Below are 144179 nucleotides of genomic sequence, written 5' to 3' on the forward strand. Positions count from 1 at the left end.
GGATTTATCAAACTTGAGGTTTGTAAATAATCTTACAAGTGAGCATATCAGTGATGGGATTCAATTTTTTTTTTACTACTGGTTCTGTGGGGGTGGTTTGGTGGGCGTGGCATGGCTTGATGGGTGTGGCAGGGGAAGGATACTGTAAAATCTCCATTTCCTCCTGATCAACTTGGACGCGGGAGACAGAGAATAGATGGGGAGTCAGTCAGAGGTGTTATTTACCAATTCTCTGAACTACTTAAAATTTCCGCTTCTCCAGAACTGGTCAGAACCTGCTGAATAACACCACTGGAGCATATCTGCAGGGAAATATCTCCCCTGCTCTATGATATTTTTTGATTGCAAATAGTGTACGAATGTAATCAAACCTGTCATCATTATGTCTTTTCCTGGCAAAAGGGCATGTCCCCTTTCAAAATCAGAGCTGAATGCCTGATGCTACTTATAGCAAAAGAGCAAGTGAGCAATGCATCATTACACTGAGCTTTTTACTTCAGATGTTGGCAATAGGAAAATGTATTTATATTTTCACGACTTCATTTCTAACAACCAATACAGTAAAGTATTAATATGCTATGACTTCCAGATCCCTCAGAAGTGACTCTGCAGTATAATTAGGCACAATTTCATACTACAAAGACTTTGTTCCTAAATTCTAGGACAGCGATGGCGAACCTTTTTTAGCTCATTTGCCATAAGTGGGGGGAGCTCATGGGGGTCGTGTGTGGCCGTGCTGCACCCATAATGCAATGCACGACCCCCCCCCCAGTGTGCATGCGTGCACTACAGGCGGGGACCCCCCATTTTTTCCCATCCTTTTTTCGCCCTCCCCAGGCTCCAGAGGCTTTATAGGAGCCTAGGAAGGGTGACCCCCCCCACCCAGGAGGCCCTCTGGAGGCTTCAGGGACCTTCAGGAGGCTTCCCTGAAGTTTCCGGAGCACTTAAAATGACCCTCTGAGCAAACCGGAAGTCCGTCCCCAAACTTCCAGTTTGCCCATAGGGCCATTTTTTGTGTTCTGGAGGCTTCAGGGAAGCTCATGAAGCCTCTGGAGGGCCTCCACAGGATGAGGGAGGCTCTTTTCGCCCTCCCCAGGCTCCTATAAAGCCTCTGGAGCCTGAGGAGGGCGAAAAATGGCTTTAAAAAGGGTGAACTCAGCTGGCCAGCAGGCGCATGCCTTGCGTGCCCTGACAAATGGCTCCGTGTGCCACCTGTGGTATGTGTGCCATAGGTTCACCATCCCGGTTCTAGGACATAGGACTTACAGAAAGTAAGGGAAATTAAGACAATCCCAACTGTAATTCCATTTAAGACCTTTAACCCCTTCCCACCATCTTTCCTTTCTCCCATATATTGTCAAACTCAAGTCAACTATATCATAATCATAAAAGTCAATGAAACCATAATGAATATAAAAATCATAAAGCCCTTCCATAAAACCTAGACTTGTGATAGTCATGTTAAAACTAGCTTTGTTTCACTCTGTCAATTTGCTTCTTTCATTGGCTGCCAAGAAAGGCAAATAGATATAAAAGGGCATTTTAAGTCTAAAACATCTATCCCAGCCTCAGAGACAGTTCATGCCAACTCAAGGACTTTAATTGTGCAAATAGTGCTATTATATTATAAAACTGTTATCTTTTGGGTACACATCCAATTTTATGATATGCAATGAAAATAGTACTGATCTGGTGGCAAGGGAAGAAGACAGAAGATCAGAAAAATAAAATGCCACACATTCTGCCATTGCCCTCTGGAGACTGGGCTGAATTTTAGCCATTCCTTGAGATGTCTTGGGTAGCGTACTCATTTAGAGACATAATCCTCATGTCAGTCACAAGAGCCAGTTTGGTGTTAGTGGTTCAGGCTAGAAACCAGGATAGCATGAATTCTAGTCCCATCTTTGGCAAAGACAATTGGGTGACTCTGAGCCAGTCACTTTCTCAGCCCTAGAAAGGAAGCAATAGCAAACATCTTCTGAAAAATGTCACCAAGGAAATTGCAGGGACTAATCCAGACAGCTGGACAGGCAAAAGTCTCAAAAGTGAAATACTTATTCCAGGTAATCAGGCACAGAGGGGTGTCACCTATTGCACTTTTAGTTGCCTATCCAGGTGTTCAAAGCATCAAGGCACATTCTAAACGTCAAAACTTCTATAAGGTGCATATTTCCAAGTAACCAAGAAGGCAAAAGTTTATTTTCCAAATAAATAAAAGATAACCCATATTAAATTATTTCTGTTCAAGATACTTAAAAAAAAGTTTTCCTGAACAGAAACCATCCTATAATTGCAATTAAATGATGTGATTCCAATTGGATAATTCCTCACAAGTTCTCTGGGACTTCTCTTCCCAAGCAGTTTAAGGCGAATGCAGGGTTAATCCAAGATATTTTTATACTTGGACAAAGGCCAAAATGATACTGAAGGCATCTGAAACTTACTTCAATATTGATGATGTTGAATAATCTTAATTACGTCTTGAATAATCTTAATTACGTCAAATGAAGGGAGACTCATCAAGAAATGAAAACTGGGTTGTGATAGAGTTCTGTTTAACATCTCATCAAAGATCCACAAATAGTTCTATACACAGTGCAAGTATCATTCTGACTTTCATTTCCCCAAAATGGCACAATTTTCTTCACAAATTTCCAGTGTGAAAGAGTAATATAGGAATGTGTGTTTTAATGTTTGCTGCACAACAGATTGGTTTTAAGCCTACTTGTAAGTTTTTCTGATGGTGTGTGACAAAAAAGTTGTAATGTTTTTGAGCTCTGGTTCTCTAGTTAACCCAGTTACTGAAAAGTAAAGACAGAACTATTGATTCTCTTTATAATAATTTTATGCTGTGCTAATTTTTTATGACCTTGAGGGGTATTTATTACTTATTATGAAAGTAATGCACTGGATTGAAGTCCTTTATTTATCTATCATTCAAGTTCTGAATGGAACATGCTGAGCTCAGCCACTTGCAGTAGGGGTGAAAGAGGGCAGTCTGAATCAATGGTTCTATTTGCATCTGCTTCTTAGGCCACAAAAGGTCACCAACTGGATGCAGGAGGAAGGGAAGCCAAGGAAGAACAGCCATTTTTTTCCATTATCAGGTAGATCATCATTCCACTTTTCTCTTTCTTCCCTTCCCCTTCCCCTTCCCCTGCCCTGCAATTTGTTTTTAACTGTCATACCAATCCCACTGGGAAGCAACTAAGCCTTGCCAGCTAATGAGATGATATAATTCCTGGCATTCTGAATCATATATTCATATTCATAGTTGTTGTCAGCCTCTACTTTGTTTGCTTGCTTGCTTTCGGCTGCCATAGAAACTTGGAGGGAGGGCACTTGAGTTGTTTGAGATGAGGAATTTATGGTGCTGCAGAGTTATCAGGAGGGAGCTTGGTTCTCACCATCTTCGGTGCATACTGATGGCCTGTGTTTGGACTTGATCAAGATCAACCGTCTCTGCATACCAACTGAATGAGGCTTTTTGAAGATGCACCCCCACATGACACCTTAGGGAGTTGTAGATTGGCCATTGGGTTGGGGTAATTGAGGGGAGGGTGCTGGGCAAACATTTGATATGTACATGTTCGTCCTTTTTGGCTCAGATCTTGCTTTCCTTTCACTGCTTTCTTTTCATAACCAGTAAAAGTATCTTTATCTCTACAAAAATGGAGTTTAGATTTTTCTTTCTTGGTTATTGAAGAGAGGCCTACTACAGAGTCCGAATAAAAGAGGGAGATGAGTGAATGACTGCATTTAACTGCCCTCTGGGATGTTTCCAGTTTAGAGTATCCCCATTCGGTTTACAGGGGGCACCAGCTATTTTCATGCAATTAATTAATGAGGTGCTGAATAAGCACCTGTACAAGGGGATGTTAGTTTAGATGACATCCTCATCTACACAGAAACACATGAGGAACATGTGAAGTCCTGAAAAAACTCCGAGCCACTGAACCTTTTGCCAAATTGACTAAGTGTGAATTCCAGCAAGAGAAAAGTGATTACTTGGGGTATTGTATCTCTCATGAGGGCATTGAAATGGATCTGGAGAAAGTCTGGGCTGTTACTGAATGGGCAGCTCCTCACACTTGCAAGCAACTGCAAAGTTGCTCCAAACAAACGCAGATGAAAATCTGCAAACTTGCGTCTACACTTCCTGAAAAAAATGGAATGAAGATGGGCAATATGGGAAAAGGAAGCTTTTGCTGTTTGGTAGGCCCTGCTAATCTGGTGGCATTTCCTTGAGGGGGCTAAACACCCATTTGAGATATGGACTGATTATAAAAACCATGAAAACTGTCACCAAAACAAGTTTACTGGGCACAACATTTTAACCGATTTCAGTTTACTCTAAAATAAATCCCTGGGGAAAAAAACTTTATGACCGATGCCTTGTCCAGGCTTCCCCAGTACAAGTATCAAATTATCCTGTCATCCCAGCTAAACACCTAGCTGCCCCAATTGTCACCAGGAGCCAGGGAACAGTGGATTTAGAGGTACCACTAATTTGATTGGAAAACTGAAGGAAGATCTCGCATCTGATGACTGGTTCAAGCAGTGCTCCAATGAGTGCACTATGCAAGAAAGCCTTGCATGGGTAGGAGCTAATTTGTATGTTCCTGCTAGCTTGAAAAATGTTGTCCTTCAATAGGCCCATGACTCAAGAGTGGCGAAAGCTTGATCAGATTACTTTGAGTTAAAAGGCAAACTGACTCTTGTGTAAATTATTATTCGAAAATAAGGTTAAGAAAGATTAGTTGGAGTGACTACAGGAAATAGTGGTAAATATCAGAGAAGCAAGGGATGAGGGTAAAATTCATGCAGAATGATCTACGTTGTTTAAACTCTATTAGAAGGGAAAGCTTGGTGAGATTATCTCGAGACAGAATGTAAACTGATTCTTGGGTAAATTATTATTTGAATAGGTGGAATGATCCACGCTGTTTAAATCCTACTAGAAAGGAAAGTTTGGTGAGATTATTTTGAGCTAGATCGAAAACTGATGTCTGCATAAATTTGCATAAATTTTTATTTGAATATAAGGTTAAGGAAGATGAACTGGGGAGTCTACAGGAAGTTCGGGTAAATAACAAAGAAGCAAGAGACGAGAATAAAATATATATAGAATGATTTATACTGCTTAAACATTAATAAAGATGGGGGGCTGAGCTTAATACAAAGAGTTTTTTTTTCTTTTTTCTTTTTTTTTCTTTTCTTTTCCTTTTTATAATTTGTAATTTTTTTTGTATCAATTTTTTTCTTATATTACTTTTATTTTTAATTCATAGGATCACAAGATACTTTAGAAGGGGTTTGACAGAGGACAATGCCAGGTGTGGGCCCTGGGAAGTCGGGGGGGGGACTAGGGAGGGGGACCTATGGGGGGTGGGTGGGTGGGTGGTAATATAGTTTCAATAAGAAGAAGAATGCACTTGTATACGGTTGTCTTTTCTTTTTTTTCTTTATATTTTTTTCCTTGGCTTTTTTTTTCTTTCTCTTTTTATCATATTTTGTTTCCTATTTTCTATCTTTATAGTTCAATATTAATAAATAAGAGTTGAATAAAGGAATACACCAAGGGGAGAGGTAGAAGGAAAGAAGAGGGAGGAGCAAGGAGGGAGTGAGAGGGGAATGTAAGGAGGGTGTAAGAAGGAAGGTTTGAGGGGAAAGGGAAGTAGGAAAGGGGAGTGTTAGAGGGAGGAAAGGAAAGTTGGAGGGGGAAGATGGGGTGTATGGAGGTTGGAAGTGTCAGGTGGGGTTTTGTCTTATGCTGAATGATGATGAATCGTGTTTTCTTTCTTTTTTATTTTTTATTTTATTTTATTTCTTTTCTTATAGCAAATATCCAGTATATAAGTGATTGTAAAATTGAATGTGAAAATGAATAAAAAATATATTAAAAAAAAAAAAGAGTGGCGGAACACTTTGGTTTTGTGAAAACCTTGCATTTGGTGAAAAGGCAGTTTTGGTGGCCTTCCATGAAAAAAGACCTATAATCCTACATAGCTAGCTGTCCAATTATGCAGCAGCAAGACCATCAGGAAAGCCACAAGGACTACTTCAGAGTGTTGCCCGTCCTGGTGCACTGTGGAAGGAGATATCAATGGATTTTATTGTTGAGCTGTCAGAAAGTCTTGGAAATACTGTCATCTGGGTGATCACCTATTTGTTCTCTAAACAAGTGCATTTTGTACCTTATTCCAAGATCCCATCCGCAAAGACATTAGCTAAACTGTTTATTTTACATGTGTATAGGTTACATGGGGTTCCTAAACGTATTATTTCAGATAGGGGGGTCCAATTCACCTTTCTATTTTGGAAAGAGTTCCTAAAGTTAATAGGCTCCACCCAGGGGCTAAGCTCTGCCCACCATCCTCAGACTAATGGGGCTTGTGAAAGGGCTAACCCAGTTCTAGAGCAGTCTCTTAGGTGCATGTCAATTATCAGCAAGATAATTGGGCTGATCTCTTGCCCCATGCAGAGGTGGCATACAACAATTCAGTACATAGCAGTACTAGAATGACTCCTTTTAAAGTAGTGCTTGGCCAGGATTTTGTACCCATTCCTGAATTGCCTCCAGAGAAGCCACAGAATTTGTCCTTGTCCAAGTGGAGGGACCAGCTTCAATGTTTCTGGCCTATGACAGCAGGACCTTAGATGCGGCTCACCAAGCACACAAAAAACAAGCTGATAAAAAAGGGCAAAGCCAAAAGAGTACCAGGTTGGGGATAGAGTATTCTTGTCCACCAAGTTTCTTCAAACTACCCAGAAATTGAAGAAACTAGGCCTGAAATATGTGGGTCCTTTCCCCATTGTCAAAATTGTGAATCCTTGTCAGTGCAATTGGAATTGCCAAAAACTCTTAGGAGAATCCATCCTGTTTCATATAAACCTACTAAAGCTGGAATACACATCTTCTATGTGTTCATCCCAACCCTCACCCCCTGTTCCCCTCCTTATTGAAGGAGAACATTTTGAAGTTAAAGAAATCTTGGATTCCAGAAAACAAAGGGGACGTATCCAGTATTTGGTGTCCTGGAAACATTTTCACCCATCCCAGACTGAGTGAGTGAATAAGTCTGATGTCAGGGCTCCCAAACTTTTACGACAATTCTATTCTAAGTACCCTGATAAACCCTAATTGTGATGCATATATTGGTTGTTATTGTTGTTTTCCGTTTTTATCTTTTTCTCCAGGGGTGATGTCCTTTCTGAAGGAGGGCCGAATGTCAGCCTCTACTTTGCTTGCTTTCGGCAGCCATAGAAACATGGAGGGAGGGGGCTTGAGTTGTTTGAGATGAGGAATTTATGGTACAGGAGGGAGTTTGGAGCATGCGAAGAAGATACTTCTTAGGATTTTTTACAGAGCTTTTTAAATCAAATTTTGAGGGTGGTGGTGGGGTTGATACGGATTGCTCAGTCAGGCTTGCGGGGGAGTCTGCCAGGGCACAGGCCAGAACTAACTAATGGGCGCAGGTCGGGAGTGCTGGGAAGGGTTGGGATTCTGGGGGAGACATTAAGCCATTCCATTGGGGGATTCACCATCTCTACTGTTTGTGGGAGAGGCAGATATGGTGGGTGCTGAGGGCCAAATTAAGTTTGGGGAATGCGGGTCCGCTGTTTAAGAGCGATCGCATGTTCTGACCCTCATCACCCTTCTCACCCCCCTGGGTGCTCGGGATTACCCTGGTCTCTGACTGGTGTCGCTTAACGCCAGGTCCGTGGTGCATAAGACTCCCCTCCCCTTATTTACGACCTCATACAAGAGGGTAGAGCGGACCTTGCGTGCATTACAGAGACCTGGTTGAGCCATGAGGGGGTGTTCCCCTTAGTGAATTATGCTCATCAGGCTTCCGGGAGTTTCACCAGCCGAGAGCCCAGGACAGGGGGTGGGGGGCAGCAGTGGATATTAGGGAAAGTCTCAGACCTCAGGAGGTCACTGTGCCTCTGATAGGTGGGTGTGAGTCCCTTTTTGTGAAATGGGGCCTTGGAGTTCAGGTGGGCCTTTTTGTTATGTACCTGTCTCCCTGCTACGTTTCATCGCCCCTGCCGGAGCTGCTAAATGTGTTAGCTGGAATTGCGGTTGATTTCCCCAGGCTTATGATCCTGGGGGATTTCAATCTGCCTTCCATTGGCAAGACATCCGAGTCAGCTCGGGAGTTCATGGCTTCCATGACAGCTATGGACCTAACTCAGTTAATTCAAGACCCCACCCATAATGGGGGACACACGCTCAAACTGATTTTTGTCTCTGGGCAGTGGATGATTGATCTAGATTTAGGGGATATTTCTATCCAACCCTTGTCATGGTCGGATCATTTCCTCATCAGGCTTGACTTCCATACTGCTACCCCTCACCGCAGGAAGGCAGAACTGACTAGATGGTTCGGCCCCAGGTGCCTGGTGGACCCTGAAAGGTTCCTGATGGAGCTTAGGACTTTTCCTGAATCCCTTGCTCACAACTCGACCGAAGCCCTAGTGGAAGCCTGGGATAGGGCGGCCACTGGGGCTTTGGATCGTGCTGTGCTTTTGCGGCCTCTGACCCAGTGTCGATCCCGGGTAGCTCCCTGGTTTACCGAGGAGCTCTGGGAAATGAAATGCCGGAAAAGACGCCTACAGAGTGGTTGGTGGGCCAGCCGGTCTGAATCTGATCGAACACTAGTAAGAATTCATATTAAATCCTACTTAGTGGCAATAAAAGCGGCAAAAGGGCAACATTTTTCCGCTCTTATCGCATCTGCAGATAACTGCCCAGCTGCCCTGTTTAGGGTGACCCGCTCCTTACTTAACCAAGGAGCTGGGAAAGAACCTCTGCAGGGTAGGGCTGAAGAATTTGTTCAGTATCTGCAGGATAAAATCGCCCAGATCCGAACAGGCTTGGACTCTGATTGGATAGATTCGGGAGAGTCAACGGGGATGAATATTGTGGAGACCATCTGGGATGAGTTTGATCCTGTGACCCCCAAGTGCGTGGACAGGATTATGGGGAGACTCAGTGTTGCCACTTGTGTGCTGGACCCGTGTCCCTCTTGGTTAGTCTCGGCTTCCTGGAAGGTGACAAGAGGCTGGCTCCAGGCGATACCAACGCTTCGTTGAGAAAGGGGTTCTTTCCCACCACCTTGAAGGAGGTGGTGGTGAGGCCCTTCCTTAAGAAACCTTCCCTGGACCCAGCTTCTTTAGCCAACTATCGTCCGGTCTCCAACCTTCACTTTGTAGCGAAGGTTGTCGAGAGTGCGGTAGCACGTCAGCTTCCCCAGTCTCTGGATGAAGCTGTCTACCTGGATCCGTTTCAGTTGGGTTTCAGGCCCGGATACAGCACGGAGATGACATTGGTCGTGTTGGTTGATGATCTCTGGTGGGCCCAAGACAGGGGCTGCTCCTCTGTCCTGGTCCTATTAGACCTCTCAGTGGCTTTCGATACCATCGACCATGGTATCCTACTGCAACGACTCAGGGGGTTGGGAGTGGGGGGGGGCACCGTTTTACAGTGGTTCTCCTCCTACCTGTCGGTTTGGTTGCAGTTTGTGTTGACTGGAGGGCAGGGATCGACCCCGAGACGTGTCACTTGTGGGGTGCCCCAGGGGTCAGTTCTCTCACCCCTCCTGTTCAACATATATATGAAACCACTGGTGAGATCATCCGTGGTTTTCGGGTACGGTATCATCAATATGCTGATGATACCCAAGTTTTCATCTCTATCCTAAACCACCCAAATGATGCCCTTGACGTGATGTCCCGATGCCTGGGGGCTGTGCGGATCTGGATGGGGAGGAACAGGCTCAAGCTCAATCCCTCCAAGACTGAGTGGCTGTGGTTTCCGTCATCCCGATTTGTGCATCTTGTTTCATCTTTGATGATAGGGGGAGAAATTTTAGCCCCCTCAGAGAGGGCCCGCAACCTGGGCGTCCTCCTGGATACACGGCTTAGTTTAGAAGAACACCTGACGGCCGTGACCAGGGGGGCCTTTTACCAGGTTTGCCTGGTACGTCAGTTGTGCTGCTTCCTGGAAAGGGATGCTCTGTGAACAGTCACTCATGCCCTCATCCTTTCTCGCCTGGATTACTGTAATGCTCTCTACATGGGGTTGCCCTTGAAGAGCACCCGGAGGCTTCAACTGGTCCAGAATCCGGGACCTGATATTAGACGAGGGGGCAGATCTGGCATGTATTACTGAAACCTGGTTGGGCCACGAGGGAGGAGTCCCCCTCTCTGAAATGTGCCCTGAAGGGTTTCAGGTGCTCCACCAACAACCATGACATCACAGAAGGGGTGGGAGTGGCTGTCATCATCCGAAGGTCACTGGTTCCTCATAGGATTCTTGCTCTGGAGATTGTTGGATGTGAGCCTCTGCTGGTGAAGCTGGACCTTGGGGGTCAAATGGGCCTGTTGCTAACGTACCTACCTCCCAGCTGCGTTGCAACAGCCCTGCCTGCACTCCTGGAGTCAGTAGCCGGACTGGCGGTTGAGTTCCCCAAACTTATAGTATTGGGGGATTTCAACCTGCCTTCTCTCGGCGAACGCTCTGATGGGGCGCAAGAGTTCATGGCTTCCATGACAACCATGGACTTGACCCAGGTAATTCTGGGCCCAACTCATACAGCGGGACACACGCTTGACCTCGTGTTTCTCTCGGGGCAGTGGAGACGTGATCTGAAATTGGAGGGCATTGAGATCTCGCCCCTGTCATGGTCAGATCACTTCCTACTGAGGCTGGACTTTCGTAAACCACTCCCCCACTGCAGGGAGGTGGAGCTGATTAAGTGGTTCCGCCCCAGGTGCCTGAAGGACCCTTTGGGATTTCAAACGGAGCTTGGGGATATACCTGACTCCCTTGCCCGCAGCCCGACAGAGTCCTTGGTCGCTGCTTGGAATATAGCGGAGGCTGGGGCTCTTGATCAGATTGCACCTTTGTGGCCTCTCCGCGGCAGTGGATCCAGGAGGACTCCTTGGTTCACTGAGGAACTCCGGGAGATGAAGCACCAAAAGAGACGCCTAGAGCGATGCTGGAGGGCTAGTAACTCCGAATCTGACCGAGCACTGCTAAGAGCCTTTATTAGGACTTATCTCGTGGCGATACGGGCGGCAAAATGTGTGCATTTTTCCGCTCTTATTGCGTCCGCAGAATCTCGCCCGGCTGCCCTGTTTAGGATTACTCGCTCCCTCCTGAAGGGGAGGGATGCGGAGGAACCCTTGCAGGGAAGAGCTGAGGAATTTGTTCAGTTTCTGTCGGAAAAAGTCGCCCAGATTCGGACGGACCTGGACTCCACTTGAGCAGTTCCTGCCGAGATGCTGGGGGTGGGCCTTGATCGGATTTCTTGGAGTAAGTTCCAACCTGTTGCTCCTGAGGAAGTGGACAAGGCCATGGGAGCGGTAAGTGCCTCCACCTGCTTACTGGACCCGTGTCCCTCCTGGCTGGTTTCCGCCAGCAAGGAGGTTACACGAGGCTGGTTCCAGAGAATTATTAACACCTCTTTACGGGAGGGATCTTTCCTACAGCCCCTAAAGGTTGCGGTGGTGAGACCCCTCCTTAAGAAACCTTCTCTGGATCCAGCTATTCTTAAAAACTATCGTCCAGTCTCCAACCTACCCTTTGTTGGGAAGGTTGTTGAGAAGGTGGTGGCCTTTCAACTCCGACGGACCTTGGATGAAGCTGATTATCTTGATCCCTTCCAGTCGGGTTTCAAGCCTGGTTACTCCACCGAAACTGCTTTGGTCGCGCTGACCTATGATCTCTGGCAGGCCAGGGATAGAGGATAATCCTCTATCCTGGTGCTTCTTGACCTCTCAGCGGCCTTTGATACCATCGACCATGGTATCCTTCTGCGACGACTGGGGGAGGTGGGCGTGAGAGGCACCGTCTTACGGTGGTTCTCCTCTTACCTCTCTGACAGGTCGTAGTCAGTGTTGGTCGGAGGACAGAGGTCGACCCCTAGGCCCCTCAAATATGGGGTGCCGCAGGGCTTGGTCCTGTCCCCCCTCCTATTTAACATCTATATGAAGCTGCTGGGCGAGATCATTCGCCGGCACGGGATTAAGTACCACCAATATGCGGACGATACTCAATTGTATCTGTCCGCCCCGTGCCAACTCAGCAAAGCAGTGGAAGTGATGTGCCAGTAGCTGGAGGCTGTTAGGGTCTGGATGGGCGTAAACAAGCTGGCACTCAATCCAGACAAGACCGAGTGGCTATTGATGTTTCCTCCCAAGGACAGTCCAGATTTTCCATCGATTAGCCTGGGAGGTGAAAGTTTGCACACCTCAGAGAGGGCCCGCAACTTGGGTGTCCTCCTGGATCCGCAGCTTACTTTAGAACACAATTTGTCGGCTGTGACCAGAGGGGCTTTTGCCCAGGTTCGCCTGGTGCACCAGTTGCAGCCCTATCTGGACTGGGAGGCACTTCAAATGGTCACTCATGCCCTTGTCACCTCAAGGCTCGATTACTGCAATGCAGTCTACATGGGGCTGCCCTTGAAGAGTGTTCGGAGACTACAGTTGGTCCAGAATGCAGCCGCGCGAGCGATATTGGGTGTACCTCGGTACACCCATGTAACACCTATCCTCCGCGAGCTGCACTGGCTCCCTATTGGTCTCCGGACGCGCTACAAAGTGCTGGTGATTACCTTTAAAGCCCTACATGGCATTGGACCTGGATATCTGAGAGACCGTCTCCTGCTACACACCTCCCAACGTCCGATTAGAACCCACAGGCTAGGCCTCCTCCGGGTGCCGTCGACCGGACAATTCCGGCTGGCGACCACTCGGGGGAGAGCCTTTTCTGTAGCTGCTCTGGCTCTGTGGAACGAGTTACCAGCAGAGATCCGGACCCTCCCCACTCTCGTGGCCTTCCAAAAAGCCACCAAAACCTGGCTGTTCTGACAGGCCTGGGGTTGCTGATTTTAAATCAGGTCCAAACCCCCAGATAAGCCAAATGTATGTTGTGTTTTTTTAAACTGTTTTTGTTCTTCCCCCCTATGTGTTACTTTATTTCATTTCGTATTTGTAAGCCGCCCAGAGTCCTTCGGGATTGGGCGGCATATAAACTCATTAAATTGCGAATTGCCCTTCCTGGATTGGGATGCTCTGTGCACAGTCACTCATGCCCTCGTCCTTTCTTGCCTGGACTACTGTAACCCTCTCTACATGGGGCTGCTCTTGAAGAGCACCCGGAGGCTTCAACTGGTCCAGAATGGGGCTACGCGGGTTATCATGGGGGCACCTAGGTGCTCTCATGTTACACCCCTTTTAGGCAGCCTGCACTGGTTGCCGGTTGTTTTCCGGGTGCAATTCAAGGTACTAATTATGACCTTTAAAGCGCTCCATGGCTTAGGCCCAGGGTATCTGCGAGACCACCTACTGCCACCGGCAGCCTCCCACCGTCCAGTGCAATCCCACAGAGTTGGCCTCTTCAGGGTGCCGCCAGACAGTGTCGGCTAGCAACCCCCAGGGGGAGAGCCTTTTCTGTGGGAGCGCCTTCCCTCTGGAATGAGCTGCCCACGGAGCTTCGTATAATCCCCGACCTCCGGTCCTTTCGACGCGCCCTAAAAAGTTGGCTTTTCCAGCAAGCCAGCCTGGCCTGAACAAAACAAAATAAATTATTGATCATTAACTTTAATTTGATTTTTTTTAAAAAAAAAATGTTATTGTCAATTTTAATTGGGTTTGTTTGGAATATTCTATTTTTTTAACTTTTGTATTATGTTTCTTTTAATGTTGTACGCCGCCCTGAGTCCTTGGGAGAAGGGCGGCATATAAATCTAATAAACCTAAACCTAACCTAATCACCATCTTCTGTGCATGCTGATGGCCTGTGTTTGGACTTGGTCAAGGTCAACCGTCTCTGCATACCAACTGAATGAGGCTTTTTGAAGATGAACCCCACAGGACACCTTAGGGAGTTGCAGATTGGTCATTGGGTTGGGGTGATTGGGGGGGGGAGGGTGTTGGGCAAACATTTGATATGTACATTTTCATGCCTTTTTGACTCAGATCTTGCTTTCCTTTCGCTGCTTTCTTTTCATAAGCAGTAAAAGTATCTTTATCTCTACAAAAATGGAGTTTGGATTTTTCTTTCTTGGTTATTGAAGAAGGTACGCCTGACAATAGTATTCAAAATATTCATAGTACCTAATTACCACAGCACTGTCCTATGAAAGGATATTTAGTAGGGCTGTATTACTATTATCCTTCTCATCTTTTTTACTATTTTCTATTGGTATCTTGTGTTACTTTGTTGTTTGTATTTACACTGAGGTTATACACTGGAGACAAATCCCTATTCCCTATTCCATTCCATGAATAAGGCAGCCTCTCCAGACATAATGGGTATCCCTGTTCCCAGAAAAAGAAATCTATCAGATACTATCTGGTCCTTAGGGAAACTCCCATGATTTATGTAATTTTTTTTTGGCCTCAGCACAGAACAAACATGTGCTTTTGAACACATTGGAATTAAAACAGGCAAACAGACTGACATTGATGTTTTCTCTAAAGTGTGCGGATAATTGGATTTTACAAAATGAAAGATAAAGGTAATATGAGCCAGACTGTGGTGTTGATTTTAACTACAGAGATACTATGACACTGACCATACGTATAGAGTGTCATTTGAGATGTATTATTAAGGGAGCAGGCAGATTTGTTTCAGAAAATGTTTAGGCAACCGAGTAGAAAGATATAGCTGAATCACTTTATGCTAAATTGTATGCTTTTGGAAAAAGAACAGATAAAAGACTTGTAAAGTTGAAGATGAGATAAAATATGGAAAGTCCTAAAAAACAAGATGTAAAACTAATGACAAAGTAGAAATTTTGGAGACTAAGACAGAAGTCTCCCACACACAGTGCTTCTCTAGCTGAACATTCCATCATATTTTTTGGATAGTGTTGGGGAGAATAGATGCAAAAATTGATAAATTATGCTGAATAAATACAAGGTTTGTGAGAATATTAAATTCCAAAAGGTGACTTGGTGCACTTTTGTCAGGAAGACAGGGGAGAAAGTTTTGCAGCAGCATTTTAAGAGAAGATTGAAGATTGATAATAGATGTAATTGTTCTTAGAAACATTCCTATTAGTATCTTGCAAGAGATTTTTTTTGACTGAAAGATTAAAGCAAAAAAAAAAAAGATCCCATTTTAAATGAGAAGGTATGATTTTTACTTTACTTTTAAACAGCAAATAATCCAACTGAATTTTGCCCAGAAGTTGTGGGAATTTCTATATAAATATATAATTATATTATGACCTCAAAGAAACTGAGAAGAAAATGGTTTACCAGTGCTATATATCACCAGAAAAATGGTCCAGAATATATAAAAGCATTTCAAATTCATGCTGAAAATGTGAAAAGGACATTTATTATGTTTTGTTGACATGTAAAGAAGCTATTTTTTTATTCACTTACAAACCAGATTCAGAGGATTTGAAACAAGTAAGACCAAAGGTTTATCTTTATGACTGATGGACAAATAACTGGAAAAGTCATGGGGCTTCATTTTTGTATATGACAACTGCAGTAATATAGTTATATATACAAAAATGGAAAGATTTGACACTACCCACTATCCACAAAAAAACAATATTTACAATATCTGTATTTATTACTGAGCCGAAACCCCTCATGAATTTTGTTAGAAAAAATGAACTTATTTATAGTTTTTATGAGTAGACAGGATTATAGAAAGAAGAGTTATGTTGGTGGTTCTAGTGGTTCTCAACCTGTGGGTCGGGACCCCTTTGGGGGTCAAACGACCCTTTCACAGCGGTCGCCTAAGACCATCGGAAAACACATATTTTCGATGGTCTTAGGAACCAAGACACCAATTTTATGGTTGAGGGTCACAACAACATGAGGAACTGTATTAAAGGGTTGCGACATTGGGAAGGTTGAAAACCACTGTTCTAAATAAAATAAAGCTGCTGTAAAGATTATATCTTTTCCTATTTTTCTTTCATTTTTGCAGTTTTAGCTTTCACTTTTTCTTTTGTCTTTTATATCACTATCTACCTTTAAAACAATTTAATAGCTATTAACTAATACATAAACATGTCCCCCATCCCCTACACATCAGAATTATTTCTAAGACAAACTAGATAGACTCCAGCATTACTAGCTTATCAAGACATTTATTTAATGCTTTGTAGTAAATTTGGAATAAACATGACATAGAATCCAAACTTTAAAACAGAGAGTTCTCCTAAAGAACCAGAAATGCTTACTGGAATGTTGAATACTGAGCAATATTTTTGAGACCAAATAGTAATTCCTCATTTATTATATTACAGCAGCCTTTTAGTGGTTTTATATCATAATCTGAATTCCATATACATGCAGGAACCTTCTGTACAGATAACTTGGTCCTTGATTTGTGTCAAGATTTTTTTTGGCATGAAACAAGTACTGCTGTGACTGGAAAAAGTACAGTAATAATAGCACACTTCTTTAAAACTTCCAGAAGAAGTTAAAGTAAACAAGGAAAGAAAAGAAAATCCTGCATCAAAGGAGACTACCCAAAAAATCAGAAAATAGCTAAGTTTGTTTGCAGTTATTCCCCATTAAGACTATTATGACCAGCTAAACAAGTATCATTTTAAATAACATAGCATACCCATGAACAAAGCAGAGGTAACAATTACTTGGCCAACGAGATGCTAGACAGTTAAAACAATGTGCAGATAGAATCATATTTTAAGTTATTAAATATTCTGATTTGTTCTTTGTGGAACAAATATATTAGCAGTCAAGTTAGCCAACATAGATTTAATAGAACATTAGAATACTTAACAGTAGAGAAAATACAGCATTTTCTGATGCTGGCATAGGTCATGCTATGAGCTGGTAGTGTGTCAAGTAGACAAAATTATCTTTGATTACACACAATGTGCATAGAGGAATGGAAACTGCATGTACTAGTTAAAGAGCTTTTTCTCTCATTTTTTTTTTTTTTACTAACTGGCAAAGCAATTTTTTACTTCCCCTTGCACCCATAATTTAACCAGAATAAAGAAGGCCATTGTTATTAAGCATTCAGGAAGTGAAATCTGTGAATTGGAGGGCTAAGGAATGTTTTGTCACCTTATAGTTGAGCATTGGAAAAATGGGTGGGATATGGAATTCAGCAGAAACATTTGGATAAACAAACAAGCATCTGTAAATAAAGTTAAAATAGTCTTCCTATTGCTTATGTATGTTTATATTTCAACCCCTTGATACATCTGAAGACAATTCCTTTATTAAGATTAGGTTAGGAAGTAGTTGTATTTTTTTCTGTGCACTAGAAGACAGCCAGTAGGTTTGATACTAGTCAAGCTCTAATAGGATTAAAAATTAAGATATCTAATAGCATTCTAGGTTGCAAAACAGTGTAGTGTAAGAAACGGAAGAGTTTCTAGACCACAACCATAATGTGGAAGCAGGACCAGCAGTGGGTTTTGGAAAGCTGTCACATAGCCATCCTATTGAGATGGCTTGATCATTCAGGCCTTAGTCCTCCAGCTCAGCTGTGCTTTCATAATATAAAACTTGTATGTGCAAACAAAGCAATTCTTTCCTGAAGCTATTAATCCTAAAACTTCCCAATGTCCTTATATTTCAATGTGATTGCTACATTCTAGAAATTACAACATTTTAAAAGCTAACAATTGTTTATAATGACTCTGATGGTATTCATTTTGACCAAAAGGATTTTTTCTAGATTTTTCTAACAAAAGAAGCAAAGAAGAAGAGAGACTTTTTTTAATGTGAAAAGCCAATGAAATGAGCCCTATTGATGTGTTTCTTGAACTTAGGTTGTGTTTCTCTTCTGTTCCTGAGCAGTCACAAAATTCAGCAAGTCAATTGCCGTAACAACACCAAACACCATTTGCTTTTTACTAGATTCACCATCACTGTGATCTAGAAGACAAAAGAGAATGCAGTAAGTCTGATTTTGTGAAACTGTTTCTAATGAGCACTTTAAAACATAAAATTCCTATCTTACAGACAGATAAATTATACATACATATAGTTATCTAACATTAGATTTCCCCAACCAAATGCCTTCCTAATGTCTTAGTTGAGTATCTACTAGAGCTGCTAGTCAGAATATCCTGTGTACAAAAAACAAAACAAAAAAGAAACAAAAAAGTATTCCAAGATGATAGCAACTTAGCAATTGCCTCGTTTCCTTGTTCTGCTTTTGGGCTTTGGCCCTATTTATGCTATTGATAGGTGTCTGCTTCCATTCAGTGCAAATCTTAATACACCTTTTTTTAAAAAAAAATGACCTTGCATTATTTTCAGTTCCATATTCTGCACAAAGTGCAATAAAGGTCTTTCTGAAGGTAAACTGGCCAAGGCTCTGCAGAACCTGCTATCCAGAAAAGCATTCTTTTGGGTGTAGCATTGCCAGCTTTGGCTTATTCTGTGGTAGCCACAGCCTTAATTTGAAAGATAAAAGCCACTTTAAAATAATAAAGAACATATTGTTAACAGTGGCTGCGAAAACTCTAAAACGTAGGATTTAAAATGGGGCATTTTCTGTTGTGAGTTGTTTATTCTAATGTTTCTCATACTGGGCAACTTTAAAGTTTTGTGAACTTCAACTGGGAAATTCTGGGAGCCGAGGTCCACATGTCTTAAAGTTGTTGAGATTGAGTAATATTGTCTATTCTTTGAATTTTATATTTGTGACTTTTTGTCGCTGTAAAATCAGGCTACACAAATAATGATTAAAGACTACATGTGACTTCTGATTTTCTGCATACCTTTCCACCTAGCCTCCCCTCTCCACCCCAGGTTCTGGTTTCCTGCTATTTTGAGGAGGAAGACCCAGAAATATTTTAATATAAATTTAGAGCATTTTTAACAACAACAATAGCAAAAGACAAGATTTAACACAAAACATTGGGAAAGGGAATGCAGAAAACCCTGGCTCTGCCCACGTCCATGGCAGGACATAAGCCCAATTTTCATATTGCTCCATTTATTGTAGACCTCAATTCTACTCCCTCAAAAATATAAACATTAAGTGCAACCCTGTTAACAAAGTTGGTCCTTCTGACTGAACATTTGAAGCAGTTCCAAAATTTAACAATTGGATTCATAGGAGGGATACGAGCGATCCTTTGCAGGGCAGAGCTGAGGACTACGTCCAATTCCTCACGGATAAAGTTGCTCAGTTTCGGGCGGACCTGGACTCCAATCCCGCAGAACCAGCTGAGGCACCAAGGGATAATCTGGTAGGACATCACTGGATTGATTTTCAAGCTGTTACCCCAGAGGACGTGGACAAGGCCATGAGAGCTGTAGGTGCCTCCACATGTGTACTGGACCCGTGCCCCTTCTGGCTGGTTGTTAACAGCAGGGAGGTGACATGGGGCTGGATCCAGGCGGTTGTTGCCGCCTCCCTTCGGGAGGGGGTCTTTCCCCCCGCATTAAAGGCGGCGGTGGTGAGACCCCTCCTGAAGAAATCATCTTCGGATCCAGCCGTCCTAAACAACTATCGTCCAGTCTCCAACCTCCCCTTTGTGGGGAAGGTTGTTGAGAAGGTGGTGGCCTTTCAGCTCCAGCGGTCCTTGGAGGAAAACAGTTATCTAGATCCCTTCCAGTCGGGCTTCAGGCCTGGCTACAGCACGGAAACCGCTTTGGTCGCATTGATCGATGATCTCTGGAGAGCCAGGGATGGAGGTCATGCCTCCATCCTAGTACTCCTTGACCTCTCTGCGGCTTTCGATACCATCGACCATGGTATCCTTCTGCGACGACTGCGGGAGGTGGAGGTGGGAGGCACTGTCTTACAGTGGTTCTCCTCTTACCTCTCAGACAGGTCGCAGTCGGTGTTAGTTGGAGGGCAGAGATTGACCCCTAGGCCCCTAACGTATGGGGTGTCGCAGGGTTCGGTCCTGTCCCCCCTCCTCTTTAATATCTACATGAAACCGCTGGGTGAGATCATTCGACGGCACGGGATAAAATACTACCAGTATGCGGACGATACACAGCTGTATCTGTCCGCCCCGTGCCAACTCAATGAAGTGATGGACGTGATGAGCCAGGGCCTCGAGGCTGTTAGGGACTGGATGGGGGTTAACAAGCTTGTACTCAATCCAGATAAGACCGAGTGGCTGCTGTGCTTCCCTCCTACTAATTGGCCAAGTGTTCCATCTCTCAGGCTGGGGGGTCAAATAGTACACCCCTCAGATAGGGTCCGCAACTTGGGAGTCCTCCTGGACCCACAGCTGACTTTTGAACACCATTTGTCAGCTGTGACCAGGGGGGCATTTGCCCAGGTTCGCCTGGTGCACCAGTTGCGTCCCTACCTGAACCGGGAGCTCTCACAACAGTCACTCGTGCCCTTGTGACCTCTAGGCTGGAGTACTGCAACGTGCTCTACATGGGGCTGCCCTTGAAGAGTATTCGGCGACTTCAGCTTGTCCAGAATGCAGCCGCGCGAGCGATCGTGGGTGCGCCTCGATTCACCCACGTAACACCTATCCTCCGCGAGCTGCACTGGCTGCCTGTTGATCTCCGGGTATGCTTCAAGGTGCTAGTCGTCACCTACAAAGCCCTTCATGGTATTGGATCTGGGTACTTGAGAGACCGCCTACTGCCAATTACCTCCACTAGACCAATAAGATCCCACAGACTAGGCCTCCTCCGAATTCCATCAGCCGGCCAGTGTTGACTGGCAACTACCCGGAGGAGGGCCTTCTCTGTAGCTGCTCCGACCCTCTGGAACGAACTCCCCGTGGAGATTCGTACCCTCACCACCCTCCAGGCCTTCCGCATAGCCCTTAAAACCTGGCTGTTCCGACAGGCCTGGGGCTAAAGACTTGCAGCCCCACTTCGAATGGTATGATTGTTGTGCTTTTTTTAACTGTGTATGGTCTTTATGTTTTGTAACTTTGTCTGTTTTTCCCCTCCCTTGAGTTGTGAGCCGCCCTGAGTCCCTTTCAGGGAAAAGGGCGGCATACAAATAAAGTAAAATGAAATGAAATGAATGAAAAAAGGTTTCTTTTATCTAATGAAAAGATTCCTGTGTCCTTCCATTGGATGGCAAAAACCTTTAGGAACTCTAGGTTAAACGAACAAGGACAATGGCTCCTTACACACACATAAAGATACACAGCTCACATATATTTTAAAGGTAGGCTTTCTGCCTAACTCTGCCAAAAGGATAGTAAATACATGGAGATAGATGGAGAGTTTCTGAATCTCAAGTAATAACTGCGTGAAAGCATTTTTATATTATATAAATAAATAAAAATTAAAAATTAAAGTAAACTAATAAATAAACCAAGGATCAACAGTGGCAAAAAGTGCCATAAGAGAGAATTTCCTGAGATCTTAAGAACTAGCCAGTATATACAAACTTTTATGATAAAGTTTAAATGATAATAAATTAGCTATTCTTAAGAATTGTGTTATTTTCACTGCAACATTTCTAGGAAAATTCAGCAAACAATTAATAGCAAAGGAATTATTTATGTAGTTCCAGCATATGCTTTTATATTTGAAAAACATCAATTAAATGTAAAGTGCAGTTATGAGTTCTTAGGAAAAATGTATTGAATAGATAGTTATACATTAACAATGACCTTGAAGATAAAGTCACTTAGTAATTATATGGGTTACTTTGAAGAAAGAGCAGACTACTTCTAATGCTCTTGTTTCTTTATATATACATCAGTTAGAGACCCTAATTTTCCTTGTCTTGAGTTGCTCACCCATTAACTTCTAATGCTATGTATTAATCATGGAAAGCAGCTTGAAAAAAAAATCTAGATTCATGCCATGATTTAAATTGGGAGCTTAGAGGTTTTTCATACTTCAGAACATACATATAAATAGATAATTATAGAAATTATGATAACTGTTATGGAAGACAGATAAAAATCAGTGCACAATCCATTTTCTCTAAAAATAAATGACAGGCTGGTGTAGCATTGTAATGAGGGCAGCATCAGAATCAATACCACTGCTCAAGTTAAAAAAACACCCTTCAGTTAAAGTTTTGGTCGTATTACTATTAATATAGATGTTACATTTTATAGAGTACTCTTTTCAGTCCAACCCAAGATTTAAAAAAGCTCAACCCACTGGATTGGAGAAGCTGGAAGTAGCATTATTTCATGTCTATGGGCTTATTTGAATCTATTTAACGGAAAATGTTAAATCATTATAATTTACTAGAAAATCAGTAACTTACAGTCCTAAACATGCTAGTTAAAAAGGCAGAAACTGAATACTAAATAATAACCTTATACTCACATTGAATCTGTTCATGTATCACCAGAGCAAAATGATCTATTTCCAAAATATGGGACAGCTTTCCTAAGTTGTCCTGCAAATGAATCTGTAATAGAAAGTTGCATGATTTTAAAAGACAATACATGCCATTCACATTTAGATAAGAACTCTGATCCTCATTCCATCTTTTCCCACAAGATTTTGTAAAAAAGAGAATGTGTTCATTAGCTATGTTTAAAAATTCACAAGTACTGAATGTTCATAAAGTGGTTTTTCTGGGCAAATCAGGAAAAATGAAAAAAATAACTTCAGGATATACATTAATTAATACTCTCAGCCCTGTGGGTTTCATATTTAAGCATTTTGTCCACTAGGGACATTGCACAGACCTCCACAATAACGATTTATGGCATCAACCAGCTATCATTCCAGCAATAAAATACCTATCTACATTAGTGTTGTAACTTCATAGTGAAGGCAGGATGAGACTATACATGGAAGGTCTTAACATTTGCACATTAAAAAGTACAAAGATACATTTTTTACAAGGAGGATTTTGGTTTTATTTCATGTAATTTCAATTTATTAAGTACAACAAAAACAATGACTACTACTATCCTGTTTCTGCCCCTTAAATGTACATGTATTTTGCTTCTTTACATTCCCCATAGTATTGTTAATAATTTTAAAACCTCAATCTAAAGGTATTTTCAGTGTACAGAAAAGATATTCCAGTAACTGAAATGTTGTTTTCATCCGGCTTTAGAAGCTGAATACTCAACACTCTGTTGACTGGTACCACTACGACTTCTTTTCAGTCCCCAGTACTTGAAGCATGTAAATATCCTGTTTGAATTTTGCTCTGACTGAGGTGTGTATGATTTCCTTAACCTGTGAGATTTTCAGAAACTCTTTCTACATACTTTGCAGGTGGGGGAGGAAATAGAAACAAACACATATATAGAAGGCACAATACCGTTTTGAACTGCTTGTAGATTACTTTGTTGACTTTATCCAAAGGCTGTACTTTACCAGCAAGCACTGAAGAGAGCATATTGCCGAGAGTAACCATCCCCAGAATCAGTCTAAAAAGGGGACACCCCAAGGAGAGCACTGAATGAGTTGTATCAACATTTTTTTTCCACTTAAAAGCTTTACATCAACATTTCCACTAATTCAGATGACAAGTAATGTTCCCTCTAATTTTTTTTCAGTGTGTGCGGAAAAGTATAGTATTTGAGCAGCACATTTTCATGCCTGAGCACCTGAATTTTTTCCACAGATGTTTCACAGAGCAATTGATTTATAGGATCCGAGTTGGAATGGAGAAAAATGGTTTTGTGCGTGTGTGTGTGTGTGTGTTTGAGTGAGCGAGCGAGGGATCCAGTAAGAGAACTGCGCCTATTTAGGAAAGAAAGTAAATTATTGCAAACATGATCAATCGAAGATAAGTATGGGGACAGGTTGGGCAGTAGAGAGAAAGTGATAAAAGAATGGGAGAGAGGAAGAAAAAATGAGGGAAGAGAGACAGAAAGAGACAGAGAAGGACAGAGAAAGTGACAGAAGAGTGGGAAAGAAGGAGAGAGAAAGAGAGACAAAGCGAAAGAGGGTGAAAGAGACAGAAAGAGACAAAGAGGAGAGAGAAGGGAGAAGGAGAAAGTGACAGAAGAATGGAAAAGAGGGAGAGAAAGAAAAGAGAGACAAAGAGAAAGAGGATGAGAGAGACAGAGAGAGAAGAGAGGAAGAGGAAAGAGTAAGAGAGAACATCTCATTTCAACCCTGAAGTGCAAATATTCTCTTTGATTGGTAATTTTATTTGTCCATTTACCATCCAATACTCTCATTTCTCCTTAGGTTCATTAAGAATTCCCTTCTTTTTATTGAATTTATCACAATACCATGAGAACAACTTTTTCAGCATAGCTTTACAGCTATTTAAAATATATAGTAATTTAGGTCGGGTTTTCAGAACATTAGTCTATTTATACGTCACTAAGTGCAAAGAAACAGATTCAGAAAGTTGGCTTCCCTTTTTGTAATTGCCTATTGCCTGCTTAATTTTCTACCTACATTTTTGATAACTGATATTCACATTGACCTAAAAAGCCCATCATAGAAAGAAACGCTCCCTATGAACTTTGTTGGGTTTCCATGGAATGAAGTTTGATCTTTTTCTCAACCATACAGTAGCATATTCTTTCTAAGGAGGATATAATCAAGATAGTCCTTAATTGCCTATCAATCTAACAGAATGGCGATTGACAATCTCTTTATATTTCAACTCTAACTCTTTCAGTCTTAAAGGTTTGGTGAGGAGAAATCCAAAAATTCTTTTAAAGAGGAAAAAAATGCTTGCACAATTGCACCCATTGAGACATGCATATATACACAACACACAGAGAAACAAACTTAACAAAGTGCTAAGTCTGCCCACCAACTCACCTCCTCGAGTCTAGGGCAGCAAGTCATTCGATGGGAAAGTTGCCTCTTGGAAGGAATGACCCGGATTGGCTCTCACTTCATCTCTCCTGCTTTGTCTCTCCTGCCTCTTTGCTTCTCCATTCAGTCTTTGAGCGGCAGATCAAAAGCGGAAGCCAATCCGGGTCATTCCTTCCAAGAGGCACGTTTCCCATCGAATGACTCGCTGCCCTAGACTCGAGGAGACCCTCTGCAGTCCTTCTTGTCTGGCCGGGATGCCAGCGAAGAGTGTTGGGCTGAAGGAAGGAGGGATACACACGCTCACGCTCTCCTTCACTCCCTCCCTCCCCTCCTCCTCCCTCCCTTCCTCTCTCTCTCTCTCTCTCAAATGGCAAATCCGAGCCGGTCCCATGCCTTCTCCCAACCCCCACACCCCTTCTCTCAGTTACTTCCTGCCGTGATTGCTGTCTCCAGGCTGGCTCTCCCCTCCTATTATTGTGGAAGGCGTCTCACAAAAACCACTGGGCGGCAGTTGGAAACTGCTGTGCAGTGTTTTGTTGCCATGTGCGCGGCTGCGCACCCGCGCACCTTAGAGGGAACAGTGTTGACAAGTACACTGATCTCACACTGTTATTTTCTTTTACTAACCCATCCCCATTTTCAGAAGGGAGAGGGGAACTTTGAAATTCCCAATTACCTGGAAATTGACCCTTCTCCACCTTGACCTGCTCCACTTAAATTGCTGCCCTCTAAAAAACATGTATTTGAATCTTTTCAGGATAAAACTGTAGCAAACAAATGTGGCTTGAGGAATTCTGGGAGTTAAAGTCCACAGGTCTTAAAGCTGCCGAGGTTGGGCACTCTTATTTTAAATTAAAGTTTATGACTAACTAGTGTTTGCATAGCTCCTAAAGCTTTGGAGAAGTTAGCTTTTGATAATTTGAAATAGATCTGCCAGACTAGGTGAGAGTATAATGATATTTCTTTTTTTGTTACATCTTCCTCATTGTTTACCATTCATTACAATTTATACTGTCTGGGTCAGACAATACAGGACCTCTTACATCTGAGCTACTATTAGCACAGAATATATGAGAGACTTACTAAACAAACCTTGTTTATTAAACTGGAGTGAACTTTGGGAACAAACCTGCTCAGATCACAATTTGTTCTGGTCAGGTTGGCAATCCCACTGCCTTTTTATTTACCTGGCTATGCAATAAGAACTCAGTTAATCATTTTATGGGCCATTTTTAGGAGATGACAATTATCTTAAAAAATAATAAACCATGTCACAACTTTAAAAGCAGATTTTAAAAGCAGCAACCTTAGCTCCACTTTCCCCTTAAACTTAAGGAAGTGCCATTCTATCATGCAGTCCTTGTGACTTGACACAATAGGGTTGGAGAATCTGTTGTTTCAGCTGATTAGTCCATTTCATTTATGCCAAAGGCTCTAACCTTTACCCATACTGATGTCAGCCTCTGCTTTGCTGCTGCTCGGCTGCCATTGAAATGGGGAGGGGGGGCATAGTATTTGGGAGGGGACTACTACTTGTGCTGGAGGAAGATTCTGGAGTTTCTACTGCCTGCCTTACTGCGCATGCGGAGGAGGTTTCCCGCCAAGGCCAATGGCACCGACATTCCATCTTGGTGATGCCTTTCGAAGTTATCTCGCACCTGACACTTGGGAGAATTATGATTGGATTGTGACTGGGATGCCAAGGGGTGGGGAATGGGTTATTCTATATATCATTTGCTTTCACGCCTAAATAATCAGTCTTCGCTTTGCTACGCTTCTGTTCATTTATAATTAGTAAAAGTACACTTGATTTCTATCAATGGAGTCTTGTGGTTTTCTTTCCTGATTATCCAAATGAAGGAGTGCTGACAATTGGGCTCTTATGTTCTGCTAACTGAATGCAAATTCAATTAGCAGAGCGCCGAAGGAGCAACATCCAGAGGTGAAACTTGAAAAATTGGAATATCATGCAAAAGTTCATTTATTTCAGTAACACAACTTAAAAGAGGAAACTAATTTATGAGATAGACTCATTACATGCAAGATAGTTCAAGCCGTGATTTGTCATAATTGTGTTGATTATGGCTTACAGCTCATGAAAACCCCAAATCCACAATCACAGAAAATTAGAATATTGTGAAAAGATGCAATATTGTGAAAAGATAAATAACTTCCCAACGGACAGAGACAGGCAATATACTCTTCAGAAAGTGGATTAATTTGGGACAAAGGAAGAAAATATTGAAGACTATACATACCCAGATTCATCCACAACTGGCACTTGGTCAAATCCTTTCTCTTTGAGTATTTCAATAGTCTTTTCGCAGGTAACGCTTGGCAGTACAGTTAGGGGGGCAGACAGGCATAATTCCTGAACTTTCACATGCCACCACCTAGGAAATATGCAAATATCATAACAGTTCAGGTACTGAAGAACAAACTGCATTTTTGCATACTTAAGCTTTTCTAAAGGACTATATGGTGGAATATTGCATTTGAGAGTAAATGGAGCAGCTAATCCCTGACTGACTTCCAGGAAAGGTATTTAAACTGATATCCTTTCTATTTGCATTTTGTGTATACCATCACCATATCACTGAGAGAAGTGCTACAGTGAGCCAAAAAGGAAGTTGCATAATATGTATGGACAGCTTATTCCTGCTGACATTAAAGAAATAGAGAGAAATAAAAATGATACTTTTTAAAGAGAGTTTCCTACATTCTCAGATGTGTCCTTCGCTATAGAGGCAAAAGTAGCCACGGGTAGTACACAACCATAAGATAAAACAACAATGCAAAAAGCTGCAGATAAACTGTAGGTAATGAGAGGAATAAAAATGGCCAACTCAACAATGGAAACCATCTCAACAAGTCTCCAGCATCCTGAGAGTTCCAGACCTGATAACATTACCAAGACTTGACAGTCTTTCAGAATATCAAAAGGAATGGAGCTAATCTAACTTTGGAGGGAAGGATGTACCGCAAGGTGGGTACCATGGCAGAAAAAGCATGTTTCCTGGCATCCACCAAACATAAGTTGAACCCTGGTTCAGACCAAAGACCCATTCTGGTTCCCATTGTTGCCATTTAGATGCTATGGGGAAGTTCACAGTCAAGAGCTTTCACAACAGCACTTTCCTGTTCATGTTCTCTAGCAACTGGAATGGAAACATGTATACCTCTGAATTAGCCATTAAGAAGCTTCAATCTATGAATCAATTATTGGCTTGGATTTTACATCTTATTTGAAAGGATTAACTATCAATATTTTTAAAAGGCTCCTTCTTGCTTAAAAACTAACACTTTATTAGAGTCTACTTTCTCAGTCCTGTGAAATGTTGCCTTCAACTGGTATGCACAGATCCAGGTTGAGAGAAAAGAAAAAATAAAGTATACCCATATACTTGGAGAAAGGAAGAAAAAAAAGGCAACAAGATGGTTCCATTAGCTTTAAAACTGGGGAAATGTGACACATTTCATTAAACTATGATAGATCTTATCATCTCACCAAGGCTTCTTAATATCATCATCCTCTTCTTTCATGAATCCTCTTTGGATCATCCATTTGTCACTTAAAAACTTAGACCTAAAATCATCAAGAAAGTAAGTCATGAACATCAATTTAGGTAATATCTGCTTTAAATGTAAACAAGCAATAAGGATAATGTGAGATACAATGTCATAGAAAATGATAAAAGTATATTTAAACATGTAGCTAGCAGAAAAGCTTTATTGGTGGATTCTCTCATAGATCAAACAAGCTTTTTACAAGACTGTTTCCTTTACTACTGCTACTCTCTGATAGTCAAAAGCATCTAAAAGCATCAATGGGAGGGTAGGCTGAAATGTTGAAAAGCTTGATTTTAGACTGCAAAGTAGAATGGAGCAGTAGCAACCTCTTGTTGCCATAGTTGAGAAAAAGCAACAGCCACATTAGAATGCACAAGGAGCTGATCTCACTTGCAATGTCAAACCCACAGCTCTCACATGGGGGGTTAAAAAGTCAAGATAGTATCTATGACTGTGTAATCAAAAACTAGAAATTTTTAATGTGTGATGCATGGAAAAAAGGAACAGGACTTTGGTCAATCAGTCAGTTGCCATCGTAAAAGTTTGACTCCCCTTCATGAATGTCCTTGCCTCAAGGGCTTTCTCTAAATGTAAATATAGGTAGTTCTTCGATTATTATAGCAAATGGGATTGGGACTGCCATTGCCAAGCAATGCAGTCATATGACAGCATAGTTTAGTAACAGTAATCCTAGCAGTCATCATAATCTGACAGGAATCCCAGGTAAGAGCATGCAGCGGGGGGGGGGGGGGTACAATGGCAGGGGGTGGAGTGACTGAAAGGTTTGGGAGGTGCCGTGCAGGCCACCTGTGAATCAAGGGAGGCTGGGAACAGCTTGGGAAGTCCAATGTAGGTTGTCCCCACCAGTTTACCTTTTGACTTTGCCTGTGTGAAAATGGTCACAAATGGCAAGCATGTGACCACTGTTCTGTGCAATGTCATAATTGCGAGATGGGCACCCAAGCACCTAGATTACAATCATGTAATTTGCAGCAGTGCTGCAACAACTGGAATTTCAATGACCTTATATACTGTATGCCCATTTTCAAAGCTCTCGCATAACTTTGATCAGGCACTGAATTAGTGAAGGTAAATGGAGAACTACCTGCAGGCTATTTCAGTATGTAAAATAAAGTATCTTTTAAGAAAGCATGTAAGAGAGACAGATTTCAAACACGTGCTCTTTGTGTGTTTTTAGCAGTGGATTATAGGTGTTAGGCCAAAACCAACCAACCCATCCAAGTTATGAATGAACCTGTAAGTTCTAGTAAAATAGGTTTTTAGAGATCTCAAAAAAAAATATATGAGCAGAATCTTTCCCTTAGAGTAGGGTTGGCATGTAAAACAATTTGAATTCAAAATCAAAAGGATGATCTGGAGCCTGCATACATGAGCATATCATTCCTGCACGTCATACCTCCTGCAACCAAATCTGTTTTCGTAGAATTATGCCTATGAGCCCAGAAAAAGGTACAGCTACTTTAAGGAGTTGCAGACAGGTGAGATGTGCATATCTAAGGAGTTACAAATCACCTTTTCCCCTTCTTTGACTTTGGATTGTTGGACAGCCGTATCTCAATCAGTGTAGGGAAGAAAGAGGCATATAAGGCAGGGTACCTACATGTAGTTCCTGACAGAGTCAGGAAGGATGACAACACAACGCTGACCTTCTTTTAGCTCTTGGGCTGCCTTGACGGCAACAGACATGGCACTACCTGAGCTGCCACCTGTCAAAAGACACAGGAGAGTCTCAAAATTCAAGTATATTGGAATGCACAGTCTGAAGAGGAAAGTAAAAGGAAAGAGAGGGTGAGGCCAAAGCCTCTTAATTAGTAATTTAAGCACACTTTGAAAATTTGTTTAAAGCACTGTAATAGTTTCTTAGAAAAGTTCTATCATAATCAAAAAATGTTCTTTTACTGGCAGGAATTATTCAATAACATAGGAATATAATATCCAGGCTATCTTAGTCCAGCATTTTGTCTCTTACACTGGCCATGAAGATGCCTCTGAAGTGCTTACAAGTAGGAAATAGACTGATATTCTTCTCCTGCAAATCTGGACAGCACTTAGGAAATCTCCGCATTGACAGCATTTCCATTTGTCAATTGAAAAGGCCACACCACTTGGACCCACACAAATTCTATGCCAATATATTATGACATCCTTGGTCTTGGAAAGACCTTGATGTGAATGAAGTACAATACCAGCTAAAGAACTGGCAGCTGTGGTTTCACATTATTGTGTTATAATAATAAGCAAGAGACAGCAAATGCCTTCTCTGCAAACAAGATGAAGAAACAGTTGGAACATCTAGTTAGCTGCTACAAGAAAATCACACAGACTGTAAACAATGGCATGGTAAATTATCAAAAATGATGCATTGGAACATCTGTAAGTAAAATATCATTTGCCTGGAAGCATGAACTGATGGGACCCAAAAATAGACATAGTCATAGAAAATAGTCTAGGACTTTAGAATTCAAACAGACAAGCACTTGCCACAAAGCACCTCGCATTTAACAAATATAGATGAGAGAAAAAAAAGTCTGGACAGGGGATGTGGCAGTACCTGGAGACAGCAGAATAGAAGGGAACTGGAGAAAATCACAAACTACGAAGACCTACAAATAGAAGTAGAATGACTGTGGCAAAAGAAAGCAAAGGTAGTAGCAATAATAGGCGACTTTGGTGCCATCCCAAAACATCTGGAGCACTACTTGAACACCAATAGCACTGACAAAATCACCATCAATCAACTGCAAAAGGCAGCTTCACTTGGAAGAGCTTATATTCTGGGATGATACTTTCCTTCTAATATCTGAAGTCACTAATATTATTTTTGACTAAATCTTCCTCAGTCAAGAGATCTAATGGTGTAAGCTGCATTTTGCATACTCTATAGCTCTCTGCTTATAAGAACTGCTTTAAATGATATGACACATATTGGATGATTTGCAGAAGTAGACTTCAGTAAAATCCATGAGATCCAAATTCAGAGTTTGCATTTTTCATAAAGACTGTCTAGTATGGAAGTAAAATGCAGCAACTGATATCAAGAGCAAAAAGATGGCCAAATTCTATTATTGTCTTGACTACAAATTATACTGTGTTTACCACATAGCAGTCCTTCTTCTCTGATTAGCATGCGTGAGAAGGCAAAAGATTCCTCATCGTTACACTTATACCATTTGTCTACCACCTAGAAGGAAGAAAGGATACAAAAACATTATTCTAGACCTGTTGTTTCATACAAGTCATCCATTGGTACTAGAACTTGAACTGAAAGGGACCTGAGGTCTTCTAGTCCAACCTCCTGCTCAAGGCAGGAGATCTTATACCATCCTGGTCAAGTGGTTGCCCAGTCTATTTTTGAGAACCTCCAGTGATGAAGCACAACCCTAGAAAGCAAGCTATTCTGTCGAAAATCTGCTGGTTGCTACTGTCTCAATCTCATTTGGGATGACCAGAATGTATTAGATATGTCAGAAAATATGGAAAGGAGGAATGGATTTAGCAGTGGGTTTTTAGGTCCACTGACACAAATTTCAAGAGAAAACTTTCTATGGATCCAATAATACAATTAAATTACAGTACAATTAAAATACAGTAGTCTAGGGTTTTCCCCTTATGTTGACAGAGCATCTCATGAATCCTCAAATATTTCCATTTAAGTACCTTGCACTATCTTTCTGAATCTTCCATTTTTTCTGTGCTATTCACTTCCAGGAAGTCTAACCAATCTACACAAGCTATATAAAGCAAGCAGACTGCTCTTAATAAAGAGCACCCAAGTCATGTTTTACTATGAATAAGTCCTGTTATAAATATTGGAAAATTCCTGTAATAATAATAATAATAATAATAACAACAACAACAACAACAACAATAATAATTAAAAATAATAAAAATAATAATTTATCTTTCAAAATTCAGAAATTGACAAAAGTAGGATCAGATCTGTTAAAGCTTAGGAATCAAAATAAAACTTGAATATCACAAAGATTAAAGGCTAAGTCTGAATCAGACATATAAGAAGGAGAAAAGATTACTACTGCAATTAAGAAAGATAGGGATTTCAATGAGGATCACACTAAAGCAGTGTTTCTCAACTGTGACAATTTAAAGAGGTGTGGAATTCTGGGAAGTGAAGTCCATTCATCTCAAAGTTGCCATGGTTGAAAAATCATAGCAATGAAATATATATATATACATATATATACATATATATGAAACCTTCCTTACCGATCTATCCAGAACTGTGGGTATGAAATCGTATCCAATACCTTCCACTTCATAAGTTGTCTTGTCAGTTACATTTAATTTTTCAGGCTCCGCTAGGATAGATCCTTCAGGATCAACACTTACAATCTGCAGAGCAATTTGTTATTGAAACAGTATTTTTATGTTAAATATACAGATATTAAAAAAAAAACAAATTAAATAAAGTCACAGAAATGACTAAATCAAAATTACTGCATCACTGGTGCCTCTGCAGTTATGCCTTGGAAAATGCCTAAGCTGAATAATGCAACTTTTGGTACTTCCACTTAAAATTTAAGTACATATTTCATTTTTCAGTCTGGAACCATAAATAAATAAAAATCAATTGTCCTTATTAATTTGATATTTGTATAATTCCATGATCCAGTGGGGATGGAGCACCTTACTTTTCCTGGAATTGTTTTTTTTTAATCAAAAGTTTTCCTAGGCGCTTATTTTCCTCACCCTTTATGGAACTCCGATTCAGTTTTTCCTTTCTAAATGTTTATCTGGAATGTGAGTAGTAGTAGTTTATACAGACATATGTTAAGCCACTCCACTCTTATCAATACAACACTAGCAGCTAAAATTTCATTTCCCAAAGCATTGGGTATAACAACAAACAGAAGGGGATTGTTTTAATAGCAACTATATATAACAAAGGATTGCATAGGGCAACACCAGACTCTGTTTCATAATAATTGGGCCCTATTCTCTGCATTATTTTATTTTTCAAAAAGTGAACATAACCATCTGTACTGTTCTCAATAAATGGGAAATTTCATATTGGATAAGTGCTATGTCAGTGTTTTTCTTTGGGACTTACTGTGCAACCGGGGCACTTTTCCTTGATTTTTCGGGCAATACCAGTGATGGTGCCTCCTGTGCCAGCTCCAGCCACAATCATGTCTACTTGACCTATTGAAGAGGCAGAAATAAATATTTTACCAATATTAAAAAAGCTGTATCTAGATGAGCTATAAGAAACATTTACAATGCTCTTATTTAAGTCAAGATGGTTTTTCATTAGTGACTCTGAAAAAGAGGATATAGTAATGGATGTCTCATGTTCCTATTATGTATTCTGAAAGCTATCATTGGAAAAGAAGTAGTTGTCACTTTACTACAACTCATACTTCATCAGCTTATCAATGTTGATGAGCATTTCATGTTTTAGATATTTATGTATAAGAATATTCTGACCTACTTCTTTTTCCGCTCATACTTTCCTTAATATGTCTTATATAAAGTATAGCAATTACAGGTAGTCCTCAACTTACAACCACAATAGAGCCCAAAATGTATTGTTAAGTGAGAAATTTGTTAAGTCAGTTTGTTCCATTGTACAACTTTTCTCGCCACATTTGTTAAGTGAATCATTGCAGTTCTGAAATTTGCAACACAGTTGCTAAGTGAATCTGGTTCCTCCATTGAGTTTGCTCGTCAGAAGGTCGCAAAAGGGGATCACGTGATTCTGGAATGCTGCAACCATCATAAATATGAGTCAGTTGTCAAGCATCAGAATGTCAATCACATAACCATAAGGATGCTGCAACAATCCTAAAGGTGAAAAATGGTCATAAGTCACTTTTTTCAGTGCCATTGTAACTTTGAACAGTCACTAAATGAACTGTTGTAAGTTGAAGACTACTTGTATATTAACATTGATTGATAAAGCGGTCAGTTCTTATTGTATCGCATTTTATAATCAGCTTGTAAATAAAAGAATGAATATTTTGCTTACTCAAAACACTACCCTCTCCTTACATGATTTCTGCCTTTTCTCTCCTCCTCTACAGCTACAGCTTGGGGATGTATAATATTCCTTTCCATCTCATGAAATAATGATCCACAAAAGCATATGCAATAATATATTAGGTTATCTTTAAGATGCCATAAGACTCTTCACTTTTAGCTACGAAACTCTTAGGCTGCAACTAGAAAGTTCCTGTAGTTGCTAACATTAGATGCAAAGATCCATCTTCTAATTTCTTGGTCAATTGTTTTGCAAAAGAAGCCTGTATTTATTTCATTTCCCTGACACGACAAAATTTATTCTGGATTTGTTCCAAGATACTTGAGTCTCTGTCCTCTTATCTATTTCATTTATTAAACATCTCCATGCGCCTTATTTAATTTAAATTGCAACATGAAGTTTAAAACAATTTCCCAATATTTCAGGTACTAAAACTAAGGTAAGTATTCTAGATGTGAAAATCTTGAAAAAGATCTCTGGGCCTGTGTAAGGTTCAAAGTGCTTCTGACTTATTTTCAAAGCATCTTCTGCTCTGTCTTACACAAAAGGGAAAAAAAGAAAACTTATTATGTGGGAGCTCCCTCTACTGGTTTCCAGCTAGTAACAGTCTCTTCATTTGGCGATCACAAGTAAAGACACAGGAAATTTGCTTGAAAATACAGGCATTGGTCAGGAATTTGTTTTTTATTACTGTTTATTATTGTTGATTTGTAAATAGTCACTAACCCATTAAATGAGTAGTAGCTGTAACTAGATTATTTTTTTCCAAAATACATTGAGTCTCCAGTCCCGTCCCCTGCCTCAAAGTCACATAGTTCAAAATACGCATGGGCTTCCCCAACCATGTCCTCACACTATTTTAAGTAATGTTTGGCCACTGCACATGGGAAACTCAAGCTCCTGTTTCATACAACATACCAAGCTATAATATTATTTGTATGGGGTTTAGTATCTCATTTAAACCAAATCCAAATTCTTGTTTAGCTATAAAGCATCTACAGCACTCTTTGGTATTCTGCCATCTCTTCAGTCTGGATAATGCAATAGGGGTATCATAGATACATCTTCTGTATATATGGTTAGCATGTATACTTGTTGCAACGATCTCATTAAGTAGGCTTCAACTGAATCTGCTGCACACAAATACTATTTTAAAAATAAATGAGACAAAAATGGAAAGATCTTCTGGCATGAATGGGGCGTCTCCACCCACAAAACCAGTCCAGTCTATTGGCCATGCCAATATTGGAATCTTAGCCTTCCCCTTTGACCCAAAGCAAGATCATAAATAAATTCTACCAGTTACAGAAAAATGTCATCTGTTACCATGGGAGTACTCAGGCTGAGGTTCAAAACACAGCTACACAGGTACTCGATTGAATATTGCCTAACAAGGTCAGGTGAGGTTTAAGAAAACTCTCTCTTCAGGGTGAACGCATAACATTTAGCAGAGAAATGAGGATGGTTAAACTTTGATTTGTGGATTGTGTATGTGTGCGCAAGAAGCTGCTTTGATATAGATTTGTGTTGATTTATACACAAATGAACATTACACGCAGTATAGATAATTTTCAGTATAGGCTTTAGACAACTATTTTGCAGGATTGGGGAATTATGATTGCGGAACATATTCTACTTTGAAAATCTATGGTTCTTAAATCTGTTTTAAACTATCTAGGAATTTCAACAATTCTTCAGATCTAAGATGTTTGCATTTTTTACATCTTTAAGAGGTGAAAGTAACTTGGCCACTGGATGAGTTCTACAAATTATCTGCAAAAGTAAGTAGTCTGTTAGGCTGAATGCTCTCATGTTTGTATTAATCAATCTCTCCTAACATAGCTTCAGTTTCCTAAGAAGCTCCCATTTCCATGACAGGTGTTTGTAAAGCACAAAATGTACCTTCACACTGCTGAAGAATCTCCTCTGCTGTTGTGTCATAATGAGACAAGGGGTTGCTGGCATTGCGATACTGTGTAAAAAAAAGAGAGAGAGATAATGGAGAAAATGTAGGATCAACAAACAGGTTGACCAGTTCAGTAGCAGTGCAGATGCAACTTAGAAACCATGCAGAAGCAAGATATACCACTCACACATACACACACAGACAACATCCCTCTCCCCCTAGAGTGAATTTTAAATGGCTTACTGTTTTATTTCCTTTGGATTTTTTTATATCTATGCTATTTTTAGTTTTGCTATAGAGTTATTATTTATATTAATCTTCTGGTGGAAAAATTGAAAATCAGTACCTCAGAAAACAGAAAATAAACTAATGCTTTTAACATTAATGTACTAAATATCACAAAGAAAACCATTCTAAACTCAAACATCAAACACACTTTTCCTTCCTTCCTTCCTTCCCTTCCTTTATATGCAGAGTAATTGCATTGTTATATTATATTGGAAGAAATATTATATATTCTGCTGATCCTTAAGTGCCAAGCAGTGGTGGGTTTCAAAATTTTTTAGAACTTCTTCTATAGGTGTGGCCTTTGTGGGAGTGGCTTGCTGGCCATGTGACTGGGTGGGAGTGGCTTACCGGCCATGTGAGCCAGGTGGGCGTGAAAAATGTGGTGAAACTCACTTAACAATGCTCTTGCTCAGCAACCAAAATTTTGGGCTCAATTGTGATCATAAGCTTCCTTCCTTCCTTCCTTCCTTCCTTCCTTCCTTCCTTCCTTCCTTCTTTCTTGTGTCTCTCTCCCCCACTTATTTTCTTTCTCTTCCTTCTTTCTTATCTCTCCAACTTTCTTTCTTTCTCATTCTTTCTTTCTTTCTTTCTCTCTCTCTCTCTTTCTCACACCCACACCATTTCCCTCATATCTGCCACTGACAGCTCTCAAAGAGAAGGAAGGACTCCTGCCTTGGGAAGGGATTGGACTAGATTACCTCCATGTTCCCTTTTATGCTCCTAAGCCTACTCTACACATATATGTTCTGCTCTGTGCCAGTTGAAACTGTTTTGCATTTGTGTGTGTGAGGGGATGTTCTTTTCCAATTTTCATTTTTTTAAATAATTTCATTACTTAAGACACAAAAAGATTTAGATAGCAAATGTAAGAACACGTCAACCATGCAGTAAACAAAGGACTAAAAATTGAAGGCCTTAACTCTTTGTGAAATTAAAAACACACACACACACAGAGAAATATTTTCTATACTTTATTGAAAGTGAATATTAAATTGAGTTGTAATATTTTAACAACTTTTTACTTTTTAATTAAACATTAAAATGGTAGAGTTAATTCTTATTTAATTTTCATTTGCTTGTTAGAAACCACCTTGAGTATTCTGACGAGGTAGGGCAGAGTATAAATAAAAATGAATAAATAATCCTGGCTCCTACCAATTAAAAACATATTTTGGTATTGTTTAAGTGATGAAAAAGATGAATAGTTTTAAATAAATGAATAAGTTACTTTTTTAAAGGGCAGGTTTTCACAAACGTAATATTTAGGCTCACCACTGAAATTGGGAATGAGAGTCTATGGCTCCACATCTCACGATCTTCCCCGCCTCGGTTCTGCAGGTGAGAAGTGTTGCTGCTGCTGCACAGCGTCGGTGGCGGGGGAGCTGCCCGCTGAGCAGTGCAACCCATGGCTAGCCCAGGAGCAGTAGCCGCCACCACCATCACTCGCTACCACACTCGGGAGGGCATGCAGGGGTGTATGGCGACAGCGACGGCAGCCGAGCAGGGGGAATGTTACGTCCTGGCGTAGTTGCTGGCAAGCTAAGAAGATCCCTATTGGCTGAAGCGCGCATGCCAGCTGGTGGGAGAATAACAAGCACCTGATTGGCTGCCTGTCTGACAGCTAACAGTATAAATATATTACTGTTGTGTAGTTAACTAGTTCTGTTAATAAAGCTTTGATCGTTACACAAGCCTCCTCTCGTTCCTCAGTAGCTTCGAATAAAGAACTGGTGATGAGGGTGGGATCGGGTTTCTAAAACACCCACCCACAGAGAGCTTAGAGATACTGAGGAGATTAACAAGGAAAAGGAAAAAGAAATAGGGAAAAAATGTTTTTTCCTCACAACGCCATCATGTCAGTGATTCCCCCTTTGGCGCTTTTATGCCAAACAAAGAATCTTGGGAAGCATTTGAGGGGTTTGAATGCTTGAGAGGTTGGAATGCTTTCTCAAGGCAAACGATTTTACTGACATTTTCTCAGACAGGAAACAACGCTATTTTTTAAGTTTCTGTGGCCCGGAGATGTTTTCCACGGCTAGGGCTCTTGCAGCGCATGTTCCCATGCACTCTATCCCATGGGAAGTCTTAATTAACAAGTTAAGAGCCCATTACGCTCCAGCCCTGTCTCACATAGCCCGGAGGCATTCTTTCTGAAAGTGTTTCCGGAGTGAAGGCGAGACTATGAGTCAGTTCATGGCTACGTTGCGGAATTCAGCCATACATTGCGAATTCCAGAATCTTGATGAGGCTCTATTAGAGCAATTAGTATGTGGAGTAAAGGACTTATAGCTCCAAATACCTTTATTAGCCCATTCTGAGCTTACTTGGGTTATGGGGTTTTTGAAATTTAATATGGGCCTTTTAAAGGGCACCTGCCGGTTATTGTAGTGGCTGATCCCCGGACTACATTACTGGGGCTTGACTGGTTTGATTCTTTAGGTTTTTCTATTCCAGGGGTCCACGCCACGAATTCCGAGGATGACTACGCCACCCTGACCAGGGAGTTCGAGGGTGTGTTTAGTGACACACTTGGTAAATATACCGGGTCACCAATCTCCTTTAACTTAGACCCTACCATTGCCCAATCTGATTAAAAGCCCATCGCGTTCCTTTTGCCTTGAAAGCTAAGGTGGATGTTGAAATTGATAAATTGTTGGCCCAAGGGATATTAGAGCCTGTAGATTATGCCCGTTGGGAAACCCCCATTGTTATTCCTCTTAAGTCGGACGGATCCATTAGGATCTGTGCAGACTATAAGACGACCATAAATAGGGCCCTTCAAGTTAACCCCCATTTGCTGCACTCCCTGGGACAGGGTAAGCTGTTTGCCAAACTTGACCTGGCCCAGAGATATAAACAACTGACTGTTGATGATGCAACAGCTGATGCCCAAACTATAGTAACTCACCGTGGGGCTTTCCGGTGCAGACGCCTCCAGTTTGGAGTATGCATGGCTCCGGGCATTTTTCAGAGTATAATGGAGTGAGTACTCCAATGTCTGCTGGGGGTAATACCCTATTTTGATGTTTTAATAAAATTGTCAGGAATTATTATCTAAATTAAGGAGTGTCCTTCAGTGTTTTCGCAGCGCTGGCCTAAAATTGAAAAAAAACCAAATGTTTCATTGGGGTAGAATCCGTTGAATTCTTATGGTTTCTGATAGATGCCTGAGAAATTCACCCAACTCCATCAAAAATTGAGGCCATAAAAAATGCCCCTGCCCCTATGAATAAGGCTGAACTGCAAGCCTTTTTAGGGCTCTTAAATTTTTACGCAATGTTTCTGTCGCATAAGGTTACAGTTGCAGAGCCATTACACAGGCTGCTTGACTGTTCAGCTACCTGGAAATTGGACAGCCGTGAAGTGCATGGGTTCGCGGCTGTCAAATTGCTGCTTACATCATCCGCTGTCCTTATGCAGTACAACGATAAATTGCCCTTCATTCTGGCTTGTGATGTGTCCCCTTATGGCAGTGTTTTTCAACCTTTTTTGTGCAAAGGCACACTTTTTTCATGAAAAAAATCACGAGGCACACCACCATTAGAAAATGTTTAAAAAATTTAACTCTGTGCCTATATTGACTATATATAAAGTAATTTTCCCACGGCACACCTTACACTATGTCACGGCACACTAGTGTGCCGCGGCACAGTGGTTGAAAAACACTGCCTTATGGTATCGGGGCTGTTTTGAACCACCGATGCCCTAATGGGAAGAGGCACCAATTGCTTATTTCTCTCAGACCTTGTCCAAGGCTGAGAAAAATTATAGTCATTTAGATAAAGAGGCTTTGGCAGCCGTATCTGGAATCAAGCGATTCCATAACTACCTCTTGACCACAAACTCTTGTTAGGGATTCTAGTGGGCGACCGCCCTACTCCGACCATCCTTTCCCCGCGCATGTCGCAGTGGACTGTTTTTCTGGCGGCTTATTTGTACCAACTGGAATACCATCCTGGTAAGAGCATGGGGTGTGCGGATGCCGCTGTCCTTTGCCATCCTTAGGCCCCGATCCAGCTCCGGCCATGACAGTCCTCTTAATAGAGGACTTAGAGTTGCCTCTAATGGCCACTGATATAGCCATTCACTCTAAGCAAGACCCAGTTCTTTCCAAGGTGCTGGATTGGACATGCAGGGGGTGGCCTAGGGAGAACATGTCCGATGAGTTCCTTCCGTATTTTAGACGGCATCTGGAACTTCTGGAACTGAAAGATTGCTTGTTATGGGGCAGCAGGGTGATCATTCTGCCTTCGCTCCGCAATACAGTGTTAGAATACCTCCACGAGGGCCATCCGGGCATAGTGCGGATGAAATCCGTTGCCCACAGCTATGTCTGGTGGCCCAATCTTGATAAGGAAATTGCTAGGTGGGTCGGCAGCTGTCAGCCATGTCAGCTATCCTGACCGGCTCCTCCAACTGCATCGCCAAGGGAGTGGTAATTGCCTCGTGGACCATGGTCCCGCATCCACATGGACTTTGCGGGGCCAGTCCAAGGGCAAACCATCTTAGTAGTAGTGGACGCATTTTCCCATTGGATAGAATTGGTGCCTATTAAATCAACTACTTCAGAGAACACAGTAAGAGCCCTGCAGCGCCTGTTCGCTACCTATGGATTGCCGGACACATTGGTGTCTGACAACGGGCCCCAACTAACATCAGCAATCCTCCATGCCTTCTTGGCAAGACTGGGTATTAGGCATATCCCCTTACCATCCGGCCAGCAATGGCAGGGGCTGAGCGGGCAGTTCGATCAGCCAAGGAGTCACTGTCGAGAATGGTCCCTGGTAAATTAGCGGAGAAAATAACTAACTACCTAGCAATCCAACATTCTACTCCCTGTCCATTATCTGGCAAAGTCCTGCTGAATTATTAATGGGACAGTGATTATGGACATCGCTAGACCGATTGCACCCCATGTATGAAACAGACGCCCCGCATGTTGAAATTGGTCACACTAGAAGTTTCATTCCAAGGGACAGAGTTTATGCCAGCAACTGCCAGGGGGATCCCAGATGGGTGCCCGGAGTTATCACACATGTAACCGGGCCCTGTTCTTATAGGGTCTGACTAGATGATGGGTGCCAGTGGCACCGCCACATAGATCAATTGCGGCGCCAGGTCCTGCAACACCACTCTGCAGATGAGTTACTTCCAAATAGCGTTCAACAACGACCCAAACAAACCTTGGTTGCCGCCTACCGGCAAGACCCAGTTTTTCAACCCGGGCCATGTTCCGATACATTCTCGTCGGGTGGCTTACCTGTTAGTTCCAACACTCCGCCGAGGGGGAAGTCTCCGGTTGCTAATGACATCCATCACCCTGAAATGGAGGAGTCCAATCGACAACCTGATCTTCCAGTTCCTGCCCAGGAATTGAGACGCTCAGGGCGGAGCCGAAGTTGGCCCGCCTATTTAAAGGACTACGTCTGTGCAATCCGGGGGAAAGGAGTGTTACGCCCTGGTGTAGTTGCTGGCAAGCTAAGAAGATCCCTATTGGCTGAAGCGTGCATGCTGGCTGGCAGGAGAATAACAAGCACCTGGCTGTCTGTCTGACAGCCAACAGTATAAATAGCTGTCAGACAGGGGGCGTATATTATTGTTGTGTAGTTAACTAGTTCTGTTAATAAAGCCTTGATTGTTACACAAGCCTCCTCTCATTCCTCAGCAGCTTCGAATAAAGAACACCGGGAGGGCACGCAGAGAGGGTGTGGCGACAGCGACGGCAGCCGAGCAGGGGGAACGCAAAATGTGATATCTCACATATCTTACCATCATGTAGAGAATAGTAAGCTGCAATAAAGCATGTCTTATATATCTCCCCAGCTATCTATGCTGATATTTGCTGTGCTTAGTAACCCTTCTGTTTTCCCAGTCTAAGGTAGATTTATCAAGAGAAATGCAACTATCTTTTTCCATTTGGTTTTGCTCATTTTGTCATATGCTCATATAGTTGAGGGTGGAGGTGGAAAAGAACAGCTGTAGTGGCTTCATTTCCACTTGGCTTCTCTGCAATTTCAATGTCATCTTGGGACAGAAAACTGATTAATTAACCTCATGGTAAAAAGTCTCTTTGATACAACTAAGGGGATTGTTTTAACCCTATGAAAACTATGTCTGCTTAGGAATAAATCTTATCTGTCCAGGGTCTAAATGGATGAACAGATTCCTTTTGGAATCCACTCATCCCACTGGCCAATCAAGCTTAGAGTTACATCCAAGAGATTGCAGAGTGGAATTTAATCTGGGATATGAGAACGCTTTGGGAACGCTTTGGTGGGTGCTGAGGGAAGGAAGGAATGAAGGAGGCTGCAGGGCAGGGTCATTTGCCTTGGCTAGGCTATCTCGTTTCGTGAGGCAGACGGAGAATGAAAGGAGATAGCCTAGCCAAGGCAAATGACCCTGCCCTGCAGCCTCCTTCATTCACACACGTTCAGGCAATGGGGGGGGGGGGATTTCAGAGGGAGCTTTCCGAAGGCATGCAAGAAAGCCCCCCCGCACAAACAGGCAGCCTCAGCTAGGCTATCTCTTTTCATGAGAAAGACGGAGAATGCAGCGTTGGTACCGGTGCGTTGCTGGGCAGTGGGCAGGAAGGAGGATGCAGCGCTGCCGGCCTTGCCCTTAGGGCTCTTCTTATGGGTCATGCTGGCTGGTGCTGCTTCAGGGTGCCCCGGCCGCCGGCTCCTCCACGCGCAGCCTGGCTCCAGCGCCGCCAGCATCCTGTCCAGTGGCCATCCTCAGCAGCACAGTCGGTCTTTTTTTTTGGGGGGGGGGAATCCCCAGAACCAGGTTGCCCAGCAACCTGAAGAGGTTTGCGCGGGGCTGCAAAGCATGGCATGAGAAGCAGAAGTCCCTGAACCCAGTGGGGCAATGCAGATCCAGCAGTGCTCGCTAGGGTTTCCCTCTTCCTCCACCCAGCCCTCCTTTGCATAGGCTTCTTCGTCAAGAAGCAGCTTTTGGGGCTAATGGGGCTTGGGTTTCCAGCCCGACATCTCCCATCGCTTCTGGACGTCCATTGTAGTCGTGAGGAGCCAAGGAGAATGCGAAGGCTTTCTGGGAAGCTGTGAAAGCGGCTGGGAGAGGCGCGTGGCTTGTTTAGCCTCCCTGGACATCGCAGCAGCCCCAAGCACGCCAATCTCAGCGTTTTTCACATCGGGGCGTGCTGCAAGAGGGAGCGACTGAAGACCTTTGCCGTCTGGCGCAAAGGACTTCCCTGGACTTGCTTTGCTGAGCAGGGTGAGACCTGCACCTCCACCACCAGCAATCTGGAAAAGGTCTTCACTCCCTCCCTCCTGCAGCACGCCCCGATGTGAAAAACGCTGAGATCGGCGTGCTTGAGGCTGCTGCTGTGATGTCCCGGGAGGCTAAACCAAGGCCCGCGCCTCTCCCAGCCACTTTCACGGCTTTCCAGAGCGCAGAGAATCTTTGCGCTCTTCTCCATGGTCTCCTCGGCTCCTCACAACTGTAATAGACGTCCAGAAGTGGCGGGGGCTGTCAGGCTGGAAACCCAAGCCCCATTAGCCCCAAAAGCCGTTGCACTGGCAAAGAGCTTACTTACCTCCTTGGCAGGCAGCAATACAGAGCCAAGGGCTCTCTATAGGGCTCTTAGAGGCATGGTGCGGATGGACAGGGGAAATGAGCAGATGAGCGGTGACCAGGGTGGGGCCTGGGGGTGAGCGAGCAAGTGGGCATTCCACCGCTGGAATCGGTTCTAAATGGCACACTAGTTTTGTGGAACCTATTCTAGCGAACCGGTTAGAACTGGCAAGAACCCACCCCTGGTGCCAAGAGTATCTCCTTTTTAATAGCTAAAATCCTATAAAGCAGCTCCATCAGAGAGAAAGAGGTTGCACAAAAGTTCACTTGAAATTAGTTGAACAGATGAACAGCAACCAGTTTCACCCTATTAATTTGTTAGGATCTAAGCAGTGATTGGCCTACAATAATCTGCAGGGAAAGACAAAGAATCAATGGATAATAGAAGATAGTATGTTTCCACCATCCAAGTTAAGACAATAAACTACCTGCTTCCTGTAAGATAAGTGCCTTTTCCTCTCATTGCCAGGCCTGCAGTCATATTCCTTTTTGGATCTTTGGCCTGCCACATTTTCTATTATTCTAATTGTCGTTTTTATTGGGGGGATGGTACGGAGTGGAATGCTATGTAGCCAAAATAAAATTTCTTTCTAGAATCCAAGGTTAAAAGGCAAAAAATGACGGATCACCTATCTATATCGAGACCATTTATGAGCCTTCTAGAGCTGTAGTCGAGGCGACAGAGGCTGTAGGACGAGAGTGCCAGATGGGGGCCAGATGCAAGGAACCGACCCCTACGCCTCCCTCAGATGGAATTAGCTCTGCAAGACGAAGTCTCGGGATTTATCACCTCTAAGGAATTTCAGCTGGAGAGGCAGGGGGGTGCCAGGGAAGCTCCGACACATGACTGGAGAAGGTCAGAGCAGACGCTGGCTAGCAGATCTGATGAATGAAGATCTCAGCCACCCTCACGCAGTCATTCTTTGACTGGCCTCCCAGACCAATTCGGACAGCTAAACATGAGTGGAATCAACCTGCGGACCACCTAAATGGGCCCTGGCTCCGGACCACCTAAATGGGCCCTGGCCCAACCCACATTCTCCTTCCCTAGCAGACTCTGCAACGCACTGGAGTGGCGGTATTGGTTCCTTCCACACAGCTACTAGTGAGTCAACCCAACCCCTTGCCGCTGGAGTAAAGCCAACATCAGGAGTGCAGACGGGCCCCCCACTGAAATGGGGAATTCAATCCAGCCAGCAGAAAGAGATCTGGAGCACATTCTCCCCTTAGCCAGCCACCAATGTTTGGGCTGCAACCTGTGAATGAAGCACCACCTGAGTGGGCTTTCTTCCCGGATCATAGATGGGCCCAATACCAATGGGTGCCTGCCTCTCCCTCCCTCAGCAGATGATGCCATTTCAGATAACTGGGCCAGGGCAGCTACAGGGACTGGGGCCCCCACCAGTTCCAGCCCCACGAGCAATGCCTCAACAGGCTTTTGCCCAATCTCCGCCGCTGGGAGCAGCTCAACAAGGGGACATACCACCCAAAGCAGCCAGTCAATGGCATGCTCAATTTCAACCACCAGCCCCACTGGCTCCCACGCCCTCACGGTTTCAGGCAACATTTGATGGGACCCCAGAGAAGCTAGCTTATTTCCTGAATCAAGTCTGGGCGTACATTGATCAGGTTGGAGCACAATATCCTTCCAACAGAAAGCTGATCCAAGAAATAGCTGAGGGGATGAATGAAGGGTTGGCTGCACATTGAATAGCAGAGCTCAATGAGGAGGCGGTTTCTCAGCTAGAAGATGCAACCAGGTTCATCCAACTGATGCGCACCCGATTTAGCGATGTGGCCCAACACGTGGAAGCAGAAGAGCAGATCCAGGGATTGCGACAGGCTGGTCGTCCCATGAAGGAGTTAGTTTGGGAGTTCACACGTTTAAAAACGCCTTAGATCCCGAATTGAGACAAACTTGCAGCATAAGGGGGATCCCAGAACAAATCCAGAATTGGTACACCACTGCAATCATATTGGACCATGATCTTAATCCTCATTGAAAGTCTGTGGCAGAAAAACATGCTAAAAGGCCTTTGGGTCACTGAATGCAGTCGCAGCGATTTGAGAAGCCTCCACCCCCACTTCCCTTGGAAGGGCGGGGCAATAAAATGCTACTGATGTGGTCAGCTTGGCCACAGAGCATCAGAATGCCTGACTCCAGCCCCAGCTCCACAAGCGTGCCCACCACCTGTCAGCGTGACAAAGAAAAATCCCCAAAAGCCATCAGAGAAGAGTCGTCTGGTAGAACAACCAAAGGAGACAGAGAGTCCTACCATTGGGGAAGCCCCTATCACCTCGGAGAATACTGAAGACAACCCAATGGTGAGTGCACCCATCTGCCCCTTTACCATCAAATCCAAATTCCAAGTGCCAGAAACGGGGGTGGAAATGGAGGTTAGGGCAATCGTGGACACTGGTTGCACCTGATGTTTAATCAGCATGTTTATTGTGAAGCAGCTAGGCATAGGCCTAGCCCATCCCATTTGGTTTGAGCAGGTGGATGGAATGTTAATGGGGGGGGGGGGGCAGTCACGAGAATTACCAAGTTGGTAAAGTTATAGATAGGCCGCCACTATGAATTCCTCAGATTCATTGTAGCTCCAAGAATGCAGGAATCAATTATCTTGGGGCTTGCATGGCTGGACAAGTGGGTGCCTACAATAAAGTGGGAGGACAGTGTTAGGAAATTGATTATTGGCTTTGGGCTGCTACCACCGGTAAAGCCAAAGGGTCACCCACGGACCATTGAACCCAATAGCCCAGACCGCCCAGACCTCTTAATAACTCTCTTAATAAATTGGAACTTTGAGCGTTACTTTGCTTGGACTCTGATTTAATTTTGGATGCTATTTGGAACCCTGACACTCATTCTATTTCTTAATATATGAGCATTTCCCCCTGCTTTATTTTGGCAGTGCATGAATAACTTAAAAGAAATGATTTTCCACAGTGAAGCCATTTTTCTTGTTCAATAAGTTACCTGATCCAGGATATGGGAATTGGGGATTTCATTTTTCAATCTCCATGCCACTCCAACGTGTGATTCTGGAGAATCAAATCTAGCAGTTGTTGGAGTCCTCACAATTTCAGCTCCAAGAGCACGTAGCACATCCACCTATTTAAGAACAACAATCAAAATTAGCCAAAAGTTTTATGCCTGTGCATAGGCAATGCTTACACAAGTGGAATATTAAAGTGGTTACTGGTTTGGAGCCAATTCAAAACCAAATGTTGGTCCAGAGTGACTATTTTACCACCATTAACAAAAGTCATGCAGAACCTTATGAAATGTTAAGAGGGCAAGTTGAGTCTAGCTTTCTAACACACACCATTGCTCATTTAAGGTGCCTGAGTAAACTAATGCAACCATGTGTTGATCACTTGGTGATAAACAGCTCTGACCTTTTCCATGCTCATTTTCTCTGGCATTACAATAATACAACGGTATCCTTTCACTGCAGCTGCCAAGGCCAGGCCAATTCCTGCAACCAAAAAAAATGTCACTTAAAAAAAGACGTATGTATACCAAGAATAAGCAACCTAACATCCTCCAGCTATTTCCCAATCTTCCTGTTAATCCTTCTGGCTGGTACTAATGGAATAGTACCAGAGAACAGTTGCAGGAACAGGGTATGTCTAGAAGGACTAGTGGAGACATGATAGCAGTGTTTCAATATCTCAGGGGTTGCCACAAAGAAGAGGGAGTCAAACTATTTTCCAAGGGACCTGAGGGTAGAACAAGAAGCAATGGGTGGAAAATAATCTAGGAGAGAAGCAATTTAGAACTGAGGAGAAATTTCCTGACAGTTAAAACAATCAGTGGAACAGCTTGCTTCCAGAGGTTGTGAATGTTCCAACACTGGAAGTCTTTAAGAAGATGTTGGATAACCATTTGTCTGAAATGGTATAGGGTTTCCTCCCTAGGCAGGGGGTTGGACTAGAAGACCTCAAAGGTCCCTTGCAACTCTATTGTATTTTTATTTGTATTTGAATACATCATATAAAACTTTTGAAAAGAAATTTTATACCACAAATAAAGTGGTATAAAGTGGTATCACTCTACCTGTTCCCAGTTACACATTGGTAGCAGCTCTCCCTGTTTTAGAGTTTAGAGTTTTATTTCATTTGTATGCCGCCCTTTTCCCTAAGGGGACTCAGGGCGGCTCACAACTCAAAAAGGGAAGCGGGGGGGGGGGGGGGTTGAGTTAAATATGGTATTATAGGGAGAAAGACTAATGTATAAAATGACTAGCCTAACAATATATGATAATGCTGCCAAAGAGCTTGTATTCCAGGGTTTATGCTTTATGTCCTGCCATTATGAACCAGCTAGATCCCATTGCTCAGATAGGAAATGTATACTGTTTAAAAACTGGTAAACAAAACAATTATTCTCCTCCTGAGTATTTGTACAACTTGATCCAACGGTGTTTAGTATTGTTTTGTTAGAATTGAGACTTGCATTCTTCATTTTTAATTAATGCCTGCTTATATCAGTATCCAGTCATTTCCTTACAGTTTTAAAAACTCTTATTAGTCTTATTTTCTGATGAGGCCAGAGGTAGGAGAAGAGTGACTCTATTCAGCAAAGTGCATCCCATTCAACTCACTTCTTGATACCATCGTTCAAACGGATTTATTTACCTGTATTTCCTGAAGTTGGTTCAATAATGGTATCTCCTGGCTTCAGAATCCCGTCCCTTTCAGCATCTTCCACCATTCGTAAACTGATTCGGTCTTTCACACTTCCTCCAGCATTGAAAAACTCGCATTTGGCCACTGAATACCACAATTAAAGTAGGATATGTTTTACATGAATCAAGAAAAAGATGTTCATCAACTTTCACAAGGGATTTGGCAAGTGCCATTTCATCTATCCATATTCTAAGAAAAAGCATATGTGAACATGTGCACCAATATCTACGTATACATAGATATCTATAGGTATCATATTTATAGATACGATAAGATAGCATATACTAATTGAATATTGAACTAAACAAATAGCCTCTAATGAATCAATTCTGAAGATGGATTTGTATTAGCCCAATATCCTGTACCTTCCATAAGCAATCACATAGTTGGACACTCCTCTTCTGTAAGCTCAGATCCCAAACCAGACATATACAGAACTTTTTTCATTCTGAAAAACCAAGAACAGCGTAACAAAGCTGGAAGGGACCTTAGAGCCCTTCTAGTCCAACCCCCTGCTCAAGCAGGAAGCCTTATACCATTTCAGACAATGGTTGTACAATCTTTTCTTAAAAACTTCCAGTGTGGGAATATTCACAACTTCTGGAGGCAAGTTCTTCCACTGATTAATTGTTCTGTCAAGAAATTTCTCCTTATTCTAGGTTGCTTCTCTCCTTGATTGGTTTCCATCCGTTGTTTCTTGTCCTGCCTTCTGGTGTTTTGGAAAACAAGTTGCCTCCCTCTTCTTTCTGGCAGCCCCTCAAATATTGGAACACTGCTATCATGTCTCCCCTAGTCCTTCTTTTCATTAAACTAGACATGTCCAATTCCAGCAAAACATTCTTTATATTTTTTAGCCTTCCGTCCCCTAATCTCCTTTGCTGCTCTTCTCTGCACTTTTTAGAGTCTCAACATCTTTTTTACATTGTGGCCACCAAAATTGGATGCAGCATTCCAAATGTGGTCTTACCAATACAATATTTCTCTTTCTTCTTTCCCAAGAAGTTTTCTTTCTACCCAATACGCTCCTCATGCAACATTTTATACAATTTAGGGTTCTAAGCCTCACTAGCAATACAGACTGGAGAAGGAGGTGATTGTAGGTCAGTTTCCAACTGCTGTACTTAAAGCACAGTAATATCATAAACAGCTTCATTGTTCAAAAATAACAGAAAGTCACAAAGTCTACTAAATTCCTAAATGATTTAGTCCTTTGAAATTAAGGGCCCCTTTATTGATAATACTGATGGTGAGAATGCACGTGTTTATGTTTACAATTCCAAATAACCATCACTATAACAAATACTCACAGAGTTCACATTTGAGGCCACAGAGCTTTCCAATTTTGTTGATACGCACCATGGGAGTATCTCCAATGTTTTTCAGGATATCTGGCATAATTTTTGGAGTCTTTGTTCTGAATCAGAAAGAAAAAGATATACAATATTATTAGCAAACAATCCTAAAGTTCATTATCCCCAACTAATATCAGAATGGATCAAACTGAATGGCCAGCTTACAATAAAAGCTACCTTCCAAACAGGCCTTTCCTCCACAAGTCTATTGACTGAACGACCACTTACAATGTAGCATGGTGATGGGGAGATTCAGAAGGAGATTTTCCAAGCTCCCAGGTACACTTGCTGACAGCATCAGGCCGGATCCACTTTCTCTCTTTTTCTGTTGAATTACAAGATTCCTTCTCCAAGATTCCATTGGGTATGCAGTCAACCGAAACAGGAGTGCAAGTCACTGTATCCATTTCAGTTTCAGCAGGGATTGATGGCATTGTGCCTGCACCAGATAGGGAAACAAGAGATCAATTGTATTACGATACCGAACTAACGATCATTATGACTGAAGTGCATAAAAACGGACAATCCCAAATTTAATCTAAAAAACATGGCAACAAATTATAATTCTGTTTTGCCTGTAACTATCCAATGGTTTGGTCTTTGGAAGGCTCAACAAAATAACTAGACCAAACTATTCTGAATCAGGCAGATTATACCCACATACTACTACAAAATAAAATATTTAAATATAGCTTTGCTACTGTCTCATTATTTCCAAAATGCTGAGCTATGTGGATAATGTTTCAGGTAATTCTACATTAGACAAATTTAAGAAAGCAATGTTCCTCAGACTGCTGCACTCTGAAGCTGCTTGATTTCACATTCCATAATCCTGTAACCAGTGAGGCACAACTTGCTTCAGAATCCATGTAGGTTCCAAAATAAAAACAAGGATATAGATATTGGGTTATTGTGATAACATCTGGGAGGGAAAAACATGAAATTGTTGGTGTTTGAGATATGAATTTAACACGTAAGATTTACAGGCACACAACCATTTAAACACATCAATTTCTCACTCAGTATATTTCACTTGACAACAAATGGAAAGCACTGACATCTCAGAACTGTGGTACACCATGTGTGTACTTTTTAAAATAGTAATTTTATAAAAAATTACAATTAAAAAGATACACATTCAACCTAAAAATAGAATGTGGAAAAAAGAAAAAAAATAGAAAGAAAAAATATAGTGTAAGCGTGTGTGTTTAAATGACCTTCTCCTTCATTAAAGTATAAACAATTTCAATAACTTCTCTTAAAATACAACTAATGATCTCCCCCCCCCCCCACATCCCAACTATTATCTACAAGTAGTCATTGATTTACCGCCATAGTTGGGACTGGAATTTCCACTGTTAAGCAAGTGGATCAGGCCCAATTTTACGTTATTTTTTTGACACAATTGTTAAGCAAATCATTGTGTTATACAGTCATTAAGTAAATCTGGATTCACCATTGCTTGATGAAAGACAGCTAGAAAGTCACAAATGGCGATTCTGTGACTTCGGGAGGTTACAACCATCTGAAATACATGCTAGTTGTTAAGTGCCTTAATTTTGATTATATGGCTATGGAGATGTTGTGATGGTGGTTAAGTGTGAGCAGGGTTTGTAAGTCACTTTTTTCAGTGCTTCGATCACTAAACAAAAGATTGAAAGTCAAGGATTACCTGTGTAAAGAAATTCTTCAAGCCTCATTGTTCATTCCTAATCAACAAAAGTCCTTTTAAGGGTTATGAGAGATAATATATCTACTCTTAACCTTAAAAATATAAACCAATTTTATATTCATTTTTAATAAACCTTATTTTTAGTCTCTTTAAATAATTGATTTCTATGTTTATTGATCTCTTCCCATACAACTCTTCGACAAGTCTCATTTATAAATCCAATAAGAAAGTTATTCTGGTCACTCTTTCGGCTTGTTATTTGTATATCCTTTTTAATTATTAAAATATTAGCCAGTTTCCTTTGTATGTGCAGTGTAGCCTCTTTTCCCATTCTTGTAACGTGTCACTTTTAAATCCACTTTCAGATCAGTTTCAGTCTTAACCAGTAAAACTTCAATAGGTTGGACAAATAATTAAACAGCCAAGTTTAGTAGAAACTATAATATCAGAAATGAGATTAATTTAAAAATCCCTTTGTTGCATAAACAAGGTTTATTAAAAGTTTCAGAAGGATAAAAGTGACATTACTTTGATTCAAAAAGACAAGGTAGTTCCAAGCATGATTCTGGGGGATTCCAGAATAGGCAAGTCTGTTGCAGAGCAATGTTTTGATCAACAGCTAAACAGTAGAAAGATCTATGAAGGATATTGTAGATTGCTGAGTGCTATATGCTAATACCACCCTCTTCCCTCTCTTCATTTATACCTACTGGAGGCCCTCCAAGTAAACAGCTTAACTTTGGCCAATGGGCATCCCAAAAGAAAAACACACACACATGCACACACACACAGTTTTTCATACAAAAATGCTGGTCAAACACATGCTATATATTCATGCTTTTAAAAAAAACATGATTTATTTACCAACTACGGGAATACAATCCAGCATCAAAGATCCCTCTCCACCAGCTGCTTATTTGTAAAGAAATCAGTTTTTTTTTTCCTAACCCTGCTTTGTTAGCTCTCTATGAAAACACTTGGCCCCAAAGCCTTTTCATCTGGTCCAATCTCTTTTAAGCCTGCGGCTCCCACCCCAGCACACTGCTTGCCAGTGTCTGTTGGCTATAATCCCAGAAGGCTGGTAAATAATCTCTACTTCTTCCTACCACCCACCTCACACAATATCATCCTAGTTTTATAACATATCAGAGAGAAATTGGGAGTGGGGCAGGGTGAGAAAGCGGAACCTGGACTTTTGAAAGTCATCAATTTATTTCCTGTAACTGCTATTGCAAGAGGCTTTCCTGTATTTGTGGCATTATCTAGTTTCTCAGGCTAAATGTAAACATTGATGCAGGGTTCTTAGCACTTTCATGAGCACTATAAGCATTTTGTCAGTTACTTTATGCTTGGTAATTCCATTCTTACATCTAGATAAATGCAAGTACTAAAACAGTACTGATGTATACAGTGTATTATAACAAAGTAGATGCTATTTAGAATTATACAGCTTTTGATCACCCACAGGCTTGTTTTCAAGAACTGTAGCCCCAATACATCTGAAGAGGGTCACATTGGGAGGGGTGAGCTGCAGCACCATGATAGCCATGTGGATTTTTCTCTGAAGTATTTAGATGAGTGACTATCAGCTTTGCATCAGAATTCTTACCAACCAGAATCCAAGGCAATTAAGAGAGAAAATACACTACGATCCTTTTGGGGGGAGGGGTTGTTCGGTAACAAAATGTTCTTGTAAATACTTTCCTTGCTTGAACTAACAATCTGAATGCTATATTAGATACCAGCTGTTTTAGATAAGAACGAAGGGATTATATCAATCCTCTTTGATTAACATATCTGTCAAAAATATTGTGTGCAGGTGCTGAAACTAACCAGTTTAGCTTGTAAAGCAATAGTGCTGCAGGGTCATACCAAAGTGGACTTATAACCACTTGTACTATTTTAGTACATTCTGAACCAAATGCAGTTTCCAGGAGGTTTTGAAGGATACCCCCATATACATTATATTGTACTAGTACATATAGGTGCACAGGACCCGAGTATCAAGAAGGCCATCCAATTTAGGAATTAGCAGACTGATGCATAATATGGATTTGTGCAAAAGTTCTCCTGGTCATGGCTACCATTTGCTCTTCCTGTAGGTCCTGAGAGTCCAAGAGGATTACCAAACTGCACACCAAATCAGTCTAAGGGAATAGAATCCCATGCAGTATCAGGGAATCAAAGAGTCCACAAACACTTGATCTTGCTCAGATAGAACCAGTCTTCTTTTTCTCTATCCAGACACTGAAAAAATAATCTTCATAGCATCACCTGGTAGCCTAGAGATTTATAACTGGGTATCATTACAATGCACTGGTTAACAGTTTGCTTCCAGATGTAACTGTAGACTGCTGATAGTTAATGTATCTAGACAAGTGGTCTTGTTTAATGACCACTCATTAAGCGGCTATGGATAGCTAGGATGGATATAGTACTTCCATCCCAGTTCTAATTGAGAATCTTGCCAGAGAAGCAAGCCATAACTTGTCTTACAAGGAAATTTCAATGGAATGCTCAGAAAAACATTCCCATCGAGAAACACGGAGTTCTTGAGTTCCTTTGTTAAAGATATTCAAGCAGAGGTTAGATAAACATTTGCATATGTATTCTACATTAAGTAAAGGTAGGGCCTGATGACTTAAATGAGCCATTTCAGTTCCATGATGTTATCAAACTTCTGAATAAGCTTTTGTTGCTATTCTTCAAATACTAGCTGTAAGTTAACAACATATACTATACTATAAGTTATAAAATACCTTAATTTACTAAATACTGTTGAATGATTAAACCAAAAGAAATCTGGCTATTCTTTTTTGTTTACCTGTATTTATCATGCCTACATTAATACTGGCATCATTTCCAGGTATTTTGCAATACTGTATAGAGGAAATAATTTATATTATATTTACACAAAAATAACTGCTGAAAATGATCTCATCCCAAATACATTTTTTTATTTTGACAGAAAGTCTTCACAATACTCAGCTTCTATAACTTGTCAACCTTGGTTGTCAATTTCAGCTGAAACAAATCGTGGAGATTTTCTTCTTTGCATAATTATATGCATCTGACACATGTGTCCATATAAGCAAGTATAGTGCATATGTGTGGTATAATGCCAGAAGCCACATATCAAAAGAGGATGAGAACTGGGCAAAACAAAGTAGTTAAATAAAATTATAAAACTGACTAAAGTTAATTAGTAAAATAAAATAGCTCACTTACATAATTAATTGATGTTAATTATGTTAAAACTGGAGAAGGAAGAGAGGATAGAGTAAGAATAAGGGGAAGCAGAGGTGTACACTAGGAAAGGGAGAAAAGAAAATTTGAAAAATAAAACAAGATGGATATGATGCAAGAAGGCTAAATAGAGAAGTTAAAAAAGTTCTGCTTTTCTATTACAAAGTGAGTGAGTTCCAGAGTCAGACTTTTCTCAAGGTCGGAAGTTTGAAATTATTTGTACCTTTCATATATTAACCATAAAACTGACTACTGCAGTCTGTTTTAAATAACCAGGCTAGAAGCTTCAGTAACGGTTTTCGCAGCTTTATTTAACACAGGTCTGGTAACTAGCAGGATTCAGAACGTGGACAGCTCCCGGCCAACTGACAGTTCTTTATATACGAGAGCTGTCAGTTGGCCAGCCAATAGACGCCCGCCGCGTCTATCTCCAGCTGGCTGGTGCGTCGCAGCCAATCAGCTTGCGGCTGCTCCGGCCCCTCCCGTCGGCTGGCCCGGGAGGACGTAACACTCCTTCCCCCCGATGGCACATGTGTAGTCTCTCAGGTAAGCGGGCTGCCTGCGCACGCACTGGGATCTCCTCAGTGCGGGCGCGGCCTCCAACGACCCTGGTGGTGCCTGGCTGCAGTGACGTATCTGAGAGGCTGGCCTGGGCCGGGAGCCCAAGGGAATGGGCCGAGGTAAGACTGTGTAACGTAAGGGGTTGAGTGTACGGTCTGTGTGGTCGGGGGTAGCTGGCAGAGCCGCGGCGTGACGCGGCTGGGCAGGTTGATCAGCCCCTCGGCAAGCAAGCCCTGGCTGCGTTCTGTGTGGAACTTGTTGACCGGGTTGTGGGGGCTGGATGGCCCCGGAGCAAGTGGACCCTGGTGGTGGTTGTTGTGGGTTACCTGGGTTGCCCCCGTCAGTTGCTGCCGGTGCCCGGCGCCTCAGCTGGTTCACATGGCGCCTCCATAGTCTTCCATCGGCCAGCAGAACCCTGTAAGAGCAGGGGCCGGTTATCTCGGTCACAATCCCGGCTAACCACTTTGGCTCCCCTGCGTAGTTTTGAGCATATACCCCCTCACCCACCAGAAAATTTCTAGGGGGTTGTGCGGCATTTGGGGTCGTCTGCGAGAAGGCAGGGTGCATCCTGTCAAGGGTGGTCCTTAATCTGCGACCCATTAATAGTTCGGCTGGGCTTTTTCCCATTGTTTGATTTGGGGTTGCGTGTTGAGCCAATAAATACGTACGAAGTCGTTGTGGCCAAGGAAGGTGTTGTAGTCTGGCTAGAGCTTCTTTTGCTGACCTTACAGCTCTCTCAGCCAGGCCATTTGCCATGGGATGGTATGGTGCTATAGGTGCATGGCGGATGCCTAGTGAAGCTAAGAAGGTTAGGAAAGTGGAGGATTGGAACTGGGGCCCGTTATCGGATACAATGACGTCTGGTAAGCCATGTGTCGTAAATAGGGATTGTAGGACTTGGACAGTGGCGCCCGCGGTTGTTGAGGCCATGTGGAATATTTCGACCCACTTTGACAGTGCGTCTACTATAATCAGGAAGGTGCGACCTTCTACCGGCCCGAAGAAGTCGAGGTGTATCCGGCTCCAGGGAGAGAGAGGTTTTTCCCAGGTCTGTGCGGGTGCTGCTGGGGGAGCTGGTCGCACTGCTTGACAGGGGGAACACTGTTGAACCCAAGCCGCTATGTCTGCATCCATGGAGGGCCACCAGGCATAGCTGCAGCCGAGAGCCTTCATTCTGACTATGCCTGGGTGTCCCTCATGGAGGCTGGTGAGGACTAGTGAGCGGAGGGCAGCGGGTATGACCACTCTGGCACCCCACAGCAGACAGTCGTGGGACACTGACAGCTCATCCCTTCGGCGGTAGAATGGAATGTGCGAGTTTCCTCCGTCCAACCGCGACTCACTGCGTCCAATATTCTTTGGAGAATGTGATCGGAACGCGTGGCATGTGCTATGTCTGTGGCTGACAGGGGACATGGGACTTCTTCAGTTAGCGTAAATATCGATGCCGCTGGAGCTGGATCGGTCACCGGTGTAGGCAGGGGGCAGCGGCTAAGGGCATCCGCGTGCCCTAGCTGTTTGCCTGGTCTGTATATCAGGCTGTATGAGTAAGCGGCGAGAAACTCAGACCACCGGCCCATCCTAGGTGGCAGGATGATTGGGGTGGGGCGGTCTCCCGCGATTATGCCCAGCAACGGCTTGTGATCCGTTACTAGGGTGAAATTTCGGCCGTATAAATAATAGTGGAACCTTTTTACTCCCACTACGGCGGCGATGGGAAGCTCGGTTCCATCCGGGTATGCATGGCTGAGGACTGCTCCGATCCCGTAGGGGGACGCGTCACAGGCCAGTACTAGGGGACGGTGCTCATCGTACTGAATTAGCACCGGTGCATTGGTTAACAGTGCCTTGACAGCCACGAGCGCTTGGTCTTCGTGGTCTGTCCAGGCCCATGGAGTTGAAATATCAAGGAGGCGGTGCAGTGGCTCCGCAACTGTTGCTTTATGCGGGATGAATGGTGAATAAAAATTTAGGAGGCCGAGAAAATCTTGGAGTTCCTGTTTGTTGTTAGGGGTGGGGGCGGCCGTGATGGCTTCCACCTTGGAGGGAGTGGGGTGGATTCCTTTGGCATCCACCCAAAATCCTAAAAATTCCACTGAAGGCACGCCGAATCTGCACTTTGAACGTTTTAAGTGCAATCCGGCCGTGCGGAACCTTGCGAGGACGTCCCTTAACATCTTGACGAGTCCTGATCGGTCCTTTGCGGCGATCAGGATGTCGTCAAAATAAGGGATGACCCTGGGGATACTGTGGAGCACTCGCTCCATAAGGCCCTGGAAAATACCTGGGGCGACGCTAACTCCAAATTGGAGGCGGCGACATTTGAACGCGCCCCGGTGCATGACAATGGTCTGTGCCATTGCGGATGCTTCGTCTACTGGTAGTTGCTGATATGCTTGGGCCAGGTCCAGCTTTGCGAAGATCTGGCCCTGGCCCAAGGAATGTAAGACGTGTTGAACTACGGGGACAGGATAAGGGTGTGCTTGTAAGGCCTTGTTGAGTGTGGCCTTATAGTCCGCGCACACCCTCAGTGAGCCATCGGCTTTTAGAGGCAGGACTATAGGTGTTTCCCAAGGGGCGTGGTCAACTGGCTCTAGGACTCCCTGGGCCACGAGCTTGTAGAGCTCAGCGTCCACGCGAGCCCTCAGGGCCAACAGAACCCTTCTGGCCTTTAAACGAATAGGTGCCACTAAAGGGCCGCGTCTATCTCCAGCTGGCTGGTGCGTCGCAGCCAATCAGCTTGTGGCTGCTCCGGCCCCTCCCGTCGGCTGGCCCGGGAGGACGTAACAGTCTACAGTTAATTATTTAGGTGAACTTCCTTCTACTGCAAATTAATAAATGTACTGAGTAATTCTGATTTTAATTCAGCGTACAGTTGACAGTGTTATGTTCAAAACCTATGTTACGATCATTAAATTGGAACAGGCCATTTAGATCATCTAATGTTATATACAATGTTTTCCCATATTGTTTGGTGACTGGTCACTTTAGTTAAAGATGTAAGGGTTTTGCTGTGGTATGGTCGGAACAAGCTTATCTGTTGCTATTAAGAAATATATTTAGTTATGAGATTAGAAAATGTACAAAGAATTTGGGCAGGTTATGAACCAAATGAGGCTACAAAAGTATTATTGGAAGCAAGTTTAAATAATTTATTACTTCAAAAACCTCAACATGAAGCGATTAACATGGAGGGATCCACTGCAGCATGGACAGTGAGTTCGGAGTACTGATCTACCAACTAGAAGGCCTATCACCAACAGAACTGATTTGCTGAATCAGTGATCAGAGGTGGTGACGGGAGACGTTTGGACTGGTGGTTGAATTTGTGGGGACTTTAAAAATTATTTCTTCTTTCCAGCAGATTTAGAACAAGGAAGGCAAAGCTGGGAACTATGTGGCACTATACTACATGCTTTACTGCACCAAGTAGAGGGAAGATTGTTCAAAAATTAGGATGGCTGATAGGTAAAGTATAATTAGAAGATTCTGTTTTGCAGTCTACATTAATAAAGCATAGTTCTAGTGACTAGTCTTCCAGTAGAATTGATTTTCTGATTTGCACTATCTAGTGGGGCTGACACTGATTGTCAGCCATACTCTCTTCCTAATGGAAAGTTTTTCCTATCTCAAGATCAGAAGGATATATGGTGGTGAGCTAATATGGAGTATAGAACAGATTCTCCCAATCTGAGATGAAGAGACTGCCCAAAGTCTTTCAGGATATTGGTTGCATAGAGGGCAAGGGGTAGTAAACTACATGGAGTGTCAATTTGAATGGTGTCACCAGATCACTGGTCTCCATATTTTCCTGTAGTTATAATTTCTGAATAAGTTAACTATAGTGGGCTGTTGGCTTATGATGTAGGATGGGAGATGGTAGTAGGGCAAAATAGTACTGGATTGTTGTATATCGGCCAGGGTTACTTTTCGTGAAATGGGGAGCCATATACATTAACAACTGTTTAACTGTTTAACTGTTTATTTAATTTATAGGCTGCCCAATCCCGGAGGATTCCGGGCGGCTTACAGAAACAGACATTAAGAAAAATTAAAAACAGATAAAAACACGACAAATTTAAAAAGACACAACATGCACCCAATCTAAGCGGGCTGGACCTCAATCCAGAGGTCAACAGCCCCAGGCCTGCCGAAATAGCCAGGTTTTAATAGCTTTTCGGAAGGCCATGAGAGTGGGTAGGGTCTGGATCTCTGGGGGTAGATCATTCCATAGGGCCGGAGCGGCAACAGAGAAGGCCCTACTCCGAGGCGTCGCCAGCCGGTATTGTCCAGCTGATGGCACCTGGAGAAGGCCCATCCTGTGCGATCTTATCGGTCTTAGGGAGGTGTGCAGCAGAAGATGGTCTCGAAGATATCCGGATTCTAGGCCATGTTGGGCTTTAAAGGTGATAACCAGCACTTTGAATCGTGCTCGGAGACCAATAGGAAGCCAGTGCAGCTCACGGAGGATAGGTGTAATGTATCACTCATGCGGCTGCATTCTGGACTAATTGTAGTCTCTGAACACTTTTCAGGGACAGCCCCATGTAGAGCACATTACAGTAATCCATTCTTGAGGTGACGAGGGTGTGAGTGACTGTTTGCAGTGCCTCCCGGTCCAAATAGGGCTGCAACTGGTGCACCAGGCGAACCTGGGCAAAGGCCCACCTGGTCACAGCCGACAGATGATGTTCCAACGTCAGCTGCAGATCCAGGAGGACCCCCAAGTTGCGGACCACCTCTGAGGGGAGCAAATTTTCTCCTCCCAGGCTTAGGGACGGACTAGCTGGGCTGTCCTTAGGAGGCAGCATCCACAGCCACTTGGTCTTGTCAGGATTGAGTGCAAGCTTGTTCGCTCCCATCCAGACCCTAACAGCTTCCAGGCACTGGCACATCACTTCTACCACTACGCTGAGTTGGCATGGGGCGGACAAATACAACTGTGTATCATCCACATACTGGTGGTATTTAATCCCGTGCCGGCGAATGATCTCACCCAGTGGCTTCATGTAGATATTAAATAGGAGGGGGGACAGGACCGACCCCTGTGGCACCCCATAATTAAGGGGCCTAGGAGTCGACCTCTGCCCTCCAACCAATACCGATTGCGACCTGTCGGAGAGGTAGGAGAACCACCGTAAAATGGTGCCTCCCACTCCCACCTCTTCCAGCCGTCGCAGAAGGATACCATGGTCGATGGTATCGAAGGCCACTGAGAGGTCAAGGAGCACCAGGATAGAGGAATGTCCCGCCAGAGATCATCGGTCAGTGCGACCAAAGCGGTTTCAGTGCTGTAACCAGGCCTGAAACCAGATTGAAAAGGGTCTAGATAATCTGCTTCATCCAAGGTCCGTCGGAGTTGGAGGGCCACTACCTTCTCAACAACCTTCCCTAAAAAAGGGAGGTTGGAGACTGGACGATAGTTTTTAAGAATAGCTGGATCCAGAGAAGGCTTCTTCAAAGGTTGTGGAAAAGAACTCTCCCGCAACGAAGCGTTCGTAATTCTCTGAAGCCAGCCTCGCGTTACCTCCCTGCTGGTTGCGACCAGCCAGGAGGGACACGGATCCAATAAACAGGTAGAGGCACTCATCGCTCCCATGACCTTGTCCACTTCATCAGGGGTGACAAGCTGGAACTCATTCCAGGAAATCTGAGCAAGACCCTCCCCTGGCATCTCCGCTGGTTTTGTCCAAGTGGAGTCAAGGTCTGTCCGAATCAGAGCGATTTTGTCCGACAGAAACTGGGCAAACTCCTCAGCCCATCCCTGTAAGGCATCCCCCGCTTCCCCCCCTTTCAGGAGGGAACGGGTTATCCTAAACAGGGCGGCTGGGCGAGATTCTGCAGACACAATAAGAGCAGGAAAATGTACACATTTTGCCGCCCATATCGCCACTAAATAAGTCCTAGTGAAGGCTCTTAGTAGTGTTTGGTCGGATTCGGAGTTGCTAGCCCTCCAGCGTCGCTCTAGGTGTCTCTTTTGGTGCTTCATCTCCCAGAGTTTCTCGGTGAACCAAGGAGCCCTCCTGGATCCACTGACGCGGAGAGGCCGCAAAGGTGCAAGCCGGTCTAGTGCCTCAGTCGCCGCTGTATTCCATGCGGCGACCAAGGACTCCGTCGGATTGTGGGTGAGAGTGTCAGGTATCCCCCCAAGCTCCTTCTGAAATCCCAACAGGTCCATCAGGTGCCTGGGGCGGAACCACTTAATCGGTTCCACCTCCCTGCCGTGGGGGAGTAGCTTCCAAAAAGCAAGCCTCAACAGGAAGTGATCTGACCATGACAAGGGCGAGATCTCTATACCCCTCAACTCAAGATCAAGTCTCCACTGCCCTGAAACACTAGGTCGAGTGTGTGTCCCGCTCTAGGAGTCAGACCCTGAATTACCTGGGTCAAGTCCATGGTTGTCATGGAAGCCATGAACTCCTGAGCCCCATCGGAGTGTTCGTCTAGGGACGGCAGGTTGAAGTCCCCCAGTACTATCAGTCTGGGGAACTCAACTGCCAACCCGGCTACTGACTCCAGGAGTGCAGGCAGGGCTGTTGTGACGCAGCTGGGAGGTAGGTATGTCAAAATCAAGCCCACTTGAACCCCTAGGTCCAACTTCAAGAGAAGGGACTCACACCCTACAGTCTCTGAAGCAGGGATCCTGTGAGGAACTAATGACCCTCGGATAATAATTGCCACTCCCCCACCACGTTCCCTGGTGTTGTGGTTGGTGGAGCACCTGAAACCCTTCCGGGCACTTTTCTGAGAGGGGGACTCCTCCCTCATGGCCCAGCCAGGTTTCAGTAATACATGCCAGGTCTGCCCCGTCAAGTATTAAGTCCTGGACAAGGGGAGCTTTTGTTAATCACAGACCTGGCATTTAGCAACAACAACCTGAGACCAGGGCCCTGGCTTCTCTTGCCACCAGGTCCTTGAGTTGAGCTTACAGGGCCGGAACAAGGGATCGCTGCGACGTAGCGAGCCCTCCTTCCCCGGTAATGGCTAGCCCTGTAGCTCCCGTCAAACATGCCCCTCCCCATCATGACCGAAATGCTCCAGCCTGCCCCCATCCCCGTAGACACCCCCCCCTTCCCCCCATGGCCCCCGCTTCCAAATCTATCATTCATTCTAGGACAAGAGGTAGGCCTGGGCCCCCTACCATTTCTGCTTATGCACTCAGTAGAGGAGGCACCAGGCTGCACCCTTGGTCCTCTCATGTATACCCACAGTCACTCTCTCATATATACCCCACTATGTCAATTAAAAAACGTACAAAGATACAATGGGTCATATAAATTAGTTAAAATTAAGTGGGTTCATTCAACAACAAATAAATAGAGAGTAGATCTCAGTGATTGAGATTAAGTAAAATGCATTGGGGGAACAGAGGTAGGCCATTCTAGGGGAATGGCATTAGCAAGCTACTGCCTAGTTGTCTTTTTTTAGGATTGGCAGATAATTTTAACTAATGGTTATGCTGTTTCATGGACTATTTTTTAAATATATTAAATGGACATTTTATTCTTCAAAACTACTGGGAGTCATAAGATTACAGCTTTCTAAAAAGCTAATCAATAATTAATCCTTCATCTCATGGCATATAGCTTCCTTCTATGTATTATATATGCCGTATGTTCAGGATTTATGCATTTCTTAATTTTGAAGGGTAGTTTATAATTTATTATAGTTTAATAGTTACAGAAAATCAAAAGCCTATTATCTAGAGCATCTTCTCCCTCTTCTCCCTGCCCCAAGTAATACAGCATTTTTATGATGAAGTGATGGATCTATGGAATAAACACTTGAACTACAGGCATTTTAGTAATTAGAAAAAAGCATAGCTTCAGGAACAGGATTATGGTATATATATACATCTACAGGCAGATGGGGGCGAAACATAGGAAAAATACTATTATTCAATTTTGTTAATAATCTGAAATCATTGGTCTATGTACATAATGTAAATCAGGGGTCTCCAACCTTGGCAACTTTAAGACTTGTGAACTTCAACTCCCAGAAGTCCACAAGCTTTCCTGGATGAGGAATTCTGGGAATTGAAGTACACAAGTCTTAAAGTTGCCAGGATTGGAGACCCCTGGTGTAAATGATACTTCATGTTTTTCATATTTTTATAATTCAGTGTCTGATTTCCAATTATAAATAACATCCCCCCCCAAAAAAAAACCCCTCTTAAGGCACTCAGTGAGTCACAGTCTATTGTGTGCAAAGAGAAATTTTTATCTGGTGAAAGATGGAACTGACTTGTCTAGAGGGCAAAACAGGTTTGAACTAGTGAGCTCTGGAGATGAAAAGAGAAACTGAAGTCAGGTGCCAAAAAGATTGTGGGGAGAAAACCTCAACTACCTGATGGCATAACAGAAGGTAGAAAAACTGTTATCTTTCCATAATCTATTACACTATTGTGATAAATTCCATAAATATTACATTACTGTAATATTATATTTTTCCAATTTGATATCACTTTCTAAACATATCAGGCAGTTTTATATTTTAATTTTAAACCATGCAAATATACTAACACTAAAAAACATTAAAATCATAGAAATCATTATTAAACCATGAAAAACCACTAAATCAGTGCTTATCAAACTTGACAACATTAAGATGTGGGGACTTCCAGAATTTTCCAATTAGCATTTTAATATATGGGAAGTCCATGCAACTTAAAGCTGCTAAGTTTGAAAAACACTTGATGTTATTAAGGTTGAATGAAAAAAAAGAATTGGTTCTCCTGAAGAAGACCTCCTAAAGATCTAACCATTTTCATATGTAAATAAATATTCCGCAGTAGGAGTGACAACCAAGACAGCTTGGTTCTAAGTCTCCACGAGAGAGGTTGATGGAACCTGAATACATACAGCTTTAATGAGTGCTGAGAGGCATTTTCTCAAAGGCTTGAAATAAAAATTACTTATGCTTGTCCAGAAAACTTCAAGCGGTCAATGCAATTGTTTAAAGACAAATACAATTCAGTTTCTCCTAATTGAAGTTTCTAAACTGCACTCATAGACAGCCCTATACAGACTGCATTACAATAATGCAGTCTGGATGGTCCCAGTTGAGGCATCAGCATTCTGTTGTCACTTTGTTCAAAGAAAGAGCAACACATTCAAAGGTAGCTGGGTAAACACTCTAGTCCCATGATGACAAACCTATGACACGCATGCCAGAGGTGGCACACAGAGCCCTCTCTGTGGACATGTGCACCGTCGCCAGCTGCTCTTCTGGTTTCTGGCACACAAATGTGTGCCAGCCAGCTGATCTTTGTGTGTGCCGGAGCCCTGGAAACTGATGACCAACTGGCCAGGGCGCATCCCTGGTCTTTGGGTTTCCGGTGCTTTGTGCGCACGAACATAAATTGGCTGACGCGCATGCGTGCACCAGAAGACTAGGTGGCTGGTGCTGATGCAGCCAGCTGGTCTTTGAGTTTCCAGGGTTCCGGCTTGCACGTGCATCCCAGTTTGGGCACTTGGTGCTAAAAAGGTTCAACATCACTCCTCTAGTCCATTCAGTGTGAGACACAGGTTGAGAGAAGTGAAAAAAACAAAGAATTTAAAGTCAAACATCAAGACTATCTATATACTTCAAGTAACTTATTAATCATAATCAATAATTTTTATTGATTATAATAAAGACATACTTATAATGAAGACATATTTAGTATTAAGTATATAAATACATATTAAGACACACCTATTAAGACTTAATATACATTTCCAAATAAACACAATATTTACCAAGTATTCAGTCACTAGACAAAAGAAACATTGTCAGAGTTTCCAATACTTAAATTCTCCTCAGATTCAATTTTTCGGGGGGGGGGGGGGGGCGGAAATCAATTTATTTGCCCAATAAATTGGGCAAATAATTTGATTCCCCCCCCCAAATCAGGAATGATATACTCAAGGAAACGAATGGTGAAAACCAAAATATTGCCATTATTTATGCAGATAATCTAAGATTTTTGGTGCTGTTATTAGTAGTAGGAGAAAATAAACTCGGGAGAATTGCAGAAAGAATAAGTAACACAGAACAAACTGCAGAATCTGCAGAGATGAGAAACATAAAGATACATAATTCTTCTCTGTAGCTTTAATGCTACAAGGTTATTTGCAAATGCAAATGAATTGTCCTACATTTCAATGTATGCTCATATGAACATGAAATTTATTAGTATTTTCAATGTAAAGGGGTTTCTTCTTCACAGCTTCCAAAATGTATTCATTACTCCTTACAGCAGTGTTACCAAATGATAAACATCTTGTGTTCTCAGACATAAACTTCAGACAGAGATTTCAAAATAAAGGATTCGTTTTCCACTTCCCACATTCACTGACAGAAATACCGTATATACTCGAGTATAGGCCGACCCGAATATAAGCCGAGGCACCTAATTTTACCACAAAAAAACTGGAAAAGTTATTGACTCGAGTATAAGCCTAGGGTGGGAAATGCAGCAGCTACCGGTAAATTTCAAAAATAAAAATAGATACCAATAATGTTTTTGAATATTTATTTCAAAGAAAAACAGTAAACTAGCGGTGTATTCAATGAAATACTTCACTCACCTCATGATGCTGATGTCCCGCTGTGATGATGATGTCCCGTGCAGCCGCGGGAGCGATGTCCTGCCTCCTATGACACACGGCACAGTGATTCCTATCATTGGATCACTGTACCAGAGGAGGTGGGACATCGCTATGTGGCTGCTTGCCATAACAAGGAGGAGGTGGGACATCGTTGCAGAGCGGCAGGAGGGGGAGGAAGGGGAATCGTAAGACAGCCCTGCATTACATTAGAACGTGAGGAGGGGGGATGGTGCGGTGCGCGCTGCACGGCAAACTGACACAGAGGGAGGGGAAACTCACAGGGGCACCGGGCCATTCACGAGCGTCACCCAACGGCATGGCCCCGCCCCTTTTTCTCCTCCATTTCGGGCAAAATTTTCACTGACTCGAGTATAAGCCGAGGCGGCTTTTTTCAGCCCAAAAAGTGGGCTGAAAAACTAGGCTTATACTCGAGTATATACAGTATCCAGACCACAGTACTCTAACTGGCATGTTTCTATGTATTTACATTTTTAAATTTCTTACTGTCATGAATGCTGCTCATTTACACATTTTGGTAATAGTTCAATAAATTTCTAGAGTAGAATTAGCACTTTTAGGGTCAAGAATGGCATGTTTACACAACATGTTTTGCAACAGACATACTGATATAAGGAATACAGTCAAACATCACAAGTGATGAGGAATTAACAAATTCAACTAGTGTTTTACACCATATGACATCTATGAGATATACTGGGCTGAGAGAAAATGAATAATCTAACATCACTCACTGTGTTTCCATGGTTGTGATGTATTCACGTGAGATTCTCTGTTCCTAATCCACCACTCTAGCTAGGCATATTTGGGGGGAGGCAGTTTTTATGTGTAGATGAGAGAAAACAGGCAGATGCAATGGGGTATGTACAATACTCATCAGTATTTATTTGATGGTTAGAGAGTGGAAGTCACTAGGTTTCCTCCAAAAAGGCTAGCAAGAGGTCAGAACTAGAAGTTACTTTTATAACATATTGGGAGTGTAAAAAGAATTCTGGTGTCTATGGTATACTGTATATACTCGAGTATAAGCCTAGTTTTTCAGCCCACTTTTTGGGCTGAAAAAAGCCGCCTCGGCTTATACTCGAGTCAGTGAAAAATTTGCCCGAAATGGAGGAGAAAAAGGGGTGGGGCCATGCCGCTGGGTGACACTCGTGAATGGCCCAGTGCCCCTGTGAGTTTGCCGCGCTGCGCGCACCGCACCATCCCCCCCTCCTCACGTTCTAATGTAATGCAGGGCTGTCTTACGATTCCCCTTCCTCCCCCTCCTGCCGCTCTGAAACGATGTCCCACCTCCTCCTTGTTATGGCAAGCAGCCACATAGCGATGTCCCACCTCCTCTGGTACAGTGATCCAATGATAGGAATCACTGTGCCGTGTGTCATAGGAGGCGGGACATCGCTCCCGCGGCTGCACGGGACATCATCATCACAGCGGGACATCAGCATCATGAGGTGAGTGAAGTATTTCATTGAATACACCGCTAGTTTACTGTTTTTCTTTTAAATAAATATTCAAAAACATTATTGGTATCTATTTTTATTTTTGAAATTTACCGGTAGCTGCTGCATTTCCCACCCTAGGCTTATACTCGAGTCAATAACTTTTCCAGTTTTTTGTGGTAAAATTAGGTGCCTCGGCTTATATTCGGGTCGGCCTATACTCGAGTATATACGGTACTTTCATTCATTCTAAAATTAAAACTACTATAATTCAACTCAAAGTTGCTTTAACTGTAAAAGGTTTAAAAAAGATAATCAATTGGAGGCAGTGGTTAAGCTACTGGGCTAGAAACTAGAAGATCTAATCTTCCCTTAGATATGAAATACAACAGGGAGACTTTGGACCAATTCTCAGTTTTTCTCAGCCCAATCCACCTTACAGGTTTGTTGTTATGGGAAAAATAGGAGACAGAAGTATTTTGTATGCATGCTTCCTTAAGTTAATAAAAAGGCAGGATAAAACAAACAAATACATGCAGACAGGGCCGTAAATTTAATATGAATAGATCATGCAACAGCATCATGTTGCTATCTATCAAAGAGCAGAAAATGGATTTCATTGACCTGTGTGATTTTATCCAACTAATAAAAATAAATAAACAGAAAAGAATGCTATGGATACTATGCTCATTAAAAATTCCCAATTACTAAAAAGAAACCAATTGTGCACAACAGTATATTTATAACATTTTATATACAAATAGTTGGACTATGCATAATTATGTTATCTTTATGACTTGAAAGATTGTATTATACTAGCTTCCACACTTTACTACTCCTTGGCAGAGTGACAGATGTTAAATTCTTGGCAGAAAGTAGTTTGCAGAGAACAAAACCACAGCATTGGCATATTAGCTGAGAAAGACTGACATTTAGCCTGAAGAGTGGGTATGGCAAGCAACCCCTTGCAACACCAAATTGGTAGATACTATTAAATCCCTTCATAGTAAACATTTTGTAAATTATGTTCCAAAATCTTCTTAATCATTTTAAAACATGTCCCTGCAATCCCATGCAACATTTCTGTTACCTCTTCCACTCATGTTGGGATTTGCTCTTTTGGTTCAGAAGGAATCCAAGGAGGAATCTGTTTTTATTTTGTTTTACAGGAATTAAAAAAATTAAGAAATGTACTCAGCACATGTCACGTATAGGTAAGCCTTATTATCTAATATTATATGCTCTGGCTCCACTTGACAAAAAGTTCCACCATATTTTGTTTTGGTATTGTTTCAAGACTAAGAATCCCTAAATGTGCCCCCAATTTTATAAGTACTATACATCCAAATTAATGTTAGATTATATAACTCAATACCACCATTAAATTCTGCATCCGTTTGATAAATTCATATTATTAAAAAAAGGCAGATCTCACTTTCTTTATAGATAGGTCCCACAAGATGACCCTGCCTAATAAAGAGCACCTGGAGTGTGCCAATATTGTTGGTTGCAGTAAGGTGAGCTAAATCAATGGAGACAGGTGACTGTAACTTAATCTCACATATTTTAAATCTGAACTAAAGCCTCATCAAGTGTTAAAACTGTAGGTATATATCCCAAGCTACATATAGTAAGAATTAACTCAATGAACTCAGAACTTAGTTCTGAATAATCATAACCATGTTGCATCAACCTAAGAAATCTGTTTTACAGCTAGAGGTCCCTCAAATACACCTGGGAAATGCACAAACAGGGCATTTGAGTTATGCATCATTACACAGCTCTAGCTCTCATTTTACATGCTTGTTTTGTTTTAAAAAGAGAAGCAGAAATATAGGAGTCATCAAGAAAAGTAGAACTTCTAACATGCTATAACCTTCACTGCTCATTAAAAATTAATGTTTGGGAAACACTATAAAGGAGAATTAAAACATTTATTGAATGCCATTACATTTTCCTCAAGATTCTGCTTCTAGCTCACCTGTCCTACTACAGGATGATGCAACCACAAGATGGAAGAGAAGAAATACAGGTCTCTCACAAGCATTTCTTGAACAAAGAACCCTTCTCCACTTCCCAGCTCTGTAAATTTAGAGCTGCAGTTGCCCCATCTCACTATTTCTCTCCTCCCTCCCCTTATTAGATGAAATAAGCTCCTGAGTTGGTACTTTTACTACGAGGTAGGGAAACTCGCCTCCAGCTATTAATATACTCCCCATTTCTACCAGCCGTAGGCAGCACCGCCAAGAATAGGAATTACCAGCCGAACTAGGGATAGGGATTGTAATTTATTAGTACCCTGATAAACACAGGAGTCCCATCCTAAACTCAATTATTACATAAATAAGTGTGTTTCCTTCTAATATTACTGCACCACCAATACTTACTTGCTTTATTAAAATGAGAAAAGCGATAAGATTCCCCGCGGTAGATGGAAAACGCTCCCCAGCCTGAAGATATTCGCCGGCCGACCGCCAACTGCGAGCTCAGCGTGTGCGAAGCTCTTTCCCAACCCACCTTATCTTTTAGGGAAAGAGTAAGCCGTGATTGGCTGGAAGGAGGGCGTGAGGGGCAATAACCAATGAGAATAACCAATGGGAAGGTACTGCCTCAGTACAGCAATGTGCGTACATTGCTTGTTCGGCTTGCACAGCGTGCATGTATAAACTCATGAAAATTGTAGAGTGGCAGTGATTGAGGGCGATTGGTTTTTCTGTTGGGTGTGGGGTGGGATTATATAGCTTTCTCGTCAGGGTGTTAAAAGGAGACAATGTTGAGACAAGGTGGAACTCAGAACTTCGTAGTTACTCTGAATTTACGGCATATTTCCACGCCTTCTCCAAGCCAAGCAACAGGCAAACAATGTTTAAATAACTCTGCATATGCCTTTTCTCCTGCCGATTATGAATACTGGTCCTTCCCGTAAGCTAATGGGGAGATTTTTCTCGGATGCCCTGCTCAGAAGTTCCCGATTGAACTTGAATGTTGGATTCATAATGTCTTGCCTGATCTATACATTTTCATTAATGCATCAAATACCACCAGAAGTTTACGAGACAGGTATTAGCACCATCTTATATTTGATTTAAATGATATGGTCGATGCACTTCTTTACCTGTTTATTTTGGTGTACTATTGCTAGGCATTTCAAGAACCTTGAGAGACAAGTTAAAAATATTTAAATATTTGGAGAAATATTATTTGGATGGCTTTTTAAACACTTTGTTAAATATTAGATTAAACGCTACATACAAGCATAAAAATATTAGGAGAGCTCACCTCTGCTGAATCAAAACCTATCCAATCAAATGCTTTGATTAGAAGTTTGGATGTTAAAGCAACTCATATTCAAGGCCTTATGTACCTAATATGAACCTATTATGACTAGTAGCCATTGATTTAAGAAGTTTGTCTAATTCTCCTTTTAAAGTCATCCAAGCTCACAATCTTTACCTCATCTTGAGGTAGCAAATTCCATCATTTACAGTGTTCTACCTATTTTCCATTTTTTTTTTTTTTTTGCAGATATAGCCATTTTAGTATATTTTATTAAGTCTCCAGTGAGGTAGCGTCAAAGGTCTGCTGAGCAAAAGGTTTGTTTCTTAAACATCAGAGCCTCAGGCTTGTTAACATTTTCAGACGTTCCTTTATACTTTTTTTCCCCTAATCTCCACCAGCAGCGAGGAATGCGGATTGTAGTTCTTGATAGGGGCTATTTTAAGCGTCCAGTTCGCCTTCTCCGGAAAATGCTACCTAAGCCTCGGGGTCGTTTTTTGAGGAAGCAGAGCTTTTGCGCAAGAGCGAAGAGTGATCTCCGTCTACAATTACGTTTACACAGGGAACCATCCTTCCCGCTCGGCGATTCGCTAGTCAGTCTGTGCTGACTCATGACAGGTTCCTTCATTTCTTCACGAAAGCCTGACCCGTTTCTTCCTTTGCTGATTCATCCTTGGACGCAGTTCAAGCAACCGTTTTTTAAAATGTACGTCGATAACAACGTACTGTTAACACCTTTTTTTGTGCTCCATTTCACAAACCACAGAATAGGCAATCTACTGGAAATTGCCACGTAGTAATCTATAATAGTTTGTGAATTACCACTAGATTGCAACAAGGAAACAGACTTCGCATTGCTGTAGCAGTCTTATCCCAGATTTTTGCACTCCCAATAAGGTAGCCCAGGTTTATAAATGTCTTAATCTTGTTTTAGAACAAAATTCTCTAAATCTAGGAAAGGCGTTGGTTTAGTTTCAATCCAATCTATCTCCCAAAGGTGTTTGGGAGATACAGGAAAACAAAGATTTTTAGTATGCTTCCTTAGAGTCCTATAGGAAATATATAAATTTAATAAATAAAAAGCAAGGCTTACAGGGTGCTCTGGACTGGGAGCAATCAATTGCATGTTTGTTTCTGTAGGAATCGCCTCTTTGGCAGCTTATCTTTCACCAGCAACTAAAAAGCTTAGGCAAGCTTTGATAATTTGGAAGGATTTTGTTCCATTCATTCCATAACTAGCTAAAATGAGATAGTTGCCAAAAACAGTATTCAAGGTTTTGATGTGTCTCACTGATGTTAAATTTCTATAATGAAGATAAATTTGTACCACTAAATGTTACTAGGAAAAAGTTTTTTTAATGATGTCCAGAAATTGTCAATACTGTATATACTCGAGTATAAGCCTAGTTTTTCAGCCCACTTTTTGGGCTGAAAAAAGCCGCCTCGGCTTATACTCGAGTCAGTGAAAAATTTGCCCGAAATGGAGGAGAAAAAGGGGCGGGGCCATGCCGCTGGGTGACACTCGTGAATGGCCCAGTGCCCCTGTGAGTTTCCCCTCCCTCTGTGTCAGTTTGCTGCGCAGCGCGCACCGCACCATCCCCCCTCCTCACGTTCTAATGTAATGCAGGGCTGTCTTACGATTCCCCTTCCTCCCCCTCCTGCCGCTCTGCAACGATGTCCCACCTCCTCCTTGTTATGGCAAGCAGCCACATAGCGATGTCCCACCTCCTCTGGTACAGTGATCCAATGATAGGAATCACTGTGCCGTGTGTCATAGGAAGCGGGACATCGCTCCCGCGGCTGCACGGGACATCATCATCACAGCGGGACATCAGCATCATGAGGTGAGTGAAGTATTTCATTGAATACACCGCTAGTTTACTGTTTTTCTTTGAAATAAATATTCAAAAACATTATTGGTATCTATTTTTATTTTTGAAATTTACCGGTAGCTGCTGCATTTCCCACCCTAGGCTTATACTCGAGTCAATAACTTTTCCAGTTTTTTGTGGTAAAATTAGGTGCCTCGGCTTATATTCGGGTCGGCCTATACTCGAGTATATACGGTATGTTGCTAAAGTTCTGTGTAATTATTCATATTATTAACTGTTTTTGGAATCAATTGTAGGAAGATATACTGTATAAATTAATAAAATAAATGAAAGCATACAAATATGGTATCAATTGTATGTGAACTAGTAACTCTGATTACTGAGTTTGTAAAAATCTGGATTAGGAATTTATATTCTAAACAATGCATGTCACTTCTATTCCTACCCTATCCCTAATGCCTAAATTGCAACACAGAATTTCTTGCTATCCTTTTATGATAATCCTACCCCAACAAGTTTAGTTTTACTATGGCACCTATGACAAAACAGAGTAACTAAAAATGATTTTATGGGGTTGTTTGGGAAGGCATACTTGGGAGTAGCAACTACTCAGGAATGCTTAGAGAAAAGGCTTTAAATTTTTAAGTCAAAAATTGGATTTATTGTAAATGCCACATCCACAGAGCACATTTTTTTAGTAACAAAGAAACATACAGATTAATGCAACTAAGCATTTTGACTGAGTAAAGAAATGCTCCTTGCACAGCTTTAGTTTAGATGTGCCTAGGCTAACCTAAATAAGCAGAAAGCAGAAACAGAAGAGGAAAAAATTAAACTGTTAACTGTATTTTAATGTATATAATATTTTAATATTATACACAAGTTTCATCCATATCTAAATGTAAAAATCAGGTATCTGCAGTACATTGCAATTACCCCAATCATTCATCAGGATCAAAACTGATAAAAGTTTTTCTATAAGAAATCAGTTACACAAAGAAAACTGTATCACTACAAATTTTTATTCAGAAGCCCATCTTTTAAAAAAAGTTTCATTATGAACTTGTTTGGTCAATCAACTACAACACTTTCTAACAGAAGGTAGAAATGGCATGGCTCAGAATCGTCCAGATCTTTCACGATCTCTTGACCGCCTTCTATCACGTTCTCGGCCCCCTCCTCCACCACCTCCTCCTCCTCCACCACCTCCTCCTCCTCCACGACCACGATCTCTGGATCTAGAGCGACGTTCACGAGACCTTGACCTGGATCTATGCCTATTAAATAAAAATAAGCAGTGTGTAACTATTTCATTTTGGCCTATGCACAAACTAATGTACAAGGAATAAATGCAAAATATTAAATATAATTCAAGGATTCTACGTAATATAATTTCCATCATTACATAATTACATAAATATTGAAGGCCGTTTACCTGTATTCTTAATAATGTGCAGAGATCAATGATGTTTTGCTGGGAAATGATTATTCTCTTACTCAGCTCTTTGCAGATAGAGGGCAAATAAAAACATTCTGTCTGGCCATAGTGTTTAAAATTGGTCATCACAGTTCTAATCAGAAATATTTTTATTAGGAAATTATACCCAGGCAGGATTAACAAATCTTAGTATTTTGCTTTATATACCCAGAAATAAATCTAATGGAATTGAATGAATTATAATTCCTATAGCAATAGTACAAATTAGGCCTCTTGCTTTTAAAAAAATAATTTTTATAAAAAAATTTATAATTCCAATTATAAATACATTTATCTAAATTAATGAAATGCCACAAATGTTTTTATAGGCAGTCTAGAAATTTAATAAACACATAAAACCAAATATATCCTGCTCCAATGGCACACAATCATTTTCCAATGTCCTTAAGCAGCACATTATTTACTACCTTTTGGAGGGCCATTATAACTTCCAGAAAGGCTCCTCCAAAGTACAGGCTCCATAACTGAAAAGTAACGCCTTGTGATTTCAATTCCCTTTACCTTATGGAACTGGGTACTACGAGAAGCTGCTTGTGTGTCTGCTGGCTGTGCTATAGACGCACTAGGCCTGCATCCGATGTTCCATTTATTGTATTATAAAATCAGCAACACCTATATATAACCTATAAGCAGCAATCTTATTACACATGCAAACCATTTTTCTGGCATATATCAAACTCTGAGTGGACAAGAATAAAGGTTTTTCCCATCTGAAATTGGCCCTGGCTTCCATTGCTGCACTCTCAATGAGTAGTAAGTAGGAGAAAGATCCTGGCAATAAATCCTTTGGGAGACTTCTGGTTGCTCAACATCATCTTTTTTCTGAACTGCTTAATTTCACCAAAAGATTCTCCAGGGTTGTTTGTGGGAGGAGATATTAGCATTTCTTCCCTGGGGTTGGGGTCAGAGTTGACTTGGTATTTCATAAGTATTGTGTGCTTGTCCCACGTCAGCATGGGCCCAAGTCATGAATTCTTGATCTGGTATTTATTTTGAAACAATTGCAATGTGATCTGTAACTGTAAGATACTAGTTTTAGGCCACTTTTTAGTTGCCAGAATCACCCTCACTAGGGAAGTAGGAGCCATTAAGGACATTGCTCCTTATGGATTTGTCTAATTTTCAGCAGCCACTTTGAAGAATCCCCAGCAATTTAGCAGCCAGTTAGATCATGCACCACATCAAATTCTAGATCCAGAGGCATTTATTTAAAGTGCCATGGACTTTTATGTAAAAATAAGTTGACACTGTAATATTAATCTTATTCTACTGTGTTAAAGAGAGTTGAAAGCCAATGCTTTTCTTTCTCTCCCCCCCTTTTGCCTACACTTTTTTCTCTTCCCTTTTTCCTCCCTCATTTTCCTACTAATTTCATTTTCTTTTTAATTTTTTCATCCCGATAAACTTAATAAAAATTTTGAAATCAGTAAAGTGTCCTGGACTTTATTGTGAATGATGAGATTAAAGATCTAGAAGATTGTTGTGACCCCCCCCCCTAAATATTCTATAGACAAGATTACTTTTGTTTGCATGGAATTTCATACTGGCTGGACATACAAATCACAGCGCTACATATGACAACATATATTTCCTTTGATAAGGAATGGCAGAATTCAAGTTTTGCAACCTTAAATTTTTCCAGCAATATTTTATAGAAATAGATATTATGTAAAGAGAATTGCTCAATCTAATGCCTATCTAAATTATTATTATTATTATACAATTGTATCACAGCGGCCAGTTGTTTCGCCGGATTTGGCATTAGTTACTAGTCGGGCCCCACCCAGGGGCCTAGGACGTCATAACGTATTTTCGTAATATGCGTGCAGATCCAAGCAGTGCGCCTTTTTGCATTTGACCGATGGTGATTTTGTCAATTTTTAACTGTTTTAAATGTAATTCCAGTGCTTTTGGAATAGCACCCAGTGTGCCAATTACCACTGGAATTACCACTGCTGGTTTGTGCCATAGTCGTTGAATTTCGATTTTTAAGTCCTGGTATTTTGCGATTTTTTCATGTTCCTTCTCGGCGACCCTGCTATCACCTGCTATTGTGATGTCTATGATTGTGACCTTACTTTTCTCAACCAGTGTGATGTCTGGTGTATTATGCGCCAGTATTTTGTCTGTTTGTATACGGAAATCCCACAAGATCTTGACCATCTGATTTTCGGTGACTTTTTCAGGCTGATGTTCCCACCAGTTTGTTGCTGTTTTAATATTATAATTTTTGCACAAATTCCAATGGATCATTTGTGCTACTGAATTGTGCCGCAATTTATAATCAGTCTGTGCAATTTTTTTTACAGCAGCTGAGTACGTGATCAACAGTTTCATCAGCTTCTTTGCAAAGTCTGCATTTGGCATCATCAGAGGATTTTTCGATTTTGGCCTTAATGGCATTTGTGCAGATAGCTTGTTCTTGCGCAGCCAGGATTAGTGACTCTGTTTCTTTCTTTAATGTACCTGTTGTTAACCATAACCAAGTTTGTTCACTGTCCACTTTATCTTTTATTTTTTCCAGAAATTGGCCATGCAGTGCTTTGTTCTGCCAACACTCCATTCTTGATTTTATCACATCTTTTCTGTATTCTTGTCTGTTGGGCCTTCAGTAGATTTTTGTTCTTTACTTCGATTAATAGATGTTCTTGACTTTCTTTTAAATAATCAGCCAGTGCATGTTTTTCTTCTTCAACTGTTTGCTTCACTTGTAATAATCCTCTGCCACCTGATTTTCGGGGCAGATATAGTCTATCAGTATCACCACGTGGATGTAAACTGTAGTGCATTGTCATTAGTTTCCTGGTTTTTCAGTCCAAAATGTCCAAATCAGCTTGTGGCCAGTTAACTATACCAGCTGTGTATCTTATAACTGGTATTGCCCAGGTATTTATGACCTTGATTGTATTTCCACCATTCAATTTAATTTCAAAATTTTCCTAACTCTGTTGGTGTACTCTTGCCTGACAATAGTTTTTACTTCTCCATGCTTGATGTTATCCAACTGCAGAATGCCTAAATATTTGTAGGCTTCATTTTCATTGCATTTAATTAGTTGGCCATTGGGCATTTCAATTCCCTCACATGCAGTGATTTTGCCCCTTTTTATGGATACAGTGGCGCATTTTTCCATGCCAAGCAGCATTAAAATATCGGTGCTGAATACTCGGACTGTGTTTGTCAATGATTGGATTTCTATTTCTATTATTATTATACACTTGTATCACAGCGGCCAGTTGTTTCGCCGGATTTGGCATTGGTTACTAGTCGGGCCCCACCCAGGGGCCTAGGACGTCATAACGTATTTTCGTAATATGCGTGCAGATCCAAGCAGTGCGGCTTTTTGCATTTGACTGATGGTGATTTTGTCAATAATAATAATAATAATAATAATAATAATAATAATAATAATAATAACTATTACTACTACTATTAAATATCAGTTTTATGAAACCACAAAAGAATAAGTAATAGATTAAGAATAGCAATATATCTAAATATACTACATGAATGTGGCCTTATAAGCCATCATCATGAGCCATATTACTCATTTGTTGTTTCAATCTTTGTTTATATTTAAGACTTAGTAAAAATTATCTATGCTGCTAAAAAAAAAACACCCTGAGAGAACAGAAAATTAAATCAGAGAATCTGAAACAGAAAGATTTTGAATTACTTACATTCACTCTCTATACAAACATGATCACTATCAACTTTAGTATAACATATACCTTAGACACCATTAAGAATACGGGAGCCTTTCAGACAATCAATCATGTCATGATCACCTCATGGCTTTATTACTATAACACGCTGTGCCTGGGGCAGCCCTTGAAGTCCACAATGCAGAGTGCAGTGAATGATGGCATCCCACAACAAGAAATACCTCTGCTTTGCAATTTGCATTGGTTGTCGATTTATTTCTGGGTGCAGTTCAAGGTTACTGGTAACTACCTATAAAGCCCTATGTGGCATAGGGCCTGGTTACTTAAGAAAATGCCTTCTCCTGTAGCTTTTGCCTGACCAGTTTGATCTGGTAAGTCTGGTGCACTCTGGGTTGATAGTGCACCAACTGCATTGTTCAGCCATCTGTCAAGGCCTAGAAGCATACCTTCTCTGCAGCATTGCATATCCTTTGGAATGAAGTTCCTCCTGGGATTTTAATGGCTCCCACCCAGCTAGTATTTTAAAGGGCTTTAAAGCCCTTGGCCTAGGGTCTTTGGAGGGGACTCTTTGTTTCTGTTCCCTTCTCGGTTATTTTCTTTGCAGTTGTTCTTGTCTTGTGCCATGTGTGTGTTTTCTACTGTTTGTTGCATTTAAATGTTTTAATAGTTGTAAATCACTCAGAGGGAATTGGATGGCATGTACATTTATTATTAAATACATGCCAGTTTCAAGGTGAAATTACAGCTGCCAGTTATTTAGCTGTTTAGCAGTTGGTGTATATATATATATTGAGTTCTTCCTAAGAACTTAGGGTGTTGTGATAATTGGCATAGTATATGTGTGGATCCAAGTAGCATGGCCTCTTGTAATTGACAGATTGAAATTTTGTTAATGCACAGATCTTTTAAGTGCTGCCAAAAAATTTTGGTACCCAATGTACCAATGAACACTCAACCACTACAGCTGGTTTATGTCATAAACTTTGAATTTCAACTTTCAGATCTTGATACTTCATGACCTCCAATTCTGTCTTCTGTTCTATACTATCCCCTAGCATTGCTACATCAATTGTCCACCCTTTCTTCTTTTCAATCACAGTTAATCTGATATGTTATGTGCCAAGATTTTGGAAATCCCACAATATTTCAATCCACTCATTTTCAACTACTTTTTCCACTCTATGTTCCCATCAATCTTTCATTACTGACACATGGTAATTTTTACAGATGTTCTAGTGACTCATTTTGGCAACTGTGTTATGTCATTGTTTATAATCGGTTTCTGCAATCTTCTTGTACAAGCTGAGTGTTTCTTCGGCCTCTTTGCGCAATTTGACAATTATTTTTAAATAACATGCTTTTTAAAAATATTTTTGAAATTTCACAACACAGAAATACTTACTTCTTGCGGCGGCGGCCGTACAACTCACGTCGCAATTCTCGAGAAATAGGCTTCAAATGCATAAAGTTACAGAAACCTCCTCTTGTACACTCTCTGGGAGCAAAGAATTAATCAAACTGATTAATGAATATTACAGCTTTCTCTCTGATTTTATTAATTACTTTTAGTCACAAGATAATTTCTAAGAGACATAAAACAATCATAAAGACAGGTCTATTACCCCATTTCATACTGACGGCAACAAGCTTCTCTGAAATCTGTCACAGGGGAAAGCTCAGCATGAATTGGTTGTCCATTAAACCACCGATTGTTCAAATCAATCACAGCTTTTTCTGCATCTTCTTCACGTCGAAACTGAAATAATGTTTTACAAAAGGTTCTATTTAACTGAATGAGAGGGAAAAGCAAGAAATAGGTGTGTGCAAAATATTTGTTTTCAGAATAGTTTGAGCATGAAGTGAGCTTTCCCAAATATTCTGGAAGTGATATTCTGGAAGTGTTTCAAGCCACAATATTATTGTTTCTTGATTATCACATGGCAATTCACATCACATTTCAATAAAAATACAAGAGACAGAAATGCAAAATATGAAATATAAAATTTAGAATATTATAAATATACGTCTAGATTAAATATAATTTTGCTTCATTTGTCAAAGATAAGAAATCAAGAAAGTATCATTACAGGCTCTATTTTGGCACGCTGTCACTATATGTTGAATAGTTTGTTTTTCAGCCTCACAGTCACAATTTGGTGATGGTATTTTGCCCCTCCTGTCTGTGCATCTACCGTGGCCAGTGCAAATTCAGTTCAATGTTGTCCATAATGCAGGGGCTGGCTTTTCCGGGATGCACAGCAAACGTTGACATTGAAGGGGGTGGGAGAGGAATACTACCCAATGTTGTTTCCATATATTGTGACATAGCATTTTGCATGCTCCTATTTAGGTCTCAGACCTTTGTTTCCAAGAGAAAGGAAAATTATGTTAACAGAATTTGACCATTTCAAGTAGTATTGCTCTGAGTTTTTTGATTAGATGTAATTAAAAATTGACCCTGTCACTTTTGGTCTTGATCTTGGATATTTAATAGTAAGAATATAGCTACTTGAATACAAGGAGAACCTTGGCTGTCTTAAAATAATGTCACTTATGGAAATGGGAAAAGAAGACACTACAATACTGGGAGCAAGGTCAGCATATCTTTCCCATTCCTCTTTTTAATGTTTATTTAGAAATATTTGATATGACTTCCTGAAAACTCCCTAGACCTAGTCATTATAAAATATCATATTATAAATTGATATATTAAATTAATAAGTTAAAATAGTAATTTAAATCAAACACATTTCCTCTGGAATGCCTAACACCTGCATTTTCCAATATTAGGAGACACTGCGAAATACTTGCATTTAAGCCAATCATAAAATTCTAGGCATTTTTGAAAACATAAAAATTAAAATTATATTTTGTCAATATGTAAGTGCATAATATCAATGATAGATTGTGTGCGTGTTTCAAAGATTTAGTTACAGTCAAAAAGAAGGTATTATCTGCAGCTGACATACTCTTCAATTACAGCTTATTTTATAGTTTATATGACAACTTTCTGCTACAATCTAGGGCAGCGATGGCGAACCTTTTTTGGCTCGTGTGCCATAAATGGGGGGAACGCAGGGGGAGTCGTGTGCAGGCGTGCCACACCCATAATGCAATGTATGACACCCCCCAGTTCGCATGCATGCACTACAGGCACTCCCCCCCATTTTTTGCATGCTTTTTTCGCCCTCTCCAGGCTCCAAAGGCTTTATAAGAGCCTGGGGAGGGCGAAAACAGCCTCCCCCACCCCCACCCCGGAAGCCCTCCGGAGGCTTCAGGGACCTTCAGGAGACTTCCCTGAAGCCTCCGGAGCAGTCAAACGACCCTCTGAGCAAAGCGGAAGTCACTCCGAAGGCTTCAGGTACCTTCAGGAGGCTTCCCTGAAGCCTTCGGAGCAGTCAAAACGAGCCTCCGAGCAAACCAGAAGACTGTTCCTGAACTTCTGGTTTGCCCATAGGGCTGTTTTTTGTTCTCCGGAGGCTTCAGGGAAGCTCATGAAGCCTCAGGAGGGCCTGGGGGTGGGAGGCTCTTTTCACCCTCCCCAGGCTCCCCTTGGCTTTAAAAAAGGGTGAATTCAGCTGGCCAGCGCGCACATGCACGCTGGCTAGCTGACAGGGCAGCGCCTCCTGTGCCCTGACAAATGGCTCCACATGCCACCTGTGGAGGGCATGCCATAGGTTCGCCATCACTGATCTAGGGCATGGTTTTTGTTATCTTGATTTTCATCAGCTTATTTTAGCCAAATAATCAATAGCAGAATATTAATTTTTGCATTAACAAAATAGAAGTTTTCAAAAATATTTTTGAAAATCTAGCCTTTATATGAATTTAAAAAGAATGCAATGTTATCATTATAAAAACCAGTAAATTCTATACATGTAAAGTGGCTTGTTAAAGTAAGCTACCTGACAATATTTTGTGACAATACTACTAATAAAAATAATATAAATAAGAGAAGGGATCATGAAAATTAGCTCAAACTAGAGGCTTCAAAGGGGAAAGAGGAAAATAACTTTTTCTAATCTAATTGTCTACTGTAACAATATTTTAATAAAAATCTTTTTGAATGTCAGAAATTGCTGTTTTAGAAAGTATAACCTTTTAATAGCATGTAGAGTTTTAATACAACTAAAGTATCAAATGTCTATGGAGATTCTCAGTCATCCAGGTCATGGTTGTCCCAAAGGTGCTTTTTTTTTTCTTTTTCAAGAGGCAATTGGACTTTCTCGTTTTTCTTTGACGAAGTCTTGGATGAGAAGTGAAACGTCTTCAAAGAAAAACCCAAAATTCAGGTTGCCTCTTGAAAAAAACACCTTTGGGATAGAGTATCAAATATCACGGAATATTATTTATCTTGCTTGCTTAGTTTCAACAGTGTTACAAAGACAAAGTTTCATTGGAACCTAATTATTCTAGAACATTTCTGTATTCTAACTAGAATTTAGAAAAAATCCATTCTCTTCAAAAGAGAATTTGTAAGGAAAACTCGATGCATAACATATCAGTCATTTATAGTGGATTTTGTACTGACTATGCTAATAACTCTCAAATTCTGTGGTACTGCAATTTCTGAAAAATATAAGTTTGTGTGCCCCCCTGCCTGCCGTATGAATAAAATTAATAAAATCATTGTTACAGCTGAGCAAAAATACATGCCAGAAGGACAGAATATATATATATATATATATATATATATATATATATATATATATATATATATATATATATATATATATATATATATATATATAAATAAATCACAGGGCTTCTCAAATTTTGTGGCATATCAGCTACCCACTGAAGGCTTGTGGAGAGAAAAAGTAGAGCAAAACCTTGAACAATTTCTGACAGGGGTTCCCACTGCTTCAGCAAGCCGGACCAGAATTTTCTTAATGTGACCCACCTCTATGTTGGTCTTATCTCCCACCATCTATATAGTTTGAGAATCACTGGCCTTACAATGAATCCTTCTCAGGCACTCTGAAGATTATTTTTCCATCTGTTTTTGAGTACTGTGCACATTCTCTCACACTTTGTAAGAATGTTATTATTTCATTGCCATTCAAAGCAATACATTTAAAGATATTTATATTTTAACCAGCAGGCATGGATATTTATCTGTTGTTCATGTAGATTAGGGATGTGCAGAGAGCAGCTATTTTAGGGGTAGATTGTGCCTAAATTGAAATATGGATTTGGTTCAGATACAAAATAAATTGGATTGTTTTGTTCCAGACATAGATCAAAATGAAGCCAAAATATATTCAGGGCAGTAGAGATGAGTGGAAAAAAATTCTCATGAACTTTGGTGGCCGAGGACATTTAGAGGTGGAGGAATGGAAAGCGTTGGGAAACTGGGAAAAAGGTAGTGGGATATGCTATGCTGCTGATAAAGGACTATGTGCAACAAGCTTTCTCTACTTCCTATAAAACAGTCTGCAATTTTTCTGGGTTTTGTTCTAGACTTGAAATAAAAGTATCCTATATTTTTCTTCTGACCAATCATGGTCTGATCTGCACTAGTCTAGCAAATGCAGCATGGTTTACATTCAAAATAAATCACATATTCCATTTAGTATGCCTCTCTAATTTACATCTATATTCATTTCTACGTCTTACCTTTACATATACATTTCCAACCAAATGATCTCCAAGGTTATCACAGACATTCATTTCTTCTACTTCACCATATTTTTCTTCCATTTCTGTGAAGACCTCCTAGATAGACAAAAAGCTTACTGTCACTGAATTATTTTTAATATGACACAAAAAAACTATTAAATACATAAAGAGCCATCACAATGATTATTGTATTTAAACTTTATTTTATATTTTTTACCAGTTACCAAATGGCTTTGGTGGTTTGCAAGTAATAAGAATAAACTCAAAAGGCAGTTTTACTTGGAACAGCTTACATCCTGCAATGATACCTTTAATACCATCAAACAATAACACCTGCCTATTCCAGGTCTTTGGGAATGGTTCAATGGGTAAATGGAGTTGCCAAATCCAGTTTATAAACATCTGGCTGACTATGTGATCAACATAATAAATTCAAATTTAATTACTCACTCAGGTTTGCACACAACATGTAGCCAAAAAAAGCACTGGGTAGAAATTTATTTTTTAAAATATTTTATTCCATTATAAATATCAGAAAGTATAGCTTTAACTACAGTAAAGTAGTTCTTGATGTTCGCGTTTACAAAAATGTCTAAAGCTTTATTCAGTATAACATACCTCAAAGAATTCATCATAATGTTCCTGCATTTCAACATCACTCACAGCACCTGTAAATATCAAGTCACATTAATTAGAATCTGTTTTGTACTGTAACAATACAAAGGTCTTTTGAGCATATTGTTTATTATTTTTAGTGAAATGATAATAGAAGCTATCTACTGGAGTAAATATATATATAATATAGCTAAAAATTAGATGTAGACCATGAGCAGTTCTGCAAGTCCCTAAAAAACCCAGCAATTTTTATAGTTTCAATCAACAACCCAAATGCATACTTTCATAATAGTTGAGTGATAACTAAGGAAACCTAATGTTAAATACTCCAACATTACAGTTTTTGTAAGAATCTTTCAAATATAATTTCTAGGACTAAAATAAGAAAAGACATTAAATATTCTAAGGGAATATCATGTTAAAATTATTATTCCTAAAAACAAATATTATTTTTTTGGTGATACAACTAAAACTGCTCACAATCCTACAATTGAACAGCTATTAACACAACATATATGACATTCCTTCAATAAGCCCTCCATTTTAATTTCATTTACTGATAGGAGGAATTTTGTTCCAAATATCTTGCAAATTTCATAACAGGTAAAGCAAGCCATGCAATAGTATTTCCATGCCTTAAGTTGAACAATTAGGTGACAATTAGGCCACCTATTAAACGCAAATGTTTTAAACATACTTAATTCAAATAAAAGAGTATGGCAAAAATTGATGGCACAAAAGTCCTTTAGTAAACAGATATTACTGCTGTTTATATCCATTTAATTTAATTTTAAATACAATGGAATAGCTTAACAGATTCTAGTTCATTGAAAGTATTTTATACTTTCAAATAACAAGCTTACAAACAAGAGTCTGAAATAATAATGTCTGGGAAAATTCAAGTAGTTGCTTCCCAAGCTCTTCATAATTTGTTTTATTTATGATCAACTTTACATCTATTTCAATAAAGATAACAACAACGTATAACAAACAGCCCAGTGCCTTCAAGATATATTGTGGTATAACTTCTATAACTGTTAACAGTATGCTGAGAGTGTGGGAACTATTGTCTAATATATATGTATGACAACCAGTTCAGGAAAATTGGCTAATCGTCACATTTACAGGTAAATTAAAACACCACATATAAAATTGGATACTAAACACTAATAAATATATCTACACATTTAAATCTTTTATGAGGTTTTAAAATGCATTAAAAGAGTCTCAGCAAAGTTCTGAAATATGCTATTTATCTATATGGTAAATTAATGGCTATCTACTCGCTCAGGTTCTCTCAGTACATCAATTGTTGCCATATGTGACTTTCCTAAATTTAATAAAAGTATTTTCCTGTAAAAGATCATCCTAAATAAATCAAATTACAAAATTGTACTCTGGATTAAATGAATATCAGAGTACTATTATTATGTACTATTGATGCTACTGTATTACAGCAAAGGGGAGCACAGTAGTTAAACAATGTAAACATTTAATAACAAATTGTTTTTTAACAAACCATGCAACTCCTTAACAGCAAAATGCTGTTGATTATTACTTTAATAACACTAAAATTTAAACTATATTTTTACATTATTTTGAAATATACCTGCTGCTGAATGTTCAGCTAGCAGATTTTGGGCCAATAAAATTGTAACAATTCACAACAAACCATATAGCTTAAATATGAATTAATTTTTAGGCTGAAGGAAAATTTAACACATGTTCAGATAATGATGTATCACTGCATATTATTTAGCAGTGGGAAATGGAGACAGCACCATAATTAGTAGATTGTGCTTAACTATTCTTGATCATTGCATTGTTTAACTGCTTCAAGAGCAAATCATAGACTGGCTCAATTATTTACCCCTTTAAATCATTTATTTCTACTGGTATGCAGTAGACAAATAAGACTTTCATGTGTCATAACTACATAGGTATTCAGTTAATTCAAATTAATTTCCACATTTTCCCATTACTTACTAAATTTCAGTTTTCAAATTAAGAAATATTTTTTAAGTGTATCTACACAGAGAGGTCAAATTAAAGTGATTTAAGCATCTAAATATAGATGGAACATTTTAAATTAAATTAACATGCTGTTGTAGATCTAATCACTGAATAACAGCAAATTATCAAAAATAGACTGAAAAGACTGGTGCTAGGGGCAAGGACTGAGAAGCAGAACAATGACTCAAGGCTTTTAACGTTCCTTAAAAAAAACAATAAATGTATATATTTAAAATAGGTGGGTAGCCAAAATTTGGGATGGGAGGCTGGGTTTTGAGGACAAAAATTTTCACACACATTTTACAAAATGTGGTCAGTTCGCTTCGTTAAACTAAAAATGGTAGATCAGCTTCAGTTGACACTGAGCTCTGACAATCAAGCCCAGGGAACCAGTGAAGGAACTTGTATGAACTTACAGCGCAAACCGTCAGCAGACTGGGAAGAGTTTTGAGGGTTACGGTAAATGTTCAAGAGGGCAATGGTCTGAAATACAAAACGCAACAACTTTATATTATGGAAAATAAGTTTAACAAACTGATTTCCGTCTGGCGATCACTTTTAGTTGAGTCTCAGTGCTGAAAGAGAGAATGTTATTTTCTCCCACGAGAAAAATGTGTCCCTTTTGAACCACCCTAACATTAAAAAATAGAGATCTCACAACACTTTACTATTGTATTAATTTCAAAAGCAACAATTCTATTTTAATAATTGATCTTTGGTGCCATAAAAACCACGTTAAAATGTCTGAAATTGTTTGCCTTAACATACAATAATAAGGTTGTCCTGAAATCTCTATTGTCTAAGAGCGCTAAGGTGAAACAAATTCTAAATTTCACTTACCGTTAATGGAAAAAAAAAAAAAAAAAAAAAAATCAGACAAAAAGACCAAGACTTTTGATAAATGCCTAATGCTTATTCTTAACAATATAAAGGCAATGTTTCACATTCTCCTAAAGAAAATAAAATTCTAATCAATTTGTTTGTTAAAGGCCATTCTTTTTTTGCATATACTTAGGCATTTAACAAATTCTTGATCATTATGTTAAGAGTTCCATCACTTGTCCTGTTTGCAACAGCTTTATGTCAGCAGCTCAGAAGCCAACATGATTTTCTCATATTTAGGAATGGGCTCTTTAACACCATTCTTTAAAAAAAATTTCTCCAACTGTGGGACTTACAGTGTGAGCCGTCAGCCGTCTGTGCACTGTTTTGGGGATTACGATAGATGTTTTGAATCAAGATGGTCTGCGGGGAAAAAAAAATAAAAAGGGGAATTCTACTGGCTGCTGTGCATATAACAGACAATTGCAAAGAGACAACTTTTTGTGAATTGCTTATTTTTTTTTCAAGTTGTAGGCTATTTTCTTTTGTATTTGCACCATGTTTTTAAAATACCATTCAAGTATTCATATTATGAAAACAGTTACTAATTTCACCAAGAAGCAACTACTTAGAAGTGGAACAGTATCTTTGTAACTCATTAGCCAATCTCTGAACATCTTTTCATTTAAAATTAAACCAATTCAGTTTAGATATAAAATGACAGCTTAATGCCCACAATATATGTCAACATATCAAGATGATTGTCATAGTCTCCAGTCTTATCGAGATTTTTCTTGGTGGAGTTTCTGTTTAAATAATATGAGTTTCTAAATGTTCACTTTTTGCAGATCTTTAAAGAAAGATTTTCCTTTCAGCCTCTGTACTTTTCTACTTGAAGAATTTGCCCAGGCAGACTTGAAACCTTACATTTGTACCGTTCTTCTTAATATCAAGTTGTCTGAAAAAACAAACCATGTTTAAGTTAGTAATCTAATATCTCAGAATTGAATTGTCCATATTAGTTTAAGTTGCTCAATGTTACTTAATAAAAATGTTAGTTTATATGAGCTTTTATTTGAGTTGATATAAACCACTGTATTTACAAAATTGTTTTCAGAGCACATTTCTTTTTATAAAACCAGCCAGTGTTAACCTTTGGCCCTTAGCCACAGTAAAATAATTGTTTTATAAATTGTTGATGTTTCTGTATTAATGATTTATTCTAATTGCTAATACTATTTTTATGTAAGCTGGCATGAACCTGCATGATTAAAAAAACATATTCTTTAGTTATATACTCTGCATTAACTATAATAATGTAAGCTAGAGCTACTGATTGTTACGTATCTAACTTGTCACAGAATATTGGAAAACACACAAATTAAATTAATTTACTCCATATTTTATAGTTCTTAATTCAGGCTAATTGACCTTTCAGCGTATCTATAGAGGATAACCTAGTTACTATACAGTGGTATCTCAGTACTCACCATTAATTAGTTCCAGAAGATGCAATGAATATCAAAAATGATGACCACCAAATATATTTTTTTCCATAAGGAATAATATAATGAGTGATGAGGCAGAAAACCACAACATGTTCTAGCTTGTGCGTTGAATACCCAACAAACAATGAGTACCAGGACAAAATGTTCGCATCAAAATGCAATGAGTTGATTACCAAGGTACCACTGTACAATATGGAGAACTAGCACTCTGTTCTACATCTAACAGCTACTGGTGTTAAAAAGCTGTTGGAAAATTCAAGTTAAATTGTAATGCCAGAGAAACCTTATATGTTTAATAATCTACAATGGTATTAAATTTTATACAGTATGTTTACATTCCTTGAACTAGCACAGTATTAAACCACGGGTCCCCATCTCCAGATCTATGGACCAGCACTGGGCCACAGCATGCTAGCAACTGGGCCACACAAAAAAGCAAAGCCCCATCTGTGGGATGCAGGCAGCATATGAAACTACTCTCCCTCTGGTCCACGGAAAAACCTCTCTACATTGAACTGATCCATGGTACCCAAAAGGTTTTTTTGGGGGAGGGGGATTGCATTAAACAATAGCATTTTATTATTAAAATTTTTAAAGCATTAGGGCAGATCAAAGTTGGAAAGCATGTGTGTGTGTGTGTGTGTGTGTGTAAAGTACTCCAAAACTAAAGAAGTTATGAATTTATCTGGATATTAAACATATAAGGGAAATCCTCTACATGATCTCCCTGCTTTCAAAGGCCCAGCCTCTTCTCAACTATTTCAGTTTTCAGGAAAGGAATCAAGATCTTCTTTAGCTAATCCTTTTGATTTGTACTAATATTTATTACTGCTTTACTGATGTTGTTTATATCTTATTTTACACTCTATAAAATTCTTACGTATCTTACTGGTAGAAAGAAAAAATATAAATCAGGCAGCAAGACTGTTAACAAGGACCAATCATTATAATCATGTTGTGCCAGTAAGGTGTCATCTGCAAACAGGCTCCATTTTTCCAGATACAATTTAAAATTTTAGCACTTACTAATCAATTAATTGCCAGGTAATCTGAAGCAATTTCTTCTCCCATATATATCTAATCATATATACATTATTTGAATCTTTTGGCTAAATATTTCTGTTAAATTAGTTATGTCCAATGTCTGATTACTAAAGATTTTAGCAATCTTGCATTGGTTGGAAGCTAAGCAGGTTGGCTTTGTTAATATTTGGATAGCAGACTAACTTGGAATACAAACTGGATTGGAATATTAAAAAACATCCTGAAGCAGTATTATAATTTTTAGTTGTAAGCTAAGTAGGTAACAATGTTGTTATCCACTCAGAAATCCACTAGAAATAGAATACAAAAACAGTAAAAAGCAATGAGTATGTCCTCGTCCTTATAAACCTAATGAGATGTAAGAATGCAGTACTAACAAGAAAGATTTTTCTAGTCATATTGTCTATAGGCTTTTCATGAGCAAAATTATCCAACCTGGGAGCTGAAATATTTTCCCTTTATCATTGGTTCACACATTTTTTTTTTTGGGGGGGGGGAGAAGAGAGAAGCAAAACATTGCACTCTCAACATTTCCTAGCTAGCTTTACTAAGCAGTGCTTGCGTATGGCAAATTCTGCATCACAAATAATTTATGTCTTGTTTTCATAACAAATGTTTATTATTTAATCTTCAGCATTTTTAAGAGATAAAAAGCTGAAATATATGGAAATTCATACATTAAAAAGTTTGCTATTTAATAAAATAAGACAAAGTGTGCATTAAAGGATAGTTCACAATAGCTCAGAATAGATATTATACATCTAAGTTTGGTGATTACAATGTCTACAATCTCATCATGGCTATTATAGCGTAACTGGTTAAAGCTGAACCTGGAGAGCACCAGACTGCCTACCTGTGGATTGGACTTGACAGTCCTAAACTACAATGTATTTGATTTTTACTTGTTGGGATGTAGAAATATTATCTATTTTAATGACATTAAAAATGACTGGACTGCAGTTAGCATGAAATGAAAAAATGAAATCTATGTTGTGCTACATAAAAATCCATTCAGCAAGGCCTACTATTATTTCAGCTATATTTCCCTTGAAGAGACAGTCATTTTCATGCCAGTTTTTTTTTGTTTTTGAAGTGCACGAATTTACACATATTTGCAATTTTACAGAATTATTTATCAGAAAAACGATCAAAGGTGGTTTTAGTCAAATTAATTTTTTCAGTTAAAAAAAGGCATTTATTTACTATGCCAAATATGACCCAAAAGGTTATCACTGGCTGGCTTCTAACATATCACAGTCAAAGAAGTATTATTTTTATCTGTTACAGAATAAAATAATTTAAAAGGGCAGGTTTTAGAAAAGTTAATTTCTTACTTACAAAAACTTTCAACAAATTAGAAATTATTCACAAATCTTAAGTTTTAAAAGTTATAGCTGCATAAAAAAAAGATGTGAGGATCTGTAAAAAGAAAAATACACAAACCTGACTAAATGTTGGCTTATTGTGCAACCGAGAACATCGATCCCCATGGCGACATGCTCCAATTTTGAAATAAAAAGAACAGTTGACTCTGAAATCAAATAAAAATAGAGAAATTTTTGAAAGTTAATGATCAGTAAAATCAGTATGCATAAAAATAATAAATCAAGTAGACAGGTCATTTTCAGGCTAAAAAACCAGAAGGCTATGAGTTTTAGTCCTGCCTTAGGCACAAAAGCCTGGATGACTTTAGGCCAGTCACTCTTTCTCAGTCCAAACTATCTCACAGAGTTGTGGTGGGGAAAATAAGAGGAGGAAGGAATGTAAGTATGTTTACTGCCTTGATTTACTTACCAAAAATAATAAAGGCAGGATATATATATATATATAAACAAAATAAACTTACATATAAAACACTTCATAAACTGTGCTGTACTTCTCAAAATTTATTGTCTTAGTTTAACAATCTAATCTTAGGTTGGTTTCCTTGAAAGTTCCACAAACAAAGCTAAGCTTATTGCCAAATACTATATGGTTGAACTGGGACGTAATTTAGATATGCTTCATACAACAATTTAAATCAGTGAAGATCTATAGAAGATCTTGTTATTTCACATCTGATCTTGAGATTCTCAGAATATATAAAGTAGAAAAAAATCTGACCGTACATTATGTGGAAATATTTCATAATTTCCTGAACCTATCTATGCAAATTATTCCTGTCAATAAAAATAAGAGGAAAGAGAAATAAAGCATTTTCAGGGCAATAAATATGGATAGTATGCCTTGTAAATTAAAACTAGGTGATATTAGGAAACATAAATATTCAAGCTGCTGTTTTCAATTTCATCTAGTATAACTAAAAAACGGAATCTTCCTTTAGAGTAGTGTTAAAGTTTTTCCATACTGCTACTCTTACTTCCGTACTCCTACAGCTACTATGGTATGTTACTAGTTGGGGGAAAAACATTTAGAGATTTTAGCTAACACAGCACAATATTCATAAAAACAAACCATGGACTGGTTATGACATATAAAACCAGCAGAAGTATTTGACATATTAGGCCCAAGTTAAGGATTACTTCTTAATTTCAAGAGTTATATAGCGAATATATATAACAGAAGTGCTTGTTGTACATCAGGAATTGTCAATATTATAGCATAATGCTGACTGATAATAGATGTGAAACTACTGTTAGATCTCTAGATGTTAAACAACTGTGAACCAAAAATCCATGATGTTGCAAACCAAGTCGATTTCAAATTCACTGGAAGATTGGGATGAAAGAGCTCTCTACAAAGACTCAAGACTTCATACATGTCCCAAGTAATCAGTCACCTTTGGTGAGGAATGACACATAAATTTAATAAATAAAATAAATCCTATTTATTTTAGAGGTGACTATATTTTTTATAAAATCTTCAACAAAGAATGATGTGGAAACGGGCAATATTATATAGTTATTTTTCATGATCTTATACCAGTGATGGTGAACCTTTTTCGCCTTGGGTGCCAAAAGCACGCACACATGTGCTATCAAGCACGCTCATGTGCCCAACCCCATAATTTTATGCCCCCCCAGCACCATGCACCTATGCATGTGACACCCCCCCCCCCCGTGCCCCGCACATGGCTTTCTTGGAGCCCGGGGAAAGCAAAAATGGCCTGTTTCCTGACTTCCGGTGGGCCCAGTGGGGCCGTTTTTCGCCCTCCCCAGGCTCCAGAGGCTTTCTAGGAGTCTGGGGAGAGCGAAAAATAGCCCAACACGCAAACCAGAAGTTGCCCCCAGAAATGGCTCCACGTACCACCTGTGGCACGCATGGTCCTATACTGTACTTCCTAATCTAGATAAGACTCATAACTATTGCCAATCTACAGGGAGAGTGGAAGATTAAGCATTTTCCCAGCAAATTGCCACACCCTTTTGCTGAACCTGTGGTTAAGCTCTGGATCTCCAGAGATGGCCATAGCACTTGATAAAAGTGCCCTGAGGCATTTCCCTTTTTTCACTAATCTCCTAGTTTATCAGGGAACTGTAGGAAATAAATCTATGGAAACAACTGGAAGACTAGAAATTGACCAAACAAGTATTAAAAAGCATATTTTGTTGCCTTTATTGCATTGGCAGAATATGCCTTAGAACCGTGATGGCAAACCTATGGCACGCATGCCACAGGTAGCATGAGGAGCCATTTGTCAGGGCACACAAGATGGGCCTTATTTTAAGGCCATTTTTCGACCTCTGGAGGCTTCAGGAAGCCTCTGGAACGCAAAAATCCCAGCCCTACGGGAAAACTGGTAATTCAGGAACAGACTTCCAGTTTGCTCGTAGGGCTGGTTTTAGTCCTCTGGAGCCTTCAGGCTTCCCTGAAGGCTCTGGAGGGCTAAAACCGGCCTTACAAGCAACCCGGAAGTCTGTTCTGAACTTCCAGTTTGCCCGTAGGGCCAGTTTTTCGCACTCCAGAGGTTCAGGGAAGTTCCTGAAGTCTCTGGAGGGCCTCTGGGTGGTGGGGGAGGCTGTTTCACCCTCCCCAGGCTCCTATAAAGCCTCTGGAGCCTGGGGAAGGCGAAAAAAGCACACCAAAAATGGGGGGAGGTTGGTCTACCCCAGCACTACTGGGGTAGTGCGCATAGCATTATGGGTGTGGCACACTCGTGTACGACCCCCCCTGCACTCCCCCCGCTTTTGGCACAAGAGCCAAAAAAGGTTCACCATCGCTGCCTTAGTAGCTTTGTTTAGTGACCCATTCCCCTTTGGAAGAAAAACAGGAAAGTTCTTTTCACAGGCCACTGTGGAATGTTTTGCCACATTTTGCTGATAAAATTGCTCATTCACTCAGGTTTGAACTTTGCACGGATGGGGTCTGAACAAGGACCTGATATAACCTCCGCAATATATTGCCTAGTATTCATTTTCATCATATAAGCTCCATCATTTGCTGGATGATTCATACCTTACTTGCCTTTTCCAAGCCAATAGGGCCGGGGTACGAACAACTGGATCTGGTATATAAGCTCTTCTATAGGGGAGATGGTAATGAAGAGGCATTCCTGGATCTCTGTTTTCAATAACTACTGCCGTATAGGGAAAACTATAGAAAATATGAGGCTGTAACTGCAGAGTACCTTACTTAAAGAGTCAAGTATGGATATGGCAGTCAGTCAGAAGCCTCTGTGCAGTTGTGCTTGATAGAAAATGGGAGGACCTGGTAACAATAACTTATCTATTTACCATTTCCAAAACAGATTATTTGAATGTGTTCTCCATGGAACTGCCTTTTAAAGCTATCCAGAAAATGCAATTGATCAAAAGGCAGATCAATGCCTGGGAGACAATTTACTTCAGCTGAGTAGTACTCATTTGCAGAAACTTAAATGGCCCCCAAGTTTCCAAGTACCATTTAAAGATACACTTTTAACCTATAAAGCTGTTTATTGTTTGGCTTCTATATTTTTCCAAGACTGTCTTTTTCAAATGAAACAAACTGATCTGGTCCATTTGTTTTAAGAAGGAATATTGAAGATTCTGCCCTTTATGTGATGTGGTGCGGTAGATTTAAAATAATTATTTTTTAATCACTGGGATATTATTCTGGAACAGCCAACCTCTGGATGGCACCCTTTCTAGTGGTCAAGAAGATAGATAAAACATAATTGTAATAATCATTGCTTGAATTACAAATAACTTTGTTAATGGTTGTGTTGCTATGTATCAATTGTATATGTTTATCTTAGGGATATTTTGATATGGGGGGGGGGGAGTAAACAAGAAAAATCCTCCCAGAAATAAGTAAAATGTGTATAGCTCATAGTTTTAACAAGTCAGGATTCCTTTAAAATCTCAGAGGATCTCAAAAGGCTATGAGCAAACTTTAAAGTATTCACTTCGCATTATAAAGAATAAAAAAGTGATGGCCAAGATAAACTTTTCAATCCCTCTTAAATGTCTTAGGCCGAACTGAGAGGGGATGCTTAGGTGAGGGCAGAAGAACGCTAAAAGCGGAGGTTTTTCCTGGGATGTTAGCAATAAGAGCTTTTGATTTATGGGAAGACTTCCCGCCCGAACTATTTGCAGTGAAAATACTGAAAAGGGCCGCCTGAGGCCTTTAGTGTTGCCTTCGTTCTGACAAACCCTTCTCACGTGTGCTTCCGCCGCCACAAATAAAAAAGAACCGTTGGGATAATGGAAAAGCAAAGAGGAGAAACGGACTGAGGAAGCCCTCGCCGTCAGCAGCCCGCCATGAATGGCTCTTCCGGAAGAACGCGCGGGCGATTATACCACGCGCTCCTCCTCCAGAAAGAGAGCGAGAGAGCGCGCGCTGCCGAATTGCAATCTAGAGCGCTCCTCAGTCTGCATAAGGCAGTCAAGCAACAGCAAGTTGCGGAAGAGCCGGCGGTTTCGCGCGCTTGGGGTTCCTGGAGCTGAAGAGCGCGCACGCGCGAATCTCAGACCGAAAGAAAGAATAAGAGCTCCTCGTGGGAATCCATTGCTATGAATGGTCTCTGCCAGAGCCCTGTCACAAGCCTCGTCGCGTCCCCCCCTCCCCCCGCTAAATCCCAGGCACTTCGGGGACCTCGGAGGGGGAAAACCTCGGAGGAGACCACTTACTTGTCTTTTTCGGTACCGAAGATGGAGGCCAGATACTCCGCCATCTCTCCCAATCTGCCCGGCCCGGCCGACCGCCGGATCCCTTGGCACCCACCTAATACGTCACAAGCCCGCGACGGAAATATCTGCCGTCCCACCACCCGTGAAATGATCGAGTGGCTACGACCAATCGGCACAGAAAGGTGGGGCGCCTGAGAAATGTTTCACGCATGCGCTTGGTGCTACCGTCCGCGCCCGGCCTCTCTTCCTTTTGGCTCCGGGTAGCTCAGCCTGAGCGGAAGGTTTCTGCACCCGCTCCAGAGGATTAGTTTCAGGATCGTCCTTTTCGATTTATTCCTTCTTTATCGTACCATTGCTATTTTTTTTAATATCCCAATTAAAAAGACATTTAGTTGCCATCATATAAAATGTTTACATTATTTAAAGCGGTGAATTAAGTCTGATAAATCATGGAAAGGTTCTGATAAGACTATCGTAGACGAGGACTTACTTCAGGATGATGGGCCTGTTGCAATGGCTTACGTGGATGGGACAAGTAATTTACATTGGGTCTCCCATCGAAGTACTAATTAGATCCACTTCTAGTGACTTTTATTGGGGGGAGGTCAGTGATGAAATTCAATTTTTTACTACCGGTTCCGTGGGCGTGGCTTGATGGGCGTGGCAGGGGAAGGATATTGCAAAATCTCCATTCCCACCCCACTCTTGGGCCAGCCAGAGGTGGTGTTTGCTGGTTCTCCAAACTACTCAAAATTTCTGCAACTGGTTCTCCAGAACCTAATTAATTTCAGCTCTAGGGGAGGTAAGCCAAGATTGGCTGGATTTAATTTGCTAATATATTATATTTATGTAATAAATTATCAAATATATATTATATTTATAATTTCCGTTTAAAGGCAACAAAAATATTTGCCAAAATTGGTTAGAATAAAATGTTGAATATAAATTTGGGAATATGGCCAAAAATATTTCTAAATTTGGTATTTCAGATAAACTGACCTGAATAGACAATGCAGATGTGAATATCACGATGGCAAATGAACAGAACTATACCTTTGTATCATAGGAGATTCTCTTTCATGTGTAGCCTTTCCCTCCTTCACGATTATCTTAACAAGAAAGGTGACCAGAATGAATTGGGCAATTGCACATCCAAGGCATCTTCCAATTTTGGTTTGGTTTAGAACAGTGAACCCAACTGTTCTCATTTGCACAGATTAGGACAGTGTGAGAACCAGTCTACTCCTTCAGTAAACCATTTATAAAATGACCTGTAGTTCACTTAATATGATGGTCAGATTCAGCCATTAGGTGAATTCACAAGCTAAGAAGAGATGACTGATAGCTGAACTTATCTGAGGTAGAGATAGATAAGTTCATATATCAGTCATCAAACAAAATAGCTTTTACATTGGTAAACGCAAGCATTTATGCAATGTAATAGCAAGACTAAAGAAAATGCAGTTTGTGTTGTTCAGTATATCTATATCATTTTATGTCTTTATTACAGTGAAATTCCCAATATTTATCAATTAAGATCTGTCTTTCCACTTCAACAACTTTGTTGTTCAGATTGGCTATGCTCAGGATAATCCATATTTTATTGTAAAGCAAAAACATGTTTAACTTCCATTCAGCCATGTCCGTTTATCACAGACTGCCTGGACAAACCCCAGCAATTTTCTTGGCAAGTTTTGTAGAATTGGTTTGCTACTGGCTGTTTCTTAGGCTGAGAGAAAATAAATCGCTCAAGATCCCCCAGCTGATTTCATGCCCAAAGCAGGTCTAGAACTCACAGTTTCTCTGTTTTTAACCTGATTGCCTTGCCACACATCAAAGTGGCTCTAAAGTAAAATTATTCTACATTTTATGAAGTAAAGCATTTTTCTTCAGGGTGGGTTTAAAAAATAGAAACATAATTTTTGGGCAGATTTTTTTCTATTTTTTCCCAAATAGGCTGGTATTCATTAGGTTTGGAATAATGATTAAGGTGTTGACCTAAAACCAGAAGAATGAATTATGTATGTCACTTTTTCTTGACCCAACCCATTTTCATAGAGTTGTGGAGAAAATAGGCAGGTGCATTAGGTATGTCTACCACCATGAATACATCAAATATAAAACAGGCCAGATGAAAAATATAATACCAGTTCATTACTGAACACCGTTCTACACAACAGTAAAACAACACCCTTCTCTTGTATCAGCAAAAATTATTTGTTCTTGTTTAACCTTTTCCTTCTTTCAAAACTACATTGTTTTCTCCACTGTTGATAGAGGGATAAGTTGCCATTCTCTCTTTATGCACAGAATAACTCTTGTCTGAATAATCATGGAGGATGCAAATAGGTAGTTAGCTTTAATGAAATTGCTGCAGTTGCCACTTGTATTAGTCATACAAGACCAACTCTTAGAGAAGAAGCAAAACTATACTGCTGATACTGTTACCATAGGAGAGCCCATCAAAAAGGCATTTTGCACATAAGTCTCACTAGGATCGTTGGAGTCTTCATAAATATTTCCTATGGAGAAGGGGTCTTGTGTCATCATACTTATTTCTTATACAGTAATTTGCCTTTATTTACTAATCTTCATGCATTCCATTAGTAGAAGCGGGGAATAAAATGTCCATATTCCCATGCTGTTTGGCTATGTTGGCTAAGGCTAATGAAAATGAAGTCCAATAAAATCTGGAGAGTTATAGCAATACTTCTCTTACAAGGCACAATTTTTTCAATCATTAGTATGCTGACTGGTTAGGTGCCTACCACTAAACCATAGCCAAGCAAATTGCACTATAAATAAGCATGTTGTCAAGTAAGCTATTTTATAGCACAGGATTTAAAATTGTTTAGCAAGTAACTTGAAAGTTTAGTGTGAACAACGAATTGTAAGTGAATTGTACCCACGCTTAATATCAGCATTATTTTATGTGTACAAATTCATAACCTATAGAGGAAGCAGGGTAGGCTTCAGTGATGGTGGGAAGTGTAATTCAGTGCCATGTACATTTGTGCTACCGTTAATACCTAATGCCACCTCATCTTTTGAATCATGAAAGCAAGCTGTATCTAATATGACACAAAGATCCCCTATCTGTTTAGATAAAAGAAAGGACCAGGATTTACAAATTCTCTGCTATGGGAAACATTGGATTGTGAAAGTTTCCCAGAAGAGAAAGCCAGCTCCACCATCCGGTCCATAATCTGCACAAAAAGAGTTGGATGGGCATGAAGTAGGTTGTTATTTCAGCTGAAGAATGCACATTACTTCTGCTGTGCTGTGTATACACTAGAAAGATTATCTGAGCTCCAGTGTGTAGAAATAAAGAGGAAAAAAGCTGTGTCATGTGAAATCTCTGATTCTGTAAACAGAAGCAGCAGCTGTGTTAAACATTTGGCCACAACATTTACAGCAGATGATAGTATTATTAGAGTGTTATTTTCAAGGTAAGTTCTGTTCTTTTGAGAAAGAGAATAAAACTGACAAATCTTTTAGAACCTTTTATTCAACATCATCTTTTCCGTTCCATTATATTTATTGTGGTATTTCTGTGCTGCTCCATTCCAACAAGCTATAAGCAGCAGACAAATTTAAAAGAAAATTCACAATGATCCAATATTATTGCAACTACCAGAAGCCCCCCCCCTCACCATTTCCCCCCTCTTTGCTTTTTCAGAACTTTCCTGAGAAGTGGAGGAATTTCAATATGCTTGTGCTTCTTAAGTTAAAGCATACATCTTGATGTTTAAAGGGTTATCCAACACTTATTTGGGATAGCAAATAGTTATGAGACACTTTAGAGAGATATTAGAAAGACATCATCTTAACATAAGCTGTAACCAATGTGTAAATTTTCTGTGCTAGCAACTTGTAGAATCCAAGCTATAGTGATATAAAATCTGTTTTTGTTAATGCACAGTGCTATAAATTGCTAGAGTAGTACTGCATGCATGTTTTCTGTATAAATAGTGAAGTGTAGTTTGTTGTATGAGAAATATATATGAGAAATATTACAGTGTGGCAGGCCGCAAGATTCACTATCCAATTCTCATTCATGATCGTTTTACTAGAGTAGTTAATTCAGAGATGGGTGGAAATGAACACCAAAGGGAGGGATTACTTAGGATCTCAAATCTGCTGGCTGTGAGAGCAACGATCATCTTGTTTAATTGGTTTGTTAACAAGCATTTTAGCTTATTCCTTTCTTGAAAAGGCTTTTGTGCAGTTTATAGATAAACTACGAAGATGAAATATATAACCACACAACAGAACAGAAAACAGACAAAGAAACATAATTTCAGTACTACAGTACTTAAAATTACTGTGTGTGGGTAATTTATAATTAGACACAAGTAGATTGATAGAGATGTTATTGTGAAACACTGGATGAAAATTTAAAAAATAACATAGTTTGATTGTTCCATTTCATTTTGTCAACTCTTTTTCCTTTATTCAATCATCTATAACTTTGGAAATAGTTTAGAAAAAACAATCGGTTAGGATGCCATGAAAATTCAGATGTTATAGAGTTCAGTAAAGCTAAGACTGCAAAAATCCAACAGGTCATTTATCATCAAAGTTGGACCACTAGATAAACTGCACCCAAACTTGTTCATCAGGTATGTTAAACTAAATTCTTGCTACTTTGCCTATCTGCTGGTTAAGTTAGAATCCACATTTGGAGAGTGATGCAGAGGGGCAAGCAAGAATGCCACATTGGATACTTTGGCATAATACAAACTTAGTGGAGCCAGTTTCTGTCCATATTTCAACACTGGATTTAAACAATTAGTAACTCAATAAGAGGAAAATGACTTTTGGCCTGTTCTTGAGCAGGAAGTAGAATGGCTATCAATGCACTCTTCATAATCTTGGTTTTGTTTCCTTCTGTTCGTTTGTCCTGAAAGTTTATGGATTTGAGATGCTGAGTATCACTTCTACCCTATAAATACATTGGTGAAGGTATTGGTGCGTTATGTGGCTGAAACTTGCTGAGCTTGGCTGAATAAGCGCCAGGGATTAGCAATACAATTCACCATTGATTTAGCAACAATGCTATTATATACCCCAAGCACTGATGGGATTTGTTCAATGTTCATGACTTGGGCTCTGAGGTGAAAAAGGGGCTTGCTCATAGCTTTCTAAGCCTCTTTGACAGCATCCAGCAGATTGTTGATATTATATAAATTCTTTTGGGAAAAAAATCAGCCTTTGTAAAAAGAGCCCATTTTTAACTTTGATGCGAAGCAAATTATACAGTAAAATGAATCTCAATAATTTTAGATATGTAAAAATAATATGCAGAGAATTTCCGCTTATCTCACAAATGAAGAAGTACTGTATGAGGTTTTTGACTCATTTCTTTAACTGGATTCTCTTTATCCACTTTTAGGATTTGTGTTGCAAACAGATTGTGTTTTATATCATATTTATGAAGAAATATTGAAAATTCAGGAGGGTTCATAAACTTTTAAGTACTACAGTAGGTGATCTTTAGCACTTATACTCTCTCAGCCTGACCTGCCTTCCTAGATTGGTTTTTTTTTAAAAAATGGTATAAGAGATTGCTACTCAAATACATTGTGTTCCTGCAGGGAAAAATAAACAATAAACAAACAAATATATTTTAGGGATACTAAGAACTTCTAAAGAAGCTTGAGAGAAGCTTCTTTTCCACTATGATGGGAAAAGATATTTTATGACATTAGATTTCATTTCTAGAAATCATTAAGTAATTGAAATTTAAAAATTAAAATTATTTGATTAAATTAAGAGCTGTCTTTTTTATGATCAATTTTTTTTGTTCCATTGAAAAATTCATAATGAACATCTTTTTGATTCTGTTTAGGTAAGATATTTAAACAGAGGGATTAAGAAATTATGGGAATATCCTAATCATGTCAACTCACTCTGAAAATTAACCCAGAGGTTGTTGGGACTGCATTAACTACCATTGGTTTACTTTGCAAGACTAAATAACCCTCTTAACCTATTTTAAAAGAAATATTGTGATGGGACTAGATGGAGAAAAGTTATTTTAAGCAGGCATCTGCAAATCTGCTTCTTGTGATTTCTGTTTCAAGCTTTATAAATAAACTGTCCAAGACCAGATAAGTGTTCCCATTCGGATGCTTGCTTTTCTGGATGGGGAAAAAATAGCTGTGACTCAACCCAGGCAAGATGGACTGACTCTGGGTACCTTGGATCTGGGGAACTGCCATCTCTACCTCTCAATGGGACAGCACTCCCCTAAACAGAATTGCTGAACTAATTGGAGACCGCCCCCCCTCCCCCCGGATTCACAATTACTTCTCAAGAAGCAGGGTAGATTGCTTTATTCTTGGACTAAACAGTATAGCTCACAATTACTCATGCTGTAGTTACTTCCCTCTTGGACCAGTGTAATATGCTCTATATGGATCTACCTTTGAACAGCACCCAGAAACTTCTAGAATGGTCTAGAATGCAGCAGTGGGCACAGTTTGGACACCCTATAGTTTCTGCTGTTACACAAGCTGCATTGATTTATAGTTTATTTTGGGGTGTAATTCAAGGTTCTGGATAGTACTCTGAAAAACTTGTATGGAATAGGGTTAGATCTCTTCTTAGGATAGGGGTGTCAAACTTGCATCCCACAAACCGGATGTGTGGTGTGCTGGCCATGCCCACCTCCAATTTAGTGAAGGGGGGAAAGTCGTGATACATCACTTGAAGACAATGTGATGCCGTGAGTTTGACACCCCTGCCCTAGGACATCTATTCATCCCAATAAATTGGAAAAGGTAAGGTCACTATAGATTCCTTTGGTCAAATGTTGTCATTTGGCAGGACTGAGCAAGTGAGACTTTCTTGTAGTTGTGCCTAGTCTATGGTACAGTTTTGTGCCTAAGATACAGAGGTTGCTTAACCTTTCTTGCCTTACAAAAGGTTGTTAAGACCTGGCTTATCCCTCAGATATTGGGCCAGAATAAGCACAGCATTGGTGTTTTGTTATGGCATATGGTGATCTGTCAGAGTATTTGTCTTTTTTAATTTTTTTTATTTGTATATTGTTAGGTGCCTATGGTCATTTGATGCAATATGGGCAATCAGATATACGTATATTTCAAATAATAAGCTGTTCAAGGATGTCAAAGGGCAAATTAAGCATTTTATTTATTTATTTGTTCATTTCTTTGTTTAATTATTTTTTTAAGTTGCCCATCTCCCCTATAAGATGGCTTCGGGAGGCTTATTTTGGCAGTTTTGATGCAATTTCCAAACTGCCAAGATAAATGCACAAATACTAACCATGCAACATTTCAGTCTAGCATTCCCATTCAGAATCTTCTTTTCTAGCAGTTACACAAAAGTAGGAAAAACTCATCATTATTTTACATTCAGCATGTTTAGGGTATTTTTAAAATGAATATTTACACATTGGTGCTGACTTATAAAGTAAATTGAATTTGGATTCTTGATTTATAGCTGCTGTATCCAGCTCAATATGTTCACAGGTGAAATTGTCATTTTTTATTTTTCTCCATGTATTCTCACAATTGCTTTCTTTCAGTTCTTTTCAGTCTAAAGTAAAACATCTGTAATCCTGAATAATACATTCATTTCCGGGGGGAAAATCACTTTTCTCCTTGATCTCAGGCAAAAATAATTAGAGAGATGTAGGATTTACAAATATCTTAACAGATTAACGGAGTTGGAAGGGACCTTGCCCGTCATTTAGTTCAACCCCTGCCCAAGCAGGAGACCCTACACCATTTCTGACAAATGGTAGTCCAATCTCTTCTTGAAAGCCTCCAGTGATGAAGCTCCCACAACTCTTGAAGGCAAGCTGTTCCATAGGTTGATTGCGCTCACTGTCAGAAAATTTCTTCTTATTTCTCCTTGTTCAGTTTCCATCCATTATTCCTTGTCTGGCCTTCAGATACTTTGGAAAAGAGTTTAAACACCCCCCCCCCCTCTCTGTGGCAGACCCTTAAATATTGGAACATTACTATCATATCTCCACTGGTCCTTCTCTTCACTAGACTAGCCATGCCCATTTCCTCCAATCGTTCATCGTATGTTTTAGCCTCCATCCCCCTAATCATCTTGGTTGCTCTTCTCTGCACTTTTTCTATAGTCTCAACATCTTTTTAATAGCATGGTGACTAAAACTGGATGTAGTGTTCTAGGTGTGATCTTACTAAGACTCTATAGAATGGTTTTAGTACCTCATTTGATCTTGATTGTATCCCTCTGTTAATGCAATTTAGTATTGCATTGGCTTTTTTGGCTGCCACCACACACTGTTAACTCATATTTAATTGGTTGTCCACTAAGATTCCAAGATCCCTCTCACAGTTACTGCTATTAAGCCTGGTTTCTCCCAATCTATATGTGTATGTTTCATTTTTGTTGCCCAAGTGTAAGATTTTACTTTTATCTAATTAAATTTCATTTTGTTAGATAGGGCCCAGTGTTCAAGTCTGTCAAGATCCATCTGGATCTTGAGCCTATCATCTAGGGTGTTAGCTATTTCTGCCAGCTTAGTATCATCTGCAAATTTGGTAAGTTCCCCTTTTATTACCTCATCTAAGTCATTTATGAAGATATTATGAAGATCTGTGGTATTGTCGGCAAAACGTTCTCTTGTGAGTCCCTAGGCAAAAGGACCGTGTTATGGCTGGCTGGTAAATAATACAATAGCTCTTCTCTCCAGAGAATGCTGAAGACTGTCCAGCCCTCTGGCTCTGATTCTAACGAGACTGTCACTCCCAGGTCAGTCCCTACAATTTCTGCTGACCAGATTGACCTTCATAATGAGATCATGTCTTTCCAGAAATCCCGCTGATGCTTCATTCTGCCAAAGTGGTATATATAGAGGGATGTTTTCTATAATCCCACAGTGTGGTTCAGCTAAGACCTCACTATCATCAAAGTGACTGCACTGTCTTTTTCCCCACTTCTAAGCTTGCAGCCACAGCAAAGACCATGGATATTACCATTCAGCATCCCTGGTTCAAACGGGCTCTTGGACCTTTAATTCCAAGCCGCTTTTTTGACCATTTTTTTGGAGATGGTTTTTTTGAATATGATCTCCTGCCTTTGTTTTCTTCTACCATCAGCCCATACTACAGGCAATCTTTCTTCCGTACTTTGCTGGACTCAGGTGTTTCTGAGGTAAGACCCCTATACGTCAATATATTTAAACCATTTTAAAGATCTCTCCTAAAAGCAACACTAAACCACCAGGGTTTTGATTTCTGGCAACATTGACTAGAGGCCAGAATGTGGTAGGATTTACAATAGTTTGCAAAAGCAAACAACATAATCTGAACTTGTTCCAGAATTTAATCAATCTTATCAATATTATAGGCAGGTTAGATGGCCAAAGAACAATAGCAGACTGTTGTTCTTATCAAATACTTAAATTGTAATGCAGGTGTCTTGTGATGATACTTTGAAAGGAAGAAGCATATTTGTTCTTAATATACTTAAATATTTGCTAAATATAGATTGGAATACATATATACATACTTAGCTGAAAGCAGATGTTTGTGTGTGTGACATTTGTATTCAAATCAAATGGTTTCTTTATAGCTAGAAATAAATTCATGTTCAACTATTAGTTCTGCACCTTGTTCTTTACAGAAAATGTTAGGCATGTTATGATCAGAGTGCTTTTAGTGGTCTATATGAAAGAATAGCCTACCAACCATTTATAAAGATAAAGTGTTACGGAGACCATGTGTTCAGAACAGTCAGGTTTGAAATGCCACCTGTTTACTCTTTCTTCTGTTCCATATTCTACAAACATGTAAAATATAAGTCAACAAGCTAGCAAGATGTTAAAGTGGTTACTTTCAAAAATCAGTGAGAAATCTTAAGATTACTATTTATGCATGTATGTATATTTAAGGTCAGTGAATTACAAATTGTACTAAATGATTTGATGGAAATGAAAAAAAATCTATTCACAAAATGCCCAAACCACTAAGTGAATGGTGCTGTGATCTTAATGTGAAGTGAAAGGAATTCAGAAAATGCATTGCAAGAAGCTTTTCTGTAGGAACATATACAAGTCCAAAATGTATATCCAAATCTAGCATATTAATTCCTATGCTTTGAATAAATCAATATTGTTATTTTCAATTATCAATCTTAAAATAGTACTTAAACATGGATAACTTCTATTGCCTCCTGCCTCCTGTGTACTCTTTCTTCACCTTCATAGGTTTTCCAAATAGCAAGAAAAAAAGATCATGTCATTTAGACTCATATAAGGTGAAGAAAGACAAAAGCACCATAAAAACTTTGTCCACACATTCATTTTAGTTTAATATGATACAGTAGTCTTCTACCATATTTTCTATATACAAATTATTTTAAAAATCTTGCTAGCACAAAAGCTCCCCAACTCAATATTCATTGCAGTAAGGTATTTAGCACCCCCTAGTCAGTTCATCTCCAACCAGCCCTAGCCCGAGGCTACTTTTAAAAAGCTCAGATATTTTGTTCTTATAAACTGTATTGCAGAGGACATCATCACATAATCTGAGAGAAGAGAATAAAAAATAGCTTAATCACCTAATCTTGCTAATAGTTTAAATTTTAATTCTTGGGGGGGAATGTGTTTTTTGTGGTCTTTATTTTATTCCAGGTGAGATCTGACCGAGACAAGTTTCTTGTCTTTTTGGATGTAAAGCATTTCTCCCCTGAAGATTTGAGTGTGAAAGTCATCGAGGACTTTGTGGAAATTCATGGCAAACATAATGAAAGACAGGTAAGGAAGAGTGATAATGAAAATTTCCATTACATTACAAATGCAAAGAAATTGTTTTCATTCACTTGATATTAACAGTTTAGGTAAAGGGGGTTGATTCTGCATCTGCTCCAGGAAAGATCATATGATTAGATATGGTGATGATAATGTTACTATAGGACTAATACCAATGGCTAGAAGTTTTAGGAATGTTTATTATAAGCTAAAAAATAGACATTTCCTATGGAAAGTGTTTTCCAATAGACTGACTTGAAAGGTAGTAACTTCTCTTGCACTAGAGATATTAAAACAGAGCTGGACTGTCATCATTAAAGGAAGCCATAATGCCACTAATTTCAAATCTGGACTTGAAGTCTCCTTCCAACTCTGATTACAGGTTTTTTTAAAAAAAAAATTTCTCATCATATTTAGAAGGCAATAGACATAATCGGAGAATGATCTTTGACTACATAAAAAATGTAATCTGCAGTTCTAAGAAAAAAGCTTGTGCGCAAATAATGTCAGGTAAATATAGCTGCATTGTCCATTGGAGAAAGACCAAAATGTATAGTAGAGTAAGAAAAATAGTAATATTATTTAAAAAGTTTTCAGAACTTGAAATAGATTGTAGAGGAGTAGCTACAGTATGTTAGTCATTCATAGCAAAAAAAAAAAATAATAATGTTTTTTTTTGTTACCTATTGAGTATTTATGTTACTTATGGCAGACAGAGATGGATAGTGGCTTTTATTTATTGTTAGTTTGCTTATTTATGGCACGTGTCTAGGCTACCTCGCTTGCCAAGGTGGCGCAGTGGTTAAATGCAGCACTGCAGGCTACTGCTAGATCAGCAGGTCAGCGGTTCAAATCTCACCGGCTCAGGGTTGACTCAGCCTTCCATCCTTCCGAGGTGGGTAAAATGAGGACCCAGATTGTTGGGGGCAATATGCTGACTCTCTGTAAACCGCTTAGAGAGGCCTGAAAGGCCTATGAAGCGGTATATAAGTCCACTGCTAAGTCCACTGCTATTGCCAATAACTGCTTGTCCTCAGTCTGTAAAGTCTGAAGTTTTGGGAAACAGCCATGAAACATCTTCAAACTGCTTCAGAAGAAATGGAAAATATCCACAGTTCATTATCTTCCTCCTAGTCAACTTTTTCTTCTCTTTATACTTCTACAGTTTGGATTTTCTTTAACAATCTAATTAAAATTATAAAAGGTCACACAGACCACAAAGACAAACAAATTATCTTATATATTTTGGTGGATTAGAGTCTACTTTAACGTATTCATTTCATTATATTGTGATCCACCAGTTTATATTTTTATTTCTTCATTTTTTTTGCTACGAATGACTTAACATACTACTACTCTACAATCTATTTAAAGTTCTGAAAACTTTTTAAATGATACTTTTTTTTTACTTTATTATACATTTTGGTCTTTCTCCAATGGACAATACTGCCATAAGTAACATAAATACTCAATAGATAACAAAAACCCCCACTAAGAAATATATTGCTTTTCATGTGGAAATCCAGAATTTCACACTTTGCTATGTGAAAATATGAACCTATAAAGTCATCATTTCCCTTAAAGTTATAAGACTGTGCTAAGTGGGATTAACAGCCCCTTTCTTTGAGGCCTTAAAATCTAGTACTTTTAGAGAGAGGAAATAAAAAAGAAACAAGATCAAACTATGTAAGTATTTAGCTTTATGTCCAGTGTGGTAGATGAGAAAATTTAATTTGTCCTGCACTTTGTTTTTGATCTGAATGACTTTATTAATTTAAATTGAAGACCCAATCCTGCTGGTCTTTGGAAAGGCATTAAAACGTGCCTTTTTCCTTGTATTTGGAAATAGATTGATCGAAATTACCGCCTAAAGGGTTGCAATGTATTTTGTGGGTTTCTAAGTGCCTGTCATTTCTAGTTGTTGTGATTTTAATGGTTTATTGTACCCCACCTAAACATTATGTTGCCACATACACCTCATAAATCAATCAATAAATCTTCATCCCACTTTTGGCTTAATCTAAATATAAATCATTGTCAGAAGCAAAATACTCCCACAGTATAATCCTAGTCTGTATCAGGGCCATATATCTGTGACTGTGTGTGAGACAGGGAAAATGAAAGAAAGGAACATTTTTCATATAAGGAGTTATGAAGTTAGGGCCAAATGAATTATTTGTCCTTAAAAATCACTCCTGGGCATTTATTTTAGAGGGCATATTATGAAAAAAATGGTGCCAAAATGAACTCCATTATTCAGCAATACTACTGAATAAATTGCAAAGACCCTGCTTTTATAAGTTAGCAAAGTTCCTTAGAGTTGAGAATCTAGAAATGGATTTTTTTCAAATACAGTACAGAAATGTTAGAAATATCTACCTCAGGACTTGCCACACAGAGACTGACCTTGAATATATTTTAGTAGGATTGTTCAAAACATGTTAAATTCAAAACTGCTGCGTTGAAGAGTTCATGCTCAAAACAAAATGTATATTCTTCATGAGCTTTGGTTCAAGCATAAAACACAAGGTGACCATTTGAAGGGAAAACATTTCTAGTGTTTTCTACTGTTTTAGGTGATGCAGTTAAAAATTGTCTTGCCTCTTGCCAGTAGAATTTTCCTTCCTAGGCCAGTATAGCAAGATAGACCAGACATGAACTTATCACTACCGTCTTAGGGTTGGTAGCATGATCTGGGAATGGAGTTTTGGAGCAATGCTGCTGGCATTTTAAAGAAACCATTTGGGATCTGATCGTTCCCTCACTAGCAGCCATTGTTGTTTTATAAAATATTTATATATTAAGTGAATGTGCTGGTTTACATATAAAGAAAATCAGGTGAAATGTCAGTGAGAAAAAGTAATTCTATATTGGTCTGGCTACTCATCTTAAAAGCATGGGTGTGTTCTGTGCATGCTCCTGCTGATTTGTGATTCAGCATACCTGTATAATGCAGCTTGTCTTGCTCTTCTGTAGCAGCAGATTGAGGTTTGGTTTAGCAATCTATTTACGAAAGACCACGACTCGAGACTACGAAGGTGCGAGAAAAACAGCTTTATTGACGCATCAAGAGTTCAGAGTGTTCGCACACCAAAACTGAACTGCCTGGGCTACGCCCTGGGCAGTGATTTTATACCTTTTAATCAAACTTCATAAATCAGAAGGCATTACAATAGGCATTTTGAATGTCCAAGCCCCCTGCTGAGGACAGGGAAATACATTTTGGAACAATGCAGAAGTGAATCCTATAAGTCATAAAAACAGGATAGAAAAAGTGCTGAGATGATGCCCGCATTATTCTGTCCTTTGGCTATTTTCAGTATTCTACACCCATATTACTTCTGTGTGCCATCCTTGTGCAGAAGCTTGCGACATGTTCCCATAATATTTGTAATACTTAGGAGGAAGTTAGAAGTCAAAGTGCACTAGAGTGAAATGTCAAGCTAATATAAGTGTATAAGGTCCATCCTATTAAGACCACCTAACCTGGCCAGCCACTGGTGGGTTTACCTGTGCACCCCCTCCTGCCTCACTTCAAAAGCACACTGAAAGGCACCCACAATCAATAGGACAAATGGAACATTTGCAAAGTGTATCCGCATACCTAAGCTCAGTTGCCATTCCACATAGCTATCTTTTATTTTCTGAAATGTTTGAAGGTGATGGCTTGCTTCAGATACTTTGGCAATGGCTCTTTGGGAGTTTTTGATTGAAATGCCATTGAAAAGGGAATAACTTTGGATGGCTTGCTGAGTTTTGGGTGTTTACTATTGTACTCTGTGTTTCTTGTGTTCGTTGGTTTGTAGAGATCCAAGTGCATTTAAAAATGCAGCAGACTCTATGCAAATTAACTTTGCCTTTGTGTATCAGCTTGGGTATGTCTGTGCATGCCTTTTTTTGCTACTGAGGATTTAAATATAATTTACATTTAGAATGTAAATGGTGGCAGTCAGATGGGAAAAGTCTGTATTTCCAGAATAAGCTTGCACATGCTCCTTCTTTCCTTCCTTCCTTCCTTCCTTCCTTCCTTCCTTCCTTCCTTCCTTCCTTCCTTCCTTCCTTCCTTCCTTTCCTAAATGATTTGAAAGACTGTGCAAGAGATTAAGATATACGCATTGCTTTTTGAGGGCACACAATTAGTTAGTCTGTCCATCAGTGAGTTAATAGTTTTTTAAACTAGAGAATGTCAGGCTAATAACCAGTTATTGTTGTTTTTTAAAAAAAGCATAGCTCCCCCTCACCAATGCAAAGGAAGAAAGGTATAATTGCACTTGAAGAAAGATGAAACAAATCTCTCCATATGGCAATTTGGTTGTTTTCTTGAAGATGTTTCATTATCTGACCAGATAACATCTTCAGTGCTTGAAGGGAGTGCATTTGTTCTTTGTTTATATACAGTAACTTTTCAACTAGTCCAATATCCTTCTCAACTAGTCTGCCAGGCACTAGCCAGAGGGCTAGAAGCTGCCAAGTCTGGATCCAGATATGATACTTTGGACCCTGGTCCCCTGGACAAGCTACAGTAAACAGAAAGCAAACTCCACTCCCTTCTAGCACAGAAGATGTTACCTAGTTGGGTAATGAAATGTCTGAACAAAACAGTCAGAGAAAGAGAAGAATCGGATTTCTATAAAATATGGAATAGAATTTATAAGTGGCTAGAAAACAGAAGCCAAAACAGGAAACAGAAATATTTGTTTGTGGGTTTTTTTCTAAACTAGTATTGAATAAAAATTAACCAAAGTTACTAATTACTATCAAACTTAAAGTATTGACTACAATGTAATTATGATGATGATATGAACAACTAATATTATTACAAGTGTTAGCGCTAATGTTATTACATTCTCGGAGAAGTTTAAATCGATAGGAAGGCAATGCAGAATAAAGAACTACAAAGGCTAAACATGAATGCCAATACAGAAGGCTATATAACTATTTTATATTGTTATATTTGTCTTGTTTTTTCTTTCTTTTTTGTTGTGTTTTTTCTTTCTGTTTTATTTTATCATCATCTTCGTCATCATCCTCAAGTTGGCTTGTTGATAGCCCTCAACATGAAGTCATGTCCCTCCTATTCTTGTGATCCTGTGGTGGGAAATAAAGGTTACAAAATATTTTATCTGCTTCAGATTTTGCTCTGTCAAAGTACAGGCAGCTTGAAATATTGTGATGTAATATTCCAGATAGAATGATTTGTTTCAAGCTTGAAGTAAAATATATATTTCATTTATGTGTACCCCAAGATTGTAGCCCTGAACGTAATACTTTTTGAGTCAATACTTGAAAGATTAATCTTGGGAAAGTCACAGAATCTCATTTTTAATCTTAAAACTTTGATCAACAGTTATCTCTCTCTCAGACAGATTGCAACCATGAAAAAGAATAATGAAACAACATGAATTTGATGCTTGTAACAATGGGAAAAGACAGTACAAGAGTAATGGTTCCTCATCTGCAAAGAGGATAATGGAATATGTTAATTTTTGAAATCACATCTTTATGAACCTAAACATCCTATCTTAATCACTGTTGGCCCATGCAGTATGGGGGTGATGTACTTATGTCATAAAGTAAAAATCTAGAAAAAAAGAAAAATGAGGTACAAAAATTCTGTTTCATCTTACCTGTTTCTGTATGCTGCTAATTTATTAACTGCAAAAAGTTCGGGGGGGGGGGGGTTGTAGGAAAGCAGAAAGATAATTCAAACAGCTGATTATATTATCTCAGAACTATATCAATTCATTATCAATTAATCTGACAGCTCATTTGTTTTGCTACTTCTATTAACCACAGGGATTTCTACATTACTACAGTTGGATAAATTGGTGAGCCAATTTGGTCTACTGGTTAAGGCACCAGACTAGAAACCAGAAGACTGTAACTTCTATTCCTGCCTTAGCCATAAATGTCAGCTAGCTGACTTTGGGTCAATCACTCTCTTTCAGCCCATACAATGTCAGGCTTGGGCCACACTTAGTTATTCCAGAAAAAAAAGTGTACCCTGCAGTTTCAGCAAGATGCTATGAAGAAAAAATAAAGTTTTCACTCACTAGATCCTCCAAAATACTTTGAAATTGATCTATGATTTCCACCCCCCCCCCCCACACACACACTTCTACCAGTTGAGAATAAGGGTCAGTGATGGGTTCCGGATTCCGTTCCAACCATACTGGTTGGAACGGGCCCGGCATCACCCACATGGACGCGCATGGCACGCTCATGCATCATACCTGCCTGCAATGCCTCTGCAAGCCTCCGCGACGCTCCAGCTGCTCAGCGGAGCATCGTGCAGGCGCCGTACGTGCCATGTGCATGCGTGGAAGCGCCAAAGTCTTAAAGGACAGGTAAGGAGCTCGCATGGGCGGGTGGGCCCTCCGGAGCACTGTACCAGAATGGTACCCGGTGCTCCGGGCAGGCTCTGATCCACCTATACCGGGGTGTACCACTTGCAACCCACCACTAATAAGGAGTGAAAATCACTGTCTTGCTACAGGCTGCTATAGCAATAGTGATTAGCATTTAGACTTATACACTGCTCCATAGTGCTTTACAGCCCTCTCTAAGCAGTTTACAGAGTCAGCATACCACCCCAAGCAATCTGGGTCCTCATTTTACCAATCTCAGAAGGATGGAAGGCTGAGTCAACCTTGAGCTGGTCAGGCTCAAACTCCTGGCAATAAGCAGAGTCACTGTAGGTCACTGCTGCTTTCACTATGACAGTTTCTCACTTTCAAAATGGAAAGAAGGAAAAGAAAAGGAAAAACAAAAATATTACCCTCCCTCCTTCAAAGTTCTGATATTTTGCAGCACATCCAACTCCCTGCCAAAAGGAAGATGGAAAGAGGAAACAGGTTGCCAGTTTTCCCCTTCTTCCTTTTGTCTCGTTTGTGATGGGAATGGGAAGGGAACCATAGACATCTCAAGTTAATATCTGTTTTGCAGATCTTGAAGCTTAAGAGTTGGAAGGAGGAGGAGAGTACAAGAGTTCCCCCATAGTGGCAAAATAGAGCTATCATTGACTCTCCTTTCCTCATCCCTGAATCTCTAGCTTTCAACTACAGTGTGGCTAAGAAAGTATTACATTGGTTAGCATTTCAACACTATTGACATCATGAGAACCTATTTATTTAATACCATTTACAAGCTGAAACTACATGGCTAACACTAATATATTAACAGATAGGAGCCATGCAGATCTTTAGGAGGATGTTCATCCACTACAACAGAAAAGGTAGCTTCTGAGATCCTGATAGATCACACTGTTTAATCAAAGAGACTCAAAGCACACTTCCTTTGTCTGATCTCCCTGGATAGGCACGTTTTATATCATGAATGACTTTATAAAGCATAATTAGCATTTTGAATTTGCACCTGGATGCCAACTTGTAGCCAGTATAGCTTATGGAATAGCAACATCCCATTGGCATATTGTGGTGCCATATTCTGGATAAGCTGATGTTTCAAGTAGTCCTCAAAGTAAATGCCATGTAGAGCATAAAGTCCATTTTTGAGATGACTAGAGAATGAGTAACTAAAGATGTGAGCAACTGCCTGAAGGAATGGGCACAATTTGTACATTAGCTATGTACAAGTTATGTTGGTCATGGTTTCCACCTGCTCTTTGAGAAGGAATTGTAAGTTCAATGTGACTTAAAGACTCCGCACCAGTATCAGGTAGAAAAGTCCACAGAGGCAGAGGGATGATCTACATAGAGGTCTATAGTTGTTTTCAAAGTATTGCATGTCCCTTTATGTAGAAATGCCCAAAGCCTTAAATTATGTTTATTAACATTTCTAAAACAGCACAATATTTATACACATGTACATCACTGAATCTGTCAGGGATTCCTGGCAATTTACAACCAGCTGCAGGACAAATATATACTTAAAACATACACAGTAAGATAAAAATAAAAAGGTAAATTTTAAAAATGATCCCAGTAATTTAAATGGGATTTCTCCAATTCAACAATGGGATTTCTCCAATTCAACAAAAAAACTACATAAATTAATAAAATTAATGATAGTAATACCAAAAAATTTTTCCACCAAATGTTTTCAGGAAGAGCTCTGTCTTTATATCTTCAGGAGTGATGTTAAAGAAGGAATTAGTCTGCTTTCTTAAAAGAAGCCATATTATACAGCAGGGCTATAAACATGATCTTGGCCTCACATCATGGAAATGGGGAACTTCAACTTCTCCTGGAATGACCATACAGGATGGGTTGATTCTGGCTTGGAAAGTGGTACTTCAAAAACCTGGGTTCCAAGACATTTAAGGCTTTATAGTCAGCAGGAGCACTTCAGATCGCACCTGGGAAAATTCAGGTAGCCAATGCTGGACCTGCAATATGGATGCTATGTGCTCTGGTGACTGGTACTAGCCAAGAAGGAGGTCATTGCATTTTGCACCAATTACAATATGAAGATATCTTCAGAGACAGCCTTGTATAGAATATATGACTGGCTATATCATGCATAAATTAATCAATCTGCTCTTTGAAGAGGGGAGAGAAAGAATGAAAGCAATGTGGAGGGGCTATATGTTGGATCATTTCTGCACCAAGCTGATGTTTACAGAGCAATTGACTCTGTTAACTACACCCTTTAATGCCAATGAGTTTTGTTTTGTTTTTGTTTTTGTTGCGTTTCACTTCAGGATGACCATGGATACATTTCCCGTGAATTCCATCGTCGATACCGTCTTCCTTCCACTGTTGACCAATCAGCCATCACTTGCTCTCTGTCTACCGATGGCATGCTAACCTTCTCTGCCCCCAAGGTTCAGTCTGCCACAGAGCCCGGCCATAGCGAGAGACCCATCCCTGTATCCCGTGAAGAGAAGCCGACTTCAGCTCAGTCTTCTTAGTTTGAACCTCCTGCTGCTGAAGCATCCAGGCTATTCACCCCTTTCAGGCCTCATTCACAGCACCCTTACATAGATATCAGTGAACGTCTAGGAGGTTTTCTTTTTGTTTTCATTCTTCTCTTGGAAGGAATGAGGGCTGGATGAGCAGCTAGAGGATTTGAAGCTTTAGCCTAAACTTTCCCCCACTTTCACACACCTTGTTAGGATGACAAGGAAGATGAAGTATCTTCCAGAGCCTTCTGTATTCTTGCTGAAAGGGTTCTAAATCTCAGGCTGTATCTGATAACATCTGTCAAGCCCAAATACAGGGCCAGATTGGCAACATGAGCTGTCAAAGCATAGATCAGTCCTATGAAGGCTGATGCAATGAAAGAATACAGATTTGTTGTCTTCTAAAGTAATTGAAGAGGCAGGAGCGAGGTGTGCTTAGCTGAGTAGGAGAGTGGTGGTGGCGGTGGCGGAAGTGGGGAGTGGTTGACAGTTGCAACAAATTTGCTCTGCCCACTTTTAACTAAAAAGAAATGAAGGAGTTCATGGTACTTGGAGGGATTTATAATTTTCTTCATTAAAAGTGTATTTTTTTTAAAAAAAATCCCTCTGCAACATCCATAGCAGTGACATCGTAAGAGCCACTAATGCAAGAAAGAGAATCTTTGCAGGCCTTTCAGGATCCATCACAGTTCAGAAGCTTCAAACCTGTATTCAGCTGTCCCTGGTCAGCAGTATATATGCCACCTTCCTTAATCTTGCTGTAATTCTAATATAGTTCCATCTGTTTTACTGATATCTAGCATGCAACCTGAAATTCCAGCCAGTGGCAATCAATAAAGAAAATGTGAAATAAGCAATTCCTTTTCCTCCATTCTCTTTTACATTCTCCTTAGAAGCTTGCATTTTAAAAATAAATATGAGACAAATGCAGTACAGTTCCTCTGTTTACTTTGCAAATTTATCTTTTATCATTTATCTTACTAGGCCAAAGGAGCAAGATACCAGCTTTAAAATAAAAAAAAAGTCTAGTAATGTCGCATTTATTTTTCATTCAATGAATTCAATGAACTAAATGTGACAAAATCACATACACATTGCCCCAAAGAGGAAACAACATCAACAAAATGACACAAGATCATCATTTTGCTTGCATAATTTCTGTATTTATTATTCATATGCATAGATCCATATTTAGAAATCTTTACAACTTAAATAATATACTTTAATAGTTATAAAGGTTCACCGACAAATGCGCGCCCAACAAATGTGCACTGACAAAACCGCCACAACAAAACTGCGATGTTGAAAGCACGCCCACTAAAACGCGTCAACAAATGCGCGCCGACAAAAGTGCACCATCGAAAACAACGCGAAAACAACGGTAACGTTAACAACCCAAACCCTAATCCTAACCTAAAAACCCTAATCGCGCTTTTGTGGGCGCGGTTTTGTGGGCGCGCTTTAATGGGCACGCTTTCAACGTCACCGTTTTGTCGCGGTGGATTTGTCGGCATGCATTTGTCGGGCGTGCATTTGTCGGGTCACGAGTTATAAATATATCAATCTGCTATTTGGAGCTGTTTGTGGCAATGTAACATTAAACTCATGGCTCCTTTCTCATATGCTATATCAGTCTGTCTCTTAAAAACATAAGGGACCAGAGAGCTTTTGAAATGCTCCTTATGAAAGTAAGGAGACACTTGAGAAACTCAAAGTGGTTCATTGAAGAATTTTGTAAGAATGGGCTTTTCTTCCAGATTAATGCTTTCTAAAAGCTTGCATGCAACTAAGTTTAGAGAAGATTATCACCTTAACAGTCACTGAATACCTACAGAAAGATTTCAAACAGAACTTTTTCTCCATAATAATCACCAGGAAATAACATGATGGTTTGTATCTAAACAAGACACAAATGGTATATTAATGAATAACAACTGAAAAAATATTCTGAAGCTTTTTACTTAAAAAAACAACCTCTAAATATATCAAAATCTATATAAGCACCACCAGATATTGATGATCTAAACTATCAGTTAATATTATCAAAATGATAAAATGTGAATTACAATAACACAATGTAACTTTTGCTGTTTTATATTGTGTGCAGACATTGCATGCAAGAACAAAAGGGGCAGAAATTGCAATGTTTCACTTGTTCCCAACACGGATACATAGGCTCCTAACCCTACATTTTACCTTCTGGCGCCCATTAGTGCCCTGTTCTTTCTCACTAGTACCCAACCCACATGCATAGAGGATACAGGTAGTCCTCAATTTACAACCACAATTGAGCCAAAAATTTATGTAGTTAAGTGAGAAATGTGTCAGAGAAAATGAAAGCCCTGCATTAAGCCCTAACTGACCACTGGAGGGCAGGATTGCCTTTAGTGTCCTAAACACTATTTAGCAGATTTGTGAATTTATTTTATGCCTTTATAAATCATATCTTAGTGCAAAAATTCATTTCATGCTGGCTTAATAATACTATATGCCCTATATATACTATATACTTAAGATGCAGGGGGGAGATACCCTACCGTGCTGAGAGAAAGGAACTGTAGACACAGAGCTGTGTAAATCATCACAGAAGGATCCTGGTCCCATCTTTGCAAATTGAAGAAAGTTAGCACCCACCCCTCCTAGAAGAATGAGATATTTTAGGAAATATTAAAAAGGCAGAATGTTATATTTCCCTGGATGCGAAATTGAGAAACATGCTCTTGGAGACAGAAACTCAGCCCTAGCCCCCTGCCCCCCAGCAGATATTTGGTGCCCATTGAGGACTGGCCCAGCCTATCTACAAAACAAAGGACCTCAGTTCCAGGGTGATGGGATTAAGACATGAACCTCCAAGACATAATATGATTATCAGCAGAGCTCACCACATGGCACAACTAAGCCCGTTCATTACATCACTCAGCCAAATATGACTCCACATGGGAGTCTGCAACCAATAGGATACCTTGCCAGAGGAACAGGAAGCTCAAGTTCAAAGCCCAAGAGAGGATATAAATAACACTCCACTCCATGTGGTCAGCTACTCAGGATTCAAACCCATGTGGTCCTGTTCATCATTAGACCATCATTCCGAGCTGCCTCCATGTTTCCAATGTCTTTCTCCCCACTCAGAACTGAACTCAGATGGATATTTTTTCCAACAAAATTAATTAATTTTATTAATAGGTACCTGTTTTGGTAAGCTATGCCAATTTCCTTAGATGCAATGGAGTGGGTAGACAATGTTTTCCAACCTGAGCAAATTTAAGAAATATGGATTTCAACTCACCAACAACCAGCAATGCTGGCTGGGGAATTTCTGCAGTTGAAATTCACACATCTTAAAGTTCCTCTGGTTGAGAAATACTGGACTATAGACTGATGTAGAATTTAAATATGGATGGGGAGGGAAGAGGGGAAGAAGTCAAAGGATACAGATGCAAGGTCCACTGGTCAGTTTAAAATAGCTTATCAGTTAACAACTAATGTGTTATTTCAACATCTGAACAGTCTGAAGAAGTCCTCTGGTTTCTAAATGTGTATTGCCTTCTATATATGAAATAAGTTTGAATTAGAACTCTTACCTTCAACTCTGAAGACAGAGACAAATAACCGTGCGCAACATTTAGTGAAATTAGCTATGACTAGCACTAAGCATAGTGTGGAGATGCTTTAATTAGGATCTATTTACTACTAATGAAGGAAGGCAGCCTTCTTAGGTAACAGATTTGGGGACAAAGGAAAAGGCAGCAAATAATTAATTTACTTTGCTACCATGTGTAATTAATATTGCACAAAGCATTCTTTGGGCATTTTAAACTTAAAAAATAGCAGTGGCCAGCTCTTTTTTTTCATAAGTTGGAATGGGCCAGTGCTCCTGACCTCAATTATTATTAGTATAGATATAACACAAGAAAAAGATGCTGCTAACTGGTGTCAATGTGACCCATTATTTTCTCCACTATGCTAGATACTGATGTCAAGTTTGGCAATGCCAGAACACTTCTTGCACATTGTGATGTAGGGCTTGTTAAGTAAGCTCCCCGTTGGGAGAGCGAGTACGTTCAGCGAAGTGTTGTGAGAGTAGCTGCTTAAAGCTACGTATCTTTCAAAGATTGTTTTAATGTCAAAGTTCATGATATCCTATTTTAAGCATTGATGAAAGCCCTGAAAAGCAACTGGGATTATCTAGATATTAGACTGAAGCTTGTAATGCAAAAAGTCTTGTAACGCACTTAAGGTCAGGAATCCCATTAGTTTTAAAAAATGTATCTCTTTTATTCCTCATTTGAAATAAAACACACCTGATAATTTAATGTGGCTTTCTTACAATTTAAATATAGCTTAAAAAGGCCATCATGAGGAATTATTCATTTTTAGAATGTATGGTATCTATTTTCCTTGTGAACAGATTGAATAGTTCATAAATTTAACTAAGTTTAAAAAACAAATCACGATTGATTAATTTGTTACATAGTCTTATGTAACAAATTACATAATCTTTAAGCATAGTACATGCTTTAAAGTTGCATTTGTTAAGGAGAAAATGATGTTTAGTCAATTAACATACAAGCTTTCCCAATATGGTATTTGGCAGTTATATTGGCATTTGTGCCAGTCAGCAAATCTCATGCTGACTGGAATGAGATGAGTTGTCTAGCACATCTGGAGGGCACAAGTTGAGGAAAGCTGATCTATGTCATTTTTTTAGCCTAGTTTATATATGATTAGCCATCAGAATACCATATAAAGTAATGAAGTTTCTTGCTTCCTTAATAACACAAGTCTGTTTAAACAATTAACTGTCATTCAGTTTACCATCCCCATCTTCCCTGTTCCAGTGTTTTGCTCGTGCTCTGGAGATTTCCTGCCTTTGTTCTTGAAAATGACAAACTTCTTTTTTTCCTGCTATGGAAAAAGTTGAATGTGCGTCTTGGACAGAACTGAGCTGCTGACACATTAATCAAATTAATCATATTACTCAAACATGAGGATAAAGTGACACTACTATGAAGCAAGGGCTATGAAAAGCAGCAACCACAAAATTAGGATTCCTTCTTGAACACAAATCTGTGATTAAAATTTAACTATTTTTCAGACAGAGATCTAGTGCAGCACTTTATTGTATGAGATGGGATCTAGATTAGTTACTGAATTGCATAAAAATTAGCACACTTCTAGACAGATAGCTAATTTTTTTTAGCAGTTCTAACCATTCCTTCCTCTCTTTCCTTCTTTTTCCTTCCTTGCTCTCTTCCCCTCTTCCCTTCTTTTTCTTTGACTTTTCTCTTTCCGTTTCTTCTTTCTTGTCCCTTGCTCAGATGCAAAAGGGGAAACATTTCTCTATGTGTCCTTGCCTTGTGATCAAGTGCCTCTTTTTCTAATAATTTGTTTTGCTAGCCCTCTGTCAGTGAAAATGGAGCTCGGGAGGGGGCCATGTGATTCCCCCTGGCTCTGTTTTTGGCCGCGATGGGCTTCTCCAGCCCTCTGCCAGCAAAAATGGAGTTTGGAGGGGCCACACACCATCCACCCGGGCTCTGTTTTTGGCCGCAACAGCTTCCATGCACTCCCCCCCCCCAAGCTCCATTTCTGCTAGTAGGGCACTGTAGGCCGGCCCTTCACTGTTTCCAGGGCAGCCCCACGTGCCAGATCTAAGCACCCCATGGGCCAGATTCGGCCCATGGGCCTTGAGTTTGACACCCCTGGTTTAGATGTACTTATGGCATAGTGTCTCAACTGTCCATCAATAATAAAGTGTGTGCGTGTAAGTGTGTATACACATATACACACGCATAAAATGCACACATATACATATATAATAATTTATTTTTTATATATAAAGAATATATGTGTATGTGTGTATGCTCTATTTTTAAAAACATTCTACACACACACATACACACACACACACACATCCACGATGGGAAATATAATAACCTTGCTTCCTATTTTAGCATCATTTAGACTGGCATAAACTGTGCCCATTATAAAAAACCCAGCAGTTAAGGAAAGGGATCTGGAATATACAAACCATTCAGACTTGGTACAATGAGTAGATCTTCTCCAGGGGAGGCGGTCCCACAAAAAAAAAAAACTTGGCCTCATGACATGCAGGGTTTTAAAGAACAATCAACATTTTGAATTGTATTTGGAAATTCAAATTTTGGTTATCACTTTTAGAGAACTGGGTGGCATGGGGCCCAATTTTTTTTGGGGGGGGGCGGGACCACCTCTCTTGGAGGATATCTGTCCATTGTACCAAGTCTGAAGGGTTGGCAATGCATGTGTATACCTGGAATGTGGGGATAAGTGGCTCAATGACTTAATGATGCTGGAATTGCGAGCCAGAAATGGTCTGCACTCTAGCAGTTCGAACCCAGCTCCCATTGCTAGATCCCCAGCTCCTGCCCACCCAGCAGTTTGAAAGCATGCAATATTGTGAGTAGATAAATGGGTCTCATGTTGGTGGGAAAAACTAGCTGTGTTTGTGTGTGTGGACAGTGGAAGCAGGCACTGTATCTGGAAGGATGCGAGGTATTATAACACGAGGTGAGGTGTAACCGGCAGAGGAGCCTGGAAGAGTCAGCAACCTGAGCAAGCTAGATAATTGGTATAAAGCTACTGGTACTATAAAGCAAAATACTAGAAGCATGACTGTTTTGATTTGAATTTTCACTTCAAAAGGGTATTTCGATCAAAACTCCCAATTAAGTAAAATGCCACTTCAAAAATCCATGTAGCTCTGTGTAATTGTTGATCTTACTAAACATTTGCTGCTTAAAATTAATATCTGCATTCTTTCTTTTCCATGCTTAATTCTGCTATCTAATAAATTGCTATTATAATTATTTTTAAGAGTTATCAGGGAAAACATTGCAAGAGAGACATTACAGGGCCCATATATAGTACTAGTGTGGATTCATGCTAAATCTGGAGCCAAATATTTTATATTAGAGAATTTATTGTTAAACTATACTTATTGTTAAATGTAAACTGCAAAACTAGCTTTTTCAGTGCATGTGGTTTTTTTCTTGTTCATCTCGCATGTTTTTAAAGAAAAAGGAACTCATATTTCCTTAAAATTCCAGCTATAAAATATATAAATTGAAAAAACTTAGTTTATTGACTTTCAGCCTCTTAGATAGCATAGGAAAGAATCGGGGGTAGGAAATCAAAAGTAAAATTAAAGCACCAGCTTTGATCAGAGAAACATTTAATGTTTGTATGAAATCTTGTTTATAGAACTCAGTGGTGGGTTTCAAAATGTTTTAGAACCTCTTCTGTAGGTGTGGCCTGGTTTGTGGGAGTGGCTTGTGGGCCATGTGACCAGGTGGGAGTGGCTTGCCAGCCATGTGACTGAATGGGAGTGGCTTGGCAGTCATGTGACTGGGTGGGCATGGCCAACTTGTAAAATGTGGTGAAACTCACTTAACAATGCTCTTGCTTAGCAACCAAAATGTTGGCTCAGAAACACTGGCATTTGAAGCACACAAGCCTTAAAGCTGTCAAGTTACAAGACCCTTGAACCCCTAACCCTTTAGAAAAAAATACCCCAGGGGTGTTCAAACTTGACAGCTTGAAGACTGGTGGACTTCAACTCCTAGAATTCCTCCTCCAGTCATGTTGGCTCAGGAACTCTGGCATTGAAGTGTGCAAGTCTTAAAGCTGTCAAGTTACAAGACCCTTGCACCCCTAGTCCTTTAGAAAAAAACCCCAGGGTTGTTCAAACTTGACAGCTTTAAAACTTTAAGGTTTAAATAGGACTCTTAGAGGCAGGCGGGGTGATTGGTGAGCCAGCCAATCAGTGAGTGGCAGGCAGGGCAAGCGTGGTGCGGACGGGCAGGGAGAGGGAGCTGGAACCAGTTCTAAACTGCATGGTAGATTTGTGGAACCTCTTCTATAGAAGAGGTTAGAACTGGCAGGAACTCACCCCTGATAGAACTGTTCCGTGCAATATCTGTCAGACTTTCAAAAATAGAACTCTGATATAAAGCAAGCTTAAATACTCATTATATACATACATAAAATAGAAAAGGTTAGAAGCTAATGTGACAGTAAACTTTGGACATGTTTTAATAGATTTTGATGCCTCAATATTGCTATATGAAAAAATGGGACTTTTCATTTACAATAGCAAAAAACAGCTTCTTCACTGCCATGTGTTTAAATATTCCCATACGTACATACACATCCATTTTATGAGCATTAATATATGTCCAGCATTCCCTTAAATTCCATCTCCATTATTCAGAGAATTGTTAAAATAAACAAAATGTCTATTTTCAAGAATTTAGAAGCATGTGATCCTGCTGCAATGTGATCCTACCACAAATTTATGAAGAGGAAATTCCTAAAGCCGAACTTTCCACCCTAGCATGCTTTATCTTTCTTAGTGTCAGAATGCAGTTATAGCTATAAACAAGCATTCTACCCTGAATTTTAATGGAGTGAGACTTAACGAGAAACATTTGTTGGGCTATTTTTATAGCAATTAATGTGTGCTTTTTACCAGCTTAAGCTATCTTAGTATCTGTGCGGGTTTCAGCCTTGAATGCAGAGGCAGAAAACAAGACCACATGTCAACTTCTCTAGATAACTGGCCTTTATTTAACATTGTTGGATCACACCTTTCCCCAAATCTTTTCTACCTTCAGGCTACTAACTAGGCAATTGTTGCATGACTCTTGTTCAGGTGGGCAGTTTAGGGCTGAGTGTTGTGCCAGGACAGAATTTGGTATAATTGAGAATCCCATGCTTAAATAATTCATAAATTAATAACCCTATAATTATTAAATTTATACATCACCCCTCTTACCAATGAGGCAGCTCTGGACAAATATTGATTTATAAATGGTTTTAGAAGACACTAAATTTGATAGTTAAAAGTATAGAGTATCTGAGAAAAAAGAACTAGCCTATTCATCTGAAAATCTGTTTTGACATTAACATGCTACATTTGTATATCACTAGAATTATGGTTAATCCACAAAAAAAGCTGTTATTTTGCACCTCTGCTACTTTTTTAGGGAGAAATAGATAGCTCAACTAATAGTAGGAGACATTATAATTAAAATGCAACATATAGCCTTTAAGAAGAGTATCAACACTTGGATCTACAGTACTAACCGGTGTGGGGGATCTAAGAGTGTCATGCAAACTTGGGGGTGCTTGGTGAATTGAAGGTTTTCCCTCTGACTTAATTTTTGAATTGTTCTTTTAAATTCTGTTTAAATTCTGATCTTTAATTTTGTTTTTAATTATACTTATATGATTTTATTGCTTTATTTCTAAATTGTCCAGAATCACACAAGTGTGATGAGCAGTATAGAAATTTGATAAATAAATAAAAAAAGTAAATAATTAAATGCGATTGTGCATTATAGTAGCACAGAGGTTTGGTCCAGTTTGGCTGAATAGGTAGTGGAAATTGGCTGTACCTTTTGAAACTGGTAGCAATGGTTACCTGGCCACGGCCCTGTATAGTAGAGTCTCCTTGTCTGTCCCTGCTCACTCCCCCCACATGCCCGGTCACCGCTCGTTCACTGTCTCACCCCGCCCATCTGGATCATGCTTGCCCTGCCTGCTTACCCGCCCACTGCTCACTGACTCACTGGCTTGCCAATCGCCCCGCCTCTGAGAGCCCTCTATATGTTGTGCGGTCACCATGCAGCCACTACCTGGCCTCACCCTCATTTGCTGTTGCTGACTTCTTGATACTCAATGACTTCCTGGCCTGCCTGCCTGCCCTGCTGTGTCCTCCTGCAGCTGCCTAAAGGTAAGTAAGCCTACGGCTGCGACTTCACAGGGCATGGATGGTAGGGGGCGGCAAGAAGCCACAGAGAGCACCAGTGGGCTTCGTGGTCTACACAAGCCTGGGGACTGGCTGAGGCCTTCCTTGCCACCACTTCCCGGGCTCATGTAGACTGCAGAGCCTGCTCGCACTCACAGAGTGACTTCGTGGGGCGCAGATGGTAGGGAGGGTGACAAGAAGCCACCGAGAGTGCTGGCATGCTTCAGGGGTCTATGCAAGCCTGGGAGAAGCGGCAAGGAAGGCCTCAGCCAGTCCCTGGGCTCACATAGACCATGGCCCACCGGCACTTGGCTAAGGCCTTTTTTGCCCCCCCCCCCCAGTCTCCAGCAAAGCCGCCTTGGCTCCATGCCAGGTGGGCTTAGCTGACTAGGTTGTCCCTGTGTGCATCTAGTCCAGGTTACCTGCAACCAGAGCATCTGGTCTGGTCACCTACTGCCTACATTCATTCCAGCATCCATCACATCGGAGGGCAGCTGATTCTGCCTGCTGGTAAGTGAATAGGTTTTTTTCTTTATGCTTTTAATGAATTTTTTTAAAGGATATTTTATTGTTAATTTTTTTCAGGAAATTTGGTTGTTTTTAGGAAATGTTTTTAAAAGAAATTTTAGGAAATGTTTATTTGTGATGCAATGTCTTGTTTTAAGTGTGCAGGTTGGTGCATGGTTGAGATATTTTGTGTGTTTCCGAAGTCAGTGTGAAATAAACATACAAAATCACACATAAATTTTATGTGCCTCAAAATGGCTGCTTTTATATGTGCTGCAGCTTTGCAAGATTTTGTGTGTTTCTGTGTAATAACTGGTTTTTGAGATAATTGTGAGGTGGTTGCTTCTTGCAGAAATCACTTTTTATGTGACTATGGCTGCTTTCATATGTTGAGCTGTGTGCTGCTTTGTGAGCTCCTGCAGCTTGATGGTTTTTATTCCACTGGCTTTGTCTTTCCTGTCCTTAGGGTTAGGGAAATAACTGGTTTCATATGTAGTCTTTTGGGGGAAACCTGTTGTTATTCTTTTGGTGTTTTCCTGGCACTGTCATAGTTTTGGGCAGGTGTGTAATGCTCCACAGTATCTACACATTAATAATGATCAAATACTAATAATATTTCTTATACATTTTAGTGGCCCCTCCTTACATAATTGGTGTTTTCTTTCATACTTTAGATTTCTAACTTCTGTTTCTGTTAGTTAGTCATTGATAAAACAAATCCCACGTTAAAAAGTATTCAAAGTCTTCTCTTGATTTTGTTAATTTATTATTTTCTGCACATTCTAATATTTTCTTTATTCATTTTCATATCTTTGTTTTTCCATTGTTGTTCAAATACAATTCCAGCAGATGTAAAATGTGTAAAATTAAATTTGTATTAAATACCCAACAAAAATATTTCTGGTTTTAAATCCATATCTTGCTTTACCATTGCTTCTAACCATGACACCACTAACTCTTGAATAGCTACTTGGGCTGACCTAAGTACTGAACCTAATTCATATATTCCTATTTTTTGAACTGAGGAATACATTTCAGAAAAGGAAATCTGTATTGCTTTGTGAATCTACCTATGACATTCATTCTTCTTGATCTAACTTCTTAGATGAAAAACTAAATATTTCCTGTTTGTTGGGAGATTATCCTTCCTGAAAAGACTGTATGTTGTTGGGTGAAAACAGAGATCCCTTCTGTTACCTTTAGTCTCCAGCTTACAACCACAATTGAGTCCAAAGCACAATATTGTTCTTTTTTTTTTTTTTTGCAGTTAGTATTATTTAACAGGATGAAGAAGAAAACGTACTCAAAGATCCAAAGAACTACACAATTCCTGACAGTATCAAAAAAGCTAGGGATATTGTCAGGACAATTGCTGTTAGTTCAGCAAAGGTGGAAGGGGGGATTTCTCAAAAATGAGCCTCATATGTTCAGAACAAAGAACCTGCCTAACTGTTCCAAACATTAGCAATTTGAAGACAATAAGCATTATTGGCATGCCTGTAAAAATATGGGACCCAATTCCTTCAGTCAAAAAGTGGCTCAGAGCACACCATCACACAGCTGATGATCCACAAGTGAAGAGCAAGAGAAGTGCAACTGAGGAGGCTGGAAACGAAAGAACTATGTGGAAACATCTTCAGCCACAAAACCAACAACACAAGTAAGTACTTGAGTGTATCTCTTTCATTGTGTTATTCTTTTTTTAAAAAAAGTTTTTATTTTTAAACAAACATAAAACAAACAAACATAAACACACACAAAGTATAAAAATCCTTCTCCAATTACTTATAGTGTGTCGATTGATTACAAAACTTTTGTGCTTCCTTACCATAGTCTTTACTTGCAATTTACATAAAGTCTCATATCATCATATATGTATACTATTATTATGATTATTAAACATTCATTTGACTATAATTGATTATTACATCCTTTTTATGTAACGTATTCTAAATTTAAAATAAATTTATATTATGGCACTTTATTACATCATCCTGAAATCATCCAATAGTATTAATCTTTATATTCTATTCTATATACAGTTATTTATCTTTTATAACAAGCTTTTCAGCATCCTCTCCATAGTCCTCACTTACAATTTGTGTAAAAATTCATATTATCAATCTAATGTATGTGGTGTGTGTGTGTGTGTGTGTGTGTGTGTATTTTGTTGTATTTGTGCTGATAAATAATAAAGGGAGACTAGTATAGATCTATTTCAAGCTATTTAGCTCTCATCAGCTAGCCATACCAAAGCTGATGAGAGCTAGGAAGCTATTTTACCTATTTATTTATTCTGGCAGATGAACACATAAAATGGCATTTGTTAAGTCAAAAAGCAGACCCTGCACTTATGGAAAACATTAGGATAAAGGTTTGTTTTGAAATGTTCCATTGGCTTTGACAGATGCTCATTTTAATTACATATCAAAAGTTTGTTAAGTAACTAAAAACAATAGAAAGTACCTTTAATTCTTTTTCTAGCTGATTTGAAATATTATTTAATCTTCCATATTTATTTATTGTATTTTTTATTAAATTTATATGCTGCCCAACTCCCAGGGTGGATTACAAATATTAGAAAATGAATTAAAAAAGGAAACAACTTAAAACAAAAAAATGCAACCATGTCCTGGTTGGCACAGCATATTAACCACTAACCATATAGGCTTGGTTAACATAACATGTTAAGCTATGCAGCCAGTATGGTGAGGGATTTCTCTTACCATCATCATCTCTCCTGCCTCCATTTCTCTCTGCACTGTAATCAAATCACAGCCAAGAACTGTGTTCTTATGCTCCAGAATTAAAGAAAACATAGATCAACCTGAATGTTAGTGTGAGGGTTGTAAATTCAAGCCCTGTGTTTGATGAGGGGTGAATCGTGGTTTTTCCTTGGAGTATACCTTATGACTAAGTAAAATAAACCGAGATCGATTCTAAGAAAACACATTTTATTGTAAAATAAATAACAAACAAACTTACTGGCTAATACTACATTCTGGTAAAGTTCCTAGCCTACCTCTTCATGCAGGCAAACAGAAAGAGAGAGAAGAAGGGAACCGATGTGCTCAGTAGGCTTACAGAGAAGAGTTAGCCTACTGTATGTCTTAGAATATAAGCACAGCTGGCAAAGAAAAAAAACATTGTGAACCCCTTCTTTTTGCCAATTGAGCAGACATCAGGTATATCATTAAATAGGCACATCTTCTTATGCAGATGCTCGTGTTGAGCTGCTGGAAGCAGTTTGTTGAGCATGTCAGCAATTTGTCTTATGGTAAACTATTGCAATTTAACAAAATCTTGTTTAGTAATTGTTTTATGTTTTGATAATGGAGGTCAATATGGCCAGACCTAGAAACTGTGAAAACGTGACTCAGAAATATAAACCACCGATTCATTGTCTTCCATACTGTGATCGGTTGAATTGGACGTGTCCAGATATCTGTGATTAAAGCATCAAACCATGTTAAGAATTACATGCATCTGAAAAAACCACAAGCATATTCAGCTTTCAGTAGATGAACATGAAACAAAATTCTGTTTCCTCATTGCCATAACGGACAATCCATTTAGGAACATAATATAACCTGAAGTACTTTTACGTGATTTCTTATCACTTGCCCATCAGAATCTGCATAACAACATAATTTCTGCATAATCAGTATGTGTTGGTTCTAACATAACTTCATATGTTTAGTATATTTTAAGTATTTCATTAACTTCTTAATACATGTCCAATGAACTGTGTTGCCTACCTAGGTGTCAAGAGCAAGAGATTAACACTAAGTGCAATATCGGGTCTGGTCCAACTACTAATATACAACAATGACCCAATGACCTGAACGTAAAGTGTTTGATCCTCGAACCTCAGGACTTGATTCATGTGTCAGTTGTGAAAATCTGTTTGCATGGGTGTCTTTGTTGTGTTAGCATCCTTCATATTTCATTGATGCAAATGTGTTCAACTTTATCCTCTTGTGAAAGACTAAACCCCTTCTGTGTTTTGTCAATCTGAACACTTTAGTAAGTGTTAAAATGACCTAAAGATTTCAGTGTGAAATATTTTTGCAAAGCTTTAACAAAAATCTCACTTATTTTCTTATTTGGACCAATATAACCATATCATCAACATAAACAAGATTATCTCATACATATTGTTAGATTTTTTGTGACATGCACTCATCAGTTCAGACTTAATAAAGCCTATTGAATTTATTTTGTCAGTAAGAATAAGTACCACATTAAACCTGACTGTTTCAGACCATAAGACTTTGTTTAAAAACCAGGTATCCCCTTCTTGCTGTCGAATCCGGAGACCTCTCACGTAGATTTTTCATCTAGGGTCAGCACGTAGGTAAGCCGTTTCACATCAAACTGGAAAACTTCTAAACCAAGGATAGTTGCAGTGGCTGAAGCAATTTTTACACCTCTCAGTTCTGACTGTCAGTGAGTAAGTGTTTGTGTAATCTTCAGGATAACGTTGAGCGAAACCCTGAGCTACAAGTCTGGCCTTGTACAATGACTCACCATTTGGCTTTTTTTTGGATTCTGTAGACCCATCGAATGCCAATGACTTTTTTGTTTGCTGGAGGTTTTGCAGATGTAAATACCTTAAGTTTCTTTAGATTGTCCATTTCATTCTGCATTGCCTCATAACCATTTCTCTTGTTCTGAATCAGGAAGATGCTTAATTTGTGTGAACGTATCAGGAGGAAGGTAACATTGCAAATCAAAGGCAAGGGTATTTTTGACAATTGCCACGAATAATCGCTGTGGAGGGATTCCCTTTGTGATCCTCTTGGAATGTCTTGGAACAACAGTCCATTCTTCTTCTGCGTCGTCCTTGTCCTCACATTTGTCGCTAGCATCAGACGGAACATCGGGTTGAGAAGAACTAGTGGATGGAACATCTGCCTGTGAATCTTGGTCATCAGGCTGCGTGGCATCTACAGCATCATCTCTAGGAAAATAAACTCCAGGATCATTGGAATGAAATCCTGGACCAGTCAACATTCTTCCTCAAATTAGCCGATTGGGAAATAACAATTACATGTCTAGAGTCAATAAATTTGCTCCATTTGAAATATCATCAATACCCATAAACTCAGTGTCTTTGCTACTGGATCTCCTTTTCCTTCTTTGAGCTAAGGGGATGTTCACCATAGCGTATGAACCAAAAATATGGAGGTTCTTGAGATTGGGCTTGTAGCCATACATCATGAAGAAGGAGTCTGATTTATTACACTACTCCAAACACGTTGACAATGTAATTTGCATATTTGATAGCTTCACCCAGTATGGGTTACTGAGGTTGGCGTCTTCTAAGATACAACACATCATGGTTTGTAGGACCCCTTGCCTTCATTCTGTGACTCCTGTTATGCGCCGGTGTGTACGGGGCCGATGTCTGATGAAGAATTCCATTCTTATGCATCCAGTCCTGGAAACGCTGAAACAGGAATTCGGCACCACACTACTCTGTCTTCTGGCAAAGCGAACTTGGTGTTGGGTAGAAACAAGAGCTGCAAAGTCTTTAAGATCTGAAAAGTCTCAGATTTCTCTTTCATAGGATATCCATATCCGTATCTAGAGTAATTATCAACAATTGTTAGAAAATATTTCCTACCACCAAGTGTTGGCGGAAAAGATTGATTTATTCGACTTGTATGCGCCCTATTCCCAAAGGGACTCAGGGCGGCTGGACCTACTATGTCAGTGTGTACCTACCTAAAAGGACCTACTATGTCAGTGTGTATCAAATCAAAAATGCATGTTGACAGGCGTGTAGCGCGTTTGGGAACGGCTGCTGCTTTGGATTTGGCCTTCTTGCAGACAGCACAATTCTAAAACACCTTACACCCTTTCAGATCAAAACCTTTTGTGAACTCCGGAATTTTATTAAGAACACAAAAACTGGCATGCCCCGATCTTCTATGCCACTTGTGGATACACCTGGAATCCAAAGGTTTACCAGTTAGTGCATTTGCAACATTAACAGTTCCGTGAGGAACCTCAAGCTTGCTCTGAGCAACCTGTTTTCTTATTTTCGTTTTGTTGGCTTTAGGAGCCTTTGGAGTAGCTACAGGATCTCTCACTGGAACATCTCTCCTCTGGGCTTGTGCTCTCGTCTTTGGGAGTTTGTATACTTGCCTGTGTTTAGACTTTGGTTTTATGTAATAGACACCACCAATTAGCATGGTTTTCAGCAACAATGTCTCCATTTTTAACTATGTAACTTGCTTTTTCGAGGTGGTGAACCTGGTACTTTTAACACTCTAGACAAGTGACTCTGACTAAGCAAATTACTACTTGCTGTAGGTATGTAATAAACATCAGGGATAAATGCATTGAGCTCCTCAACATAAACAGTTCCTTTTCCATAACCTTACAAGGATGATTGGAGAAAGAATAAAGTTCATGCAGTTCAGGTTTAGAGTCGTGCATCTCTGTGAACAATTCCTTTCTATAGGTAACATGCAACACTGCACCACTGCCTAAAGTCCACAAAGCTGCCTAGCATATTCTGGATGTGGTTGTGGTTTGTTGGTTAAGGACAATGTGGCAAGTGGAGCTTATAGATTACGCCTTGGACCACGATGACTTGCCTTCCATCTCTGCTCTGCTTCTGGAATCTGATACCATGTGAGGGTTGTAAATTCAAGCCCTGTGTTTGATGAGGGGTGAATCGTGGTTTTTCCTTGGAATATACCTTATGACTAAGTAAAAGGGTAGATTCTAAGAAAACACATTTTATTATAAAATAAATAACAAACTTACTGGCTAATAACTACATTCTGATAAAGTCCCTAGCCTACCTCCTCATGGCAGGCAAACAGAAAAAGAGAGAAGAAGGAACAGACATGCTCAGTAGGCTTACAGAGAAGAATCAGTCTACTGTATGTCTTAGAATATAAGCACAGCTGACAAAACAAAAACATTGTGACAGTTAGAAGCTACCAGTCTATCCAATTTAGCAAATTCTTCATACAATTCCAGAAAAAGCATGTTTGCTTTTTAAAAGGACAGTGAACTTTTAAACTGCAATTAATTTTCTAAATTCTTCCAGAAAAAAATAGGAGCATCTCAAAACTTAAAGACATAAATTTGACTATTTTATTTTTAAGAACCCTTGGGTTTTAAATGTACCTGTATATGACCCAACTTCCCCTTTCCCCAAATACACTTTATTTTTGAAAGATATGTAAGTTCTTGAAAGTGCCTGTATTTTTTTTTTTCATTTTTGAAAGGTTACAGGCAGTAACTATAAATTTAGTATTATGTTCTACATTTCACTGCAATGAACAAGACTTAATTGGTGGATTGAGAACAAAGTTGTGAGCAATTTAGCATTATATTAGTAGCTGATACATAAAAATAAATACTTTATGATTCATTTCAGTAGCATGCTGATTCTCAAAGTTGTCATTTCCATATACCCCAGCTTTTCCCTCTTCATCATCTCTAAAGTAAAATTACTATTCAGAGCTTCCAAGTGAAAAATCTATCAACTGTTTTTATGCCTGATTACTTGAGTTGCCTTGTTAGGGTTGCATTTGTGTTAAATGGTACTGATGCCAAATCAGATGGAAAAACATGCAAAATGCCTTTCTAGCTTTTGGGGAAATTAGCATGAAAATGGCATAAAGGTGAAAAAAAGCTTGACAGAGAAACAATGACATAATATAAATAATTACTGAAGCAAGGTAGTAAAAAGAAATGGGAAGGGGGGAATTTTAGTAAAATGTCAATTTATATCTTCGGTTTCATCAGTTCATCAGACAGTGGACAATAAATTGCACCATGGCCTGCATTTCAGTATCAAAACTATTCAGAATAGTTATTTCCTTAAAATATGTTACATTGTATTATGGTCCTTCACCATAAAAAGAACCCGGAATACATGTAGATGAGATTAAAACAGTTTCATTGTTTGTTTCCTAATATATAAAATTCTATATAAATAGAATTTGGCAACTTCCAAAGTGGCATCATCGTAATGATCTGCTAGGGAACTTACTTAAAATTGGAATTAATATAAGCAACACATTTCAGTGGAAAATTGGCAGGAGAACATCTTATGCCCCTTGTTTCAACTGCTTCTGCACGATGGGGCAAAGGAATGGATCAATACAGTGTTTTCCTTGCATATGTATGCGTATGCGTATGTATGTGTGTGTGTGTATACATACATATACATATATACATATACAATATACATATATGCATATACATATACATATACATATACATATACACATATACATATACATATACATATACTATAATATAATATATGTTGTATTTGTGCTGATAAATAAATAAAGGGAGTAGTATAGATCTATTTCAAGCTATTTAGCTCTCATCAGCTAGCCATACCCTTACTGGGAATCGAACCTGTGCTGTATTGTATCTTAGGCAGATGTGTTAACCACTAAGCCACAGAGTTCGACTCCTTATCAGCCAAGCCAGGGTGAAAGGTATCTATTTAGAGTTACAACCCCTGGTATGCCCAAATATGGGAGGAAGATCACTACTTCCATTCTCTGTCCTTCGGCTCGTCACAAGAGACCATCCAGACAGAAACCCAATATTTTACTGTTGCCTTTTTGTTACATTTGTTGTATTTGTGCTGATAAATAAATGGGCATGGGTGCCAGCGGGAGCTTTGGCAGCTTCACCTCAGCCGCAGCGTCGGGTGGCAAATCACTGGAGGCAGGGCTGCCGCTGAAGATGCCAACGAGCCCCCCCCCCCCAGAATAACTGCTGCTGCAGCCTCCTCCTCCTCCCACGTAACACCTATCCTCCGCGAGCTGCATTGGCTGCCTATTGGTCTTCGGATACGCTTCAAGGCGCTAGTCGTCACTTATAAAGCCCTTCATGGTATTGGACCTGGGTACTTGAGAGACCGCCTGCTGCCAATTACCTCCAATAGACCGATTAGATCCCACAGATTAGGCCTCCTCCGAATTCCATCCGCCGGCCAATGCCGACTGGCGACTACCCGGAGAGAGCCTTCTCTGTGGATGCTCCGACCCTCTGGAACGAGCTCCCCATGGAGATTCGAACCCTCACCACCCTCCAGGCCTTCCGCAAAGCCCTTAAAACCTGGCTGTTCCGACAGGCCTGGAGCTAAAGAGCTTTGCCCCCCTTCTCGAATGGTATGGCTGTTTGTGTTTTTAAATTTTGTATTGTTATGTTTGTCTTTTTATCCCCCTGTCTGTACCCCCTTCCCTGACTGAATTGTGAGCCGCCCTGAGTCCCCTCGTGGAAAAGGGCAGCATATAAATGTAATAAATCCAAATCCAATCCAATCCAACAGCACCACCACATTTGCTGCCCGGCGCTGCAGCTTTGGTAAAGCCGCCAAAGCTCCCGCTGGCGCCCCTGCCCATGGCAGTGGCGGCGGTGCCTCCCCCTCCGCTTGGAACACCTCAGCTGGGCAGGGGTGCTGGCGGGAGCTTTGGTGGCTTCACCTCAGCCGCAGCGTCGGGGCAAATCCGGCAGTGCTGTTGGAGGAGGAGGACAGCAGCAGATATTCCGGTGGTGGCAGGGGCTTTGGGGGTTTACCTCAGCCGCAGCGCCGGGCGCAAGCAGCTAGGATTGGCTGCCCAAAAAGGAGCTCCTCAAGCTTGCTTTGTTGAACACGGGGCGACTGACGCTAGTTTGAGTGGCCGCGGCCGGCACAAACTACTGTCAGTCGCTCTGTGTTCATCAAAACAAGTCTGGGGAGGTCCTTTGCGAGCGACCAGTTCTAGCTGCCTGCAAAGGACTTCCCCACGTTTGCTTTGCTGAACACGGGGCGACTGATGATAATGAGCAGCGCAGCCAGTGCCTAGGAGACCAGCTGTGCTGCGCCTTAAGCTCCTGCCACCATCCCTGCGCCCGTGCTAACCCTAGATTTTCTGATCTTTTGCTTGAAGAAAGCCAATTTCTTTGTGGGGTCACTTTAAGTTCAGTATTCTCTTCCTATTAGTATTTCTGAGCCTTGCACGGCAGTTAGAAATTGGTGTGCGGGGTTTTCTAATCTTGCCATGTGCGCGGCCGCACACCTTAGGGAACACTGGCAGGGATTCCTTCTGCACAGCGGCGGAGACTCACCGCTGGCTCTGCCACACACCCCCTTTGCACAATAAATAAAATAATATTTTAAAAAATATTAAATTAAAAAAATAAAAGAAAAAAACCTGGCTCACTTACCACCAGGCAGGCAGAGTCAGAACTTCAATGGATCCTCGCAGCGATGGATGGAAGCATGGAGCAGGCAGGCAGCAGGAACAGGTAAGACACTGACAAAAAAAGGCTAGGGTCCCTTAGTGGTGTGGAGAGGAGTGGGGCAGGGGGGGAAGCTAGACTGCGGCGGCTACTGCCAGCCCGCGGCTTCCCTAGGGAAGGCTTTTGCAAGGGAAGGCCTTCCGTTGCAAAGCTAGGCCGCCGCTGCCCACCCGAATCCTCCTGATTCCTGCCGCCGGAGTTGCTTACTGAAGCAGCAAAGGTGAAGGCGAAATGGAGATTCGAGTCAGCAGCATGCTAAAACTTTTCCATCCCCAGCCCGCTCACTGATTGGCTGGAGTCCAGGCTCAATCAGTGAGCGGCAGGCTGGGCTGCCTTAGACTTAGTGTGGATGGGCAGGGGAGGAGCGACAGCAGATGGGAGGGGGAGCAAGCGAGCTATAAAAGCGGGATTTTTTGAAAACTGCCCGGGACGCGGGACAAATTGTAGAAAAGTGTGCCTGTCCCGCTGAAAGCGGGACGTCTGGTCACCTTAATTAAATAGCCCAGGATAATCACATAGAAATCATTTGCTTCATCAATTTCTTGAGAATAATAGGTACAGCATCTGAAAGCAATCTACTGCAACAAAGGTGATACTGTAATGTAAACTTCTGTTACACTAGAAATTATCATTTCTAGTTATTTTTTTAAGTAATGGCATGACCAGATAATTTTAATCCTATGATGAGTAGTTTCATGAGAGATGGTCTCAGAGGGTAAGCTTTACTGTACTTACTATTTAATGATAACAGTTTAATGGAACAACACTATTTTACTATTGTATATTATTATCTGAGCCCAGCAGGAAAAAATAAATAGACTACATTTGATGAATACTTTAAGAGACCTTTGCTAAATGTTGGTGAATCTTACAATAATACATTTGAGGCTTCTTTACACTTTTGTTTTCATAAACATACAAAATATGTACAAGATCTGGAGAGTTGAAAATATTTATCAATCATAAAGCAGCCATGTCTGCATAAGCATATTTTCCCATGAATATAGAGCTATCTGCTAATTGAACAGATTTACAGATGGTCAGCACAGTAGTACGATTCAGCTGGTTTGCACCCGTTCACTAGAATCGGTAGTTAACTTATTGTGCTGTTCGGCGAACTGGCTGAATAGCATGCCTCACCATCTATTATAAGTCCTATTATAAGCCTCCAAGCAAGATCCTTGGGAACAGGACCTACCTGCTCTTACCTTCATCCTCATAGTTGTTCAGGACGAGCCTGGAGTAGTCTGCCCCCTGTTGAATCTTCTCCTGAAAGGTGAATCATGGCTCACAGAGGCTGCCTGCTTTCAGGTTCTTCAGCAGTTTGAGCTCCAGCAGTTCAAGCACCAGGCTGCTCAAACCTACCCCAGAGGGATACTGTAGATCAGGGGTAGTCAACCTTTTTATACCTACCACCCACTTTTGTATCTCTGTTAGTAGTAAAATTTTCTAACCGCCCACCGGTTCCACAGTAATGGTGATTTATAAAGTAGGGAAGTAACTTTACTTTATAAAATTTATAAAGCATAGTTACAGCAAGTTAAAGCATATAATAATAATTACTTACCAAATACTTTATATTGGACTTTCGCTAAGTTTGGCAGAATAAATCTTTATAAAACAACTTATTGTAGTTAAATCTATCTTTTTATTTATACTTGCATACATAGAAGCATGAAGTCTGATGAAATTACATTAAATTAATTAAATTATTAATGAGATCCCTGAGGCTGATGCTGCGAAACTAAATACTGGATATCTGGCTCAATTTTTGTAAGGAACAAACGAAGGTCTCCTCTTTCAGAAATATTCAGGCGATTTCTTTCTTTGGTCATAATATGATTAACAGCACTAAAGCCTGATTCCACAAGATATGAGATAGGGAAAGGTATCAATAAACTGAATATCATTTTCCACATATTTGGATGTGACAGGCATTTTTTTTATTTTGCCATAGGTTTTCATATCCACCACTATTGAATTTATGTTTACTTTCTTCATCATATCTAATTTCTAACAGTTCTTCTTGGCAAGTTGCATCAGCCTCTTCAATATTTGCGGTAAAAGGATTTTTCATCCAGTCAGACACCTTCAGTTTCAAATACTTATATCTTCAAATTGTTTTTCCATGTCCAATTTAAGTTTGTTCAGGTGGCTACTGGATCTGTCAATATCCTCTGGAGTTACATCATCTTTTATAGATGATAATTCAGGAAACTGATGAAATTCTCTCTTCAATAGATTATAACGAAGTAGTTCAAGTTTGTCAATAAATAATGAGACAATACTTTGGCAACCTATAAGAGTTTTATTAGCTCTTTGGAGCTGCAAATTGACATCATTAAATCTCTTGAAAATATCTGCCAAATAAAAGGCATCATTTTACTTTTTTAACTGTTGACACAGATTGGTCTCATTATTACTTTCAAAAAATTGTATGACACTATATAATGCTACAAAATGAGCCAAAGACGTACCCTTTGACAGCCACCGAATTTCTGTGTGCAAAAGTAACGTAATAAAATCTTAATTATTGTCCTGCCAAAGCTGTCGAAACATTCTATTATTTTTTGCATTGGATTTGATCTTGTTTACGGCTCGAATTATTATAGTTAATGATGAATGGAGACTTGTACTTAGATGTTTTGCTACAAGATGTTGTCTGTGCACCACACAATGAATACATAAAACATTTGGCACTTCTTCCTTCAAATAAGCAACAAATCCATGATAGCAACCTATCATTGATGGTGCTCCATCAGTAGCGCATGCAACAATATTATTCAATTATTTTTGTAAAGTATGATTTCACAGAATATTTTAAATATCGATAGTCCTCTTATATCTGTAATGAGATTTATTGCGAATAGCATTTCTTCTCGTAATGTGTTGTTTTCATCAAAATAACGTACATATGCCATCAATAAAGCATTATTATCTGCAATGGTAGACTCATCCAATTGAAGAGTTTTGGAGAATACTTATGAGGTTTTTTTTCAACATTAACTCCCATTTCTTCAATTCATCGCTTTACTGTGCTATCACTTAGGGGCAACGTTTTTAAATTTTCAGGTATATCCTGATGCATAACTGTTGAGATAATTTTTTTTATAAAGGGTATTATTACAGTTTCTCCAATATTATAACTTTTACCACTTTTTGCAATTAATTGTGAAATGCAATAAGCGGCAATGAATCCATCTTCGTGCGCTGCTTGTTGTTTTTTAAATGATGCAACGATTGTTGAACGATTTTGAAATTTTTTATATATTTCCTGAAAATGTTCAATGGGCTTGTCCTTATCATTTGGATGCTTTGGAGAAAGATGTTCCCGCAATCGACTTGACTTCATTGCCTCGTTGGATGTTTTATGACACAATAAACACATTGGATGTGGTTTATTTACAACAGATTCTATGAAACCTATCTTCAGATACTCTGGCAAATAGCCACGAGCATATTTCTATTTTTGAGACATGGGCTCACAATATTTTACAATATTTTGTTTAAAGCTGTAGGCACATGCTCACTCTCACAAATCTAACTGCGTACTGACCAGTGCAACCGCAAACAAAAGAGCCTGCACCATGTATCTCATCTATGCATGCCTCTCACGCATCATGGGTTGGGTTGGGGGGGGCATGGGCTACCAGTTCTGCTTGTCTGTTACAGCTAGGTGATGTGGGGGGAGATGCACGAGCTATTCCGGGGCAAGGCTCTTTTGTTTGCGGTTGCACTATAGTGCCATTTAGTTTCACTTATGTAACATGAAAAAAAAAGGAAAGTGCTTCAGTATCAGACAAAACTCCTACCGCCCACCATGAAAGCTGGAACGTCCACTAGGGCAGTAGGGACCAGGTTGACTACCAGTGCTGTAGATAGAGATGGCAGGCACCTCCTCCAGTGGGCGCCTCACTGAAGTGCCCTGATAAATCAGCTTGGTGCTGTGCAGAAGCATTGTGGAGGTGGCTAAGGATCCTCTGCAGAGGCAAATAAAGCTAAGAACAATCAGCAGAGTTTTGTTGATGTAGCAAGTCTTTACTAGCGTTCCTATAAGAGTTGGGCTGTTTTTCACCCTCTCCAGTTGTCAGGAGGATTTCCTGAAGCCTGAAGAGGGCGGAAATCAGCCCAACAGTCCTACTGGATGTCTGGAGGCCTCAGTGAAGACTGTGCGCATGCGGGGGGGGGGGAATGTGGGAGATTGTGCGTGCATGTGTGGTGGGAGAGCATTGTATTATGGGTGTGGCCACGCACATGGCTATTATTGCGCACACACCCTTTTGGCACCCGAGCAGTAAGACGTTCGCCATCATTGTCTTATGAAGTAGCATGGCTTGTAAATCAGCTACAAAATGTAGGGAAATTACTGATTATAGAAGGGGGTTTCTCAATTCTATTCAAGTTAGAAAAGTGGATGTGAATAGGTAACTAAAACAAATAATTGAAGGTTTTAAAAATGACAATGCCCTCTAGGCTTTACAAAGAAAAATAGTTTTTATCTGACAGAATTAAGAGACCAGTTTGTCTATTTTATTTTTTGTGTCTCTTCAGTTGATTTTGTACCTGAAAAGTTTAATTATATTTATCTTGCAAATTAAATAGTGGAAATATATCTGATTAAAAATTTTATCTCTGGTTTTGGTTCATTTAACTCAAGTCCATTGCTAATACACATATGTATAATTTCAATTTCTTTTCCTGGGGATAAATTTTAATATGCATATGAAACTAAATGATCTGGAGAAACAGAGTAGGTAAATATTAATAAGAAGCTAATAACACTGACAGATGTGTCAGTGTTGAAAAGCAGACAATTAGAGCTACCTTTTCAGAATAAGATCTTATGAAAACCCAAATTTACTGCTGCTTTAAAGGTCTAATCAGGTGGGTGGGAGAGAAAATGAGGAGCCAAAAATATATTTGAGCAGAACCTGTTACTCATCCCATTACTACCTTAGAGCAAAATAGTCGCAATTATATTACAGATAAACGTTCACCAGTTTGGAATTCTCTACATTTGTGAACTAAATCAGTGTTTCTCAACCTTGGCCACTTTAAGTTGTATGGACTTCAAACCCTAGAAAGCTGGCTGGGGAATTCTGGGAGTTGAAGTCCACATGACCTAATTTTGCCAAGGTTGAGAAATATGGACTAAATTACTAATCACCTACATCCAGCAGTTTAGGCCCTTTTGGTTGGGACTGCTGATCCAGATTAAACTCACTGCATGATTATCTCCTATAAAATAAGCAAGATTTAAACCACATTTCCAATTTATAGCTAGTAGAAGACTATAGTTCACAAATCACATTTCTCATTTTAAATAATTTTTCAGAGTTCTTTAAAGACTGCTCTTATGAGAACACTTATTCAAGAATTAATGTGCTTTAAGTGTAATGTTCATTAATGTTCATTTAATGCTATTCATAGGTGCACCTGGTATAAATTATGCCATCTCCACTTTTATCAAACACTATGTGTACAGGAAAATAGCATGATATATTTTTCAAGAGTTGTGATATGAAAAAAATGGCTAACAAGAACAGCACTGAAAAGTTGACCATTGTCTATTATATTACAGCTTCAGCTAAATGTGCTGCATCTAATTCTGCTTGTTTTGATCCATTGCTCTTTTGTGCAATTTTCATGTCACACAAACTGAGTTTTCTTGTCAAAACACAGGTGCGTTCATTGTAGTCTGAGTGCATAATATTAAATAATGTCTTTTTATCTTCTTTTTGTATCTTTATGTAATGAACATCAATAGATTTTATAGATCTATTTATAAGTTAAAAGAAACTGATGAAATAAGACAGAAAACAAAGATAGTTCATAATCAAGGGGTAGGCTTCTTGATATGAATAGGAGCACCATATGAATCCACTGAGAAGCACAGTTATCAATGATGTCTGCAGATCTATTGAAAAGCCCACTGTCTAAACGATGCTGTATTAAAAATATAAAATAATTATAAGTCCTTTGCTTATTTGCAGACAACCACAGCAAAGCATTCCTTAGAACTTCCTTTTTCTTCTATGTCCACATGATATTGCTTTCAATTCATCCCTAGGTCTTGCTAAGCTTGTTGTCTTTAAGGTGTATCAGTGTTAAAATAGTATTTACTGTATGCCTTTTTCCAATTTGATACAAAAGCAGTCTCAAGGTGTTAAAACTATATTAGATTTTGTCACTCACCTTGGAGGGAAGTGAAGGGATCAGCAGTGACTGGGAACAAAAACAATAATGGTGAGTAGAGACCATCAAATTTCATATTGGTATCATCCTGAAAAGGTCTATCTAATGATCCCGAAAAGTCAGTGCTGTCCTGATGACACATAGCAGTCAATAGCTTTCTACAAACATAAGGATATTTAGATAAGATTTCAATTCTGAGGTGGGGAAAGGCTTTGGTTATCTTAAGTCATGGTGCACACAACTTTTTTCTCTACTAGCAATCTTGGTTCAAATGTAGGAGCAGAAGAAGCTGTCTTACAACAAGCCAATTTGGCTCAGCATTATTTTTACAGCTATAGGATTAGGATTATATGGAGATGCCATAACTTAAACACCAGATCTGCATATAAAATCTGTGTTCTGCTACTGAGTTGAGTTTACTTGAATTTAATCTCAAATGAACAGTCGAGCTGATAGTTTGCTTGACAGGGTATTTGTCTTACCTTTCCTGAATTAGTCAGGAGAAGGCATACATTTTTCTAAATAAACGAGCTAGGCTATTTTTCACTTGTCTTAGTGCAAATTTCTGATGTTTGTTCCATTCATTCTCATGTCCATCAGACACATGAGGCAATGTTATTAGACACTATTGAGCCAGAGTCACTAGGCTCTGTTCACTAGCTCCTTTGTTGTAATATATCGTCCATTACCTCCCAGAAATCTCCCTTTTGCGTTTCAGACTCCAATATCTCTGGAGTCTTGCATCTAATTTTATAGCCATGGTTAACTATCTAATGATAAACACTGTAGGTAAACTTAGTGTTTTAAATTGAGACAACATTAGTATAGCTTCTCATGGGGTACCATATTTACTCTAATGATGTCTATTAGTTGTTGTTGTCTTTAAAATACAATCTATAGTATATGAAAGCCAGACAAGGAATAATGGGTGGAAACTGGTCAAGGAGAGATTCAACTTAGAAATAAGGAGGAATTTTCTGGCAGTGAGAACGATCAACCAATGGAACATCTTGCCTTAGAAGTTGTGGGATCACTGGAAACTTTCAAGAAGATACTGGACTGCCATTTGTCAGAAATGGTGTAGGGTCTTCTGCTTGGGAGGTATCTGTGTGTCTCTACTCTACTCTATTCTACTCTACTCTTATTATTTACAATTAACATAAGCAGCTTCATCCAGTATTATTATACTCACCTGGAAAATTTATTTAATCATTATGCTACTACTTTTATTATAGGCCCAGCCCAATTCATGTGCAGGTCCAATCCTCTCCTATTTTCTATGCAAGTAGTCCTGGTGAACTAACTTAGTGTGAATGTAAGTGTTAGATATCCCCCACCCCCTGACAGAGGTTTCCACTAAGGTTCTCTGTTCTGGCAGGAACAGAGGTTTAATCCCATTGGTCAAAAGGTCTGACAGATCCCTTTAAAAGGGGATGCTGCCAGACCCTTCTCCAGCTGGATGACTTACAATAAAGAGCTGTTGTTACTGGACCCTTTGTGTGCCTTCCCTTACCTGATCTAATGGTAAGTATTATGTTTACATTTTTAGACTGCCTAGTAGTGTTATATAGTAGTGTATTATTTGTCAAACAGTTGTTATAATAGAAACATTTAAAAAATATATAACAATGATTATTCAACTCCTTATTTACCAAGCCCAAATGAGATATTATTACGGTATTTCCTTTAATATATCTACCTCATTCAGATAAAACATGTAGAAGACAGATTTTGCACCACACTGTAATAAAAAGATCAAGTGGACAGATCAGTCCTGAAGTCTGCCTTCTATGTACGTACCAAAAGTCCATTATTCCAGCCATTTTATGATCCATGTTCCATTCCTGGATGTGGAGTTAGACATGCATCTAGAATGTTTAATCAAGTTAAAAGGTACTCTAATAAATGAGTCTCAAAAGTATTGTTTTTAAAACAATATTCATTTTTTTATTTACTGTGGATTCAAATTAGAATAGAGTTGAAACATTGTTTAATAGTTGAATCATTTCTCCAAGCCCACAGGTATCATGAGTCATGGATGCAATTACTTATTTAGTATGACTGGACCTCATGGGATCTTTGCAGTAAGATAGCCACAAGGGAGAGGCCACAACATTTTTAATGACCTAAATATAGATACATTTAGTACAATTTATTTGTAGAAAAATATAAAACCACTTCTTCTTAACTGCAGTACAGGCCTCCATTTCTTCACAGCAAGATTAAAA

General features: G+C 39.9%; 3 protein-coding genes across 6 annotated transcripts; 1 reads left to right on the top strand and 2 right to left on the bottom strand.

Moving 5' to 3' along the window:
* Positions 1 to 16312: 16312 nt before the first annotated feature.
* LOC116510606 (cystathionine beta-synthase-like protein) lies at positions 16313 to 70124 on the bottom strand. 3 transcript variants are annotated; one of them, XM_032220219.1, is made up of 17 exons: positions 70008 to 70123; positions 68711 to 68767; positions 50321 to 50531; positions 50048 to 50154; positions 48690 to 48824; positions 47448 to 47527; positions 47026 to 47160; positions 36158 to 36227; positions 33326 to 33417; positions 32482 to 32607; positions 31354 to 31438; positions 29858 to 29963; positions 28175 to 28252; positions 26925 to 27059; positions 23204 to 23312; positions 22249 to 22333; positions 16313 to 17895 (listed from the first exon to the last, which is right to left on the bottom strand). In XM_032220219.1, the coding sequence occupies exons 2-17, from the start codon at positions 68721 to 68723 to the stop codon at positions 17786 to 17788; spliced, it is 1677 nt and encodes a 558-aa protein (XP_032076110.1). In that variant the 5' UTR covers positions 68724 to 68767; positions 70008 to 70123; the 3' UTR covers positions 16313 to 17785. The 3 variants fall into 3 exon arrangements, with proteins under 3 accessions (XP_032076110.1, XP_032076111.1, XP_032076109.1); XM_032220220.1 differs by lacking the exon at positions 68711 to 68767 and having other exon boundaries at positions 70008 to 70124; XM_032220218.1 differs by lacking the exons at positions 68711 to 68767; positions 70008 to 70123 and adding an exon at positions 52629 to 52729.
* A 3447-nt stretch (positions 70125 to 73571) lies between these two features.
* Positions 73572 to 95697, bottom strand: U2AF1 (U2 small nuclear RNA auxiliary factor 1). Of its 2 annotated transcripts, none has more exons than XM_032219927.1 (8): positions 95566 to 95697; positions 90959 to 91046; positions 87320 to 87386; positions 84132 to 84181; positions 83511 to 83609; positions 79514 to 79647; positions 79294 to 79386; positions 73572 to 74005 (listed from the first exon to the last, which is right to left on the bottom strand). In XM_032219927.1, exons 1-8 carry the CDS (start codon positions 95607 to 95609, stop codon positions 73846 to 73848), a joined length of 735 nt encoding a protein of 244 aa, XP_032075818.1. In that variant the 5' UTR covers positions 95610 to 95697; the 3' UTR covers positions 73572 to 73845. The 2 variants fall into 2 exon arrangements, with proteins under 2 accessions (XP_032075818.1, XP_032075817.1); XM_032219926.1 differs by lacking the exon at positions 87320 to 87386 and adding an exon at positions 86558 to 86624 and having other exon boundaries at positions 95566 to 95693.
* Positions 95698 to 104538: 8841 nt separating this feature from the next.
* CRYAA (crystallin alpha A) lies at positions 104539 to 115196 on the top strand. Its single transcript, XM_032220216.1, has 3 exons — positions 104539 to 104727; positions 106208 to 106330; positions 114987 to 115196. The coding sequence occupies exons 1-3, from the start codon at positions 104539 to 104541 to the stop codon at positions 115194 to 115196; spliced, it is 522 nt and encodes a 173-aa protein (XP_032076107.1).
* The last annotated feature ends 28983 nt before the right edge of the window (positions 115197 to 144179 follow it).

Source organism: Thamnophis elegans, chromosome 6, assembly GCF_009769535.1.
Source record: "Thamnophis elegans isolate rThaEle1 chromosome 6, rThaEle1.pri, whole genome shotgun sequence".
NCBI lineage: Eukaryota > Metazoa > Chordata > Lepidosauria > Squamata > Colubridae > Thamnophis > Thamnophis elegans.

Excerpts from the sequence above, each read along its gene's own strand:
- LOC116510606 (XM_032220218.1), bottom strand. The coding sequence starts at position 52,653 with ATGCTGGATTGTATTCCCGTAGTTG. Across the intron at positions 32,608-33,325 it reads AAAAGTGCCCCGGTTGCACA|ATTGTAAGTGTTGATCCTGA; the intron begins GTAAGTCCCAAA and ends ATTGCTCTGCAG. Across the intron at positions 22,334-23,203 it reads TCTACAAGCAGTTCAAAACG|ATTCATTTGCAGGACAACTT; the intron begins GTATTGTGCCTT and ends TTTCTATTACAG.
- U2AF1 (XM_032219927.1), bottom strand. The coding sequence starts at position 95,609 with ATGGCGGAGTATCTGGCCTCCATCTTCGGTACCGAAAAAGACAA. Across the intron at positions 84,182-87,319 it reads GACGGCTGACGGCTCACACT|GTGCTGTGAGTGATGTTGAA; the intron begins GTAAGTCCCACA and ends TGATATTTACAG. Across the intron at positions 83,610-84,131 it reads ATTATGATGAATTCTTTGAG|GAGGTCTTCACAGAAATGGA; the intron begins GTATGTTATACT and ends TTGTCTATCTAG.
- CRYAA (XM_032220216.1), top strand. The coding sequence starts at position 104,539 with ATGGATATTACCATTCAGCATCCCTGGTTCAAACGGGCTCTTGGACCT. Across the intron at positions 104,728-106,207 it reads TGGACTCAGGTGTTTCTGAG|GTGAGATCTGACCGAGACAA; the intron begins GTAAGACCCCTA and ends ATTTTATTCCAG. Across the intron at positions 106,331-114,986 it reads GCAAACATAATGAAAGACAG|GATGACCATGGATACATTTC; the intron begins GTAAGGAAGAGT and ends GTTTCACTTCAG.